A 140658-nucleotide genomic window follows, 5' to 3' on the forward strand; every position below is an offset into this window, starting at 1 on the left:
TTGGTCTTGAGCTTTTCTACGTGATTGTGCTGTCGTTCTGTCTTAGGCTAACGGATCAGCGGACTTGTTTACAATGTGATATTTTCTATTAAATCCAATATTTTCAAATAAAATATGTCTTTGTGGACTTGCACCCCCAGAGGTCAGAGGGTGGTCTGGGTTGATGTTTACATATTTTGGGAAGAGCTGGTGAGCAACGCTTCACACTCACTCCTCACAACGGCTCTAAAGGATGGCACAATCGTGGCAACTGTTGACCTCTTCAGTCATCAGGGGGAAAAGAAAATAGTTCGTAAAAATGAAGCACCTGTGGAAAATGGTGGCAACGAGCAGATGAGCAATAAATTGTGATGTTCCGGCTGTACCTGGGATCCAAACAAGGAGATGGCTTCTACAAAGAATAAGGAGACTTGTGAGCAGGAGGGATATAAAAACTGCAGGGTATGGAAAATAGGTTTAGGTGGGTTTTTTGTTAGAAAAGTAAATATAATGGAACATCTTGGGTCAATATAACCAATTGAGATACAAGTAGAAGTTGGCAGAAGGGTTTAATTTTTTATCAGTTGTATTAAGATATAATTTATGTGCCCATAAAAGTCACCTATTTTAAATATAAACTCAGTGATTTTTATTTAGTCTGTGGAGCTGTGCAATTTCCTACCACATCCATTTCTGTCCTCCCAAGAGCTCCCTATTCCTACCCCAGCCCAGGTGACCACAGATCTGCTTTGTCTCTACAATTTACCTTTTCTGGATATTTCGTATCAGTGGAATCCTACGGCATGGCATCTTGCGGGTTTGGCTTCTTTCACGGAGCATGTTTTTGATGCATAATGCTAATCCATCTAACACGTATCAGTAGTCCCTTTGTATTGCTGAACAGTATTCTGTGGTACAGATATACCACATTTTGTTTATCTGGTAAAGAAGGGATTACATTTTAAGTAGGTATGTTCTAGAAAAAAATTATATTAGAATGAAATGAAAAAGAATTTAGTCAGGATGGCTACTCTGGAGATGCCTGTGCGAACTCAGGACCTTCAAAAAGCTTTCTTTCCCAGGCCTTTGTTTCCCTGGTGGCCCAACAGCAGTGTCATCCTGCCATAACCGGTTCTAATGCCTATCAAGTGGGATGCACACTCCTGCGCCAGACTGGGCCTCTGGTTCGACTCAGGGCTCTGTGGAAAAGGGCTAATTATGTTTTGGGGCGGGGATCACAGCGGGCCTGGAATACCTTGTTGCCAAAAAACAAGGGTGCTTTAAAAGAGGCTTGGGGCAGGGGTGCCTGGGGGGGGCTCAGTCGTTAAGCGTCTGCCTTCGGCTCAGGTCATGATCCCAGGGTCCTGGGGTCGAGCCCCACATCGGGCTCCCTGCTCCTCAGGAGGCCTGCTTCTCCCTCTCCCACTCCCCCTGCTTGTGTTCCCTCTCTCGTTGTGTCTCTTTCTGTCAAATAAATAAAATCTTAAAAAAAAAAAAAGGCTTGAGGCCGTTTGAGAGCACAAAGCAGCCAGTTTAATGGGGCTCCCACTGGCCAGGCTGCGACAACATGATCAGTAAGGAAATATTAAATACAGCTAAGTGGAACAAGTTGAATCTGTAAAACCCCAAACCTGCTACTCAAAGAGGAAAAAGGTATTATTAAGTATAAATGGTATTCTATTTCAGCAAGAGAGGAGTGGATGTGTTTAACGTTTAATTGCATTTCGTAGAAAGCGGCCGCATGTCGACATAAATGGGTGTCACCTCTTCTACTTAATCTGCTTAGAAAGTAGAGATGGATACAAGGGCCTGGCCCACTATTTCCCCCACATATATCAAAGGCTTACTCCCTTCCTTCCTTTAGGTCTCTGCTTCAATGTCATTTATCAGAGATCTTCCCTGACCCTTCAATATCAAGTAGCAATGCAGAGTCCCTACCCCCTCATCCTGCTCTTTTACTACCTGATGTGTATTTTGTTCCCCACAAAATGTAAGCGTCATGAAGGCGGACTTTATTTTTTATTTTTATTATTTATTTTTTATTTTTTTAATATTTTTATTTATTTATTTGACAGAGAGACCACAAGAGAGGAACACAAGCAGGGGGAGTGAGAGGGAGAAGCAGGCTTCCTGCTGAGCAGGGAGCCCGACATGGGGCTCAATCCCAGGACCCTGGGATCATGACCTGAGCCGAAGGCAGACGCTTAACGACTGAGCCACCCAGGCACCCCAAGGCGGACTTTAAATACTGCGCTATCCCATCCCTCTCGGTGCCTTGAGATCTAGAAGGCACCTGTTAAATTTGTTCAACTATATGCCTGATAGCCGCCCCCCCCAAGAGTAATGACCATACACAATAACCAGGGGAAATAATAGCATATTATATGATAACAGAGTAGCCACTTGGCCTACTAAGGAGATCTAACCATGCAATTTTGATGCCTCATTCCTGGGAACCCCAATCCTCACTGTGATGAGATGCTAGTGAAGCAGGGATACGTTTCCAACAAATTATATTGTGACAAAATATTGAGTCATGTAATAATGATAAATAGAACATAGTAATTTGGGCTTTAAGGGAGGTCTTAACACCAGCTGGCAACCACCTTATATTCCTCCAGTTTGTTCAGGCTCTTCTAAGACTAATTCATAAGGCCTCAAGCCTCCACCCGCTTTTCCCCCAGCTTGTCTCTCAGCTATGACCTTGAAAATGGAAGCGATCAGGAAAGAACTTCCACAAGCTTCACCATCGCACACACACCCACCTGCCAGCCCTCCTCTCATACTTTGCTCCCTGTCCAGTCCCTCCACTTGTGGGCTAGATCCCACCTCCTCTTGCATCCTTGAGGGCATTGTTCCAGCAAGACCCCGCCCGCCCGCAGCATCAAAATGTCCTGCTTTCCTGGAACACTCCTATCAGCATACAAAACAAGCCTTAAAAACAAAACTTTTTTTTTTTTTTTTTTTAAAGAGAGAGAGAGAGCATGCGTGAGCCTGCGGGGTGGGGGCAGAGAGGGAGAGAACCTTAAGCAGGCTCCACACCCAGCACAGAGCCCAACACGACTCGATCTCATGATCCTGAGATCATGACCTGAGCCTAAATCGAGTCGGATGCTTAACAGACAGAGCCACCCAGGCGCCCCTAAAAACAAAACTCTACCCCGTTTGCCCCCTCCTATAATAGCCTCATTCTCTGATCCCCTTTATTGCAAAGCCTCTGGAGTTACCTCTACTGGGGCCCTCCTCTCTCTGCCCCCCCTTTCTGGTATTCCCATATGTTATACCTTTGTAACTGTCTCACGGTTCTTGGATATTCCATATGTTTTAAAAAACATTATTCCTTTTTTCTCTTCAAATTTCAGTTTGGAACATTTTTCTTGACATATCTTCAAGCTGAGTCCTTCCTTAGGTGTTCTGAGACTACTGATGAGCCCCTCAAAGGTATTTGATTCTCTTGGTTTTGTTTTTAGCATTTCTTTTTGATTCTTAGGGTTTCCATCTTTTATATATATTACCCATCTGTTCTTATACATTGTCCACTTTTTCCATCAGAGACCTCAGCATACTAATCATTGTTACTTTAAATTCCTAGTCTGATAACTCTAAAATCTCTGCCATATCTGAGTCTGGTTCTGATGCTTGCTTTATCAGACTTTTTTTTTTTTTTTGCTTAGCATCCTTGTATACTTTTTATTGGAGGCTGGACATGATATATACTGGGTAACAGGAACTGAGGTCAATGGGCCTTGAGTGTGAGGTTTTATGTTTACACGACTAGCAGCTAGGCTGTGTTCAATCTGCTGTCAGAAGTTCTGATTTCCTTCGGTGTCCTTGTTTTTGTCTTCCCTTTCTGTGTTTGGGTTTCCCTAGAAACTCCTTCTTGAAATAGAGTGTGTGTCTTGTAGCTTTCTCAAAAGCTATAATCCACTGTTGTAATACTGGAGCCCTACTGATGGTATGGTACTAGGGAGAATTATTCTGTATCTTAGGATTAAATCTGTTTTGTCTTTTTTAGTGAGATGGAGTCCCTGGGCCAAAACCTTCAGAAATGTCTTAGCCTTTTTTTTCTTATGTGAGACAGGAAGGCTAGATAGAGGGGGCTTAAGCCATCTAGCTGCTCTTCTCCAAGGTCAGGGAAGACTCGGGCAAAGCAGTTTTCCCTGAGCACGGCCTTCTGCCATGGAAACAGAAAGTCGGGGTGTATTTTGAAATGGTTACTTTCCCCCTCCACCTTGCAGGAGGGGATTTTTCTGCCATCTTCACATTGAGAACCTAAGGAAACTTCTGGAGGTAAAACCCACCACAGTGTGGGGTCCCCTTAGGGTAACTCCCAGGAGTTTTAAACTCTCAAGCGAGTCCACATTCAGTCCCCAGTAATTTGCTTCAATCCTGATAACTGGCTCCAGCAGCTTCTCCTTTCAGTGAAGTGATCTGTATTTTCTTTTTTCTTTAGTTTTTGTGGTGGTTTCCCTGTGATCTCCATTCTTTGATGGATCAAAGAAAAGTTGATTTTCAGTTTGCTTAGCATTTTTTCTTATTGTGAGGATACCCCATTCTTTCCCAAACACACTCCAGATTTTCACCTCCCTTGTCACTTTGACACTTGTCAAAGTCACCAACGGCCACACCGATCACTAAGTCAATGCACAGAGCTCCTGTTACTTGACCTATTTGCACTGACAGCTGACCACTCCTTCCTTCACACTTGACACGACTTCCAGGACATCACGCTCAGATTTTCTTACCTTACTGGCCGCTCGCTGTCTCCTCTGTTGGGTCCTTCACATCACCCTGAACTCGTGGCATCTGGGGGGGCTCCAAGACTCAGTCTTTGGACCTCTTCTTCCCATACAACTCACTCTCTTGGTAATTTCATCCAGTCTCATGGCTTCACATACCATCTGTTACACTGACTCCCCTATTTCCATCTTCAGGCCGAGACTCCCTTCAGTTCCAGACTACAATACCCAACTGCCTACTCAACATCTCTCTCCATTAAGATCCTTGCCAGGCATCTCAAACTCATCTGTCCACAAATAAATTCCTGATCTTCACCAGCAAATCTCTGCCACCTGTAGCTTTTCCCATCTCAACTGCAGAGACAAAAAGAGCCAGAAATCAACTCTGATGCCTCACTTTCTCGTATTATACATGCAATCTATCGGTGAATCCTTGAAGTTTTACCTTCAAGTTAAGTCCAGAATCTGACCACTTACCAGGATTCCACGTGCTGGCACAGTGCTCCAAGCCACCTGCACCTATCAGCTGAGTTACTGCCGTAGTTTTCTAACTGGTCTGTTTCTACCCTTGCTCACACTCCTAAAACCTAAGACCCTATCACACGTATGGCTCAAAGCCCTCGAAAGGCTCCCATCTCAGATTAGAAGCCCAAGTTCAAGTAGTTTGCCTCCACCATCTCACCTCTCGCTATTCTCTCCTATCCCACCTCTTACTACTCTCTTCCTGAGTCCACTTCAGCTCTTACTGGCCGCCATGCTATGCCCGGAGTCCTCCAACATGCTCTCACTCCAAGGGCCCTTCCCCTTGCTGCTCTCTCTATCCAGACTCTCTTCTCCCAGGTGCCCACATGGTACTGCCAAGCCTGTGTCCAAGGGCTGTCTTGATGAAATCTTCTACACTCTTGAAAATTCCACCATCACTCTGCCTCACCTAACTCCTATTGCCTCTCCCAACTTCTCTCCATAGCACTTTACTTGTGATAATCCATATCATTTCCTTAGTGTCTCTCTCCTTCCATCAGAATTTAAGTTGCATAAGGGGAGAGGTTTATGTTTGTTTTATTCACTGCTACATTCTCAGCACCTAGAAAAACAGTAAGGCCCATCATGAGGTGTGCAATAAATATTTGTTAAGTGAATGAATACTAGGAAACACAACAGGCTGCAAGAAATGGAATGGGAATGAGAGTAAGACACACAATCATCTTTTAAATTCCTACGCAGTGACGTTGCATTATATTAGTTTAGTGTGTTTGTTGATTCAATGAAGGGGGGAAAAAAGAGCCAAGCAAAGAAAAGAAGTAACTGTGCTGACTTTGTATTTACAACTTTGGCATCAGAATCTCACTACGTTTTCAATGTGCCCTGTCCTCTCCAAAGCGCCCTCTGGCTCAGAAAAGTATGCGAATCCTTGGAGTGGTAAACCTTTAGCCGACCTGAGTATTTACCCGAAGGCTAGGTTGTGAATGCTCCAAGTTGATAATTATCACTAACAGTGGTGAGAACATCCTCAAAGCCAGCTCTCTGACCACAAAGCCTCAGCCTGGTTTGCCAGCAAATGTTTTTATTGAGCCAAAGTTCAGGGAGCAGACCATTTGGCTATTCTTACCAGTGTCAGAGGGTTCCACATCCATCATACTTAGGGGCGTCAGACAGAACTTAATTTGTTTCCTTCAGTGGATGGAGACAAGAGCTACTAACAGGACTGACACTTTCTATGTAACAACTGAATGCCAACTACGGTTCAAGTATAGTTTTAAGTGGCCTTACATTTTTGGTTAATACTGCTGTTCCTGCCTTGCTGGTATCACTAGATGCCATTCCAGTTACAAGGGTGTATAGCAGATGATAATGGAACACGAGGAGGAAAATTAAAATCCCCAAAATAAACCTGTTTCTGTAACAAAATACTACTGTCTTATTTACTGCATTTTTATAACATGAGAACGGCTGCCACCTGCAGGTCATGCTTATGACAAAGTTAATACTCGATGGGATCTCCAAAATTTCCTTCCAAATTGTTGGTGAATGAATGGTGTTATGATTATCCCGTCTAATTAACTCTACTTTTTTTCTTAACCTAAACAAATAAATAAAAATTAAGTATATTAAGGGATTTCTAATGTAAACTAGAACCTTCTACTACTAAAAAATGACCTTGCTGGGGTGCCTTGTTGGCTCAATTGGAAGAGCGAGTGGCTCTTGATCTTGGGGTCACGAGTTTGAGCCCCACGTTGGGTGCAGAGATTACTTAAATAAACTAAAAAAAAAAAAAAATGATCTTGCTGAGATTGCTCTATGTCTAGCAAAGGGGCCGCCAAGTGTTTTCTTCATTATCCATCTCCTCTCCTCTCAATAGCAAGAGATGTGTCCACTTGATGCTCACTCACTGGATCCGTATTTAGCTGAGATTGCAAGCTTATCCTCTCACACCAGGGCAGAGACCTGTGGGTCCAGATGATCCACAAGTCTAACCAACTTATCCAGTTTCGGGGCGCCTGGCTGGCTCAGTCAGTAGAGCCTGCCACTCTTGACCTCAAGGTTGGGAATTTGAGCCCCACGCTGGGTGCAGACATTACTTAAAAATACAATCTTTTAAAAAGCAACAACAACAAACTTATCCAGTTTGATGATTTCCTCATGAAGCTGAGTAGGAAAATGACCATAACTGGTACATGGACTAAAACTCCATACAAAGCCAGTGAAGTGTCCTAAGAAATAACGGATTTAAAGCCACAAAGAGACATAAAAAAAAAAAAAAATTCAATGATTTGCTGAGCCTGCTAGGATTAGGTCATCAGTCTCCAAGAAAAGGTTTTCAGGTCCTGACCAATCCAGGTACATCAAAATCCAGTGGATGTTTAAGTCATACTAACAACAAAAGTGGATGGCACAACGGTGCCAGCCAAGAGGAGCCGAAGAAACAAGATGACTAAAGGTAGTATGTGGTATTCTGGATGGAACCCGGGAACAGCTCAAGGTCAACGGGAGAACACTAAGGAAATCTGAATCAAGTACGGACTTTTGTTACTAATAATGTTCATTATTGTGACAAATGTACTATGCTAAGATGCCAGTAACAGAATGGAAACATGGAACATATGGGAACGCTGTACTACCTCTGCAATTTTTCTGTAAATCTGAAACTTCTAAAAATGTTTACTTAAAAAAATGAATGGGACAAGATGCAATTCAAATGACAAAAGCGGGCCCTTAAGTCAGTTCAGTCACAAGCTTAAAAAGTCAAAAACTTCCATTTTGACTTTAAAAGTTATTTAGTAGCTTTATTTTCATCTGTATGTTCTAGACTCAAAACTTTTATTTAAATCAAGAGACGCAGCCTCTTCAAACTATAATTTTGAGCACGATGAACTGGCAGTCTGTACAGGGACGCCTGGCTCTCTCGCTCTCACCAAAAGGACACATGAGGTTCATGTCAATGTAGGACAAATCTTGGCCCACTTGTTAAAAAATAAAATAAAATAAAGGCCTTCATGAAATTAAGCTAAGTATAAAACTCTTTATTCTGGGGCGCCTGGCTGGCTCAGTCGTTAAGCGTCTGCCTTCGGCTCAGGTCATGGTCCCAGGGTCCTGGGATCAAGCCCCACATCGGGCTCCCTGCTCAGCGGGAAGCCAGCTTCTCCCTCTCCCACTCCCCCGGCTTGTGTTCCCTCTCTCGCTGCATCTCTGTCAAGTAAATAAATAAAATCTTTAAAAAACAAAAAAACCCTTTGTTCTATCACATAGTTTCTTGATATGCCAACCTTCCACAAACTCAGGTATTTCATAGGGCATTCAGGGGGTTATCCCAAGTTTTCATTGTACTCAGAGACAAAAATACTCTACCCAAAATTACACCATCTTAAAATTACCTCATAACTCATGCCTCAAAATTAAGACTTTACAAGCCCTATTGTCTTTGTTAAAATTGCAGGGTGAAGATTTTGTACCTAAGGAAAAAAGGATGAAACGTTCAAATGAACAAACAAGTCTGAGACTAACCACTTGCTGTGTTTTTTAAAATCATAAAGAAAGAGAAACCTCCCATTTCTTTCACAAAACTTCATGATGAAGCTTTCTTTCCTACTTCCACTATTATCATCAACATAATGTACAAAAGCCTAAAATAAAATAACCTCTATCAAATAACAACTAGTCCATGAACGGAGGAGCTTCTGAATGGCTACTACTAAAAAAATCTCCACTGAATTCCTATTCAATCACAGAGCCACTCTTCTTAGGTGTATACTGTATAATTATTTTAATTTCCATTTCTTATATTCAACTTATTCTTTAACTTTAGTTCTTCTATAAAATGTGCAAAATGAAAGCTCATGAACCATATGGTTCAAACAAAATATGGGCACTAAAACCTAAGTTCAGTCACGAGTCTGGATAAGAAAGGAGGTGCTATTCTATGACTTCTTTCTGCTCACTTTAAGAATATGTGTTACACGCCATACAGTTTTTTAAAATGTGATCAGTTGCCTTGGAGACAGATAGCAGGAACTCTGCTCTGATTATAAGACAATTTTTAAATTACTTTTATTTTAAGATTAAGCAGCCACATTGACAATCCAGAAACAGTCTTCGCTGACTCTGGATATACACACACACATAAAATGGTTAAAAGTGATTCCCCAATTTTCAATGACAATTTGGGAAAAAAGAACATGTTCACAGCTGAAGCTGTATCCCTCTGTCTTCTTTTTCAAACAATCTTATTTTGCTACCAAGCCATTCACCAAACCATAAGGAAAGACAATTTTTCAAAAAGCCATCAAAACCCAGAAACAGGGATCTAGGAATTAAAATTATCCCCCCAAACAGTGCTGTTACAAAAAAGGGTAGGAAGCCAAATTTCCGTAGCTCATTAGAGAAGACCTTTAAAAAGAATCCAGAAAATGAGGACTGGAACTACTGGAGTTCAAAATGGAGGTAATTCAAGAAAGTACAGCTTGTTCAGCTTGGGAATATACTTGGCTTTTTCTTACTCCAGCAGAAATAAAAATATGAGCTGCTGGAGTTAATATTAAAATTGTCCTTACAGATGGAAGGTGGGGTAAGAGTGAAGGGAGAGAAGGTAGAACAAAAGGTAGCAAAGACAAGTCATTTTGGATCTAGGCTCTACGGCCCAGAAGAGCTGAATGGGACTGACATTCTTCTGGGCCAGTATCATTAAATTCTAGACTTGGCTCAAAACCAGTGGACTGCACACCACTAATAAATACCACGTGACCCACAGTGTTTGTGGCATTAAAAATATTTTTTAAATTATCTATAAATTTCTATTCTGAAAAGCAGTAGATCAAAATGACACTGGGCCATCCAATCAGTTACAGAGTAAAGGGCTTCCTCCAAAGAAAACTAACTTGGCAGAAACGTAGGTTCAAAGGAATGTAACATGGAGTTAATGAGATCAGGCTCTCAGTACAATTTTAATAAGGCTTCTTTCTACCCAGTCCAGTTATAAGGAGTAGTACTGAGGGGACTCCCACACAATGCCTTAGAGGGATGCTTTCAGATAAAAAGGACTGTAATTTTAATGCTTTACTCCTCTCCTCACCTAAAGCTTGGGGAAGAAAATAAATATTTACTTTTTAACTATTCAGAGCTTCGGGCACACTGTAGTATTTAATATTCTCTAGTTTTCATTTTCTGAACCTTTGGCTTACAATGTTCTCTATGTTACACTGAAAAACATAAGAATGTGCCTTAATCAGTAGTACCACACGAAAATATAAACCTCGTTCTTCCACATCTTCTACAAAGGCAGAGTGAATTAACAGTACCCTAAATATCCTGCAAAGTTACTTTGTGTACTCGACAAAAGATTAGGGCAAACCATTCCACTTCCTTATCTTGAGTAGGAGGAGTTAACTAGTCTTCAATCTCATCTTCCCAAATATCTCCATTAACATCCACAGCATGGAACAACCTGGAAGCATAAAATAAGGTACATTTGTAGACACTTGGGAAAAACTTAGTATCATCTCTTTCCTTCTCTCAAAATTACTTTCTGTACTCTTCTGAAAATACCTTTGTGTATCTTTTCCTTTCCTTTAATCACTACACTGGGGAGAGCTGAAATCCGGCTCCCTCTGAACAAGCTGTCTTAAAGTTTACAAGAATAGCCCTTTTCAGATCCAGACAACCTCTCTAGGGCCAAGGATTAACAATAATTGGAAGTGGGTTTCAAAAAACTGATACTCAATATACACAGTAAATGGAATTAAGCCAGGATTGGGGAAGTCAGGCAATCTAGAAGGGGAACTCTTCCAAACCACCGTAACTCCATTACATGTGAATCACTCTACTCTCTGCTTCATTGTCCTTGTACTCTCCTCTGGTATTCCTTCCCTATGTTACCTAAAATTTATGCAATTTTCAACACTAGATTTACAATGATTCACAGACAGAGCTTGTTTCTTCAACTTCTCTTATAATTTAGTAACACCAATGACTGTAGATACTAGACAGATGCCTCTTCACAAAGGTCATCAACTGATGCTGAAATCAGAGCTGTTGAAAAACAGGATATTCACACTGTGCCAAGAAATCACCCCAGAGATTACTTACTAACAACAAAAAAGAAAACTTACATTTACAGTGGAGCAAACAATAGAATTGAGCGGCATACTAACGTGGGGCAGCCTGACATTATGGACCTAATGGGACACAATATGAAGCACACAAGTATGCTTGTCAAAAATGTTACTCGAAATCTATTCAAACTCAGTCTAGATCTAACTTCCAATTTACAGGAAATAGAGAGGACAGAGAAACTAAAAGACAACAGGGAGAAGCAAAACTCTAGAAAGTAAGATGTTCTCTACAGGACAAGTGGCCTGGGCTCTCTCAAATGTCAACGTTCCCCTCAACACATATGAAAAAAGGTGGGCAAAACTCTTCTATATTAAGAGACTGAAGACAGAACCAAATGAAATGTTTGAACTTGACTATATCCTGGTTTAGTAAAACAGCTTTAAAAGATTTTTTAGGGATAACTGGGAAGTTTGAAAACATGTTTATTAGATGATAGTATGCCATCATTGTTCAATTTAAGTATTGTTGTTATGTAGAAGAATTTTCTTATCTTAGGAGACAATGTGGAAGTATTTAGAGATAAAGCATCCTATCTCCAACTTAGGATCAAGTATTAGAAAACAAATATGACAAAATATTATCACTTGTTCATTTTGGTAGACGGTATCCTAGTAATCATACTCTTTCAACTTTTACCTCTTCTGTATGTTTAAAAATTTTCACTATAAAAAGTTGAGGATAAAAAAGAAAATTTCCAGATAGCATATTTCTCATCATAAACTCACTTTCAAGAAAATATAAAAGACCATATGTGTAAGAAAATATGTAAGAGAATTCTCTAAGCAAAGTGGTCTACAAATGAGTACCAAAAACTGCTGCTGAGACCAGAGGATGGCGTATACATACCGGTTAAAACACGGGGAAGCAGGATCAGTGAAATGTTTATAAGGGTTTGCTCTAGAGAGAGAACCCATGCAAATCCAGCAGAAATATTGCATACAGCCGGTACATGTCATCTTGTTACATCCATCTAATTTCTGGTGGAAAAGAAAGAGAATAATATCAAGGCCATAAAAGCAAAAGAGAAAAGCACATGCCAAAAAGACTGAGTACAACCTTCTCCTCGTCATCTCCTTTTTCCCCATGCAGGGCTGAGACATACAGGTAACACGCTGTAACTATGAAATGCTTTCCTCCGTTGCAAGTAAAATACAGCAAATATTTAGCAGGTGTACCCACAACTAGATACTTCCCCAAATCTTTTCTGTTTAACAGTAGACACAAACCAAACATGTACATTATAAACCCAATGTGTAAATTATTATTAAAACGTCTGGATTTAATATGTGTGACTTTAAACTTTTTACACAAATCTAAGTAAACACTTGGTACCAAGTCCTCCACTGTAATATAGGGCTGAAGCATGTCTGACGTGGTTAAACAGAATGCCAGTTTCCTTAATAGAGTAACTGGGGAATCACCACCAGGTACGGTTCAGATATAATGGATTGGAATAGGAGAACCAAATGCAAAGATAAATTCCAACTTTAAAACATACTACGATTTTATCAAGAAGCAATAGATTTAAATGTCTGTTTTGGCTCAGATTAATAGGAAAATGTCTTCATTTCCTAAATTTATACTTCTTAAGCAGGTGTGTTAAGTTCCAGATAAATAGTTCTAAGAAGTCAGGCTTGATTTTTTTTTTTTTTATCATGTAGATGAGTTAAGAGTTAATTGTAGCTCTACTAGGGCTTTCTCATAACCCATTCAATTTTGTTATGGATAAAATGTGTGAACAATTTTCAATCTATGAAAGCATTTTAAAAAGGTAAGTCTACATACATTTAAGATCAATAACAATATTTACTAGTGAATATGCATTTTACAAGAAAGAAGGTTTAATAAATGTGCTTTCTTAGTCATAAAATTAATAGGCTTCTTAAGGCAATCCTAATAAGCCTGTAAGTCTGTCTGCCAAGTCCGGCCCAAACCTTTACCTCTATGGGAGTCCCACAGCACGGGCAGCTCTTTGAGTTCTTTTCTAGCCATTCCTTACTTTCCATCTCTTCCAGTGCCTTCTGAATCACCCTCTTACCATACCTCTGTTCCAAAAATCTTTTATTGGCCTCATCTGCTTGCAGGTACTCATTTCGTAAGTCCATTAATTTCTCTGGAAAGTGAAATGGAAAATTAACTTTTATACAACTTTGCAAAGCTGACCTAAAACCATTAAAAAATGGTCATAACCTTTGATTATTCAATAATGCTATTACTGGAACTTTAATCATGAAGAAATAATCCAAAGTACAGTTATAAGCATTGAGATGCCTATAACAACGGCAAACAAATTAAATGTCCAAGGGAAGAGCCACATGTGAAAGAGCCATTTAATGACATATTTAGTTATTAAAAACTTATGAGATGGCTACAACTCAATTAAAATACTCATTACAGAATCCAGAAAAAGGCAGATTTAGGTTGTAACTAGGTAAAAATGACACACATACAAATGACAAAGAACGTAAAAGAACGCGCTAGCTAGAGAAGGTGGACTCGAGCAAGGTGTTAGAATAAGAGGTCATCTTTTTTGTTGATTCTGACTTATTAATGTTGGCACATTTGGGCAACTAGTAGCATACAGTTAAAGACTGACTTAGCTAAAAGACACAAAGGTTGAAAGAGACACTGATTTTCCACGAAGTCAGCATCATTCATCATCTGACAGTAACAAGGCCTACCAAGTAAACAAAAGCATCTTTGGCTCAAGAGCAAAGACTGTTCAATTCTGTAGATAAAAAAAAGTCAGTGACTAAAATTTACCACCCACAGGTACTGCAAAAGTTCCTCCTGTCAAACTTTCCCCTGATACTCTTCAACCTCACTGCACTGTTCTATCACTTAACTCAGATGGAACAGGCAGCCATTCACAAGGGCTTTACTTGTAGACAAAGGCTTTTGTTCACATTCTATCACCTTAATTTTTCAACACGATTAACTGAAGACCTCTCTCAATAGTGTTGTAGTTGTTTTATTAGTTTACTCTCCTCGTACTATTTAGACGTCTGACTCCCTTTTTATGCCATGGATCTTTTGGGGAAGATTTCTTTCTCTGTACTGTGCACTCCCATGGCTCCATCACCTCTAATTAGATGGAGCACACATGTATCTTTTTATCCTGTCGTTTTTATCCCTCTAAAAATTCAAAGCATTTTTGTGTTCCCAGATTTCTTAAGGACAGAGATTATTGCTCTAACGTTCTCAAAATAATTGTTAGTAGTTCATATATTTTATATAGTAGTATCTAATATGTACAGATATATACAGATACAGATAGATACAGAAAGAGATTCTTAATTTTGCTGAAGGCCCCAAGCTTCTTTGATTTCTTCCACAAAGGCCGTGAAACACCTGAGACATACATACTTCATCCTCTAGATGATAAGGTTACAGAAGTCTAAAGCAATTCTCCATCCCATCTGCCCATACCCACTACAAGACTCAGCTCTAGGCAACTGGAAGAATCAGTCAGGGTTACTCTGTTGGAGGTAGTAACACTCTGCTAATAGGCGCAATTAGTAACTATCGTAATAATGACATTAACAGTTACTATTTTGCATTTTACATAGATTAGCCCATTGTTCTCAAACTATCCATGGTAAAGAACCAGTTCTTCCCCCACCACTCTGCCAAGGACCAAAACTTTTGCAAAATACAATCAAATGAATTATTAGAAAAATTATAAAAGGACAAGAAACATAAGCTTAAATTTTTACGAGATCTGACATAAAATTACTCTGTGAAATCGCTGTAACTTTTTAGCCCTGACTCTCCATTTCTTTATCTTGTCACAGACCAGTGATAAGAACAATTCGAGCTCCAAGTAGCACTATGATAGTTTATTTGATCCTTAAAATAACCCTGTGAAATAGCTATTATCATTACCCCTGTTAGTGTAAGAAAGACTAAGCTATCAAAGTCCAGTTAAACTGAGGTCAGAGGCCTGATTTCTCAACCCCTGTTTAGATCAGAATTACAAATAGGTTTCACCTCCTTAGCCGCTTCAATAAATGCTTCTGAAGCACTAAAGGTTGAGGAAGATTCTGAGGCTTTCCTGGACTCAATGATAAAGAACCTGATGGCTGATCAGACATACGTGCCATGGAAACAAGGGTGGCAGCTAAGATGGTCTTGCATCGGCCAACCAGGAGCTGCATTATCCCATGTTCATAGATAGAAACTACTTTGCCATTCCTTCTCTGTCATGTTCCCCTCCCCCCCACCCCCGCCAGCCAACTCCATGGCTTGTTTCCTTAGCTCTTTCAAGTCTTTATTCAAACCACTTTACCACTGAGGTCTTCCCTTTATTTCCCTAAGTAAAATCCCAAGCCACTTCAGAACATTTCATATCCTGTCCCTGATTTCCTTTTTTTTCCTCCATAGCACTTACGACCATCTAATATTCTTATATTGTTTGCCTATCTCCGCCATTAAAATTTAAGTTCCATGAGGGTATTTGGTCACTACCCTATCTCCAGAGCCTAGGACAGTAACTGAAACAAAAATACCTGTTGAATGAAAAATTCCAAATTGCATGATTTAATTTCTTTAATTTCTTGGGGCGGTGTGTGTGTGTGTGTGTGTGTTGTGTGTGCACAGGACAGGAGAATCGAGTTCACACAGGGACAACTCACCTGCAGTCACCTTACACGGAGAGACCCCGTGGTAAGTCAATCTGCACAAGGTACAGAAGGCAAAATTGCAACTGGAGCAGATGCCCATGGTGCAGCCGGGCTCCTGCATCACAGGCAACTGGCAGCACGGGCGGGGACAGTACACCACATCCGCCATCAGGTCCAAGGTGGACTGGAGGAGAAGGCGGTCATAACGGGCAAATAACTCTGTTTCCACTAGCTCTTTGACCTGGAGGGAAATAGAAAACACATTAATGTGAGGATTTCCCAACCAGTTCTGATTCTGAGGAGATCCTTAAAATGCTGGTGCCAACTAGATGCACATGAACTAAAACTCTCTCTCTTACTTCAAAATCAAACCAAATGTGGCCAAGTCTATACCTTGACTGAGATGGTGGCTACATGGGTCTACACGTGTGTCAAAGCTAAGCAAACTGTACACTTTAAATGGGTACATTTATGGGTTAATAAAGTTGATTTAAAAAAAAAAAAAAGGTCAAACCAAGGATGCTGTCCCTGATTCTGTTCACCATTCCAAGGAATATGTCCTTCGGATCCCAACCTCACACAAAGGCAGGCTAGTGATTCTCCAAGGTTGATGGGATCCCAGCAGATAAAGTAAATCACCAGAACACGTTAGAATTACTTTTCTGACACTCATCCCTGCCAAGAACTGCTCATGCCGAGGCCAGCAGAGGAAGCATTTACATTTGCTTCAACAGTTGAGTAAGACCAAGGCATTCTTTTTTTTACAGATTTTATTTATTTGACAGAGAGAGGGAACACAAGCAGGGGGAGTGGGAGAGGGAGAAGCAGGCTTCCCGTGGAGCAGGGAGCCCAACATGGGGCTCCATCCCAGACCTGAGCCGAAGGCAGACGCTTAACGACTGAGCCACCCGGGCGCCCCTAGACCAAGGCATTCTTGATGGATACATTGAAACTACTTGTGGGCTGGCTCTAAGGCCTCAGCCTGCCCTGAGGAGCCCTATCAAGGAAGTTCCTGAGAAGATGCCTCCCTTTGTGAAAGAGAATCAGGAAGCGGCTACCAGCAGAGTGGAGGATTACCTGACCAGGAGTGGCCACCGAAGGGCACTTGGGTTCTGGGCAGTTGAGGCACTGAACTTGGCCATCTCTGATTTGGATTTCAAAGTAGTCCTTCAGACAGGCTTTGCAGTACACATGCCTGCACTCCAAGAAGTACATGCATTCACTACCCAGCTTCTCACAGAAACAGATACTGCACAGGAACAATTTACTGTTAAAGCATTTTATCTGCTGAGCTTGGTCAAAGTCCAAAATTTCCTGGATCAGACTCGACAACGATTCCACATCCTGTACAGCCCTCTCATCCACAGCCTCCTCTTGATCCGCAGCCGATCCAGCAGCTCCTCCAAAATCTAGCTCTGTGGTGGGAGAGGCCTGAGCCGTCCTTCTCTGCACCTTTTTCTGAGAACCCATCTTGAGCTCAAACGGAGAGACAATATTCAGGTATGCTAGGGTCTCTTCCTTAAGAAACTGCATCCAAGCAAACAGGACCACACTGCCGCGGTGTTCTTCCCACAGGTTGTCTAAGTGCTTGCAGAGAGCAGAGAGCTAGGAGAGAGCACAGGAGGGTGCTGGTGAGTGTGGAAAGGTGAGGATACTGTCAACGCCTCATTTCTCTTGAAATCTTTTTAACTTCTAAGCTAAGCCCTTACAACTCCTAACGTGATCTTAGTGGAGCACTTCTTACACTATTCAACAACGTGAGTCACAGCAGAACGCACAGTCAGAAGCTAAAAGAAGTAACCTGAAAATGAGAGAAAGAGCAAGACTACAGGTTTACATATGAGCCACTGAAATGGAGGATTTTGTCTGTATTTGTTGTTTTAGTATTGCTACCTATCTCATGCAGGAGAAAAAGATGGACCTCTAAAATGAACTACTTCTATTCCTTTGGAGTCCTACTCCTGTAGGTACCCTGCATAATGGTTAGAAGGAGAGCAGTTTAAAAACATCATCCAAGTATTAATTCTTAACTTTTTCAGTCCCATCAAAAAGTCAACTCATGTGAAAGAATCACTAACAGAATCCAACCTCAGAATCCTCGTTAGTCAGATTCACAAGCTGGTTTTAACTAAGCAATCTGGGCTTACATGAGATCCTGGTTAATGGAGGGAGACAGACTGATATGGAACCTGGACATGCTTATAAGCCCTCAATGTGGTTTCTCACTTCCTAAGCTAAGCAACCAAAGTTTAAACTACTTTGACTTTTCCTCTTTAAAGGTGGTTTGTTCAATTTGAAAGGGAAATATAAGAGGATTTTCCATCAGAAATGTAAAATATTGGTAAGTAGAGCTCAGGAATTATAAGCAGCTTTTCTTTTTAGCTAAACATAAAAAATAAGCCTTCCAGATGCAGACAAATTGTATAAATTTAAATAACAAGTGAAAAAGGACTACATTTTCTATTCCTTGCTCTACAGAGTGCCATTCACTAAACCCTACATAGGCACAAACATAAACACTTCCTGAACTTATAACTTATTATGTTAAATACCATGCAAAACGCTTTCTCACATTTACATGAATATGCTTCTAGGATCAATCATACTTCTGAGAAACCTGCTGAAATGTGTAAAATTTATTAAATACTAAATGGGGAGCTCTGAGTGCTATTTGAGCCACCAAGTCCAATGAAGAAGCCGTTCTCCTCCATCCTCTTTTCCAGCCACTCTCAAAAGAGGCAGCTGGGGTGCACATAAATGTGAGGTCGGGGGAATTAAAAGAGGAAAAGAATGAGAGAGAGACTGTGTTTGTATATATAGTGGGAGAAGTATAATGGAAAATACTATGAGGCTAACCTTCCCTTCTCTGTACCAACCCCAATCCAGGGAAAGACAGGACTATGTGTCAACTTCTCTATCAACAGGTGAGATTCACAATGTCAAGGAATCAGGGCCCAGCAAACAACAAGAATTGAACCAAGAAGGAATATGAGGCCAATTAAAACGTCAATCATATGCACAAGAATTTATCTGATAGAGGATCCTATTGTAATTTCAGCTGTAACACTTAGAATAATGAACAACTCTCTTCTCCTCACACTCCCAAGACCCAGCAGTATGTAGATGCTGCTTGGCTGGAATCTGAAACTGCAACCACACTCTCAGTGAATCGGTCCTTGTTTTGCGCCTGTGTGTAGGCATGTGCACACATGCACGGATATAAAGTATCAAGAGCTCTCTGGAGAAATGAGATTATCAATATCTAAATAATTCAGTCAACTCTCTGTGATCTAAATGTCAAACAGCCTTGATATTATTCTTGGGCAAATAATCCACTGTCTTGCATATATTTCCTCTGGCACAGTTATCAGAATGGTAGGTAATACTCCTTTTTTATTCGACATGTATTATCCTTTTTTAAAATTAAATTTTGTTTTTAAACCATAAGCTCAATTTTACAAAAGGACTCTCATCTGAAAGATTAGACTGGCCAGTGGGGTAGAATGAAAACTCCATGGATCAAAAGGGAAAAACTGACAAGCTGTTCCTTGAGGTCAAGTAACTCTGACAGCTTTTGTCTTAATATACATCAGCTTATCAATCTTCATCATGACTTCTAGAAAAGTAGCTGCTATTGATCCATTATCTATCCCAGAGTACTTTATATTAGCTTCAAGTCATATTTACATCTCAATCAAGAGCCGAGGTTGTTACTAAAAAAGGATATGTAAGCTGGAGGAAATGAAGGCTTCATAATACGAGGTTCATGAGAGAGGAGATGTAGGAATCATACACATTTCTATCTGTGTGCATTTACATCCATGGGAGACCAGTCAACAATTATTTGTTATTAATACACAGATCTCTAAAACTAAAAGCACTTACTATGGTTACTTAGGAACTCTGTTTATTCTAACTACATCAGCTCAATTTTAGCCCTCCTAATTACAGTTAAATCTTTCATTTAAGGAATGGATAAGAAACTAAGAAAAAAAAGTAATACCAACATCTAAGGAAAATGAGGAGGACCTTATCGTCTCTATCACAATGCAGATTAAATGGGAAAATAGCAAGATAGGGAAAAACATATATACTTGCTTAAAAATTATTCCTACTGCAATTCATAGTGATTAGTCATCCTAATCATTGCCATTCCTTTCTAAAACACCCAACATTTTCAATTCATTAACATTAGGATTCATGAAGGCAAGGGGAAAAAAATTACAAAATCAAAGCCATTTGTTCTTCATGCACTGAATTCAAGATCATCAAGGTAGTCTTCAATTAAAGATGATTTTTAAAAGTTTCTAAAAATGGATAAGAGAAATTAAGTTTCGGGTCTAACCTGAGTTGGTGACAGCCATTTGCCACTAAGTGTGAATGAAGGTGGGGAGGAGGATGGATAATCTGGTGGCAGTTCAAAGTTCAGCACAAGTGGAGGCAGAAAGCAAATGGTGTATTCAAAGCCACCGTTCTGGAGACACTCATTTGAATTGCCTGAACCAAAAACAAAGATTAGAAAGAATCACTTGGTCAGCACTTGAGTGTCCACTACTGTTGAGCGGTGCTCAAGAAAGACTAATGCTTTAGTTGAGGGGATAAAAACCCTCCCCCAAAGCACTTTCTATTTCCTAATTTTCACTTCGTAGCCACCACCTTAAAAAAAAATCTTGTAAGCCCTTGAGAAATCTCCTAAGCACCATGAAATTTCTAATGAAGACACATAACTTATTCTCGTATACGCTTTTCAGTACAATTCCTAACACTAACTAATAAGCAAGTAATACACCAATGTTTGCTTTTTGTTGTTGTTTTAGATGATTACAGACACAACCTAGAGAAAGGACGTTTATTTCTATTAAAGAGCCATGACCAATTTAGAGCGGCACGTGCCAACTATCCATGAATCATAGCTGGGAGAATCTGTGCCAACACAATGATCTCAGGCTTGAGGGCCAGATACAGCACACAACACTCTCACAATCAAAGTTTCATTTTAAATGATCACACTTACTTTCTTTACTCAATGCCTTTATAGCAGAAACTTTTTGAGAAAGTGTGCACCAAAGTCTTCTGTGAGTTTGTATCAAAAGCAGCAGTTTTGTTTTCTGAAGCAAAAGGTCACAGAGTAACAGCATATGTCACAGGTTTATGGTAGTTGAAATGATTCTGGAAACCAAATAGTATTAACAACCACCATGGTACTTTAAAACCTTCCAAGCGTTTTCACATACATTATGTCATTTTCTCTTTTATTATCCCTATTTAACAGCCAATGATTCATAGCTGATCAACTGCTAGTTAGACGATTAGAATGCATGAAATATGCAGGATAATATCCCAATTCAGTGGTCAAAAGGCGAATCAAATTGAGAACTATTTACCCGCAGTCCAATTTTCAATTAAAATAGAAACATGCATTCAATCTGTAATACTACCATCTACCACTAATGCCTATAAACACAAGATGGCAAATAATTCAGGGAACACTAAGAAACTGAGAATAACATTTAGAAAAATCTGTTTAAGAGAATCTTATTAACTAACCGCTCACAAATATCTTGAAATTTTGTGGCAAGTCCAAATAGATTCTGGTTTCTCCACCTTGCACAGACTCTGCTTTTCTAAATTCATCTCCATCATAAATACTCGCCAGGGCCAGCAATTCATCCTCCTGAGCTTCTCGATCTTCTGACGACATTTAATTTTCTGAGGAGCTGAAGACAATCATTCAAATTAGTTAAGAATAGAAAAGGCACAGAGTTTGGAAAAGTCTAGTGGCACCAAACAAACAAAAAAAAAGGTAAAGTTCTTCACAAACAACTGCAAAGAATCAAATTTCTCACTTTTCTGCTAAACTAGAAATGATAAGACATATCTAACATTCCAGTAGTTTTGCAATAGTAACAGCTTTTTCAAAAATGATGGCTGTGGTGCTTCTAATTGCTGACTTCATCAGTTAAGTATCACTGATTTAGGGGAAAAAAAGCACAATTTAAAAAAAATTTTTAAAAAGGACCAATCATTGGGGCACCTGGGTGGCGTAGTCGGTTAAGCTTCTGACTCTTGGTTTCGGCTCAGGTAGTGATCCCAGGGTCGGGGACTGAGCCCTGCATCAGGCTCCAATGTCAGCTTGGAGTCGGCTTGAGTTTCTCCCTCCCTCACCGCCTGCCCCTCCTGCTCAAGCTCTCTCTCTCTCCCTAAAATAACAAATAAATCTTAAAAAAAAAAAAAAAGGACAAATCACAAATTATTTTGACTTGCCCACCAAACCAGCAAAGTGCCTTGCTCACAGAAAGATTAAAGTATATGTGATATACTTCCTAAAAATCAACAAATTTTTTAAATGCACAGAAATCTCTAGGGCAGGTTTTCTCAACCTCAGTACTATTGACACTTTGGAACAAATAATTCTTTGTGGTGGGAGGCTGTCCTGTGCCCTACAGGATGTGTACCAACATCCCTGGCTTCAACCTACTAGATGTCAACAGCATGCCTCCCCCTCAACATAGCCAAATGTGCTCCCCCCAGGGGTGCAGCGGGGGGACCCAGTTGAGAACACCCTGTTCTAGAGAACGCTACAGAGACAGATACTATAGGAGAGGGTTAGATAATTGAGAGGCTAGCAAAGGAACATTAAATTTGTCAGATACAACACTTTGTCAAAACAATGATAAGATTTACCATTATTTTAGGCAAAACTAAGAATGAAAATATGCTGCAATTACAATGTAAAATCGATGCTTTTTAAGCGCATCAACTAAGAGATGCACCACAATTTCAGATAACGTATATGTAGAAAAATATGTAATGAGAATCTACGAAAATTACTTTATTAAGGCAACAACAAATTACCATTCTGTCAATTAAAATACTGGACTATAACTGGATTTGCAAATATGCCCCCTCTCAACTAAAATTTTTTTTTATTTGAAATGTACACAACTGAAAAGTTAGGACACTATAAAAGGTGACACTACAAAATCTGAACAAGTTCATTTAAAATGACCCCGTTTTCAAAACATATTTTTTTGCCAGATGATCTTGATTCTGCTTAAGCGGCATCCCTATCCCAAACAGAACACAGTGACATGTTCCAGTTGAGGTGAGTTAGTACCTGTTAATAACAACCAGAAGAAAAAGATATTAACAATGCGGCCTGTTTTTTAGTTCAGAATTTGGAATTTATGCAAATCCCATTTATCCTCCAGAAGGTGGAGATGAGACTGTTGAAGTTGGATAAAAGGCCAAGATCTGGAACTCATACTAGATATACTATAGAAATCCTGCCATCTGCAGAAAAAAAATACAAAAGATGGTGTTAGGACACTCTCCCAATTTAAATTCTGAATTTCTGTTATTACCACTTAAGTCAAACACATCCTAACACACAGTCAGTGCCAATCTACAGCTGCATATTACTTTCTCTAGGAGAGCCTAACTGAGCAACGTGGTTAAAGGGGTATTTGCAGGTCCCCAGCAATGAGACAAGCCTTATCTGACTGCCTTCAGCCCTGGGAGGAGCCAAGGTGGAATACCAAGGTCATATGTGATGTGAGCACACCAAGTCCCATAACAAACATCTAAACATCTTCTTGGGTTTGTTTTTGTTTTTGTTTCTTCTTTCCTCTTCAGCTTCTTCTCTTTCTTCATTTCCTATCCCCCTCCAGTTTCTCCTCTCACCTACTAATGAATTAATCCTGCTAGGGACACTCAACATTAGGTCAATTTAACCATGACAGCAAGATATTTAAAACAAAACAACAAAAGGGTGCAAATGCATGCACACATACACACTTTTAAGTTCTATTCTGGAAGTTTTAGAGCCAGACTTCTCAACTGGGAGTTAGGGGGAAGGGGAGGGTGGTCTACAGATGGGTTACGGAGAGCCCTAAGAACACTATGAAGTTATATGCAAAAACATTAAATGAAACGGTAATTTTTAAACCAGATTCTCAGATGTGTGACTCCCAAATAAGCTAAGAATGAAATTCAGAATCATTTACATTTATTGAGCACCTACTCTATATTGTATTAGGTCCTTTCACATTAACTTATTTAATCTTAAACAATTTTACCAGACTTAGTGCGTGATGATAACGTAATTAAGTTTCTGTTTCTTCCTGTTTGAACAGTTATAAATGGGGTGAAAGATGAATTTATGATTCTGGTTTAGGTTAGTGTTCTCCATCTTGTCTGCACATTAGAATCACCTGGAGAACTGCGTTTTAAACTCTCAATAGCCAGGCCATATTCTAGAGCAATTAAATCAAGCATTAATAGTTATCCAAGCTCTCCAGGTGATTCTTAAGTGCAGCTAGGATTGAGAAGCTCTACTCCAAGCAGTGTTTCCCCTAAACAGCTCCTCATAACCTACCCCACCAGACCCCTGCTTCTAAAGCTGTCACCGGGTCCCAGTCCCTTAATTCACATAGCAGACCCACACTTCATTTTCATTTTATCCACTCAGCCTTCAAGGGCCACGTCCAAAGGCCCCATTCTATGTAGAAATTTTCAATTACATGTAATCCTTAAAAATCCAGCCAATTTTTTTTTACTATAACTTTCCTATGACATTATCACATCGCACTTTGCATTATAGCAGTTTCTGAACTTGCACCACCAGACTGCATTTGCTCCTTAAGGGCAAGTATCAAATCTTATGCATCTGTGTGTTGTTCTCACCATCTAGCAGTGCCTTGTGTTTGACACTGGGGGGGAAAAAATGGAACTGAATGGGTGTGAGATGCAGTGTGCTGAAACTGGGGACCAGAATCTTAAGGTTCAGTGACTGCTCTGCCACATCCCACCAGAAGCAGGATTCACAGTAACACCAAGAAAAGTAACACTTACTGGGCTCTTAAGCCTGTGTCAGGCATTGTGCTAAGCCCTTTAAATGCATTAACTCCTGTTAGATTCCCACAACTCCATGAAGCAAGTCCTCTTACTGCTTCCATTACACAGATGAGAAAAACGACAGTTTAAGTCCCTTTCGGGCCCAAGGTCACACCGCTAATAGATAACTAAATCTGGGTTCAGACCACTCTGTTTTTTCATCTGTAACCCAGGAACAAGAATACACCCCGGCGCCATCAGATGAGAGATAGACATCAAGTTTAATATTAGCCTTGGCAAACGGGAGACCGCTACACCAGGGAGGGAAGCCCTCCTCCGCCGGCTTTCCCTCCCGCCTGGGAAAATCCTACTCATTCTCCCAGGCCACACCGTGCAAACTGCAGAGCTGGGGTCAGCCCAGGCTCCGGAATCAGCACGCCGCCATGGGTATCTCCCCCGCTCACCACCAGGCGTGCTGAGTCGTTGTCTGTGCGACTCACCTACAACCAGGGAGCAAGCCCCAGCCTCGCTACCTGCCCCAGCCCTTGGACACAGAGGGCGCTGTACGAACGTGGGAGGTGTGAGCCGGGCCCGGGCGTCCCCAACGAGCAGGGCCTGGACCTTCCCCTTCCTCCTCTGAGCGCCCCAGGTGGGGTGGGATCTCAGCCCGGCCCGGCTGGGGACGCCCCGTCCAGGATTCGGGGGGCTCGGGCCCACTGAGCAGTCTCGGCCCGGCCGCTCTTCTCTGCCTCGCGTGCCCGGAGCGCGGTCCCCACCGTACCTTCCGGCCACCCCGCCGTGCCGGGCCCGAAGGTTCCGCCCTCCGCCCTCGCCCTGGTGCCCTCACCGCCACCGCCGCGCCGGCCTACAGACGCCGGGCTCCAACCTGCGCTCGGCACCGCCTCTTCCGTGTTTGGAGCTGTCAGCTGAGCCGGGCGGATCCGGCTGGGGCGGCCCGGATTGGGGAGGGCTTCGCGCAGCCGCCGTGACCGCCCAGGGCCCTCGGCCGCCCCCTGAAGGCTACAGGCGGCGCTGCCGGCGCGATCACCGTCACCACCCTGCACACCCCGCTCTGGAAATTAAGTTTGCGTCTGCGGAAGTTGATACATACGCAGATTCTGTGCCCGGGGGGCTCCTTTCCGTAGTTCTGGGATGGGCCCGGGAATTAAAATTTTTGCCAATCCCTAGAGGTGAACGGGAGGCAGTGGTCCATCCAAGACAGACACTCCCGTAACAATCCCACACCTGCTCCTCCAGGTAGACTAAGCAAGCCTCCCCCATCCCAGTTTCTTTCTCAGAAATGCTGCCGGTCTTTGTGGTACCTCCTCTATGAAAGCATTTACCCATTGTTCACATTATAACAGTAATAACTACCACGTTTATGGAGCAGTTAGGATGCTTCAAGCACGTTGCTAAGTGCTTTATGTACATTTTCTCTTTATCGTCACCATAACCTTATGATTTTAGATACTATTTGTTATTCCCACTTTATTAATGAGGAAATTGAAACGTAGAGATGTTCAGGAACTTACCAAAGGGTACATGATTATTGAGAGGCTGAGCAGGAATTAAAATTACATGCCCCCTACCTCACATCATACGCATAAATTAACTCAAAATGGATCAAAGACCTAAATGTAAGAGCTAAAACTGTAAAACTCTTAGAAGAAAATGTGGGAGTAAATCTTCATGAATTTGGATTAGGCAACAGTTTCTTAGATATAACCAAAAGCACAAGCAAAAGAAAAAAATAGATAAATTGGACTCAACACAATTCAAAACGTTTGTGCTTCAAATACACTATCAAGAAAGTGAAAAGACAACCTACAGAATAGGAGTACTTGCAAATCATTTATCTAATATTCAGGATATATAAAGAACTCCTGTAACTCAACAATAAAAAAGACCAAAAAAAAAAAAAAACAACAATTTTAAATATTTTTAAGTTTTAGCCATGGTGTAGCATGGGCATAGGATCTGAATAGACATTTCTCCAAAGAAGATATACAAATGGTCCAGAAGCACGTGAAAAGATGCTCAACATCATTAGTCATCAGGGAAATGCAGATCAAAACCACAAGGAGAAACCACAAAAGACAGATAATAACAAGTATTGGTGAGACTGGGGGAAATTGGAACCCTCATACACTTCTGGGAATGTAAAATGGTGTAGCTGCTCTGGAACACAGTTTGACAGTTCCTCAAAAAGTTAAACATAGAGTTACAGTAAGACCCAGGAATTCTACTCCTAGGTGTATACCCAAGAGAGTTGAAAACGTATGTTCACACAAAAACTTGTATACAACTACACAACTACATTTGTACATTTGTAGTATACATAAATATTCACTACAGCGGCAGTATTCACAATAACCAAAATGTAGAAGCAACCCAAATGTCCATCATTGGATAAACGGATAAACAAAATGTGGTACATCCATACAATGAAATATTATTCTGCCATGAAAAAGGAATGAAGTACTGATAAATGCTACAGCATGGATGAACCTTACAAACATTATGCTAAGTGAAAGAAGTCAGACACAAAAAGCCACATATTGTATAATTCCAGTTATATGAAATGTCCAGAACAGGCAAACCCATAGGGACAGAAAGCAGATTTGTGGTCACTGGGGGCTGAGGCAGGAGTGCATGGGAAGTGACTGCTGATGGATATGGGGTGACTTTTGGGGGATGAAAATCCTGTGGAATTAGATAGTGGTGAAGGTTGCACAATTCTGCAACTATACTAAAAACCACTGGGCTGTACACTTTTCAAGGGTGAATTTTATGATATGCTAATTATATCTCAATAAGAAAATTTTAGGTAGTCAGCACTTAAGTGGGATGCTGAAATGTTGGTTCTGGTTCCTGGAAACCGTCAAACTAATGTGCCCCTAATGATCTAATAAGCTCCTGTGTCCTCTTTATCATATACTTCTCCCCCAAGAAAAGCAACTTGCAGAGGTAGGCCTCTAATCCAAGCCTACAGGATTCTAAAGGTCTTTACCACCACTGCCTTCCGGGCAGGATTGGCTTCATGGTCAGCCACCTGTGTAGTCCCACAGGGTCCTGTTCTCAGGAAGGCCTCAGGTTTAGAAGGGCCCTGCTCTTGGTCTAATGCTCTCCTATGGCCATCTTGAAATTCTTAATCTTCCAACAGGAAGCTCTCCATTTTCATTTTGCACTGGGCTCCACAAATTATGTAGCTGGTCCTGCACCCGGGAGAGAAGAAAAACCAAGTGGGTAAATCAGGGCATTGAAGGGGCTTACCTGACTGCCACAGAGGGAAAACTATTGAGATGCAAATAATCACTCCTAATTTTCCATACTGTCACAGGCCATACCCAAACCAGAAACATACTCCTTAAAGACGCAAAGATGGAAGAAGAGTTTCTGAAGCCATTCACTCATATCATTATTCATGTTAGGCAAAGGAAGTAAAACCAAGAGCAAAATGTATGGCAACCCTACCTCTGAGTGTTCACAGGTGAGACCATGTATCCTGCCAGTGACCTCCCAGATGCAAAAAGTGAGGGAGCCTAAGAACCAGCTCGGGAAATTCTCACAAATCGGAGCAGGAGGTGAATTATGACATCATGTCATGACCTCATGTCAGAGGTCACAGGATGGAGGGAATAGAAGAGAGAATTTCAAAGCAGTGTTAATAATTTGGACTAAATATTTAGAGTCCAGTTTTGAGGTCAGGAATGGAGAGGGTTTTCTAATAAATTTTAGTTTTAGACTCCATAAAAATAAGAGCCTTTTGTGTCTTCAGTTTTATGTGCCCGTAGAGTTTTTTAAATTGAGCTTTCTCCATGTGCCCGGCCCTGCACTGTGCTAAGCACTTAATATGCATTATCTCATTTATTTATTTATTTTAAGGTTTTTTTTTTTAAGATTTATTTCTTTATTTGAGAGAGAGAGGGGGAGCCTCTGAGTGGGGGGAGGGGCAGAGGGAGAGAATCTTCAAGCAGACTCCCCACTGAGAGCAGAGCCCGACATGGGGCTCGATCTCACAACCCATGAGATCATGACCTGAGCTGAAACCAAGAGTTGGACGCTCAAATGACCGAGCCACACGCGTCTCCATGCATTATCTCATTTAAATGCCCAGGACCTCATAACTGAGGCAATTTTGTCTCCCCATTTTACAGATGAGGAAACTGGGGCACTAAGGAGTGAGGTGATTTGACTGATGTCATACAGTGGTGACATACAGGATTAGGACCAGCTCCTCATTAGTTTGACACTCTCCCATAGACTCTAAGAGAATTGGGTTTGTTGTAGCAGAAAGACAGAGAGAACAAAATAGTTCTTGCCTTAAGAATTAAAGGGAAGGGGCGCCTGGGTGGCTTAGTTGTTAAGTGTCTGCCTTTGGCTCAGGTCATGATCCCAGGGTCCTGGGATCAAGTCCCACATTGGGCTCCCTGATCAGCGGGGAGCCTGCTTCTCCCTCTCCCACTCCCCCTGTTTGTGTTCCTGCTCTTGCTGTCTCTCTCTCTGTGTCAAATAAATAAACAAGATCTTTAAAAAAAAAAAGAAAGAAAAAGAATTAAAGGGATGGGGCACCTGGGTGGTTCAGTCAGTTAAGCATCTGCCTTCGGCTCAGGTCATGATTCCGGAGTCCCAGGATCAAGCCCTGTGTCGGGCTCCCTGGGGCGAGGAGTTTGCTTCTCCCTCTCCCTCTGCTCCTCCCCCAACTCATGCTCTCTCTCTCTCTCTCTCTCACACTCTCTCTCTCAAATTAAAAAAGAAAAAAAAAAGAAAGGGGAAAACCTTAAGGAAGTTAGGATTAGATTTTATGACATAAGGATAGGTGAGAATGAGAATACAGAGGGAAAGAAAGACACCCCCATCACCTGTCCCCAAGCACAGTAGATGATGGAGGCTCACGCTAGAACAGGATGGAATGTGTGACCTAGAACAGAGGTCAGGACTCATGCATGGCTGGACCACTGAGTAGAGAAGCAGGAGTGAGTCCGAATATGCTGGTGAGTGGAGGGACCAGCAGGCTTTTATCAGTGCCTGTACTTGTCATCCATCACCGGGGCATGCAATGGTTGTTCCAGAGACTTTGCTGAGCTCATCCCACCTGCCCGGTGTTAACAGTCTCCTTTTCAGTGGCTACCATTCCTGAACAGCCCTGAAACTAGCCTTGACAACAGATGGGTACCAGTGTGAAAGGAAAAGCCCTGCCCTAACTCTGGGATAGGTCTGGACAGTGGTGAGCCCCACTCTAAGACAGGAGTATCACTGGATTCCCACTACCATCTTGTCATGTGTGTTCACTCCCCACGTAGATCTTAAAAGGTTTCTAATCATCACATGGGAATTGGAAAAATTGGTTTTTCTTTCCAATGGGGGCTTCAGGGTCAAAAACAAATGAGGAGCTACTACCCTAAAAGCACAATTATAAATAACTAAACCTTAAAGGGCTACCCACATGCCAGGCCTTGCTCTAAATGCTGTGTATTGACTACACTAAACCTTACAGAACCTGAAAAAAATTACCATCATCACTATCATTCCTATTTTAAAACTAAGGAAACTGATAACAGAGAAGTGAAGTGACTTTTCAGTGTCACACAAATGCTTTGGACCCAGGCAACTGCAGCCCTGAGCCCACATCCTTAACCCCAATGCTCTGCTTAGATCAAGTTAACACTTTGCTTAAGGAAAATAGTTAATTGGGTGTGTAAGGAGAAATTGATCACCTGTGTGACCAGCCTCCCTGGTCAGGGCGGCTCAAACAATACCTCCGGTCATCCCAGGGTTATATAAAAACAGACTCCTAAAGAGGTTTGAGGTGGCTGACAGCATAAAATGTTTTCTGTGCTTCTGATGCAAGGTAAAATTTGATTTACAATAATAGGCACAGAATGATCATGTTTATACTTGCAACCTGGCATTTTATTATTATTCCCCTGAATAACAGTGAAAAGAGTTTTGTAACCCCAAGGTAACATGGCTCTGTAAGAAGGAAAGAGGGGTGAGATTTAGCAGCGGCTGCCATCATAAATCAGTGTGTGGCTATTTCTCTCAGAGCTCCAGGCTCAACTCCTGGCTGTCATAAACTTATAAAGGGAAGCCCCATGAGAATTTATGTAACGACGGGAAGACTCATTTTCCTTCCTGCAAAAAGCTTTCTGAAGCAAGGCAAGAATTAGGCTGATTAGATTCTATGTGAAGAAAGAAAACCAAACCAATGGTTTAGAGGAAAGGAAAATGTGGGTCAACTTCAGCTACTTCCCTTGCCAAAAAAATTGACCTTGTAAATAGAGAAGAACATGCTAAATTCCACCAGATAAATGAGTGACTGGATGACCGAATAAGTTAATGAATGAGTGTGATCCAGGCTTCCCCAAGGGTGGTTCTGTCAGTGTGAGAACAGTTTGATCCTGGAGTCACCCAGAAATGCTGAATACATAACAAGGCCAATCAACACAGTCAGCTTCTGAATATTCATGCACAGATGATGCTCCCAGTCAATATGTTTGATTTTTGTGTTCACTGATAGATTTTCAAATTCACTGTGTAAATCAAAATTCTAAAGAAGAAGGAAAAGGAGGAGGAGGAAGAGGGGGAGAAGGAGAAGGAAGAGGAGGAGGAAAGGGAAAGAAGGAGGAAGAGGGAGAGGAGGAAAGAAAACAGGAAAACAGAAGAGAAACTCTTGTTGAGAGTATATATTACTTCTGAGTAGGATTGCCCGGTAAAAATACACTAAAAAAATTGTCATTGTTTACCTAAATTCAAATTTAACTGGCACCTGTATTTTTATTTGCTAAATCTGACACCCAACTTCTGGTCTAATAACCTTATGTAGAAGAGAAGGTTGAGGACAGTATCTGGGGACATGCCCATCCCTAGGAGTCAGAAGGAAGGAAAACCAAAGGAAGAGTCTGCAGAAATATGGGGGGGGAGAACCAGCTATGCACAGAGCTTCTGCTGAGCAGTGACACAGGCATGAGAGAGAGGTGGCGACCAGGAGGATGCTCAGTAAGAAAAGCCAGATGGCTGTAGAGTTTTGGCCCTTACAAAGTTGCTAGCAGTTCTAAGAAGTTCTAAATCAGTGGTTCTCAATGAGATTGGGGTGGAGATGGGGCACATGTCAGAGTGTCTTGTATATCAGAATTAAAATCTATATGCTGGAAGTGGCCCACTTTCCCTCCGAGGTTGGGGAGAGAGACAAGACATATGGGTAACACTTATCAACTCAGAATTTATGTGGTCCAGTTATGGTTACTAAAGCACAAAATAAATTCTGAGTCTCTTCTTGCATTTTTCTTGGAAATCATGAAGGAGATGCATGGTTCGCAATGATTCATTGGCAAGTCCTCATGTTCACGCTACTTCCTTCATAGCCCCCCACCTTGTTCTCTTGTGAACCCCCTCCATGATCTCCTCAGCCTTCATCAATGCCCCTCTCCTACTTTCCTTTTATTGTGTAGATCAATTAAGCCTCTCTTTCCAGAAAAAACTTCCAATTGACTTCCCCAACTCTGTTCCAAATGAAAGGGGAAGCCTTTTCGAAGGGAGGGTCCGGGGAATGGAGCTGGCAGTTTCAAAATTCTCTTAGGCAGGGTGGGAGAGGGAAAAGTATGAATTTTCTCACCAGCCCTGGTATTCGGATAAGTGATTCTGATATCTGGCCCCTTTTGAGAGCTACCACTCTTAAGCAAGACAACCAAGACACAAAGCCTTTTCATTTCTTGAAAGGTTCTATTTTTTGGCCGATTTCCACCTACAAAGTACATTTTTCTTTTTGCACTGGGCCCAGAAAGAGGTGTTATTGTGTGGGAGTGGACAACTGTCATCTGTCCCAACAAAGACCACAGAGTGCCACATCAGGAGCAGGTGACCCATCTACCTGAGTCTCCCAGTCAAGATTCCTGGCCAGACTGGCTCCAATTTCAACAAGGTCTTGCTAAAAGAAAGAGGCTGACCTTGGGTGGTCCTGTCACCCCTCCCAACAGGAATGATCCCGAAGAAGATGAAGCTTCTGAGCTTCACCAAGCAGCCTTAGCGAGGGTGACTGTGGCAGCTGCTGGGCAGATTCCCAAGGAACTCGGAGGGTGGGCAGCCAGCTGAGCAGCATGTTCATAGTGTGGGGCATGATCCTAGCCTTCATCCAGCGGACCTGAGAGTCCCCCAGGGGTCAGAGTCCCACCTTGCTGGTGTGACCCCTCAAGGATCCTCAGGACACCAGGCATTTTGAAAAAATCCTGACCTGACCCTACCCCTCCCACTTCATCCCCCAACACTTCCGCATAGCCAAAGGCCCAAGCGTGAATGACCTCAAGGTTGGTGGTGAGCCAGACTTCCAAACACCAGCCCAGATCCTGCCCTCTTTAAAAAAATATTTCAGACTTGAGGGAGGCATCCTTAGCTTTTTCAAACCTATTTCAGAGTACCTGTACAACTTCAAATCTATTTTCAAAACTCAGAGGGACGAAGTCTCTCCAGACAAACTTCAGCGAAAGTTCCATTCATCCCTCGACATGTGGCTGACCCCTGCAGCTAGAAAGGAGGAGAGAAAGTTACTAAGTGGGGACCTCATTCCCAGAGATTATCGCCTAAAAAATCTGGTACCTTGTTTGCTGGCTTTGGATTCTGTCCCCAGTGTGAGTAAAACAAACAAACCACAACCATAAAAACTGTCTGTGAAATCTAAATTCAAAAACTTTCTTGTGGGGCGCCTGGGTGGCTCAGTCAGTTAAGCGACTGTCTTCAGCTCAGGTCATGATCCCTGGGATGGAGCCATGTATCGGGTTCCACGTTCAGCGGGGAGTCTGCTTCTCCCTCTCCCTCTGCCCCTCCTCATCACTCGTGCGCGCGCGCGTTTCTTGTGACCTGGGAGTCCATTTTTTGCATCCATGGTATAATTAAGGCAATGCATACACACAGAGCATAAATAGAACAATGTCCTTTCAAGAATATAAACGTTAACACTGGTAAAATCGTGAATTCCATAATTCCTTCAGTGGGCAGTAGGTCACATTAGGTTTCTCATGATAAGTGATTGTCATCCTGTGTAAGCTCCTTCCACTGTGTTCTATGCAGCACAGGTCTAGAGCTGTGGATGTGTGTGAGCTCCAGGTACCCACCTCTCTGCTTCTGTGCCTTTTTTCTCTGCCTTTGGCCACCAGATGGCATTCTGGAAACATTCTCAGCACCAGAATTTTCTGCACCAAACTCCCCTGCATTACTCCCAACTGCCCTCCCCCTCTCCTTCCTCTGTTTTCTTCTAATCCATTTTCCAGAGTGCAGCCCAAGGGGCTCTCTGGAGGTCCAATCTGCGTGATCTTGGGCAAGTTAGCTAACCCTCTGTGCTCAGCTTCTTTATCCCGATGGCCCGGGTATGAGGGTGGCACAGGAGGATGTAGGTAAAGCACTCAGGACAAGGCCTGCCATATAGCTACTGTCCTCATCTTCCTTCTCAGGGCCATTCGAAAGCTCCCCCAAGGCCTTCAGGACAAGGTCCGAATCCTTAGCATGGAACTCCAGGCCCTCCAAGGGTCTGGCAGCCCCTTTTGACATCCCCGGCCCTCCTTCTTCCTCCCCACTCTCCACACAGACCCTCTTGAGATACTGTTAAGGAACCAGCTCACTCACCTCTGGCCTTTGTCCACTCTGCTCCCTCTGCCTGTTTTGCTTCTCCCTTGCTCACCCGCCTTCCTCTGGCTAACTCCTCCCTGTCTTCAGGATTTGGCCCAGTGCCCTCCATGAGGAGCCTCCCCTGACCACCAGGCCCAAACACAGAGCCACTGGGCCCCCTTCTTTCCTTTTCCCCGCCCCCTCCTTAGACTGCAAGCCACTTGTGTGGGTCACTTTGTCTTGCTAGCTGCACTGCACATGATAGGACAAGTGACAGCCAGAGAGTGAGGTTGCCATGCAGGCTGTCACCCAAGGGCGGTAAGCACAGGGCACATCTCTGAGCAGCAGGCCCCCGGGGCCTGTGCTGGCTCCCCTTGAAGCACAGGCAGCATCTGGCCCCAGCCTGGGCTGAGGAAGCCCTAGAAAATGAGCTTTCTTGGACACAGAGGCAGAGAAAAGAGTGAAGGGACAGGGAGCGCCTGGGTGGCTCAATGGGTTAAGTGTCTGCCTTCGGCTCAGGTCACGACCCCGGGTTCCTGGGATTGAGCCTCACTACTTGCTCAGCAGGGGGTCTCCTTCTCCCTCTCCCTCTGCCTGCCATTTCCCCTGCTTGTGCTCTCTCTCTCTCTCTCTCTCTCTGTCAAATAAATAAATAAAATTAAAAAAAAAAAACAGTGAAGGGACAAATGCAAGGTCATTACCATTTGCATTGGAGGCATAAAACCTGGAAAATAATACAAGCTACAGTAACATGGAATGGGTGCTTTCTCTGTACCAGGCCCTGTGCTGGGGCCCTTATAGGTAGCATCTCACTGAATTCTTACCACAATCTCATGAGGTGGGGCACAGCCACACTCTATAGAGAAGGAAACCGACGCCCAGAGAGGTTAAGTGACTTGTGCAAGGTCTCCAAGCTTGTGGGTGTTCTCTCTCTAGGGCCACGCTATAGGAGATGGCCCCATGGATTCAGGCCCTTACTGTGGTTCAACAAGTGACAAGGACAGGAAACCTCCAGAGTGGAACATGGAGTGAAGGACAGGGCGCGGGAAAGAAAAGATGGGGGGCAGGGATGGGCACAGATGGCTCTAAGGCCAGGGAGCTCCCTCTGCTGCCCCTGTCCTAATGGCCAGAGGCCAACAGGCCCTGATGGGGGTCCCCTGTGTCCCAATGGGCACCTCCAGCCTCAAGGACTCAGTTGCAAACACCCACCTAAAGGAAGCTGGCCTTAAATTCCCATCACTTCCATTGTTTTACAAACCTCTAGACTCAGCCCGAGGCAGGGTCTAAGACCAGGAGGGTGCTGGGTGCAGCAAGTGAGGAGGGAAATGAGAAGCCACAAGCCCCCTCAAATGCCACCCAGGTGATCCTGGGCCTCACCTCTGTGAGGAGGTGAATGGGGGGGGCACACCTGAAAACATCCACCTCCCTAGGAGTGTTGGGGGTGGGGAGGGAGTACTGTTCATGGGACTCAGTCATAAACAGCAGTGGGGAGAGAAGAATCGGGGGAAGGGAAGGATAAGGCGAGAAAAGCGTGGGAGAGGGACAAGTATAAAAACCTTGGAGGCAGGGAGCCGGAGGCCGGGGATTCCCCCAGATAGGGACTCAGGCTGGACCAGATGCAGAGAACAATGGGCCTCCAGGCTGGCGAGCAGGAAGGGAAGGGGGAGGGAAGGTACATGGTCAGGTCGGAGAGATCCCCAGGCTTCAGGAGCCCAGGCCACGGGCACCCTCATGGGTCCATGTGGGCAGGGACTGCCCCGGGGCCAGTGCAAGAGCCAGAGCTACAAGGTGAGACCAGCTATTCTGTTCTCAACACCCACCGCTCACAAAACATCATTGCCTGTGCCTCTGAGCCAGGACCCAGCCCCTCATACATCATTTCATTTGTCCTCACAATTTCCTGCTGTGCGGGCTACTATTCTTATTCCCATCCACACTCTAACAACGGAGTGGTGGAAGCCCAGAGAGGGTAAGTGACTTGTCCCACATGACCCAGCTGGTAAATTGCAGAGTCAGGATTTGAACCCAGGCAGTTTGGCCCCTGTGGCCGCTCTCTTAATCACAGCTGCTTCCCGAGGACAAAAGTGGGTGATCAGGGCAGAGTCAGGACTTCGAGGTAGATGAGTGTGGGAAAAGACCGGAATGGGAGAGGAATAATGAGGATATGAGGGAAACAAAGAGAGCAGCGGAAAGGAGAGACACAGGGAGCATGACAAGCCCAGGAGGGGTCTCGGGGGGCAGGCAGGGGCTCAGGCTCTCTGCCCACTTGCCTACACAGTGGCTCCCTTTCCCTCAGGGGCCGCCTTGCGTGGATAGCACCTTCCCGTCGGCCTGTCCCTGGAGCCCTGGCCCATCCTCCTCCGCTGCGGGCCCCTCGGGCTTTACGGGAAGCCCTCTTTCTCTAATTGGCATTGAAACTTACAGCCCTCCCTTTTCCTGTAGGTGGGGTTTCCATAGGAAAAAGCTGCTTCTCCATTTCCCCAGCCCAGCAACTGTTTGGAAGTCCGATCCCCACATCCTGCTTTTACTGGGTCAAGTCCCTCTTGGACCGGCTCTTGTCCATCATTTACTGAAGGGGAACCACGGGTGCCCACTTCATCAGTGCTTGGACCTCTGAGATCTCTTCAGATGAAGATGGCCTTGCCTGGGAATCCTGCTACTTCCATCACCATCTAATTATGGGACGAGGCTGTGACAGCTGGTCTGGGGGCAGGAGAACAGGGCTAATCAAGCCCCTCGGGAAACACTGGAGGACTTGCCTAGCCTTTGAAGAACTGTAGTGGTTTCTGAGTCTAGCCCATTCTGGCGGTAAGCATGATGCGACTTCTGCCACTTCTGCTGGGGCTTTTGGGGTCAGGTGGCTACTTGTTCCTTCCAGGGCATGGTCAGGAAGTGGCCACTCTCACTGTGAAATACCAAGTGGCAGAAGAGGTGCCGTCCGGCACAGTGATAGGGAAGCTGTCCCGGGAACTGGGCTGGGAGGAGAGGCGCGGGCAGACGAAGGCGGCCTTCCAGGTCCTGCAGCTGTCTCAGGCACTCCCCATCCAGGTGGATCCTGAGGATGGCCTGCTTAGCACAGGGAGGCGGCTGGACCGAGAGCAGCTTTGCCGGCAACAGGATCCCTGCCTGGTTTCCTTTGACGTGCTTGCCACGGGGGACTTGGCTCTAATCCATGTGGAGATCCAGGTGCTGGACATCAATGACCATGAGCCACAGTTCCCCAAAGGTGAGCAGGGGCTGGAAATCTCTGAGAGTGCCTCTCTGCGCACCCGGATCCCCCTGGACAGAGCCCTGGACCCAGACACGGGCCCCAACACCCTGCACTCGTACACGCTGTCTCCCAGCGAGCACTTCGCCCTGGATGTCATCGTGGGGCCCGATGAGACCAAACATGCAGAACTTGTGGTGGTGAAGGAGCTAGACAGGGAAATCCACTCATTTTTTGATCTGGTGCTAACTGCCTATGACAGTGGGAAACCCCCCAAGTCGGGCACCAGCTTGGTCAAGGTCAATGTCCTGGACTCCAATGACAATAGCCCTGTGTTTGCTGAGAGCTCCCTGGCACTAGAAATCCAAGAAGATGCTGCCCCTGGTACTCTCCTCATAAACTTGACTGCCACGGACCCTGACCAAGGTCCCAATGGGGAGGTGGAATTCTTCCTCAGTAAGCATGTGCCTCCAGAGGTTCTGGACACATTCAGTATCAATGCGAAGACGGGCCAGGTGATTTTGCGTCAACCCCTAGACTACGAAAAGAATCCTGCCTATGAGGTGGACGTCCAGGCAAGGGACCTAGGTCCCAATTCCATTCCAGCCCACTGCAAAGTACTCATCAAGGTTCTGGACGTCAATGACAATGCCCCAAGCATCCACATCACATGGGCCTCCCAGCCATCACTGGTGTCAGAAGCTCTTCCAAAGGACAGTTTCATTGCTCTCATCATGGCAGATGACTTGGACTCAGGAAACAACGGTCTGGTCCACTGCTGGCTGAGCCAAGAACTGGGCCACTTCAGGCTGAAAAGGACCAACGGCAACACATACATGCTGCTAACCAACACCACACTGGACAGAGAACAGTGGCCCAAATATACCCTCACTCTGCTGGCTCAAGACCAAGGACTCCAGCCATTATCGGCCAAGAAACAGCTCAGCATTCAGATCAGTGATGCCAACGACAACGCACCTGTGTTTGAGAGGAGCAGGTATGAGGTCTCTACGCGGGAGAACAACCTACCTTCTCTTCACCTCATTACCATCAAGGCTCAGGATGCAGACTTGGGCATAAATGGAAAAATCTCATACCGTATCCAGGACTCCCCAGTTTCTCACTTGGTAGCTATTGACTCAGACACAGGCGATGTCACTGCTCAGAGGTCACTAGACTATGAACAGATGGCCAGTTTTGAGTTCCGCGTGATCGCAGAGGACAAGGGCCAGCCCCAGCTTGCATCCAGCGTCTCTGTGTGGGTCAGCCTCTTGGATGTCAACGATAATGCCCCAGAGGTGATTCATCCTATACTCAGTGGTGGAAAAGCCAGCCTCTCAGTGCTCGTAAATGCCTCCACCGGCCACCTTCTGGTACCCATCGAAACTCCTAATGGCTTGGTTCCAGCGGGTGCCGACACACCACCACTGACAACCCACAGTTCCCGGCCATTCCTTTTGGCCACCATTGTAGCAAGAGACGCAGACTCCGGGGCCAATGGAGAGCTCCTCTACAGCATTGGGCGCGGGAATGAAGCCCATCTCTTTGTCCTCAGCCCCCACCTGGGGCAGTTGTTCATCAACATCACCAATGCCAGCAGCCTCATTGGGAGTGAGTGGGAGCTGGAGATAGTGGTAGAAGACCGTGGCAGCCCCTCCTTGCAGACCCAAGCCCTGTTGAGGGTCTTGTTTGTCACCAGTGTGGATCACTTGAGGGACTGGGCCCGGGAGCCTGGGACCCTGAGCACATCGGTGCTGACAGTGATTTGCCTGGTCGTACTGCTGGCCATCTTTGGGTTGATCTTGGCTCTGATCATGTCCATCTGCAGGACGGAGAAGAAGGACAACAGGGCCTACAACTGTCGGGAGGCTGAATCTACCTACCGCCACCAGCCCAAAAGGCCCCAGAAACACATTCAGAAGGCAGATATCCACCTTGTGCCTGTGCTCAGGGGCCAGGTGGAGGAGCCTGGCGAAGTCGGGCAGCCCCCCAAGGAAGCAGGCAAGGAAGGGATGATGGAAGCAGGCTGGGACCCGTGCCTGCAGGCCCCCTTTCACCTCACGCCAACGCTGTATAGAACCCTGCGTAACCAAGGCAACCAGGGAGCACAGGCTGAGAGCCGAGAGGTGCTGCAAGACACTGTCAACCTCCTTTTCAACCATCCCAGGCAGAGGAACGCCTCCCGGGAGAACCTGAACCTTCCTGAGTCCCAGCCTGTGATGGGCCAGCCACGCTCAAGGCCCCCGAAGGTTATGGGCGGCACCACAGGGAGGCTGCCAGGAGACTCGGGCAGCGAGGAGGCCCCACCGAGCCCACCGGCCTCCTCTGCAACCCTGAGGCGGCAGCCGAACCTCAACGGCAAAGTGACCCCTGAGAAAGAGTCAGGTCCCCGTCAGATCCTGCGGAGCCTGGTCCGGCTATCTGTGGCTGCTTTTGCGGAGCGGAACCCTGTCGAGGAGCTCACGATGGACTCTCCTCCTGTTCAGGTAACCGGGTGTGGGCAGCTCTCTCTGTGGTCACCCCTGGACCACCACATCAGACACCCCTATTACCCTTACATTCGTCACATTCATTCCTGAGGCTCTCCAGGGACTTTATGGTACATTGGATGCAGTGAGGGAGGGCACAGTTCTGGGGTTAACGAAATCTAGCTGTGTGATCCTGGGCAACTTACTGTCTCTGAGCCTTCATTTCCCTATAAAACAGAGATGAGGGTAAGAGCATCTGTCTTGCAGAGTTGTCCTGAGGATTTGATCAGTTAATTCCTATAAAGCACATACTCAATGTGCCTGGCACAAGTGAAACCCAGAAAAAGTTTAAGAATACAAGCTTTGGGATAAGCCTGCCTGGGTTCAAATCCTGACCCCACCTCTTCCTAGCTGTGAACCACAGGAATGTTACTCAGCTGCTCTGTTGAAGATATCTATGTTAATAGCACCCATCTCCTAAATTTGCTTGAAGATGAAATGAGTGCACTTAAAGCCTAGAATAATGTCCAGCACACGGTCAGCACTCAGCAAATGGTTACAATGACTTCTGCAAAGCTCTTCATCTCCTCCTGCCCTCTTGTCGTCTGGGCAGCCTTCCTGTGAAGCAGGCCAGCATGGGCAGCATTGCCCCTGCGCTCAGGGGCTGCATTTGACTTGCCTGAGACTAGACTTCGTTGGCTAGGCCTGCAGAATGAGGCAGTGGAAACAGTCTCAGAACTTGGGAGTCTGCTCTCGGTTCAAATTTCAGCATAGCCACTCAGGAGCTGGGCAACCTTGGGCAAGTCTGTCCAATATCAGAGCCTCATTTTCCTCAAATGGCAATTATGATTCCAAACTTACCCTGTGCTATCTCCCAGGGGTTGAGGATTAAATGGAATAATGAAGGACAAAGTATCTAGTGACCTAGGATTTATTGGACAGAAATGGGAAATCTTTCTCAGGGACGGTACCTGATCTCACACCCATATCTGTTCCTCTGTACTTCAGATAACTTTCCCTGAGCCAGGCTGCCCACTCAAGGCACACGTCTGTTTGGCCAAGCAATCAACTCAGGTTTCCTGTGGCGCAAGGACACAGCTTCCTTCCCCCACATCCTCCCCAGGAAGCCACCTGGAGAGAGCCCCACTGCTCTCTTAGGAGTCTTGCCCTGAGCCCTATGTAGCTCCAGAGGTTGCCCAGAGCCATTTACTCATTCATTCATTCATTCATTCATTCATTCATTCATTCATTCTTCAAATGCTTACTGAGTGAGCTTTTTGAACCAAACACTGTGCTGGTTGTTGGTGAACAGAGACAGCAGAGAGCAGGCACTGGGGGTGAACCCACTGGGGTGATGGAAAGAAGGGTGTCCAGCTGGGATCAATGTGAGGGTAGGAGGCAATCTGCCTAATGCTCATGTCTTTCCAGCAGCACAGTGCCACAGTGAGTCAGATCTGGGTTCAAATTCTAGCCCTGACGCTAACTGATATGTAGCCTCTCTGAGCCTCACATTCCACATCTGCAAAATGGGTATGATGGTATCTTTTCCCTAGTGTTATTATAAGAATTAAATGGGATTATACACCACCCTACAGTTATGAAGTGCTTGTCAAAAGATCTATTAATAAATGAATCATAGGGGCACCTGGCCTGGCTCAGTCAGTGGAGCATGTGACTCTTGATCTCAGGGTCATGGGTTCAAGTCCCACAGTGAGCACAGAGATTACTTTAAAAAAGTTTAAAAAAATAAATAAATGAATTATATATGTTCACGCATTTGATCCTTACAGCTACAACCACATGGGCCTTGATATTATTCCCTTTTTACTGCTGAGGAAACTGAGGCTCAAAATGCTTAAGTAATTTCTCAAGGCCATGCAGATGGAACTGGGGCAGCAGCAGATTTAGGATTTGAATCCGAGTCTGACTGATTCCAGAGTCTGCACTCTAACTCTGAAGCGACCCTGAACAACAACACTATGCTCAGGCTGTGACACTCAGGGAGTGTCCCTGAACTATCAGCTAACGCTTAGAAGAGTGGCAGGTGCCTTAGGAGGGCTTCTGGGCCTGGGTCAGGAGATGTGATCTGCCCTGAGGCAGGCAACTGGGCCCCAGCCCTCTTCCAACTGTCCCCTGAGGTTGGCACTAGTAGTTGGAGCTGCCCAGAGAGGCTGAGTGGGAAGTCCTGAGCCTTCTCAGGGAAGACTGGGGGTAGGTCCAGGATTTCTAAGAGTAACAACCCATAATCCTTGCATTCTCTGAGCGTTTTAAATTCTCAAACCACTGGGTGAATTAATCCTGACCACCCTGTGAAGAAGGCTGGATGGGTATTTCCAGCTCCAACTTAGAGACGAGGAAACTGAGGTCTGAGAATGTCTAAAAACCTGCCTGACATTACACAAACTAGAAATGACCTTGAACTAGAACTTAGCCTCCCGAGACTTGGTCTGTTGCCTTCGCCTTCACAAGGCCCTGCAGGGTCTGGCCCTGACATCTCGCCCGACCCTGCCCCATTCTGCAGCCTCTCGGAACCTCCGCCCTCGCCTCCAGACTTTCAGCCTGCCGCGCCTTCTGGTTTCATTCACACCCTTGTTGAATGAATGAAAGAATGGATAAATGAATGATTGGATGATACCATTTTGCTTTCTCCAGAGCAGAGTCTTGCATCTGGCCCCACCAAAATTGGCTGAGTGTTTGAGTACTGCTGAAGGTGGGGAAATAACCCCTTAAGATAATCCTTATCAAAGTAATAATGAATTTATGGTCAGGAAATGCATTTTTCAGCCCCATCCTGCAGACTCCAGCGGGAGCAGGTCACTTGGAATGAGAAGGAAGGGTGGGCGCAGGGGGTCCCCCTGCTCTCCCTCAGACTCCCAGGTCCTGTGGTGACATGGCAAAGCAAGGATCCTGCCTGCACAGGTCCCTGCCTCCGTCACTGTTCACCATCCCCCATCTGATCACACAAACATCTGAAGCTGGAGGAAAGACTATAAAAAGAAAGCGCCGGCATTGAGGGAAACATCCGGCAAGGAAGTGTGCTGGGTCGGAATTGTGTGGAGTCAACAGATTTTTCCTGTCTTGCAGCAAATCTCCCAGCTGCTGTCCTTGCTGCATCAGGGCCAATTCCAGCCCAAACCAAACCACCGGGGAAATAAGTACTTGGCCAAGCCCAGCGGCGGCAGGTAAGCAACACATGGACCACAGGCTTCTCAAGCCCCCCACCGGCTTGCCTTCACCCCTGGAGCCTCTGTGATCTGAGGAAGGGTGAGCACATCCCAGACAGCGTCCCCCTGGGAGAGCAGCGGACAGCATCCATCCCCCCATCCCAGGCAGCGTGGTCCTGGAGCAACTGTATTTATAGTATTTACAGGACCCAGAGTCTCTAAGGAAATGACTTCATCCCTGAGGTTCTATCTGTCCCCTGATTGCAGAGGTGCTAGGCTATGGGCTTTAAGTGTGTAACTTTCAGCTTTCTTTGTCTTGACCCTTAAACAATTATGAAGTTTCCCTGGCTGAGGACATGAGTGTGTAGGTGTGTTCTTTTGGGCAGTCCTAGAATTAAAGAGAGCTCAAGAGGACATCTAATCTAACTCCTTTTTGTTACAGATATAGAAACTGGGGCTTTAAATAGTTTGATACAACCCAGCTATGTTCAATTTGAGCAAGCCAGGTAAATCCTTGGGGCCTCAGTTTTTTACCTGTAAAATAGAGGTCACCATACTTCCTTGCAGCGCTGGGGTAAGGATTTAACGATCAAATGTATTTTAAGCTCACAGCCCAGTGACTGGCACGTAGTAGGTGAACAGCTGACGCTAAAAGTCCTTTCCTCCTGAAGTGACTTTGTTCGAGGTCACATGGCCAGTGAGCGGCAAAGCTGGAACCAGCTCGGGGCACCTGACTCCAGGTTTGGTGCTCTTGCCTTGACGACTCATGGCTTCTTTTTTGCAAAGATGGTGGGCGGTAGCATGGAGTAGCAGTGAGTACACGCACTCCATAGTCACATCAGCCTGGATTTGAGTTTTGGCTTTGACACTTAATCCGTGGGGATAAGGTGCATAATTTTCACAAGCCTTGGTTTTCTTATTTGCAAAATGGGAATGATAACAGGAGAACCCCTCACAGATGTGAAAAGTTTGAGGATAAGGTGCATATAACTTGCAGAGCCTAAGGCCTGACTCGGAGTAACTGCTTAATAAACATTAGTTGTTGTCATCATCACTTGCAAAATTGCCACCTCCCTCCTGATCGCTTCATGGCAGCAGAAATGGTCACAGAAAAAAAGCAGAAAGGACCCCAGACCTTAAAGCCCCTCAGGGAGCCTTCCCACCTGCTGGAATGTGGGGCCAGACCTGCCTCCCCATACTGAGGCAGTCCCAGGAACTGGCCTCCCCCAGGTGGCAGGCAGGGTCTGTGGGAGGGAGAGGCCAGGGTGGAGACAGCAGGAGTCAGGGAGAGTCTGAGTGGCTTTCTGATTCTGGGATTTGGCCTCAAATAGGGAGTAGGGATTTGGCCTCAAATAGGGAGTAGGGAATATTCAGTCACTTTGTCCACAAAGTATTTACGAAGCACCTACCATGTGTCAGGCCCTGTTCTGAGCACTGGCTGACCAGGGAATGAGACAGACAAAAATTTCTGCTCTCACTGGAGCTCATACTCAGATGGCTGGAGATGGATGGATAGATGGATGGACAGATGACTGCCTTGTCTCAACCAAAGTTACTACACTGCTACTCTGGGCCAGGCAATGCGAAGGAATGGGAGGGACAATGGGGAATAATAATATCAATGCATTCATTGTTTCTTCTTTTGCTGAGTGCTTACAAGGTGCCAGGTACCAGCTTCTTTACATACACTGTCTCATTTTGCCTGCCCCTGGAGGTGGGTGTTATTTATTACCTCCATTTTACAGATGAGGCAACAGATGGAGAGTAGGCAGGAGGCCTGGGACCAAGTAACCCCGGTTGGTCTGACTCTGAAAGCCGGGCTGTGTATCCACCTCCTTAAGTGGATGGATGAATGCTGGCATGAGTAGAAGAATGTTCATGAGCAGGAATGAATGAATCTGTGTGTAACTTCCTCACTCGTGGGCTTTGCAGGAGTGCAATCCCAGACCCAGATGGCCCAGGTGCCAGGGCTGGTGGCCAGGCAGAACCAGACCAGGAGGAAGGGTGCTTGGATCCTGAAGAGGACCTGTCCGTGAAGCAGCTGCTAGAAGAAGAGCTGTCAAGCCTGTTGGACCCACACACAGGTAAGGACTCCTCAGGATGACCCTGAGCCTGCTTCTACCCCCACAGTCCCCCACATGTCCAGACGTCAGCCTTCTCCACGGGAGAACACAGACATTCTGTTTCTGGGCAGGACTATCAGCAACATTTTACTTTCCCTAACGCTTCAGACAGTCTTCATTTGTTTAAAGACCAGATTCTACTTTGATTATTCATTTTAAAAATCCTAAGAATAGTAAATGAGCTCTTTGTGTGTGCCAGGTACTAGGAAGTGTCTTATACACATTAGCTCAGTTAAGCTTTTAAACAGTCTTTGGAGGTAGATGTTATGAGCTCCAATTTAGAGATAAGCAAACTGAGGCTCAGAGAAGTACCACAGCCTGCCCAGAGTCACTTAGCTCATCAGTGACTGAAGGGGAGCCAACCTGGGCCTGCCTGCCATCGGGAGACCTCCCTTTACTTCCTAAACCACCCATCTGTGTTTCTTTGGTGGGTTTATTTATTTTTTTTTTTTTTAATTTTTTTTTTCTTTTAAAGATTTTGTTTATTTATTTGAGAGAGAGAGCATGAGAAGGGGGAGGGTCAGAGGGAGAAGCAGACTCCCCGCCAAGCAGGGAGCCCGATGCGGGACTCGATCCAGGGACTCCAGGATCATGACCTGAGCCGAAGGCAGTGGCTTAACCAACTGAGCCACCCAGGCGCCCCATCTTTGGTGGGTTTAAATATCCTCCCATCCTGAGAACTGAGTCACTTCTTTAATGTGTTAACATATCTAATCAAAACAAAAATAATATTTTCTAGAGAAATAATTCGTTTTGATAGAAAGTACAAAATCTGGACTTTAATTCAAGAATGTGCTAACTGGGGCACCCGGGTGGCTTAGTCGGTTAAGCATCTGACTTTGGCTCAGGTCATGATCTCAGGATCCTGGGATCAAGCCTCCACCTCCGCCCCTCACCTCTGAATTCAGCGGAGGGTCTGCTTATCCCTCTGCCCTTACCCCTGCTCACGCTCTCTCCGTCTCTCTTTTTCTCTCTCAAATAAATAAAATCTTTTAAAAAAGTAAAATAAAATAAAATAAAATAATTAAATTAAAAAAATTAAAAAAGAATGTGCTAGCTGGACACTGGTCAGCCTCCTTTAGGTAACACACCATACCTCTGTCCATACCTACACTGTGGTTTTCTGTTTCTGTATAATTATCTTTTTCTCAACTGGACATACCCTATGTGCTCCATCTGGCTGCAAACACACTGAAAGCATGGCAGGGACTTCCTTTTCCTTGGTTAAAAAAACATAGCTAACATTTATTGAGAGCTTTTTATGTGCTAGTCCCTGTTCTATGTTCCACGTGAGAAAATCTTACAAGAAGGAATTATTCACTATCACCATTTCATAAAGGAAAAAACTGAGGGACAAGGTTGTTTAGTAATTTTCCCAACATTGACAACGTGGCTCTAAATTAAAAGTAAAATTAAATCTAATTAAAATTAAGTAAAATGAAAAATTCAGTTCCTCAGTTATACCAGCCACATTTCAAGCACTCAATAGCCACACATGGTTAGTGGATATTGCCTTGGATAGCACACATAGAGAAAGTTTTACAGGACAGCATTGTCTACACTCTACAACTGTGAGGTCCAATACAGTAGCCACTAGCCACATATGAAAATGGCTAGTCACAATCAAGATGTGATATATGGCGGCCCCTGCCCAGCTCAGTGGGTAGAGCATGCAACTCCTGATCTCAGGGTCGTGAGTTCAAGCTGCACATTGGGCGTAGAGATTACTTTAAAAAGAAAAAAAAAAATCTAAAAAAAAAAAAATCATCCATCTTCAAGCCCCATGTTGGGCATAGAGCTTACTTAATAAAAATAAAAAGCATGAAAAAGTGTAACTTATTATTTTTTAAAAAGATGTGATAAACATATAAAACACACCAGATTTTGAAGACTTAAGAATGTAAAATATTTCATTAATTTAAAAAATATTCATGACATGATAAAATGGTATTACGTTTAAAATGTTTTACAAATTGATTTCACCTTTTCTTTTTACTTTTTTAACCTGCCTCCTAGAAAATTTAAAATGACCTCTCTGGCTCACATTATGTCTGAACCGGCCAGCTCTGGGCTGGAACCTGTGTGCTCAGCTGCCACATGGTCCTGCTTTTCCACAGCACAGAGGGCATGGAGGATGCTGGGGGATGATGAGGGCACCAGGGATAGAAAAGCCTATGCTGCTCACAGGGCAGAGCTGCCAAAGGGCTTTTGGTGAGCTTGCTGACCCCGGCGGTCATGGCTGCATCCATCTGATGCTGTGATGAGGACAACATTTTAATGGTTGCATGAGCTCAGTGACTGCGCACAGCAACCTGACAAGATGAGTACTACTATTTCAACACTTCATGAGACATGAAGGAGGCTCAGAGAGGTTAAGCAATTTTCCCAAGGTCACACTGCTCATAAATGGCAAAGGTGGGAAATCAAGTTCAAGCCAGCCCGGCATCCACCTGCCTCTGGGTGGACTCCCCGTCACTTTTCAGCCATTCTCATACACTCTAGCAATTTTCTCATTCCAAGCTTCATAAGCTCTCTGACCCTCGTACAAAGGCCTGATTCTGTAACCAAAAGAGTTTCAACCTTATTACCCCTGAGTCTCAGGGAACTAAGGTTTACATTTCCCAAATGCCCAGGGTTAATATTTATGTTCACTGAGTCATTCAAGAAATGCTTACTAAATCCCAGGCATGGGCTGGACCAGGTGGGAAGAGGCCTGCCCTGCCTCACAGCCTTCACAGCTCCTCCCTGACAAGGCAAGACAGAGACTCATTTATCAATATAAACAGCCATTAGCTGTATTTTGGAATAACTTTTCCAAATTACAAAAGTAATATCTGGTTAAGGTAGAAAAATGGAGGTAAACGAAAAGAGAATAAATCACTTCTGTCCAGGAGTAATTCCAGTTAACATTTTGACATACCTCCTTCTAGTCTTTTATTATATGCACAGATTCTAAAGCAGCTCGCCTTAAGCAAACATTAAACACATGATGAAGTGGATGTTGTACTTTTTTTTTTTTTAAGGCACAATTTCTTAACCATAAGACTTACATTTTCTTTCTTTGTCTTGGCCTCTACCATCCGGCCTAGGGTTAGTTTTTTGAGATAGCATTCTTGTTGAAGAGATAGGAAAAGGAAAAGTGTGGTGGTGGCATTAGGGATCTAGGGGACAGTTTTTCACTGCCCCTGTCCCTTTCCTGGGACAGTGCTTAGCCTGCCTCTAGGCCTGAGTTTCCTGCAGTTTAGAAGCAAAGGTTGAGGAGTTTAGGGCATAGTGATGGTCCAGACCTTCCTAGGCCTGGGGAATCCGGAGGTCACAGGTGTGCACCCGGAGTGCCCTGGGGGTAATGGGGGGAAGCTACTCAGAGTGGGTAGGAGGGTACGGGCATATGGGGCTCCGAAGTCATCAGCTATGGGGTCAAATCTGGGTTGGTTGCCTAGTAGACAGGTGATTCAACTTCTTGGAACTTCGTTTCCTCATCCATAAAATGGAATAGGGCTCTTCACTTCTAAGGTTTGTGCGGAGGTTAAATTGCTTGGCGTGGAGGAACTTAATAAATGGTCACTATTACTATGAATACAAACAGATGGCAGCACCAAGCCAGGAACTCCAGCCTGGGCTAAGAAAAGGGATGCCCCCCCCCCCCCCCCCATCCGCAGCTTCTAGTGCCCTGAGGGAGTGAAAATCCTGGCTGCACCGCAGTGGCTGGAAGACACCTAGCCCGAAACACAGCAGGGTCGGGAAATTCTTTAGAAAAGGGCCAATTTCTGGGCGCCTGGGTGGCTCAGTTGGTTAAGCGACTGCCTTCGGCTCAGGTCATGATCCTGGAGTCCCGGGATCGAGTCCCACATCGGGCTCCCTGCTCGGCAGGGGGTCTGCTTCTCCCTCTGCCCTCTTCCCTCTCGTGCCCTCTGTCTCTCATTCTCTCTCTCTCAAATAAATAAATACAATCTTTAAAAAAAAAAAAAAAGAAAAGAAAAGGGCCAATTTCTAATTCCAGGCCTCCTTCCTCCTCCTGCCTCCTCCCCGCTCAGCTCCTGCGGGTCCTTCAGTGGGCAGCCTTCCTGCCCAACGAGCTTCCCCGTCAGGGCCTCTTCCTTCCCGCCCCGTCGGGCCTCCCCCGTCTGTGCCCCGCCATTTCCCTTCCCTCCTCGGTCCGGAGCCCTCGCCCACGGCCCCGCCCTCGGCTGCCCGGCCCGGCCCCGCACCCCGCACCCCCCCGCAGCCCCTCCCCCTCCGGCCCTCACCAGCTCCCCTCCTCCCCGTGCAGGCCTGGCCCTGGACCGGCTGAGCGCCCCCGACCCGGCCTGGATGGCGAGGCTCTCTCTGCCCCTCACCACCAACTACCGCGACAACGTGTTCGCCGCAGACGCTCCGGCCGTAGAGGAGCCCAGGACCTTCCAGACGTTCGGCAAGGCGCCCGGGCCTGAGCTGAGCCTGACGGGCACGCGGCTGGCCAGCACGTTCCTCTCGGAGATGAGCTCGCTGTTGGAAATGCTGCTGGAGCAGCGCTCCGGCGTGCCGGTGGAGGCGGCCTCCGAAGTGCTGCGGCGGCTGTCGGTGTGCGGGAGGACCCTCAGTCTGGACCTGGCCACCAGCGGGGCCTCGGGCACGGAAGGACAGGGGGGCCCGGGGGCAGCGAAGGGGGCCGAGGGCAGGACTGGCGGCGGCGGCAGCAGCAGGGGCCTGTGGATCCAGGGACCAGGGGCCCTGGGAGACGTCAGGGAGCCCAGGCCCTGAGGATCCTGGGACATGAGCTGCTTTCTAAAATATTTGAACTCACGGTCCAGTGGTGGCCCAAGAACTTTAGGGTGACCGATGGTGCCCCACAGAGGAGGCAGGGGCCCCACGACTAATAGCTGGCTGATCAAAGCAGCCCCTTGTTGGGGCTGGCTCTGCCTGTGAGTTTTTTGGAGGACGGAGACGTGTGTGGCTGAAATGAGTGTTTGCTGGCAAAACACGTGTAGAGCACAGGGGGTCAGTCTGCCCCGTGGGACAGATGCCAAGGAGTGTCCTAAGCAAGAAAGGATGGCCTCATCGCATACTTGAGGGTGGGGGCTGGATCCTGGGGTGCCAGGCAAAGCTCTCTGACCTACTAATAAAGGAAAAGCACTGGCTCATTCTCCTGTGTGCACCTGTCAAGGTGGGGGAGGGTAGGGGAGGTTAACAGAGTGAGGGTTCCTTGTCACCCATTCCCTGGCAAGAGGGGATGCTGGACCTGGACCTGAGTAGAGCACAGAGGTACACAGTGATTAACATGTGGACTCTTGACCCCACTTCTCTATTGCTACATTATCAAATAATCTGCTTCTCGGCCGCAAAATTAGGGCTAAGAAAAGCATGACTATTTATAGAATGTTTATGTGAACCAGGCCCCAGGCTTTACACTAGGATTTAATTTAATTTTCCAACAACCCTAGGAGTGAGGTGTTATCCCCATTTCACAGACAAGGACATGAGGCTTAGAGAAGCAGAGGGTCTTGCCCAAGATCAAGGGTAGAGGCAGAGGGGTCCCTGAGTGGCTCAGCTGGTTAAGCGTCTGACTCTCGATTTTGGCTCAGGTCAAGATCTCGGGGTCATGAGATCAAGCCCAGGTGGGGCCACGCATGCTCAGCAGGGCTTCTGCTTCTTTCCCTCTTCTTTTGTCCCTCCCCCTGCACATGCACGCTCTCTCACTCTCTCTCTCTAAAATAAATAGATAAATCTTGGGGCGCCTGGGTGGCTCAGTCGTTAAGCATCTGCCTTCGGCTCAGGTCGTGATCCCAGGGTCCTGGGATCGAGCCCCGCATTGGGCTCCCTGCTCCGCGGGAAGCCTGCTTCTCCCTCTCCCACTCCCCCTGCTGGTGTTCCCTGTCTCGCCATGTCTCTCTCTGTCAAATAAATAAATAAAATCTTAAAAAATAATAATAATAAAATAAATCTTAAAAAAAAAAAAAAAGAGTAGAGGCAGAGCCAAGATTTGGAACCAGGACTGACCAACACCAAAACCTATGCCCTTGACCTTGACACTAGATTGCCAGCCAAGGAAAGGAAAGGAAAAGGCCCCACAGGTGAGCTTTTCTCAGTAGTGGACTTGTCTGAGTTCCCCTCATGAAACACTGTTGGAAAGAACATTTCTAAAGCTGCTCAGGCCTGCACGGCTCTGCATTTCCAAGCACAAAACAAGAGGGACTGGGATCTGATCTGACGCAGGCCTGGGCCTCTGCAGGCTCCTGTCCTTTCCCAGCGATTAGCCCTTCAGGTACAGAAGTCATGTTTGCAGACCCAGCGTTCATGGGTAAATCTTCCTCTGTCGCAGCAGGTTTGGGCCTGTGAATTCAGGCCCTAGAGGACAGTGTATGAACTGGGTCTATGAAATCGATACTGACAACAGCAAAACTTCCAGGGCAGGAAGCAGCAAAGAAATAGCCAATATTTTAGCAAGGCTCAGCCTTATAATTTTCCTGGAAATTTCCAAGCAGTCATTCAGCCAGCCATTCAGCTTCTCAGTAGCATGGGACTCTCCTCGACACTGAAGGCAAAAATTCCTCTCTGTGCTCCTCCTTCCGTCCTCTTTTGGAGGCCAGTATTCATGTTCACTGTCCACAGAAATGGGCCAATCATACTCCTGACCAAGGATAATGAAAGCCATGTAAACTTGGAATCCAATGTGGCACCATTATCCTGTTATTCTATGTTACAGATGACAAAAATAAGGCTCCTGAGAGTTAAGGGCTTAAAGAGCAGAGTCTCTGGGTCTCTGATCACCTCACTTCAGGCCCCAGTGATTTCCTTCCAAGATCTGTGATTTTTACGCTGTTGGGCTCCCCAAGGCAATGAGAGAGGTTGGGGAGACTGAGCAGGCAGGGTCTCCAGCTTGACCAGCCAGGAGACTGACACAAAACAGCACCTGATGTGTACTTACTTGTTGAATGCATGAATGAATGAATAAATGAATAAATCAATACTTCAGAGTTCCCTTTTATCTGTATTGGAGCTCTAGCTAAGACGTCATTATGAAGAAAAAAGTTTCCATTATGTGAAATCAAAGTCTAAAAACCACAGAACTAGAGTAGACAATGTTGACTGCCACCACCCCCTCTTCAATTACGAGTGGATTTTTGATGCAGAGCTGGTGTTGGGAGGGTCGAGAGAAGAAGAGATGGGGGAAGAGGTAACCTAAGAAACCTGGAACCTAATTAATTAATTAATTAATTAAAAAGAAACCTGGAATCATGGCTGTCACCTAGATCATTGGATACCCTGGATCACTGCTTCACTCTGGTTCAGAAGTCCTTAATCTGTAGACCTTGTGATTACTAGGCAAATCCTTGTGTATAGGCATTTTTCTAGGCAGAAGATATGGAGTCCTTATTGGATTCTCCAAGGAACGTGTTGACCTATGAAAGGTTATGCTGCACTGGTCTCAGTCATGGCCTCAACCTCCACAAACACAGGTAATTTTAGTCATAAGGAGCCAGAACATTATATCACCAAGGAAAAGGCAAGACTGAAAAAGCTGCCTTGTGCAAAGCCACATGGTGGGTGTGTGGCAGGGCTAGGATCTGGATCTGGGATTCATATGATTTTTTTTTTTTTAAAGATTGTATGTATTTGAGAGAGAGAAAGAGAGCATGAGCAGAGCGAGCAGGGGCAGAGGGAGAGGGAGAAGCAGACTCCCCACTGAGCAGGGAGCCCAACTTGGGGCTCCATCCCAGAACCCTGGGATCATGACATGAGCCGAAGGCAGACGCTTAACGACTGAGCTGCCCAGGTGCCCTTAATGTTCTTTTTAATATATCAGCAGTTCCTAACCTGGGGTCCACAGTTGGGCTTCAAGATCCATGAATTAGCTGAATTGTATGCAAAATTGGAGGAAGCACACTTTTCTATGGGAAGAGTCAGTGCTTTCAGCACATTTTCAAAGGGCTCTGTGACCTAAATAAGATGAAGGACCCCTGCGATCCTCTCTGCCGGTCCTCGGTTCTGCCTTGCCCACAGACCCTGGACAACTCACGGGTAGAGCTGTTTCTGTTCTGGGGCAACCGAAGTCCGGTCCGCGTGGGGACGTACGTACTTGAGGTCAATGCCCCCTTCTTGCCTAGGGACACTCAGCCCTTTCCCAGGAACAGGCTGAGAGTGACAGGGGGTATGGTGACAGAACGGAGCGTGCTGAACAGGAGGGTTACAGAAACTTCTTCGCATCAGCCAAGATGTCAAAGCTGAGACTTCGGACATGCTCAGAACAGTGTTCACCAAGATGGGCTCTGTCCCCCGGGAGACTGAGGGGGCAGGCAAGCCAGCCAGCACTCAGTTAAATGTCGTCTTAATTTGGAAAGCGCAGAGGGACATTTTTTATCAATAGTCAGCCGTTCTCCAGCACAAGGAGTGCGGTGCGGTGCTCACTTGGAGCCTGGGGGCAGCTCAGCGATTGATAGGCAGCCTCCTTGTCTGTCACCCAACTTCAGCTTGGCAGCTCACTGACTCTACCTCTCCTCTGGCTGAAACAAGCTTGAGATGGCAACCACAACCCAGGGGACTCTGAAGAGAACCCAATCCCCACAGGAAGACAGGAGAGGGAGGGAGGTGTCTTAGCACAGGCTCAGCCTGGCACGTAGTATGCACCTAGAAAATAGGTCAGCCTTTTCCAGCTCCTACTAAGGATGGAGTACAATGTAATGGGTAAGGGGAGGAAGGAGCCATGATCAGAAACATTCATTCAGCAAACACTTTGTATTTATTGATTACTATGTGTCAGAAGTAGCACTGGAAATAGCAGTAGGGGGTATACAGAATCGTTCATGCAACAAATATTTAAAGCGCCTACTACGTGCTGGCTAGGCTTGGTGCTGTTGGGTGGAGAGGGGGCAATGCAGCAATGCATAAAACCACGCATTCTTTGAGTAAATATTTACCAAACATTTACTAAGTACCCTGCACTGTATTAGCACTGAAGATAGAATGAATCAAACAGCTTTGTTCTGACTACAGCATCAGGACTCCCTGAAAACAGCATCTCTGGACAAGGAAACTGAGACAGCAGAGAATCACACAAAAGTCTCCTTGCTGAGGGCACTAGGTCCCCAGACTTGGGTCTCCCAGTATTCTAACCCAGGCTGGCCGTCCTGGCAGGGGCCACTTCCCTGCCCTCCCCCTCGTATTTCCTTTCAGGGCATGGACAATGAGTCATTAATAATGGAATTTTTTTTTTAAAGATTTTATTTATTTATTTGACAGAGAGAGACACAGCAAGAGAGGGAACACAAGCAGGGGGAGTGGGAGAGGGAGAAGCAGGCTTCCCGCGGAGCAGGGAGCCTGATGCGGGGCTCGATCCCAGGACCCTGGGATCATGACCCGAGCCGAAGGCAGACGCTTAACGACTGAGCCACCCAGGCGCCCCTTAATAATGGAATTTTAATGGCAAAAGCACAGCAGTGCCTGGGTCTGTGGATGAAGCCCATCCCCTGGGGCCATGTGGAGACCGCAGTGACTGAACAGCCAAGGATTTTTGGTCCCTTGACCACACCTCCCTCACGACTCTTCCATCCTTCCTCTCCACAAGGAGAGCTTGAAAATATCCCCCCTCCACAGCTGACACCCCGAATTGAATCAGTACTTACCTTGTAATGACTGAGGGGGAGGGAGGGCTGCATCTGGTCATCAACACAGGACACCCACTGTCCTGGGGCTGTGTGAACTGCCCCTCCTTCCCCCGGAAGGAATCAGGAACCCCAAATGACAACAGGAAGGGAAGAGGCTGAAGAGCTGGGCTCCACAGGAGGGCAGGAAATGACCTTTTACAGACGGTGCCTCGGGAAGGGTGACTGGCGGTCTGCATGGAGCCGGGCGCTGTGCTCAGCTCAGGCTGGGAAACATTGGGTTAACCAAGTTCTTCACTGCAGGACTTCTTGGAACCTTAAAGATGCTGATGTGCATTGTGAATCTATAAAAAAGGGATGTCTGGTACAGCATTTCCCAAACTTACTCGACCACAGAAACCTTTCTTTTTTTTTTTTTTTTTTTTGCAGAGAGATTAGTGCACTGTACAACTTAAAAACCTGAGCTTTAACCAATGTGTGTATGGAGCCCCCACCGGCATGGGGCCTTGTGCTAAGTGCTGAGGATACCAGAATACCAAGACAACGAGGTCCCAGATCCCAAGGAGCTATCGTGGGAGGCCAGCTGCACGAGGGGACCAGCATGGGGGTGGGGGGGCCAAGTGTGTAAGGCAACCCTGGAAAGGGAACTGCAGTCAGGGGGAGGCGCTGGAGCTGGAGGAAGCCAGTGGTGAGAGGAAGTGCTAGAAAAGTATGGTAGGACCCACTAGAGGTCGGGGAGGGAGAGAGAGGTAGGGAGCAGAGAGGGAAACATGGACAACCCTCTCCCGCCCAATTCCTCCCACCTTTCAACTAGCGGAGCTGGGTAGTCTTTCCCATTTGAGCAGTTACTAGAGGGTTTGGTCCTCAGTCCTTCCCCACCCCCACCCCCACCGCATCTATGCTATTGAACTTGGGCTAACATCCAGAAGCCAGGGAACAGCTATGCACAAATTCAGTAATTGGAGTCATTAGCGTTGACTCAGAAATCATTTTTCCTAAGTCTCTCTCTTGGAGAAGCTTTTAAGACCCTTCAAATTGGTTAATGGAGAGTTTAGAAATGAGGTTGGAGCCTCAGCTTTCAGCTCCCCCTGCCCAACCCCCAGCTCTCCCCAACATACTCAAGGGCAAGAGTGATGAGATAATCCAATATCTATTTTATTAAACTCTCATCCATTTCTGGCATACCCTTCACAAACAAGGATCTTGAAATCTACCCTTCCCTGCTGCAAGTCTCCAGGTGCTCAGTCTCCACTTCCTCCCTCACACTGGCTGGATGACAAGAACACTTTCGCGTGAAGCTACAGTGTGAACTGGCACAAAGGAGCCCCAGGCCAGGAGTCAGGGGGCCTGGGTCTTCTCCTGGCCTGCTGACTCATAAAGCCGGTAACCACGGGCACCACTCCGCCTCCTTGGGCTTCAGTGGGGACCAAGGTCCTTTCTGCAGCAAAATGGCACACACGGGCTGGGCAGGGTAGAAGGCAGACACCAATGGCTTTGGTTTACCACTGAGAAAACAATGTAGCGGGTCAGGTCACTGCTTCAAGCTGACATGGCCAGCACCTGGGTCTTCACACACTTTCTTCTTCTTTACTGTGCTGGGGCAGGTGCTTCAGGTTCTTTGGGAAGTTGAGTAGATAACTGGCCTCTGCCCTGGGACTCAAGTTGCGGTAGCTCTCTGAGAACCCATAGGCTTCCTTCTTTAGGGCTGAAGTGAGGTGGTCTGAAAAAGTCAAGCAGATACGTCAGGCATGTAGGCAAGAAACTCGTTCCTTCCAAATCAAAGGTGAAATGGGAGATGATCATGAATCCGTAGGAGATGACCAAAAGTGAATGTTGGGTCTCATCTTGAGAACGGCCTGATTCCGTGTTCTCTGAGTGTTAGCCATTCATGCAACCACCCTCATGGTTTTTGCCACCTCTCTGGACCTGTGCTCCTCTTTATCCAATTTCACAATGTTTTTCTTTAAATGGATTATTTATAGTATCTGTGAAACCACGATGTGCTAGTCACATTTTTACATTATATATTAAATATCCAACTACTAAGATGGAAAATATTGAGTACCTAAAATCCTCTTGTGAACCACCAGAGACACATATATCAGATGCTGGCAAAAACTGATGTAGTCTGAGCCTGAGGAAACTGAGGCATGGGAGGAAATAGGTAAGGGGTTTACTCAAGGTCATAAGCTAAGATGAGGACCAGGGTCTCTGGACCCTTCAGGAGAGTTTTTCACAGGTCACTGAATGAATCCCTTTTGTGCACAGAACCAGAAATCACTGTGAATGTTTCCACTTCTCATCTGGGAGGCTACCAACTGGGGGAAAGGTCAAAGTCATTTATGAGCCATGCACTTGAAATTGCTTGAGAACCTCAGCTCCCACTGGCATGACCACCTTGGAAAGGGACACTGACACCTGTTTTTGTTACCATCCAACCTCTCCGCCCAACACCAGTGAGAGGCACCAGTGACTAGGTCTTATCTTACCTTAGCCAAAACCCAGTCTGACGAGACTCCTTTCCAAGGGGTAGTTGTGCGGGGGGAGAGCCCTGCTGGGGGTTCCCGGGCTGGCTCTGAGATGCCCACTTCTATAGAGGAGGCCAAGGTTCCCTGTGCTCGAGGCGTGTGGGAGGTGGGAGGCTCCTGCCAGCAAAGTGTTGAGGCTGTGGAGGGAGGGACTGGAGAAGGACTTCAATCCTCTAACTGCCAGGTCGCTGGGGCCCAGGGCTGTGAGGAGAGGTGAGAGCAGCTCTTACTCACCCTGTGGGTTCCTACTTTGGAGCAAGGACTTCTTAAAGGACTTAGTTGCCTCCGGCGTTGTTAACCCAGGCCAGCCCGAGTGACTCATGAGCGAGCAGGACTCTCAGAGCCCTCGAAGGGTAATTCAGGGCAATGAAGCAGTATCTCGGGCTACCGTCTCCCCTGACAAATCATCAGAGCAGCTACCGCTTCTCCAAGCCCCGCCATGTGTCGGGTTGTGCTAAGCCCTCCGGAGTCATCTCATTTTATGCTTACAACCCAACGAGTGAGGTACCAGTAGAACCCTCACTTTCAGAAGTGAAGAACCTGAGGCTCAATGACACTGAGCCCAGGGTCAGTGACAGAGCAGGGGTCAAAACTCAGCTGTGTCTGACTCAAGAAGCTGTGCTCTTACCCATCATTGGGGCAGGAAATGGCAAGTGGTCCAGGGGCTACCGCCTCCCCCTTCTCTGTCACAGGGTAATCAGCTCACGGGAGGGAACCTGTCGGCTTCGGTACACACCTTTCCCTGCCGCCTCCACAGAAAAGAGGTTCCGCAACCTCTCCTGGGCAGGTTCATTGCCCAGAGCCGCTGACTGCTGGTAACATCGCACAGCCTCTCCCAGGTTCCTCTGCACACCAAGGCCCTTCTCATAGCAAATTCCCAAGTGGTACCTGCTCTGGGAGTCCTAAAGGGGAAAACGGACAGACACACAGATAGGCACACATGCGGGAGGAAAGAACTGAACCGCGAAGGCAGGAGGAAGGTGGAGGAGTCAGGTACGACAAGCCAGAGGCCCGGAGTTTGCCCGACACGGAGCAGTCGGGGATCCTTCTGCCCAGGGAGATTCGAGCCGTGGCAGCTTCTTTCGCCGAGGCTGGTGCCACAGGCAGGGACAGAAGTGAGGGCCCCAGGCAGCCCAGCCCAACTATGGGGACCCCGGGACTCTGGCTCCTACTTCAGCTGAAAGAGCCAGGAGCAAGAGTGGAGGCTAGGCTTCCCGAAGGCCCTGCATGCCTCTCTGAACCTCTCCCGAGGTTCTGCAAAACATACGTTACAAAGAATGTTCCTCCTTTGAAAGGTTAGAAAGCTCTGGGATCCTGTCTCCTCTGAGAACTACGAGGCAGTAGCAGGTAGGGCTTCCGAGCACTGCCTGGGTCCCAGTCACGGCTCCACCACCTACCGGGGAGGAACCTCAGGCATATTATTCTATGCCTCTGTGCCTCGGTTTCCTCATCTATAAATGGGAAATAATAACAGTACCCACCTTACTGCATCGTTATGAGGATTACATGCGTTAATACGTGGAAAGTGCTTAGATTACTGTTATTATTACTTTTATACCTTTAGTTGCCCACATCATTAATCTCTCCCTCTCTGGTGGAATATTATCGTTATATTCAAGCCCCCAACTTTAAAAAACAAAATACTCTGTTGATTCCCAACCACAGTCCCATTTCTCTTCTACCTTCCAGCATTAAATTTCTGGACAGGGTTTCTGTTCCATGCATGCCAAAGTCTATGTAATAAATATGGTGGACTCATGGCCATCGACCAGCTTAGAAACTACCAGACACTCATAAGGCCAAAACACCCACCCTGCCACACTGCTCAGTACAAACCTACAGAGACACAATTCCTCCTGGAGTAGGTGAGTGTGAGCACTGTGCCCAACACCGCGTGACCAAGCAATCCTCTGCGCACTTCTCCTTCCAGCGTGCTGGGTGACTAAAGCAGGCCAAGGGGCCCCCGGGCTTGTCCAGCACATGAAGAACACGAGGAAGGCTCTGGGGATCTAACAAGGCAGGCAGGCATAGGGGCAGTACCGGCTGGTGACACTGGTCCCCTTTTGACAGCAACGACAGATAACAACGAGTAAAATAAAGCATTCTGATGCCCAAGAGTTCGATGAAGCTATCATTGTGTTGGCCCGAAAACACAGACGAGCAGGAGCCCCTACGCAGGGCATTCTAGTCCATGCACACGGCTTGCTTTAATCCAGTACCCCTGGTCCTCCAAGAGGCCACCCCCCAAAAAATCCTGGTCAAGTACACTTGAGGAATACAGCAAACCAGAGATGCCCTTTTGGTGATTCGCACGGAGGGAAAGCGCTGAGATCTCCTGCATTGAAGACACCCAGTTGGCTCCATATTTCCAAACCCCGCGGACCATGTTTTCCCCGGAATTACTTACGAACACCCCCTGGAACTAATACTCGGGAGAACACACTCTGGGTCCAATGGATTGGCTGGATGCCAATGCCCCCGACATCTGCCACTCCCCAAACTGCTCTGTGTCTTCTGACTTCCCTGAACTGCACCGCTCACGAGGACGCACCCTCCCTGTGCGCCGCTTACCAAGTGCTCGCACACCTGTTACCTCAGATAGATTGTGATCCTCACAACAACCACCACCCTGCGAAGCAGCAGACAGGCGAGGCAGTCAGTATTATCCCCGTTTTTGAGACAAGGAAAACAGGAAAACAAGAAGCAACCGGCCCAGCAGTGTGCTGGTAAATGTAACAACCGGCTGGCCAGTGCAAGAAGCCCCGCTTAGTAGCGCTGAGTCGTTTCTGTGCGGCAAATCCCTCCCATAGCTGATTTTAAGGCAGCAGCACCTCTTGCAGACTGGTGTGAGCCAGCTCCTGAGCACCACTAGACCCGCCCAGGGGTCGCACAGGAAGCCAGTGACGGTTAAGACTTGAAGCTGGCCCAGTGTGTTCCTGTCGACCGTCTCCCGTGCACCCTGGAGCTGGGTACCAGTTCCCAAGTCCCCTCCTTCCTCAGACTCGATCCCCCAACATGCCAGCACGCTGGAGATGTCCTACCCCATTGTTGGCTGCAAGCCAAAAGTATTTCACAGCTCTCTGCTCATCCAAGTGTGGCTCCTTGGTGAAAAGCACCCCAAGGAAAGCTTGAGCCTGTGGTCAGGGAGGAAGGAAAAAGGTTATCTCGGTCACTTCCAGGCCCCACGTGCTCCAAATGCCCAGGAGAGACCCCACCCGGGCACTCACCTCTCTCAAGCCTGAGTCTGCAGCTTGCTTCAGCATGGACACTGCCCTCTGCTGCTTAGGGCCCCCCGCGGAGGCCGGGTCCTGCAGCAGACACCTGGCATAGCGGTACTGAGCCAGGCTGTGGCCCTGGCTGGCAGCCAGCTGGTAGAAAAGGGCTGCCTGGAACAAAGGGAGAGACCCCTAGTCAATGGGCACCCCGGCGAGCCAGCTTTCCCTTCGAGTGAAATTTGTAAAAATTATTTTAATTAAATAGGACATAATCGATACAGATTAGTCAGAAAATACAGATAGGCCAAAACTTCAAAATACAGATAAAGTGAAAACAGAAACATGAAATCCCAAGAAATTCTGCCTCCTAAAGATCATTCTCTGCTCACCTTTTAGTTTACAGCTCTGTAAGTTTCTTCCCACAAACCCATGTATTTATACATACATGCACATACATTCACACACACAGACGTATATAAATGTATGTGTGTATAACAGGGAGAAAGAAACAGAATGAGAGAGAGAACAACATTTACAATTTTGTAACCTATTTTTTTACTTAACAATACACCAAGAATGTCTTTCCCCGCCAGTAAATATAGATCCGGTGCATCATTTTTAAGACCCACATAGATATTATTAACCAATTCACTACTGAAGGAACTTCAAATTGCTTCCTTCTTTTTTTTGCCATCATATACAATTCTAAGAAATCCACTCTTGTATATAACATCTCTGTGTACTTATCCTACTTGTTTAGAATGAATTAATCCATTCATCAAGGTAAGGTTGTAGGTCCCGAGGATACAGCTGCAAAGAAGAAAGACAAGGTCCCTGACTCCTTTTAAATCTAAATTCCTAGAAGTTAGGAGTCTCTTCTTTTTCTCTTGTGGCTGAGAGAGAGAAGCTGTCTCCCCAAGCCCTGTCCACTGCTCATTTCTGGAGGTCAGCTCTGGACAGTGCAGCATGGGGGACAGGCCTAGGGACAGGGAGAAGGTGCAGTACCTTGCCAAGGTCCCTGGGGGTGCCTCTGCCATGCTCATGACACAAGCCCACGTTGTACTGTGCTTTGCTGTAGCCATGGTCTGCTGCTTTCTGGAAGTAAGAAAAGGCTGCTGCGTAGTTCCCATTCCTCATGTTCTCTGTTCCTGTAAGAAAGCACGGGGTGGAAACACAGCTTCCTCTGTGAACGTCCCCATATCCTTGGCCAGATACTCAGAGGCTGCTTCCTTTCTTTTTGGTGCTAGACACTTTGCATGTTTCTATCCTCCAAATGTTTCACTGGTTTGCCAGAGACATCAGTGGGTTCTGTCCTCCTATACAATATCCTCCTCTTGGTGACAGCATCCCGATCTGCCTTTGGGAGCAGCCCCCCATCCCCCCCTCCCCCGACCCGTGCTATCAATCAATGTGCCGTGCTCTTCCCAACCCATAAGTCCCTCACTCAGGAGTCGGAATCTTAATCTGGGTGAGGCATCAGAGAAAAGAGCTTTTGTAGGATTATCCTGACAGCAGCACTCTGAAGACACTGTCCCTAAGTTACTGCCCCCTGGACGCCAGGAGCTACCCTGATTCCTGTTCTTTCTGCCACGTGGCAAAGTCGATAGATCCCAATGGATTCCTTCTGTGCTTAAGTTAGCCAGAGTGGGTTTAGGCTGCTTGTAACCAACAAAACATAACTAAACAAGCAAGCAAACAAACGAAAAACAGAGACAGGGCTGGGCACAGCCGAGCCCCCATTCAAACCTTTGCTCAAGCTGTCTCTCCTGCCTGGGGTATCTCTCTGCCTCCACCATCAGGCCTTCCCATCCTGTTTCTCTGGAACCTTCAGACCACACTCCGGCTTTAACACTGTTTTGGCATTTACTTAATATACAAGCCTTTTTCTATGAACTAAACTGTTTCCAGAGTACAAGCCCTGTCTCCTCAATTAGACTGCAAAATCCTGGAAGCAGAAGCGGAAAAAGAATGTAGAAGAAATAGCTTTGCATAGGGTGAAAGCTCTATACAAATGCAAAATATGATTATGGTTTATGCTCCCTTTGTGTTCTGCCACACTGCTTAGCACTGCTGAATAAATGAATATGTGAATGAAGGAATGGGCAAGAAAATTCTCAGAAGAGACTGCCTGCCCATCAAAATCACAAAAAGCTAATGAGGCAGAAGCCAGGTTCCATTCAGCCTGGAGTGAATTAAAGTCACCTCCCTGCTGCCTGAAAATTTGCTGTCCAGGATTCACAGAGCCCTCTGTCCTTGAGAAGACTCAAGAGGGCGAAGGATTCCACCCTGTGCCTGCCCATTCCCCATACTGGCTCCCTGATCATCTCTCTTCTTTGTCTCTGCCTCTAACCTAAACCAAGCCACCAAGAGGCTTTGCTATGCCATCAGTAACAGCTCCAACCCGGTCTCCTGTTTTCTCTGGCATCTCTGCACTCCACGTCTGTCCATACAACAGCCAAAGAAATCTGAAAAGGTAAATCAGATCATGTGATGGCACCTCCTCCTATTCCAGTGTAAAACCCTCCATTGGCTTATCTCACTTCGAAAAGCCACACTCCTCTGTGGCTCAGAAGGCCTTGCCTGATCTGGCCCCTCCCTGCTTTTTCTACTCTCCTGGTGATCTCTAAGTTCCAGCCACACTCACCTTTCTTTTGTTCCTTTAACAAGCAAAACTCAATCCTGCCTCAGGACCTTTGTACTTGCTGTTCCCTCTGTTTGGAAAGCTCTTTCTCTGGATGGAAACAAGACTGGCTTGTTTTTGTCAGGTCTTAATGCAAAGTTCCTCCCATTGGTGAGGACTTCCCCAAGTCACTGACACATTCCCTTATTTACTTTTCTCTATAACATTTACCACCATTGGAAATTCTCTTGTTTGACAATGTATTGTTTTTCTCTCCCCCCCCACCCCAATTCACATGTCAGCTCCATGAAAGTAAGGACTCTGTCTTATGAATCACTGTATCCCTGAAACCTAAAATAGGGCCTAGCAAAAGGTGAAACTTGTACTAAATGAATCCCTGCTTCTCACGCATCTGCCCATTAGCTGAGTCGCCACATTAAAAGGCCTGAAACTTAAGCCAAGTCACCATGGAGAACAGGACAGATGGTGGGGGAGCACCTGGAGTCTCTGGATGTGGGTAAGAAGGTCCTGTTTGTGCACTTGAGGGCCTGCTCCAAACCTAAGGAGCCTGTTCCTGCCTAAATGTGTCAGAAAATGCAAGGTAACCTCCAAGATTTCTCTTCTCCTTCTTACACAGTAACAGAATTTTCAGGTAAGCACGCGGTCATTCAGCTAAAGACTACATTTCCCGGGCCCCTCTGCAAGTAGGTGTGGCCACAAGCCTACATTCTGGTCAATGATTTGTACAACTTGTAGGTTGGAAAGGAGTGATGCTTTAGCTTTCCCACCTTTCCCTTTCCTGAAAAAAGCCAGAATAGCCAAACTGGACCTTGAGATGGAAGCCAGTTCTAAGAATGGCAGAATCATGAGGATGGGTCCCTGACACCACTGGGCCACCATGCCAGATTTGGTCTACCTACCCGGGCGAAAATAAACTCTTCTCTTGTTTAAATTGCTCCCTACCCTAACTCGGTTTGACCAACCCCATACCCTTGCCATTTTCCCATCCGCCTGCCTTGACGCAAGGTCCACCCAGTTACCCAGGAAGTTGAAAGCAATGGAAACGGTGAGCTGGAAGAGCTGCTGAATGGAAGTCACGGCCTCCTCGAGGGAAAGCGTTTTTGATTTATCTTGTTCCTGAGGAAGAAATATAAAGACTCATCATGGGACAGTTCTTCGGAACTGCCACCTGCCCAGGGGATAGTTCATTGGAACTGCCACCTGCCCAGGGGAATGTTATGAGGATCCAGAGGCCAAATCTGAACAATACCTGCTTTTCTCCAGCGGGCTGAGGCTGGGCTGGCTTTGCCCTGGATTGGAAGCTACCACTGGTGGGCAGGAAGCCCAGATCACTGGGATCTACAAGGAAAATGGGTGACACCCAGTTAGGGCAAAGGAGAAAGTGTGGTTTCTCCTTTTCTCCCACTGTCCCAGTCTCCCCAGCCCCTCCAGCCAGCGCCACTACCAGGAAACAGAATCATTCTGAAGTGCCCCAGAAAGCAGGGGACCGACAGGAACGACAATTCCCTTATCGGGCATATGCAGCAACGAATGTCCATCTGCCCAATTCCCCACCCCCTCTACCTTTGGCTGATTCTAGGAGGTGGAAACATACCTTCCTCAGAGGGACCCTGAAGACCGGATGCCCTCAAAGAGCTGTGTGAAGAGAGATTCTTGGGCTGAGTGGAGGCTTCTTTCTGGCCCAGCCCAGGTTCCCTGGGACCAGTATGCCTGGGAGCTGGGCCATCAGGGCTGGGGAGGATGTGTCTCCGAAGTGCTGGAAAGACCCAGTAAGAGCAGTCACATCAGAAGGGGATCAGCTCGGTTTGCTTGGGCTTGACTGAGGGTCCCCTGAGGTTTGGGGGAAGAATGTGGGATCCCTTCTGACACCTCCTTCACACACCTCAACCTCCCTCCTCCATTTCCTTTGCTGGCTTCCATCTGAGGGGTCCAGAGGGGCCCCCATTTATGCCGATCTCCTGCCCTGGGTATAAATCATTCCTCTGCCTGAATTCTCCCAGTAGCAGGGAGATATCTACCTTATTCACTGTTGTAGCCCCAGCACCTAGCACTTTGTTTGATAATAATATTGATCACGATTATAATTATAAGAAGAAGAACTTAAACTAATACTTTCTGGGTACTTACTATGTGCCAGGCACTATTCTAACTCTTTGACGTGTATTAACTCATTTACTCCTCCCAAGACACCTATGAGGTAGGTTTTATTATTACCCCATTTTATAGACGACAAAACTGAGGCACAGGGAAGTTAAAAGTGACTTGTTCAGGGACACAAGACCAGTATGCGACAGCTCTGGGGCTTGAACCCTGACACTAACTCCAGGGTCTTAACCACTAGGCTGTACTGCCGGGTACCATGGTACATGACAGCTATCCAGTGAAGATGCACTTATTCATGAATGACTAACCAGAGAATGATCCAACTGGCTGAGAGGTAAGCAGGAAGCCACACCCAGGATCTAAAGTAGCCTGTGGGGTTCCCTGTGGGGCTCCCTCCACGGAAGGTGAGGGGAGGACATGGGAGGACACTGAAGGGCAGGTGTGGCCCACACCCTGAGTGGACAGAACTTCCTCACATTCCCCTTCCTCTGACTTCAGATAGGAAAGGCAAGGAGCTGCTGATGGCTCTTTTCCTGAGGTGTGTCCAGAGATGCTTCCTGGCCCAGAGAAACTCCCAGCCTAGCCCTCCTGTCCCTGGGACTGAGAACTCACAGGACTGTTGCGGATGCCACAAGGGAGATGAGAGGAAACGATCCAGGGGACAGCGCCAAGAACAGTGGCCCGCTTGCCGAGGTCCTGCTGGCAGGGACGACTGGAAATGGACCTGCCTTGCCAGCTGCACGGCCAACACGGCCAGAGTGCCCTGGGAAAGACAGCACAGCAGGGACCCCGCTTTGCACCAGTCACCTCCTCCAGTCTCCCCCTTCAGCTCAGACATCACTGCCTCGAGAGGCCTTTCCTGACTCCTGGCTATGGCCAACTAATCCTCTAAGGGGTCCCTGGGTGGCTCAGTCGTTAAGCATCCGCCTTCGGCTCAGGTCATGATCCCAGGTCCTGGGATCGAGCCCCGCATCGGGCTCCCTGCTCCGCGGGAAGCCTGCTTCTCCCTCTCCCACTCCCCCTGCTTGTGTTCCTGCTCTCGCTGCGTCTCTCTCTGTCAAATACATAAATAAAATCTTGAAAAAAAAAATCCTCTCCCAATGCCCAAATGTCTCTGTAGAGCCCTGGTCACAGTGGTACTTAAATAATCACCTCGACAATTACTGAGCTAAGCTCTGTGTCTCCAGTTAGTCTTAAGCGCCATGAGGGCAGGAATTGTGTGTGTTTTGCTCACCACTGTATCCCTGGAGCCTAGGAGAGTACTAAGATATAGCACGAATAAATACATGCATGTATTTATTAAATGCATAATAAGTTAATGAATAAGTAAAGTCTAAGCAGGCAAAAAGATAATGTGGTAAGCTGGGGCTTGGCCACAGATGCAGTGACAGGTGAGAGTTCCCCATCACGTTCACTGTCCTTCTCTGGCCTGGGGCACCAAGTGTTCCCTTCCCTCTGCCCAAGCCACCCCGCCAGCGACACATTCACAGGTACAGGCTCGCTGAAGGTGTCCCGGTGTCTCTTCCCCAACAGGTCTGTGGAAGACCTAAGCTAGCTCCTAGCCCAGTGACTGCTTGGTTTTCCCTGTCCCTTCCTGTGCACACCCAAATACTTATTTATGACAACAGGCATTGGGTACACTGGCAAAGACAAGTTACAGTCTCTCTCCCCATGGAGTTTACATCTTCACTGAGGGAGAAAGACAAAATTTGAGTATACAGAGAAATAAACAATAAGCTGTAGAGCATGGTGGCTAAGAGCATGAGCTCCAGAATAAATATGGTTTCTCTACTTCATAGCTGTATGACCTTAATTAAGCATGTTACCTAAAGTTTCAGAGCCTGAGTTCCCTTATCTATAAAATGGAGATTATATTTCCCTTGCAAGATTTTTGTAAGGATTAAAGACGATAATGCATATATAATATTTACATTAATACATAAAATGTCAGCTATTTAGTATTATTCATTGTAAGCTTCACCAAGGCAAGAATCACATCTACCTTGTTCTCTACTGTGTCACTAGTCCCTAACAGAGAATGTGTTAAACAAATGTTTACTGAATAAAAGGAGGAAGAGGGCGGGGGAAGGAGAGCAGCAATATCTCACCAAACAGGATCCAATGCCATGGGTTACTCAAATTTGAAGTGTGGGAACAATGATGCCCTCGCTCTTGTTTCTAGGCTATATTTCCGTGCAGGATCATTCTCATCCACACAGAAGGGCAGGGACAGGACTGGGGAAGCCTTACCCATGATATGGCATCCCAAAAGGTGTTTGGGGAAACACGGGTAGACATCCACTGGAAGGCATCCTTCCATCCATGAGACCTTGGGCCCCTGTTTGTGCCTGGGCCTGGGCCATGGGGGCCCGACCTAGATGAGGCAAGAAAGGCTATCAAGTTCTATCCCAAGTGGGAGGAGAAGGAGGCCAGAGGAAGAGATGGGTGACAGAATGGAAGTATCTCACCTGTCAAAGCTGGGGACAGGGACCAGCAGGTTGGAGGAGGCAGCCTGCAGCCCATCTGGGTTGGGGGACTTGGGGGTCACCCCCCGGAGGCCAGGTCCCAGCAGACGGGGAAGAGCTGTGTAGAACAACAAAGATCAGTCACCTCGACATAAACAGAACTGAGGCAGTGGCGGCCCCACCGATCTTCCCTCCGCTGCTTGACAAAGCCCCACTCCAGGCACGTGACTCCGAAGTCCTCCCGGGGCTGACAGTCACTGTTACAATAAAATTACCGGACATTCACACACAAACTCGCTCAATGTTTGAAGCGCCCCTCTCTAAATCCCGCCTCTTTTCATTGGCTCCGCCTACTCCACCAGCCCCTACTCATCTTTCCCAGACTCCGAGCCCTGGCTATTTGACTCCTCCCCTTCCAATAGCCCCACCCATCTCCGTGGCTCTACGCTCCACCCTCTTCCCCATGAGCCCCACCCACACCTCGAATTCCCGCGGCCCCTGACAGGAGGCTGTAGCCACGGCTATTTAGACTCCGCCTTCCCTCAACTTTAGCCCCGCCCGCTGAAGCTTCGGCTCCGTCCCCTTGGCCCGTCCTCTTCCTTCAGTTCGAGGTCCCAGGTGCCTTACGACCCGCGGCTCCAACGCCCCTTACCCCGGCCCAGGAGTCCCGGGAGGCGCCACATGTCGTCGCCAACAGCATACAGAACTCGCAGTCCCAACACAGAGGGCCGACCGCTGTGGCGCCCTCCGAATGGCCGAGTCCTGAGGAAGCGCTCAGTCAGCCAATTAGAAAGGGGCGCAGCCGGAAGGCCGGGGCTACGCGAAAGGAAGTGGGGGTGTAGGCGTCTTTGGGGCTGACGAGGAGGTGAACTGCGGCAAGGGCACGGATATGGCCCCGACCTCCCCCTGGAAGAGGTGTCGCTAGCTGCCCGCCCGACAGTGCGGAGAGCGCGCAGCGGCGGGGGGTCGCAGGTGGCCGAGCTGAGTCGCGTCCGCAACGGGACTGCGGAGAGGCGGGCCTGGGGGCCTCGCTAGCGCGGGACGGCTTTGCAGACACAGTGGAGAAGCGAAAGGGGAACCCTGTTTCCCAGCCCCGCCACTGGACGAGTAACCAGGGCCGGTGGCTGGAGGAGAGGAGCGCTAGGGTCCGACGAGAGAAGCCCGTAGTCCGAGCTTTCCCGTCCGAGGCCCGCGACTAGGAGATGCGGGCCCGGACCGACGGGGTCGGCGATGAAAAAAGGCAGCGCTCTGATTCCGGGGTTCCAGCTCTGGCTCAGCTTTGTGTCACCGAGTAGCCTCCGCACGACCCCTTCCCGTGTCTGGGCCTCAGCCTGCGCAGTGATAGGGTCTGATGGAGTGATCTCGACCAGTCCTTGCTGGCTCGACAGCAACTACCTGAGTTGCTTCGAAATACCTAAGAGGAGACTCCCCCCACCCTTTGTTAATCAAAGCCCTCCCCAGACCCACCCAATGTTATCTATGCATTATTTTGTGTGGAAGAGAATGGTTCTGCTTCCACTACACTTGAATCTATAAAATAAAGGAACTCAAATGTAAGATGCTTAGACTTCCACCCTCCTCCTTTCCCCCAGGTACATGACTTTTGGTTGGGGGGAAGTCTACACCTGAGGTAACAGTTCACAGGGATCACCTACTTTTAGACCTTGGCATGATAGGACAGTTGTATTTGTTCAACAATATTTAAGCCATCTGGCAACCACCATCCTAGAATCTGAGAAGACAGATGAGGAAAGAGTATTTGTGGCCTCCACAAATAAACCGTCCAGTGTTTTAAGAATGGTCTCTGGAGTTCCACAAATGGTTTGAATCATAGCTTTTTTACTTCCTAGCTATGTGTTCTTGGGCAGTTTAATTAAGCACTTTAAGCCTCAGGTTCTTCATCTATAAAATGGTAGAAAAAATACCTCGAAATTGCTGAGGATTAAATAGTACATTTAAAATGTTTAGCATAGCCCCTAGCACATAGTAAGAGCCTAATAAATGGAAGTTGATGTTAATTGCAGTGGTGGAGGAGGTGAGTAGGCAAAAATAATAGATATGTTCCAAAAGAAGCATGATGCTGGGTTATGGGATACTGAGGAAGGATACAGAGAACTAGATGCATTCGAGCAGGACCTTTACATATGAGTAAAGAGTTTGCTAGGTGGAGAAGGCAGAAAGCCATTGCAAGCAGAAGAAACAAAAAATAAAGGCCCAGGAGTGCAAGTATTGGGAAACTTCAGAGATATCCTTGTTTTGGGATTTGGGGCAGCCACCTTTCACATTCCTTGTGTTGCTGCCTCAAAATAACCAGCGTGCTGGTTTGGCTCTGTTCTTCCTCCTGGGACTTCTGCACCTTTCTTCCTGTCAGCCTGTCTGCAGTTCTTTTCATGCCCCCAGGCTCGGCCACATCCAGCTCTTCAGTGACGACTCCCCAACTGTTTGAGCCCTCACTGCTCTCCGCTTTTCCCAATTCCTGTAGCACTTAATTTCTTACCACACAATTTAGCAGTAATTATATGTTGCCCTGTTATTTAATTATCTCATTTGTGTAAGTCTACTCTCCCCAGTTCTTTCCCTCAGGGGAGGGATGGCATTTTCCCATTTTGTGTCCACATAGAACTTGACAAAAATTGTCAGACAATGTCTCTTGACTGAACACCTTGTGCTGATGATGATTACAGAGAAGAGCACCAGACCCCAATCGGGGATTTATTGATTTGGTTAGGAACATATTCATTCCACATACAAACACTGAGGGCCCTTCATGTTTGAAGCTAGTTGAAAAATTGTGAAGATAAGATGTCTTGTTTCCATGTGTAAAATGACATGATGTCTCTTGTCTCTAGAAATCTAAACACCACTTGTGTGAGGGGTCGATGGCAAGGGCAGCTGGAGTCCTCATTGGCACACCAGATCACCTGTTCAGTGTTGCCCTGAGGAGCACCATCAGAATGACAACTTTGTTCCCTTGCCTTTACCTTTGCTAAAGCCATTGGCCATTCTCCTCTTCAGCTACGAAGGTTGCTCTCTGTTGTTGGCTTTGACTCAATCCTTCTACAGAGATAAGCTGTCTAACTTAACATTAGGAACCTACTGCCCAGGGATGCCTGGGTGGCTCAGTCGGTTAAGTGTCTGCCTTCAACTCAGGTCATGATCCCAAGAGTCCTGGGATCAGCATCGGGCTCCTTGCTCAATGGGGAGCCTGCTTTTCCCTCTGCCTGATGCTCCCCTTGCTTGTGCTCTCTCTCTCTCTCTCTCTGACAAATAAATAAATAAAATCTTTAAAAAGGAAAAAAAAGGAAGCTACTGCCCAGATATCCAGTTCTTCACCTTTTGTTGACGACACTGTATACTCCTCGCAGTGAGTGTTCTAGACATTTTTTATTGTCTTTGTTTTTGTAGAGACTCTTAATTTACATTAATCAAATATATTAGTGCTTATTCTGTGGAGAATGTCCTGAGTATATTACAATTTTTTAAAAAATGGATGTGTTCAGGGCACCTGGGGGGCTCAGTTGGTTAAGCGTCTGCCTTCTGCTCAGGTCATGATCCCAGGATTTTGGGATCGAGCCCCCCGTCGGGCTCCCTGCTCACTGGGGAGTCTGCTTATCTCTCTCTCTCTCTCCCTCTGCCTCTCCCCCTGCTCATGCTCTCTCTCTCAAATGAATAAATAAAATCTTAAAAAAAAAAAAAAGAAAAAGGATGTGGTCCCTGTCCTCACCGAGAAAATAATCTAGCAGGGCAGACACACTTAGTAGACAAATAAAATACAGCATGGTGTTTTAGTTAGTGCAGCATAACAAACGCTCTGAAATTTAGTGGCTTAAAACAATTATTTTATTATCTCTCAGAGTTCTGTGAATTGACTGGCCTCAGCTGGGTAATTCTCCTGGTCTCACTTCAGGTCTCATGAGGTGGCAGTCAGAAGGCTCAACTAGGATACTGGAATGGCTGAGCCTCTTTCCTTCTCCATGTGGTCTCAGGGCCTCTCTAGCTGAGCAGCTGAACTTAAATGGTGGCTCAGAGCCTCTCAGTGTACAAAAGTGCAAGCTGCCAGGCTTCTTAAGCCTTAGGCCTGGAACTTGCACCTATACTCTGTTGGCTAAGGCAGTTCATACAGTCAGCCCACAATCAGTGTAAGGTTTGCACAAATACTAGAAAGTGTGGCTTAGTGGGGAAAGTACAGGGTGCTATGAGAACATCTAGGTTTGGAAGTCAGGAAGACTCCCTGGAGACAGCAACAGCTTAACTGATGAACCTGAATGATGAGGTTTGGGAACTAGCCAGATGAAGAAGGGAAGGGGAAGCCAGTTCAGGCAGGGAAAACAGCTGGTGCAAAGTCCCAGAGAGGCAAAGAGAGCACAACTTAAGATCAGTGTGGCTGGGACGCCTGGGTGGCTTAGTCGGTTGGGCGGCTGCCTTTGGCTCCGGTCATGATCCCAGGGTCCTGGGATCGAGTCCCACATCGGGCTCCCTGCTGGGCGGGGAGACTGCTTCTCCTTCTGCCTACCACTCCCCCTGTTTGTGCTCTCTCTCTCTCTCTCTCTCTCTCTGTTAAATAAATAAATAAATAATCTTAAAAAAAAGATCAGTGTGGCTCTAGCTGGATGGGGAGTAGGGTGGGGGGTTGGGGGGGGAGTAGTAGAGGGGATGGTATGGGATAGTGATAGTCCTTTAGACTGGAGAGAAAAACAGGGCCAGATCATAAAGTCTTGTAAGTCCCCCAAGATGTCTGGACTCTGTCCTGAGGGCATGTGACACCAAAGAAGGAAGCAGGGGCATGATCAGGCTAGAGGGATATTGGCTGCTGTGTGGGGGACAGATTGCAGGGGGTCAAATCTTCATTTTCACCTAGACCCTTCTATCCAGTGACCAACCTCACTTCTGTCACATAGAAGACCAAGTCATCACCTTAGCACTGATACGAGTTCTTTTTGCTTTTTATTAATGGGAATTTTTTTTTTTTAAGATTTTATTTTTAAGTATTCTCTACACTCAACATGGGGCTTGAACTCACAACCCTGAGATCAAGAGTCGCATGCTCAGGACACCTGGGTGGTTCAGTCGGTTAAGTGTCTGCCTTCGGCTCAGGTCATGATCCCAGGCTCCTGGGATCGAACCCCCCACATCGCCCCCCACATCGGGTTTCTTGCTCAGCGGGGAGCCTGTTTCTCCCTCTGCCTGCCACTCCCCTGGCTTGTTCTCTCTCTCTCCCAAATAAATAAATAAAAGCTTAAAAAAAAAAAAAAAGAGTGGCATTCTCTACTGACTGAGCCACCCAGCACCTCTATTAGTGGAAATTTTCATTATAAAAAAATGCAAGCTCCTTTGTACAAGTTTTGTTTTTGTTTTTGTTTTTGTTTTAAAAAGAACACATTAGGAGCACCTGGGTGGCTCAGTCAGTTGGGTGTCTGACTCTTGATTTTGGCTCAGGTCATGACCTCAGGGTTGTGGGATGGAGTCCTGAGTCGGGCTCCACACTCAGCAGGGACTCTGCTGGAGATTCTCTCCCTCTGCCCCCCCCGCCCTTCCCCCCCAAAATAATAAATAAATAAATCTTAAAAAAAAAAAAAGAACGTGTCATAGGAAGCCTGCTACCTGGTAGGATGTGGACATGACGTTGGCTAGGTGGTCAAACAATTTGTACCTAAGGAAGAGCCTGCCTGCCAAGAACAAGGAGCAGACCAGGCTCAGTGGATTTTACCCCTCATTTAAGTAATGATTGGTTAAAAGAGTCCCTATTCTAGGAAAAAGTCAAACAGTACTAAAAGGCTTAGAACAAATTATAAAATCTTTTCCCTCACTTTCCTCATCTAGAAGATGGGAATGACAATTGTAGCCTCCTTGTGAGATAACAGTATACACATTGCCTGGCACATACATGGTCAGTAAGTGGTGACAATGAAGAAGGTTCTAACCTGAGAGCTGCTGTGAGTATTGCTGTGGATGTTTAGTTGCACACTATACAAATAAATGTAAGGCATGAATATGAGTTAGAGGAAATGACAACCTCAATGGAGAGGTCTGTCTCTTCCCTTTGTTCTAAGGCCAAACTGTGTTTGCTCTTAGTCCCATTCTCTTCCTGTCTCTTCTAGAACCTTGTCTCTATAATTATCCTGACCCTCATGCCAAAGCACATGTCTCTCTACCAGTTATTTTCTTTCCGCCTATGAAATATACAAGAGCCTTTCTTATCTTAGGGGGAAAATCCTTTATTTGATCCTCCTGCGCTTTTCAGCTACCATTCTGTTTCATTCTCTCTACTGCCAGATTTCTTAATTAAGTAGCGCACGTACTGTCCCATGACTTCAAGACTCCTTTGCTCTTCAGCTTTGTCTCCCAGCTTCCATCACTGTTCTTCTGACACAGCTGCCAGTGTGGTCATCAAAGACCACCTCGTTAACCACCAGTGGGCCTTTGCTCAATCAATCTCCTTGGCCCAGAGCACTTGACTCAGTTGACTGTCCACTCCTTGATTCCACATACAAAACCACCCCATCATCCCACTTCCTTATTTCTGTCAACTGTATCATTTCCCCAAGCCATTCAGGAAAGAAACCTTGAACTCAGGGTTGGCTCAACTCCCTTCTCTGCCCTCCCCCACATTAGTTTTGACTTTTATTGCAAATATTAGAAATTCACGGAAGCTGCCTTTTTGGAAAAGTTTTATCAGGATATGGTGGAGTGGGGGGACAGTTGTTTGGCTGCAGCCAGAACCCAGGAAAGACCGGGACTGTGGACTTAGGACTCAATCAAGTGAGTCTCCTCTCTCTAGCTTTTTTTCTGGTTTTCTCATGATCTGCACAGATACCCCAAAGGTGCTAAATACTCCCACACCTACCTAGTCCCCAGGACCCATAAAAAGTCACCATCTTTTGCATCAGGCCTTTGAATCTGTCTCCTCTCCAGCTTCCCTTGTACTTCATCTCCCGTGTTTGTTTACCTCCTGATCATTCTGTGTCTGCCATTGCCTCTTCCTCCTCCTGACCCGGAGTCTAAGCATTGCCCATGTTTCAGTTCTCTATCCATTGACCTCTTCTTGAACTCTCTTCTGTTGTTGACTCCTAAAGGAGAGTGGAGTGGTTAAGAGTTTGAATTCCAGAGTCCTAACGGCCTGGATTCAAATCCCCCACCACTTTCTAGCTGTGTGAACTTGGGAAAGTGACTTGAATTTTTTGAGCCTAAATTCCTCATCTGTGAAATGGGGATAGTACTGGTACCTTCCTGACAGGGTTGATGCGAGGATTCACTGAGCAATCACATGTAAAGTGCTTAGTTAGCACAGCGCCTGGCACACAGAAAGAACTCAATAAATTGCAACAATTATTAGCCTTACCCTTGTTCTTTTTCCTGAGTTCCAACCTGACATCATCTGCTAGACTTTTCCATTAGATGTCCTGCTGTGACCTCAGATCCACCTGTCAGAATTCACCAGATACTGCTGGAAGATGCAGACTTCTGAGAGCTGGAGGGTGGAGGGGACCAGAACAAAGAAGGGTGGTCTCATTGAATCTTTGAAGGAACCCCCACATCACTTCAGCCAGGCCTCGGCCGAGAAAACCCTGAAGAACAGTTCCCCTGTGAGCCTCCAAACCCTTGGCTGGCTGACTCTTGGAATCCAGGAGAGCAGGCAGGGCTGCCATTAAGAGAGCAAATGAAGGGTGAGAATCCAACCTTTAAAAAAAAAAAAGCCCCAGGGGTAGTGAGAGGAGATGTAGCAGGATCAGTGGAGCTTTGAGGTGGGTGTGAAAGGTGAGAACAGCACCCTCAGGGCGCTGAGGCCGGCTTAGGCAGGGGCCTCCCTCCAGTGCTGGGGATTTGGCAGGGCAGAAGCCCGAGGAACTCCTGTTTTTAGCTGAGCTGTTGCAGGTCTCCTTTGCCGCCCTTGTGAACATTCCTCATTAAGCTCAACACGTGGAGCAGAGTGTACAGCTTTCACCTGCCCCTCAGCCCCTTGCTCCCCCCTGCCTCTCTCCTTCTGGGTGGCAGGATTCCTACGGACAGCAATGTGGCCAGTTGCTCTTGCCCACTGCAGCAGGGGGGCGTGGGCAGGGAGGGTAACTTCAGAGCTGTTTGCTCTGAGCCAGGGTGGCCAAAGAGGTAAGAGCTTTGACTCTAAAGCAGAATGTGCCCCTGTTTGAATGCCACTGTTGGAAGGAGCTGGTGAAACAGTATAGAAGACTCAAGATTCCCTCTGGCCTCAGGGTCTCACCATGTGGGTCGTTCACAACAAATAGAGGACCCAGGCCAGTCACTGTTCTGGGGCTGGGGGATGCCAGATGAATGCAATAGATGGACTTCTGGCCTCATGGAGCAAGCTCTTCAGAGGGTGGTAGACATTAAACATAACAAAACTGATGATACATTTCAACTAGGAGCGCTGCTAGCAAGGAGAAGCCCAGGCTGCTATGAGAACATAAAACAGAGGCTACATCTAGGGGGAGGGGAAAATCAGGGAAAGTGTCCTGGATGATGTGACAAGTAAATTCAGGCTCAAAGAAAGGTTAGGCTGGTTTGGAGTGGAGGGTGGGAAAGAGCCTTCCAAACAGCTGAAACAGTAGGTGCAAAGGTCCTGAGGCTGAAGGGAACTAGGCTGTTGGGTGGTTAAATGCAGCCAGACAAGGTGAATGCAGCCAGAGCTCAGTGATGAAGGCAGGCCACAGAGCTAGCAGCACGGGTTATGCAGAGCCTTGCAGACTATGATGAGAATGTGAGCCTTTATCCTAATGATAATAGTGAACATTCAATGTTATGTATAGAAGGGCTATGCTAAGTACTTTACATGTGTTTTCTCATTTACTTTTCACAAGTCCCCTAGGAAGCTGGTGCTATCATTCCCATTTTACAGATAATGAAACCCTGACCCAGAGAAGTTAAATTGCTCACGGTCAAACAGTTGGCTTGGCAGAGCTGGGATCTGAACCCAAACCTCAGGATCTAGGGCTTGCCCTCATATTGCCCGCCTGGCCCCGTCTAAGAGCTGCGTGCGGCCTTTGATCTGAGCCGCAAGTTCCTCAGGCCTAGGTTCTTCTTTCACCAGATGCATGTGCGCGATCCTTCTCCCCGGAAACCCACGCAGACTGCCTGTGGCCACAGGAGCATCGGGCCGCGCGGCTGGTGGTGGCAGCCTCTGAGTCGCCTCCCCCGCCCGGCGCCGGGCCGGGCCCCCATCTACGCAGTGGGCGCGGAGAAGCCGAGCGCGGCCGCAGTGCGGAGGGCCGCGGCGTGTGCGCGCTCGCGCTGCCTGCGGCGGTGAAATCCGGAGGTGATGGACTCGGCAGAGGCGCGGGGCGCCCCTCCGCGTCCGGCAGGGGGCTCAGTGTGCCCGCGATTCCGGGGACCGAGCGCCGCAGCCCCGCCGCCCGGATCACGTTCCCTCCAGCCTTGGGGGGGGGGGGGGAGCGCGCGACAACGTTCATTCCTGATTAAAAAATGACTATTTCTTAAATGGGCTTCATTCTTTATTTCTTTCTGTCCTCTCCCAGGGCCAGAAAGAGGCGGAAAGCGACACTGAGAATCCATTCCGAGCGAGCAGCCAAGAGGAGACTCGGCAGCTCCCAGATGTTGATGTTTTGTTTTTGACATAAATCTTTGCACTCATATGGGAGTTTTCATTGATTCATGTTCCCATCAGCTGAATTTCCTTTTCGTTATTTAATATAGGTTTTTGGGGAAATCTTGCTCCGAAGCTCTGGACGAGCATAAACTGTGGCAGCCGCTGCACCCCATCCTCCCTCCTCCAAACCTTGGCTTGCGGGGGGGGGGGGGGGGGAGAGTCAGTGGCACCCTGCAGAAAAGGCCTGCTGCCTTGGGGGACAGGCGCCCTAGGCACGTGCTAACGTGACTGTTCCCCTGCTTGGGGCCTGCCCGAGGCTGTAAACCCCTTAAAGAAACAGCATGAGACAGTCAAATCACATTGAGTCTCCATCCCTTCTCCTTCCTGCCCACCCACAATACCGCGTTCCCTTCAAGCTAAAACACTTATTCTCGGTTTAACAATTTGGAAACCAGGAAACATTTAACAGTGGAGGTCCGCATGAAATACCTTACAGTTTCTCCTCCTTCCACGACTCATCCTGCACACCCCCACCCCAGTAGTAATTCTTAGTTAGGAAGAGCTTCAACTTCAGAGTCAGACTACCTGAGTTTGAATCCTGAGTCTATGAATTCTTGAGCAAGTTAGCATCTCTGAGCCTCAGATCCCTCGTCGATAAAATGGGGATGACTTCTTTTTTGGAGACATTTTGCAAATGAGGAAACTGAGGCCAAGAGTAGTTAAGAGGTTTGCTCAAGTAGATCAGAACCAGAACACACTTCTAGGCCTTTTTCATCCTCATCCTATCTCACCCCCACCCCTTGTCCAGCTGCTCCTTCAAGCTTCCCAGGATAGGAAGCTTGGCAGAAAGGGGGTACCCTCTTTTCCATGAGGCAGAAGAAAAGACTAGAAATGAGTGGTTCAGAATGTCTGACACCTTGGAACAGTATCCATTTAAACTTAGAACATAGGTCCAGATATGGAAAGGATCTTGAGGTCCTCTCATCCTGTCTCCTATCCTAATCCCTGCAGACTTCCCTGACAGGTGCAGAGAATTCACCCCCTTACAGGGCTATCTGTTCTATTTGAGGATGTCTCTAGGTATTAGGAGACCCACAGACCACTGAATGGGACCATCTGAATGTAAGAAACCATGATTACCACAGACCAAGCCCCATAAGACCTATTGTTGCTAAGGCCCAAGGCTTTATCTCCAGTCCAGAGTGGAATGGAGGGATTGCTCCAAGTATGAGATTTATCACAAGGCACCATCCCTTTGTGAAGCACATACTGAATACACATTCCTTCCTGATGTATATCCCATCCAGTCCAAGCTTCTCTGCACATGCTACCTGGGACTCTCCTCATGGCTGCATATCTAGGACTCCATGGTTTGTCTCTAAGCTCACCCTGGGAAATGCATATTCTCTTAACCCTTCATCCATACATGCTGTTTGCTGGAACTCCCACCTGTGGTAAGAAGATACGATGATATGATTGACAGTCATAAACTTAGTGCAGAGTCAGAAAACTTGACTGTCCTGCTCAAAGACACAAAGGGGAGGAGGACTCTGGGGACGCGGATGAAAGGGGTAAGAGCGGGGAGGAGACAATTGCATCTGTCCAGGCCCCATGTGGGAGGCCTAGGCATCAGGCTCCAGCCAGTCCCTGAGACATCTCACCTACACCCTCATGGCTACATCATGCTTCCTGCAGTGTGGATGTGGCCTCAGAAGTCAGCATAGGACACAGCAGGATGGCCCAGGCCCAGCTCAGTGACGGTGAGGGAAACCATTCTGCTGACTGTGCGCTCTAAGGAACCGTGGAAGCAGCCAAGAATAAGAGCTGTCACCCAGCCAAAAGGCACTGGGATTAACCAGGAAGCCAAGAAAACCTGGCCACGGTCTTCCAGCCAGAAGATGCTAACTGGGGTGTGCACCTCTGAATGCTATGTCCATAGGTCTCAGAACAGGGATTTGGTCCCAAGCTTGGCCAGGAGCTCCCTTCATGTACCCCCTATGAAGAGCCCAGTATGCGGTCCTGGGGAAGGCCTTTCCAAACCAGAGTGTGCTGATACACTTTGTCATGTGGTAGATGTCCCGGAGAGAAGGGAGTTCAAACATTGGACTCACCACACAGACTCTGGGTTCCTGGGCTAGAGACACCTTAGGATTTTCCCCCTTTACCCTCACCCCTTCCAGCTAATCCAATTGAGTAATTCAATTCACCCTCTATCTGCTGAGGACATTCAATGTCCAGGTGCTTTTCAAATGCTGGGGATCTTGTGGTAAATGAGGGAAACATGGGGAAAGAGGTACAAAATAATTACAATTATGAGGTGTGTTACAAAAGGAGAGACTCAGGGATCTATGGGAGAGGATCAAAGAAGTTTAGCATAATTTAGTAAAGTTTCTCAAAATATGATAGCTGGGCCCACTTGCATCAGAGGCACCTGAGGTACTTGTACAAAATTCAGATTCCTAGGCCTCATGCCAGATGTACTGAGTCAAAAGTTCTGAAGGTGGGGCCAGGAATATGCTTTTTTAAAAAATTGAAGCAAAATGCAATTAGCCATCTAAAAGTATATGCTTCATTGACATTTAGTACATTCCCAATGTTGTGCTGTCATTACCTCTATCTAATTCCAAAACATTTTCATAATCCCCCAAAGAAACCCTATGCCCATCAAGCAGTCACACCCCATTCCCCTCCCAACTTCTCCCAGTAACCACTAATCTGCTTTCTGTCTCTATGGATTTACCTATCTTGGACATTTCATACAAATGAAATCATATTGCATGACCTTTTGTGTCTTCCTTCTTTCACTTAGCATAATGTTTTTGAGGTTCATTCATGTTGTAGCATATATCAGTACTTCATTTCTTCTTATTGATGAATAATATTCCATTATATGGATATACCACATTTTGTTTATCCATTTATCCATCAGTAGAGATTTGTGTTGTTTCTATCTTTTGGCTAATGTGAGTATTGTTACTGTGAGCATTCTTGTACAAGCATTTGTTTGAGTACTAGTTCTCAATTATCTTGGATATATACCTAAGAGTGGAATTGCTGGGTCATATGGTAATTCCATGTTTAACTTTTTAAGAAACCACCAAACTGTTTTCCACAGCAGCTACACCATTTTACATGCTGACTAAGATTGTATGAGGACTCCAATGTTGCTACATCCTTGCCAACACTTGTTATTTTCCTATTATTATTATTATTTAAAGATTTTATTTTTACATAATCTCTACACCCATCATGGGGCTCAAACTTACAACCCTAAGATCACAAGTCGCATGCTTTATCATCTGAGCCAGCCAGCCAATATTATTTTTTATTATGGACATTCTAGTGGGTGTGAAGTGGTATCTCAATGTAGTTCTGATTTGCATTTCCCTAATGACTAATAATGCTTAGCATCTTTTCATGTACTTATTGGCCATTTATATATGTTCTTTGGAGAAATGTCTATGCAAGTTCTTGGCCCATTTTTAGGTTGGGTTGTCTTTTTGTCATTGAGTTGTAACAGTTCTTCATATATTCTGTATATGAGAACTTTATTGAATATATGATTTGGGAGGAAAGAAAGAAGGAAAGAAAGAGAAAAATGTCTTCTTTTTTTTTGATGGTGTCCTTTGATGCACAAAAGTTTTAAATTTTGGTAAGTCCAATTTATCCATTTTTTCTTTTGTTTCTTGTGCTTTTGATGTTATACTCAGGAAGCCATTGCCAAACCCAAGGTCATAAAGACTTGCCCTTAAGTTTTCTCCTAAGAGTTTTACAGTTTTAGCTCTGATATTCAGGCCTTCTGTTCAAATGGAGTTAATTTTTGTATATAATGTGAGGTAGGGATCCAACTTCATTTTTTTGCTTTTTGTTTTTCTGTTTTGTTTTGTTTGTTCATTTTGTTGTGTGGATTTCCAGTTGTTCTGGTATTATTTGTTGAAGAGACTATTCTTTTCCCATTGGGTGGTCGTGTCAGTCTTGTTGAAATCAGTTGACCATTGATGTATGAGTTTATTTCTGGATTCCTAATTCCATTTCATTGATCTATATGTCTATCTTTATGCCAGTGTCACACTATTTTGATTACTATAGCTTTGTAGTAAGTTTTGAAATCAGGAAATGTGAGTGGTCCAACTTTGTTCTTTTTTGAGATTGTTTTGCTATTCAGGGTCTCTTGTGATTCCATATGCATTTTAGGATCAGCTTTTCCATTTTTTCACTGAGACAAAAGCTCTGAAGTTGAAGCCCAGAAATCTGCTGTTTAAATTTTTTTTAAGATTTTATATTTTTAAGTAATCTCTATATCCACTGTGGGGCTTGAACTTACAACCATGAGGTCAAGAGTCAGATGCTCCACTGACTGTGCCAGCCAGGCACCCCTTTAAATTTCTTTTCATTACGGTAAACACATATAAAATTTATTATCTTAATCATTTTTAGGTTTGCAGTTCCATAGTGTTAAGTAAATTCACACTGTTGTGCAACTAATCTTTAGAATTTTTTCATCTTGCAAAACTAAGCAAAATCTCCCTATTTTCCCCTCCCCACGACCCCTGGCATCCATCCTTCTATTTTCAGTCTGTATAAATTCGACTACTCTAGGTACCTTATATATATAATAGCATACAGTATTCTTTGTTCTGTGACTGGCTTATTTTACTTAGGTTCATCCATGTTGTAGCATGCATCAGAATTTCCTTCCTTTTTAAGGTTGAATAATATTCCATCATATGTATAGACCATGTTTTGTTTAGTCATTCATCCATCAATGAACATTTGCTTCTACTTTTTTGGCTGTTGTGAATAGTGCTGCTATGAACATGGGTGTACAATGATCTCTGAGACCCTGTTTTCAATTCTTCTGGGTATATACCCAGAAGTGGAATTGCTGGATCACATGGTAATTCTATTTTTAATTTTTGGAGAAACCACCATACTATTTACCAAAGTGGCCATTTTACATTCCCACCAACAGTACACAAGGGTTCCAATTTCTCCTTATACTTGTCAGCGCTTGTTATTTTCTGTTTGTTGGTTGGTTTTAGAGTGTGAGGTGATATCTCATTGTTATTTTGATTTGCATAGGAATCTGCTTTTTTAAAATAAACTTTTTACTTCGGAGTAATCTTAGATTGGCAGAAAAGTTGCAAAGATAGTAGAGAGAGTTCCTGTATATCTTTCATTCAGTTTTGGTTTCTCCTGATGTTATCATCTTATATTACCATGGTAGTTTGTCAAAACTAGGAATCTTCTTTGTAATAAGCATGCACGTGCACACACACACACACACACACACACACAGAGTGATTCTTATATGCACTAAAGTTTGAGAGCCAGTGCTATAGGGGTCAGGAAAGTCCTTCCAGGAATACATTTCAGCTATTATTTGAGAGATGCGTATAAGTGAGTAAAGGGAATGGGGTGTGATCCAGGCAGAGGGAACAAATTTGTGCCAGAGCCTGGGGGTAATAATGAACTTGGAGCATCTGAGGATTATCAAAATAGCAATAATAGTAATTTATTGACACCATATGCCAAGCACTGATAAGCACTTTCGAACATTATTTAACTTAATTTTTCACAATAGTTCTATAAAGTGGGGGACATTATCATCTCCATTTTATAGATGAGATAACTGAGACTTGAAGGAGAGAAGTAACTTGCCCAAGGCAACCCAACTATAAAGTGGCAAAGGCAGAATCTGAATTCAGATCTTTCTTTTCCAATTTCTTTTCTCCCACCAGCCCCAGTAAAGTTTAATCATGTGCTTGCAGCAAGAAGCAAAACATCAAACCCATGTCTTTTCCTCCCCCTGATCTAGTCTTTCCACATTCTTCCCCAGGTGATTCATTCTTTAGGGCCCAGAGAAGTCTTCCCATTCCAAAACTGTTCCTTATAGTTATTCTCGCTCATCGACTTGATGGTTGAATTAATGCATTAATAAAAATAAGTAGCAATAGGAACAATTTGCAATTACATACTTATTTGTGTATTTGTTTAATGCCTCTCTCTGCCACTAAACTGTCAACCCACGAAGGCAAGATTCCAGACTGTTTGGTTCACCTAGTGCTAGTAGGTGCTTACTAAGCATTTATTGAATAAAGGAAGAAAGATAGGAACTCAAATGTTTTGGGGCCATAAAATGAGTGAGTTTTACTTTTTTTTTTTTTTTCAAAGATTTTATTTATTTATTTGACAGAGACATAGCGAGAGAGGGAACACAAGCAGGGGGAGTAGGAGAGGGAGAAGCAGGCTTCCCGCGGTGCAGGGAGCCTGATGTGGGGCTCGATCCCAGGACCCTGGGATCACGACCTGAGCCGAAGGCAGACGCCCAACGACTGAGCCACCCAGGCGCCCCGAGTGAGTTTTACTTTTGAGAAAGAAAATCAAGTGGGTTGTAAGATATCATTTAAGATATTAACCATACTTGATTTCAGGGTAGTGAGTTGAAGTCCCGTGTTGGCCTCCACACTGGGCACGGAGCCTACTTAAAAAAAAAGAGAGAGAGAGATATTAACCATAGATTCCCTCTCTCTCTGGCAAAAACCTCAATCTCACTTTTCTGTTATACCCCATTGAAAGTGCCAGTGGTTTTGGTTCCTTGGAAGGAGATATAGAAGAGACATTGGTCTCTAAGAAACACCTCCTTCCCTGTTGGCAGGTTTGAATCCTGAGATGGAGATGAGAAAGTCTCTATTCAAGAATATCAGGGGCGGGGCGCCTGGGTGGCTCAGTTGGTTAAGCGCCTGCCTTCGGCTCAGGTCATAATCCCAGGGTCCTGGGATCGAGCCCCCCACATTGGGTTCCTTGCTCAGCTGGGAACCTGGTTCTTCCTCTGCCTGCCACTCCCCCTGCTTGTGCGCTCTCTCTCTCTGACAAATAAACCTTTAAAAAAAATATCATCGAGAAGAAAATAGAACACCATCCTAACAGCTTCAGATAGTCAACTGTCTGAAAAGAGAGAAGGGGGCAAGTGACCTCTCCGACCCTTTTCCCACTCTGGGATTCTGCTCTCCACCGTGGCACCAGAGAGCTAGCAGAGGGTGCTGCAGGTGAAGGCATAATTGCTCCTTACCTCCCCTGGTTCTCCCAGTGTTAAATTAGCTTTATATCAATATCACATTGGCAGCTGGGATGAATTATTGAAGCTCATTCACTGCAATGGGCCCAGGTTCCACTTGCTTTATGGAATGGAGGTGAATGCGAGCATATTGTTTCTGTCTGCCTTGTTGCAGTCAGTACATTTTCAGACTGTTGTTAATACGAAGGTGCTCAGCCCTGACCAGCAGATAATCCCAGCCTCTCTTCCTCATGAGATCAGTGGAGACAGGCATAGTGGGAGAGAAGGAGTGCAGGAACATGTCTGCTGGCCCCAAACACACAGGGACTCCTAATTATCACAATTTACCTTGCAGTCCCCAAACACCTATTTGTAAACACACACCTGGGGGCGCCTGGGTGGCTCAGTCGGTTGGGCCTCTGCCTTCAGCTCAGGTCATGATCCCAGGGTCGTGGGATAGAGCCCCACGTCAGGCTCCCTTGCTCAGCGGGAGGCCCACTTCTCCCTCTCCCTCTGCCTGCTGCTCCCCCTGCTTGTGCTCTCTCCCTCTCTTTCAAATAAAAAAAAAAACTTAAAAAAAAACACACACCTAATATACATATACACACATAAACACATACAATCAACATTCACACACATATATATGCATATGTACATTCAAAGTCTCAATAAAGGTAAGCTCACCAGGAGCCCAGGAACAAAAATATAGAGGGTGCCAACATTTTTTTTTTTTTAAAGTTTCCTTTTCTTTTTTTTTTTTTAAAGATTTTATTTTTATTTATTGGACAGAGAGAGACATAGTGAGAGCAGGAACACAAGCGGGGGGAGTGGTAGAGGGAGAAGCAGGCTTCCCGCGGAGCAGGGAGCCCGATGTGGGACTCGATTCCAGGACCCTGGGACCATGACCTGAGCCGAAGGCAGATGCTTAACAACTGAGCCACCCAGGTGCCCCGAGGGTGCCAACATTTTAAATACTGACTTTCTAACAGCCTGTGGAAATTTAAAGCCTCTCCTCCTTCCCCACCTTTAACACCAATGTTTTCCTAGCAGGGCTGTCTATTTTGCCCTTGACACTTGGCAGAGATGGATGATCTGGGATGTCCAAAGTCATGGGCAGGGAACCCAACTGCTGGGGCTCCTGTGTGCACGTGGGGAAACAGTCTTCCTTCACTGCTCTCCCCCAATTCCACTATGAGCTGGAGCATACCTGGATTTAAAGATATATTTCTGCTGCTTGGCCCAGATCTCAAAATTATTAGTTACAGCTCTGCATTTATCCACAGACACCTGCACTGACATTTACAATCACAAACATGCATTTACACTCCTACACACACACACACACTCACACACACTTATTACCCAGAGATAGGCCTCCTGGCCACATGGTTTGGTTTGAATGCTGTTGAGAATGCCTCCTGACCCTATCAGCTGGTCACATGCTTCTCAAAAATCCCACCGTTAATTATTTATCCCTTTGGGAGTCCCCAGTTAAGAATCAAATGCCTCTGGTCAAGACAACACACCATAAGGTTATCATCTAACATTTTGGCAGGAAGTCACTTTGCCCAGGGCACTTCCCCATCCCTGACTGGCAGACTCTTAATCCTCAGGTCTGATCTGGCCTTCTTTTCTTGCTCCCTCTTCCCCCAGACTAACAAGGGCGGTTAATTTCCCCCATTATCCACTCTCATTACTCTCTGACATTTTCCTTGGATGTACCTATTACAACTATAATTAAGTGATTATTTGTGTAATTACATTTGTATAGTTTGTGACCCCACTCAACTGAGAGTTCCAGTTGGTTAAGGATTGCCTTTCTCTCTGTTCTTTACTGTACCAGCAGTACCTAGCATAGTGCCTGGTACACAGTAGATGCTCAATAAAACTGAAACGAAGCTGGAGGGTTTGGAGAAAGGAGAGCAGAGTAGGGAAAGGGGCACAAAAGTTCGGAGCAGATGTTCCAAACTGCTTTGATCTTGGGCCTCTGAATATCACCAGTCTCTCCCTTCCTCACCTGTCCAAGTGACACCATATTCCCCTCCTCCTGGGCTGTGTTAAGATGCTCAATGGAACCACACAGGGACACCACTAGGATTGAAGGTGACAGACTGCTCAGCTGGAGGGAACAGGCTTGTGGGGCATCCTGGCCTATCTGATTCCCCACTTTTCCAGAATGTGACTAAGAGCTCATATTTCTGGAGCAAGCTTTACATAAGGAACCTCTTCTTCTTCTTTTCTTTTCTTCTTTTTTTTTTTTTTTTAAAGATTTTACTTATTTATTCAAGTAATCTCTACACCGAGCATGGGGCTCGAAATCATGACCCTGAGACCAAGAGTCACATCCTCCGCTGACTAAGCCAGCCAGGCACACCAAGAACTTCCTCTTCTATATGTTTCCTGGTAATTAAGATGGAAGATGTTTGTTGCTGAGAACATATGAGATTGACAGTAATAACAAAAATACTACCAGCTACCATTTATTTGAAACTTACTATATGCCAGGCACTGGGCTAAGCACTTTACACATATTTATGTATTATTATTTCAATTAATTATCCAACCATCTTGTGAGATAAGTACATATTATTCCTATTTTACAGAAGGGGAACAATCTCAGAGAGATGAGATCATTGGCCTAAGGTCATACAACTAGGAAATGGCTAATCCAGGACAGGACTCCTGAGGCCACACTTTTACCACCAGCATGTGCTACCTTCCACTTTAAGCCCATAAGGAGATGCCAGTCTAGTCCTTATCCCTAGACCTTCATACTCACTCAGTAGATATAAACTAAAGGCATTATGGACTTGAGATTGATTGGGGATCTTGGAAGCTGCCATTATTTCCTTGTCCCAGAACCTGGACCCGATTCTTGATTCCTGGAGTCATAGAAGAGGAGAGATGCCCAAACATCTGGAATTGCAGTAAGAAGCAGATAGAGTTAGCTGGAAGGTGCCAGTTCCGCAGAGTTGCCCAGCAAAACCCTCCTGGGCCAGGCACACCTGCTCAACAGATGAGCCCACTTTAGTCTTTTTCCTCCGTGCTTTTCTTCGTCCAGCAGTGATCCTGGGGGCTCATTTTAGAATGATGGTCTTGAATCAGGTGACAGGTGAGCCCAGTAAGGCCCCATAAACCAATCAGTGTGTGGGGGGGAGCTGCCACTGAATGTAGGCCCTCCTTTCTTGGGACTGCACTCAGGGCCCTAGATTACCATGTACAGCTCCTTGCTGGCAGTGAGAACTGTCTTGGACAATGGATCATGGTCTCTTCTTTTCCCCTCTCCTTAGTACACTGTCTTCAGCTTTGTTCCTCCAGTGATTAGCAGAGCCTGAGCTAAATTAGACCTGGAATCAGTTTAAGACTACTAAGGTCCCAGAGCTCATGTGGCTGAAGTTTGGTCTGTCACAGACACTTTCTGGCTCATCCTTTCAATTTGCATTGATCCCCGTGTTATCTCCTCTAGTTTGTGAACGCCTAAAGGGCAGAGTCCAGTTTAGTTGGAATATGGTCAACTGGCATGCATCCTGTGTTCCTACTTTCTTCTACTGTGTTACAGAGACTAGAAAGCTAGAATACATTTCCCTGACTCTCTTACAGTCACTTGTGTAACTGGAAGACAAAAAGGAGGAAGAGGCCTCCTTTCTGCTATTTTGGGCTTTCTGCTGGCAAGCAGGATCCTGTAGACATGGGGTTCTCCTGTAACAGCCATTCCAACTCCCTGTCTCTTCTAATTCCTAGATGGCAAATCTCTGGCAATGTGTTCTTTAGTTGTTTCAGTGGTGACATGTTGAGCACCATCTTCCTGATCATGGTACATACATAGCTCTCCTTGGTACAGTTACTAGGAGTCTATTCCACAACTGTTTACATTGTTTTTGTAAGCACTGAATTTTCTATATTAACTTCCTTTCAGTTTAAAATACATAGAGTAGGGGCACCTGGGTGGCTCAGTCAGTGAAGTGTCTGCCTTTGGCTCAGGTCGTGATCTCAGGGTCCTGGGATCAAGCCCTGCATCGGGCTCTCTGCTCAACTGGTAGTCTGCTTCTCCCTCTCACTCTCTCTCTGTGCTTTCCCTCTCTCTCTCTCTCAAATAAATAGATAATCTTTAAAAAAAAAATACATACAGTAGTTTCTGTTTTTGCACTGAACCAAGCCCTCAAAGAACTGGGAAATGACATCTTGGAAACCCTGGGCAAAAAAGCCAGTATGGTGAAAGGGAGGAAGCCAGGTGAGCAGAGACAAAAATTCATTATCATAAATCAGCTTCTCTTACTGACAAACAGCAGGCTTTCCCATTCAGAGCAGAAAGATAGGTAGGCAAAGAAATAGACTTCTATTGTAAGCGTCGTATAGCTTACACACAGGGGATAGACAAGCAAATAAGCACACAGTTCAAATATGACAGTTCAGGGATGCCTGGGTGGCTCAGTAGGTTAAGTGCTTGCCTTAGGCTCAGGTCATGAGCCCGGGGTCCTGGGATCGAGTCCTGCATCGGGCTTCTTGCTCAGCGAGAAACCTGCTTCTCCCTCTGCCTGCCACTCCCCCTGCTTGTTCTCTCTCTCTCTCTCTGACAAATAAATAAATAAAATCTTCAAATATGACAGTTCAGAAATCTGCTATAGACCAACTGCTGAATGTGAACTCGTATGTGATGTGTGACCCTTAGACACATACACACAAACACACACACATGAGTATAACTCAGGATTCTCTCTCCTCATTTGAAAATTCAACCCCTTTATTCCCTATGATGGCCCCAAATGGGGTTAAGAATCATGTAGAAGGTGAAAGATGCATATGTGTTAGGAGGATAAGAATCAAGATGAGGTGATAGGACTGCAGTGAAAGAAGGAAGAATGGAGTGGGAATAATGAAGGAAGAGCTAGAAGTAGGTGGGAGGGTATAATGAGAGTGAACTTAAATTGAAAGGAGGGATGGAGGTGAATGAAGGGGTGTTTTAGGGAAGATAAGCAAGCAAACCAACCTCCTCACTCCTGGATAACTTCATCTCTATTGCACAGTGGCCTGGAAAATACTAGGCATTAGATATACATTTACTGAACTGGAGAACAAAATTAGGGAAGATGGAGGAGGCAGGATCACACAGGATGGGTTATGTGTATATTAATAACCACTAACATTTACTAAGTTTTACCATGAGCCAGGCACTCTGCAAAGCACTTACATGCATCATCTTAAATCCACACAAGCACTCTATGAATCAATTATTAAATTATCCCCCATTAGTAGATGAAGAAACTGAGGCTCAGATTGTTGAAGTAACTCATCCAAGGTCACACAGGTAGTAAACAACAGAGTTAGGATTTGAATTCTAACTTGTCTGACCTCAAAACCAGTGTTTCTCACCACTACATCATATGTATTCCCCTTTAAGTCAGGGGTAGGTCCATGCCCCCCAGCCCGGCCAAAAGTTTAGTGGGGACCCCAAAGGACATGGTCCCAGACCTGGCCTATAAGAGAGAAGAGGGCTAGCAAAGGAGGGATGGGGGCAGGTGGCTGGGGCAGGGCCAGGCCCCCTGTCTGGGGAGGGGCCATATTAAAGCCTCATCTACACAACACAAAGAAAAACAATTTGAAATTTAATCATCTCCCAGAATTATGATCCCTCCCCGCAGCAGGGAGCACATTAGCAGAGCTGAGAAATGATAATTCAGCAGCCCCCAACCCAGCAGGGAGGGAAAGAGAGGAGGGGGGAGAGAGCGGGAGGAAAACTGAAACAGAGGCATGGGGAGAGACTGGGGGCAGGGAGAGGCAGGGCCTGACCTCTCATGGTTGTTTCTTCTGCCAGGGTTGGAGACAGAAATTCCAGGGGAGTCGCCTGGTGGCACTTAACCCTTCAATTCTGCTAAGATAGGGCAGGGGTCAAGCTGCTCCTCAGGTCAGTTCTCAGCACTGATGGATCCCCATGTCCAGAGCTTCACCCAAGCCCACCCAGGCCAGGTGTGGTTTGTGGTCTTGGCCTGGGTGGAGGAGAGCTCCCAAGCCCCCAGAGTCCTGAGCACCCTCCTGTCCCATCAAGGCGAGTCTGCAGTCTGTCAGGACCCGAGGTGCTGGACAGCTCCCAGCCCCAGAAAAGGTTCTCTGGAAGAGAGCAGGAGGGGTGGGGCAGTTCCCACTCTGAGGAAAAGCGTGAAGGCTGCTGGGAGCTAATGGGGGAAAGGGCTCGGGGTCGTGAAGGGGTCCCGGTGGAGATCTGGTGGCGATCTGGAGACTGGAGCCCTGGGGGCAACTTCTCCAGACACATTCCTTCCTTCTGAGTCGAGACCCCCCACTGCCCCCCCCCCCCCAGCCCCAGACAATGGCGCCTTCAGCCCCCAGAGATGAATGGGGCCTTTGAGAGCTGCACGCCATGGGGTCAGCAGCGGCCACTGGTCCCGGGGCTGCCCAGCCTCCAGAGCTTGGAGCCACTAGGCTTGAGCTAGTGTGGAGCTCTTAAAGGAAGGAAGGTATCCTATGATCCCTGTCTTACAGAGTGGTGGCTCTGGGAAAGAGTTGCATCCTGGATCAGGCAGTTCCCATTAAAGAAGGATTTTAGGGGATTGGGGAGAGAGGAATCTCCTTTCCCTTGCCAGGGGAGAACACAGTTGGATGTCCCCTCTTCAGGAGGCAGCAGAGCAAGCTGTGTTGGGGACAGAACCTACCAAGCTTTTGCTACCTCCTTTCTCTTTTTCCCAAATCAGGGTCCCACCCTCCCTTTGGACAGGGCTGGCCCTGGGTCTGGTCCCTCCTCCCTGCTCCTGTCTCCCCTCCCCTTCCCACACTGCACAGACTACCCAGTTTCTATGGAGACAGGCCCAGGATGGCTCTGCTGGGAGGGCAAGGCCAGTACTGCTGGGAGTGGAGGAGGAGGGGGTGGAAGGGAATAGGAATTGAAAGTAAGGAGCAAGAGGTGAGTTCTAGCTATTCCCAGGTGGGGACACAGACCTGTTGAAAAACCAAACTTTCACTGTTGGGGGAGAGGACATCAAGAAGAGCAGCCAGAGATATAACTGCACGATGTGATTGAGGCAGAGTCGAGGAGCTCCTTGTTCCTCCGGTTCTCAGTGCTGCAGACATCTAGAAGGCCCCCTCAGAGAGGAAATGAGTGGGTGAAGGAAGGGAGACGGGTAATACCAAGACCTCTGCCCCTTCCTATTTCACATGAGGCCCTATCATTTTACCTCTCTCTGGGGACATGTTCACTTGAGAGAAGGCCCCCAGGAAACCAGAAGGCAGGAAAGAGGAGTAGAAATGGAACTGGTGTGGGTGTTCAGGGCTGCTCAGGAATCACCTTTAGGCAGCTGGACCTAGAGGTGGCCAGAGGCCTAGGAGTGTCAGATACTTTTGTGGGATCCCTCCCTAGCACCTCCACTGAGGTGTTGGGCAGCAGGCCTGAAAGCTGCAGCTCCCTCCCTCCATCCATCCAGTCAGGATGCTGGGGTATGAAGAGAAGAAAGTAGAGGTGGCCAAGTAGGGGTTGGGTGCAGAGACGTGGATGAAGCCTAAGGCAGGAGGGGCCAGGAGAAGGGTGGGTCAGTGGGTGTACATGTGTGTGGCCAGGGCAAGCAAGGAACTTCTTAGGGGCTTGACTGTCAGCTCCTGGGAAGAGAGCCCCAGCCCTCACCCCCTCCCCATGCTCCTACCTCAGGCAAAGCTGCCTACTGGGGAGAGACCACTGGAAGTCTCAGAGTCCTGGGAGAACGTGTTGTTGGGGGTCTCTTGGGAAGGGGCCTCCCAGGTTATCAGGAGTTTCAGCAAAGCTTCCCTGGAGAAGAGGGGGGAGTAAAAGGGGTCCCTTGGGAGCCTCGGGTTTCCTGGACCTGCGCCATGGGCTCTCTCTTGGCCATAGCCCCTAGCACAGCCGGTTTGGTGTTTGCTTATTTTGGTTATTTTTTGATCAGATATTTTGGCGCTGTGCACACTGCCTCCTGTTGCCATGGCAGCCGTGACAGGGGCTGAGGCACCGTGAGAAAAATACCAAAATTAATGAGTGAGCGAAAGTGCAGCCGAGAGAAAAACAAGGTTAAAAAAAGAGTTAAAACGGTAATGAAAACAGGCTTCCCAGCTCCACAGCAGAGCAGCTGCTGAAGCCTCCCCAGAGCGGCAGCCCCCGCCCAGCCTCAGGCTCCTGGCATCTCCCAGACCTCAAGGCAGAACTCGCTTGCCTTCCCCTACCCAGCCATCCACCAGTGCAGCAACAGACACTCAGAACCATCCCAAGCACAACAGTAGATCAGCTCCAACAGCAGATCAGTCCCATCTCAGGTTGCATGCTGCCTCCCAGAACAGCATCCCAGGGAACAGCTTCTCATCTCCTAGGCAACAGAGTCTGGGCTACAGCCCCCACACAACAGTGGTCCAGCTATATTACTAGGAAATGGCCTCCCGGCTACACGTGAGCTTCAGAGCTATGGCTGCGGGCATAACAGCCTCCCAGCTAGACTCCTGCACACAGTAACAGCACAGCCACCCTTCTGGGCAACAGCATCTTAGTATAGCCAATCCCTGGTACGCTGTCATCACAGCTATAGCTTCGGGACCAATAGCGTCCCAGCTACAGTCGTATACACAACAGTGGCTTTGCTCTGATCCCAGGTAACAGACTTCCTCCCAGGTACAGGCTCCTAGCAACAGCCTCTCATCTCCTAGCACCCAGGCAATGGCTCCAGCTACAGCTCTACCTACGTCATATTTTCAGAGAACTGCTTCTTTGCTGTGGCCATTCTCAGGGGTGCCAGCCTTACACCTAGAGCTCCAGACCCAGTGGCATTCCAGTTACAGCCCTCCCCTCAAAATGCACACGTGAACACACACATGTACACACACACATGGCTTGGCGACAGACTCTTCAGTAATCTGGTTGTTGTTCTGACTATAGCCTATGCACACCAGGTGAGTAGCATTGCCACAGTATGTGAGCTGCCATCAGAAACAACCCCCTTTCTGTTACAGCGCCCGGCCCTACAGCACCCTAGTCCTCTTAGCCATAGCCCATCCCAGGTACACATATATCACAGCAAGAACCTAAAGCCACAAGAATATCAACCACTTCCACACGTAGCATCCCCCAGGCTCCAATCCCTGGCAAGAGTCTCAGCTGGAATCTCAGGCACCATCAGTTTCGGGAGCCCCCCAGTGCTCAGTGCTCTACTTGCCAACCAGGTCCCAGTTTGGTATGAGGCCAGGAGCCTGGCTTCTCTCCTCTTCAGATGCCTCCTCTTAGTCCCTGCCCTTTGCCTGCCCTCCTTTCTGGGGGAGATGGTACCATTCCCATATCTTCATTGCCCCAGGCTCAGGCCCACTCCCCACCCAGAGCCCAGCCTGGCAGCTGGGGTAGGAGGAGATGGGGAGCAGGGAGAAGAGTAGACACACCCTGTGTTGCTCTGGCCCAGTTCTGCTCCTACCACTTGGTGCAGGATTTGGGTTTGATGGTGGTGGAGCAGGGAGGATGGAGGAGAACATCTGGGAAATTAGCATTTCCTGCCCAGCTCTGCGGCTGCCTATCTTGTTCAGCCCTGAGCAAGGAATGAGAACAGAGGAGCCTTTGAATGGCTCCAAGCAAGCCGACTGGGGAGGGTTTGCTGCAGTGGGCAGTGGGCACATGCTGGGGGCAGGGAGGATGGGGCCGCTCCTCTGTGGAAGATTTCTTCTCCCTGGGCCACTGATTTCTTCCTTGGAGCTGTGCTCAATGATGAGGAGAGTGTGAGTTTTGCAGGGGACAGAGATCCAGAAGCCACTTACAAGACGGATCCTCCTTTCACTAGCGCACCCCATCTCCCATCCAGAGCCTCCCACCTGGGCTCCTGGGGTTGAGGGCTGGGAGTAGGGACTAGAACAAGGCCCAGGTCAGAAAGGGAGGCTGGCTGAGGGGGGCTGCTCTGTAAGAGATCTTGGGCAGTCCTTGCTTGCCCCCTTAGCTGGCCAGAGATCCCACCTTACCCTGAAGAGTGTTCCACAGAGAGGTGGGGGGTAGGGGAGAAAAAGGAAAGAGGGAATGAAAGAGTGGTAGGGATGGGAAAATGGGGGAGGACAGGAAAGAGACAGAGGCTATGACAAATAGAGGCCCAGCAACCAGTCATCCCGTAATAGGCCTTTCCAAACCCAGTGCCAGGCCTTGCCAGGGATAGCCTTCCTCATTCTTCCGTCCTAGAACACCCTGGCTAGGCCTATATGTGGTAAAAGGCAGGGGGTCATATGGAAGTGGGGCACTTTGGAGCCTGGGGTACCAAACCCTGAGCGCAGGAAAGGGAGTTCCCAAGCTGCTCAGAGGCCTCTAGATGGCGCCAGAGAGCCAGAGCTGAGCTGGAGAAACTGAGAATCGGAGTGTGTAAGACACTGCGTGTGACACCGTGTGTGACTCGGTGAGTGTGAGTGTGACAGGGAGCGTGTGGCACTGTGAGGGCGTGTGACACAGGCCGTGACACTGCGCGGCCTCGTGGGGCAGGGACCCGTATGAGTCTGTGAATGTGTGTATGTCACTGGTAAATGTGGGGGGGCCACAGCTCCATCCCGCCCTGAGGGCAGGTGACAGGGGGACCCTCGAAAAGCCCGAGCTCTGGCGTGTCACCTCATTCTCACTCTTGTATATTTCCCCCATCCTCATTCTAGAGGAGCCCCCGAGTCCCATTACCCTCCTCCTCCCAAGGTCCCCTCCACAGCCCCACCCCCACGGCTTGCTGCGGCCACCGAGGCTGACCGCTCTGCGGCTTCGGCCAGAGGGGGAGGGGTGGACTTCCCCGGAGCGCAGTGGGGAGGGAGGGCCACACGGGGTGATCTGGGGGTCTGCGCGGGAAGAAGGTGGATGTGGAGAAGCAGATGCCCTCCAGGGAAGAAGGCACAGGGGAAGACATTTCCCCTGCCCGACTTCCCAAGAGGCAGGGTAGGGGACAGGTGTTTGAGTGAGGTTAGGAACGGAATTCAGGAGGGTTCCAGATGGAGGCTCGGGTGGGATAAGTGCAAGGTGAAGACCCAGGGAGGGGGACGGCCCGTGTATCCGGGTCCCGGGGAGTGAGGGGATAGCGAAGGGGGGTCGTGGCTTTGGGGAGCGGTGCTCGGGGTCCCCTCCCAGAGGGACCAGAGCGGTCCCGAGCTCCACCTCCCGGCCGGGAGGGTGGGGGGAGGGCGGGGAGGCGGGAGGGAGGAGGGCAGGCGGGCCAGGAGGGAGGGGGGAGGGAGGGGGCGGGCCGGGCTGTGCGCTCCGCTCGCTGCTGGCTCCGCCGCCGCCGCCGCCGCCGCTGCCGCCGCCGCCGCCTCACACACTCGGGGAGCGGGAGCGCGGCGCGGACGCGAAGCCGCCGGGGCTGCTGTGCCCAGAGCCAGCCGGAGCCGGAGCCTGAACCGCAGCGCCAGCCCGAGCCGTGCCGAGCCGCAGCCCGGGCCGGGGCCGGTGGCGGCTCATGGACAGCAGGGCCGGCGGCCGGCGCTGCCCCGAGGCGGGTAAGGATCCGGTGGCGGTGGAGGCAGCGGCGGCGGCTCCCGGTCGGGAGCGGCCATAGCCGGCGGGAGCTGAGGGAGGGGCGCTCAGTCGAGCGAGGCCACGGGGGCCCAGGCGGTGCTCCGCGCGCCGGGGCTGAGGTGGGGGTGGCTGGGAGCTCGGACCGGGGGTTGAGGTCGGGTCATCCCGGCCTCCAAAGTCCGCGGCGAGAAGCGGAGCGAGGAGAGGGGCTGCTGACCCGGACCTCTGCCTCGGCGTCCCGCACCCCTGCGCGTTTGGAGCCGCGGGGAATAAGGGGACTCTAGGAGCGCGCCGAATGGAGGTGGTTGGGGGAAGCGCGCAGCCCCCAGTTTGAGGTGGAGGGGGCTCCCCGAGGACGAAGCAGGCAAGGACCCTCATACACAGCGTACACACACACTTGTTGGGCGACCAGCTCGGATCACTCGGGCGCTTCCAGCTCCCCGCGGGCACCCGGAGGGCCAGACCACGGACATATGTACACGCATACATACAGCCGTACATACGTGCGCACACACATACCTCCCGCACACCAGCGCCCACTGGGGTACCGTCACTAGCTCACCATCCGCTTCAGCGTCTGCACGCTCGGCAGCACCGACACACAGCCCGTGGCCATAACAGCAACAGAACACAACCGGGTGTGACATTCGGCGACATGAGCACACAAACACAATCCCGTGCCCTCATGGACGAGTGTCGCGGCCACAGTTCGCAAATGAACACTCAAAACCTAACCTCGCACGTACATATTCCTTTAAGGAACACACCCTAACGTAAATTATGTTACCCACTCCTTGGCCAGAGCACAGATGCACAGCACAGGTCTCGCTTGCCCCCCTCGACTGCACCCACAGAAACACAACCCCAGTGTCTCAGCACACGCCTTGACGGCACACACCCTAACACAGAAAGTAGAACCTACAGCGGCGCCTCACGGGCGCCAACACAGAATCCACTGCTTCACACAGCTTAACACGGGGTGTCACACACACCTTGCACCAACAGTGTCACGTTACACCTGCAGCCTATACACACAAACACACACACTCAGTCTCTCTCTGCCTCGGAGGCCAGATTCCGTCCGGGGAAGCCGAGGGGCGGTCCGGCGAGCCCCTAGCGTCCCTTCATCTTAATCACGACATTGTTATTGTGACTATCAGCACCGCGGGAACCCTAGGGGCTGGCCGGACCGGCTTCCCCGCCTGCGTCTCCCCCACCCCCACTCCGGGGCCGGGCCGGCCGGGTATTCCCGGAACAGGCTGGACTGGCAGGCCGCGCCATCCCGGCTCCCCTGGGCTTCAAGGCCCTAGGTCCCTTTGCAGAGGGTGCAAGCCTGGGGCGGTGTTTGTGACCCCCTTCGGGCCGTTTAGCTGCGTTCTGCGAGCCACCTGGGTCCCCAGCACACCTGGGTCCCGCACACCTGTGTCCCTCTCACACCTGGACGCCCTTTCTGCCGGGTGCCGGCTGCAGGCCAGAGTCGGGTGCGCGGGCAAGGCCCTGGGGCCCGAGGGGAGATCGCGGCACGCGCAGGAGCAGAACTGGTAGGCGAGATGGACTCAGCTACCCTCGGGAGCCCAGACTTCTGGCCTCAGTTTCCCCAGCAGTGATTGGCGACTGTTTTTTCTAGCTGGAAATATTCGGTGTAGCGTTGAGGTCTTTGAGGATTGAGCGCGGGGCAAAGACCCCTTTCTGCCAGCCGTGAGAGGGTCCGTTTCAGGAGAATGTCCCCACCCGGCCTGGCTCGCCACGCTTTGTGATTCCGGCTCCGGCTCCCTCCCCGCCCCCTCCTGGCGCCCGCTGCTCGGCTCCCGCCGACGCCCGCTTGCTGGGGACCCTAGGCAGAGGGCCGAGATGCGGAGGAGGAGGGATTCCCCGTGGCGGCCCTTGGGGCAGGGGGCGGAAGGGGCCCACTGGCCGAGGCACGTTCTCACCGCGCCCCCGCCTCGCCTTGAGCTCCCGGAGGCCCTGTGTCGCTGGGGTGGGGGTGGGGCCGCCCGAGTCCGAGGAGGGTGGAGGAACAGCCGTCCCCCCCGCCACACACACACTGCTGCGTCCTCTGGGAGGAGACGCCCGCGCTCTGGGTGTGTGCGGGGAGCACCCGCTGACCACAGCGGTGCAGACAGGGGACCGCCGGGGCGGCGACGGAGTCCAGGACATCGTGCCGGAAGACGGAGGGAGCCTTCCATTACCCGCTCTGAGCCAACCTTCGGTAGCTGCCAGGAAAGAGGGCGCTCAGAAGGTGTTTGTGACAGCCTAGAGGTGGGGGCTACTTGCTTGATGGGGAGGTCTAGGAGGATTGAAATCTGTAATTACAATTAGACCAGGGCGTGGAACGGAATCAGGGAAGAGGAGTGAGAGGGGCCTCCAGAGACAGGCAGGGGTAATGTAGTAGGGGAGCAGATCTGGTTTCAGTTCTGGCAGCTTTTAGTTTCCCCTCTCTGCCCCAAGCCAGTTCCCAGAAGGACTTCAGCTGGAAGAGGGTGTCTTGCTGGTCTGGCATCTTCCTGGCGGAGGGGCTGCTGCTGTGGCTACTTGGTCAGGGGATCTGGGCTAGAGAGAGATGGGAGGAGAGGGGTGGAAGCATGGGAGAGGGCCTGGGGGTGGGGGTAGGAGATGGAGGAGGCCCTTCTGATATGGTAGCCCCCCCCCCCCCGCCGACCATGAGCAAGGATAGCTGGTGCTGCAGAGTGAGATTCTTTCCACAATGTATTGAGCACCTGCTAGCTGTATCTGCCAGGGCCCGTAGTGGGTGGTGAGGATGCAGTATAGTGGTGAGATCTACGCCAACCTTGTCTTCCTAGGTCTTCCCAACGAGCAGGGGATGGGTTCGTTTGTTTACTGAACAGAGGAGCACCTACTGTGTGCCTGGTGCTGGAAATAAAATGCTCTGTTCAGTTATTTTATACGTATACTGGTCCTTCACAATATAATAGACCTGAATGCCACAGATCTCATCTCCCAAATAACTTCCAAGAGCCAGAATTGGTTATTTCCATTTCACGATATGGAAATAGGTTCAGAGAGGTGAAGTCACCCGGCCAAGGCCACATGGCTAGGAAGTGGTGGAGCAAGGGTTTGAACCCCAACATTCTGACTCCAGAATGCAGGTGCCTGGAAGCCCTGCAGAGGCTAATACAGGGTTGTGAGAGAGAGGGGAGAGGAGCCAAGGGCTGGGCACTTGCTCACTGTGGGAAGCCTCTGAACAGCCCCGCCCCACACAGCCCTGCTAAGGCCTACCCTACTCTCCCAGAGGTTGGCTTTGTCCTTTGGTTTTTGTGCCCACAGTGGCAGTGGCTGCCGCGTAAGAGTGCAGGGGTAAGGCTGGGGGGTCAGAGCTGACTTGGTCAATGGGACACAGATGGCTGCCTCCGGGTGTTTTAGCATTCAGCAGAAAGTGGACCCTGGTCCCTGAGGTGGGCTGGAAATGAAGGCTCCAGGTGAACCCTCACTGCTATCCTCCCCCCCCCCCCAACGTGTGGACACAGATGGCGGTTTCCTTGGGCTTCCCTGGACTCTGCCCCCTCATACCTCACTGCTCTCCTCAGGCCTGAGAAGAATGAGTCACGGTTCGCCCTGCAGCTCTGCTTCTCAGGGTCCTGGGTGCCTATGTCACTGGGCAGAGGTGGGGACACCCTTGCCAGGAAGGCAGCAAGGGCAGATAAGGAGCTAATGGCTTCAGAAGCTGCCACCTGGGACTAATGACTCTCCATAACCAACCATACCTGGGCAAAGTTCAGGGATGGTGGGGGCAGGGGTGAGGAAGGGCTGCCTCACTGCTGCTCCTGGCCCCTCTGACTCTGTCCCTGCATCCCCAGGGCCTCTGGGTGAGGGGAGGGGACAGCTTCAGGCTGGGAGGCTTGGGGTTGTTCAGGCCTTGAACCCTAAGCCCTCTCTCTTTCTTTCCTTGCCAGGCAAGTTTGGCAGCCCAGGGATGGGGTGGGGTTGGGGGGGGCTACTCAGCCAACATATTCTAGCCTCTGAGACTTCTGTGGATTTTCCTTCCCCCCCCACCCCCCATCCAGCCTTTTCCCCAGACTGGGATGTGAAGAGGCATTCTTATTTCTCAAATCTTGACTCTGCTTACTACTTCTGTGACCTGAGACAGTTCGTGGTTCTTTCTTAGCCTCAGTTTGATCATCTGTACGATGGGAGGCAGTGTGATAATAAACTACCTGTCTGGGAGGGTGGGGAGGATTAGATGGGATAATGTATGTAAACGCAGTAAGACCTCAGGGAGTGTTAGCTGGGATGATGACGACAACCGCAGTGATGATGATGGCAAAGATGACAGAATTTGCACTTCTTTCTCAACTCCAAGGACCTAGTACGTTTCCGAGGTAGTCTTTCCCTCATAGTGCATCCTGTTTCCTCCACCCTACTGCCTGGGGGTTTCTCCAGGTCCCTCCCCCAGAATCAGAATTCCGGGTGGGGGGGGCAGATGATACTCATTTTAAAGGAATGTTCCAGGTGCTTCATGGGCCTTAAACCATCTTCAACTCTTGCCTTCACTCTGGGTAGCCACCCCTCCAAACCCATGTTCCCCTAAATTCCTACCTCCCAGAAACACCCTTTTCCCCATACCTTCCTGGCCTTGGATATTTCTCTGTGGTTCCCTTTCCAACTCTGAGGTTGTATACCATAATACCTTTCCTGATTTCTCTGCTGGCTGGAGGTCAGGGATCTTCTAAGGGTGACAGGGTGAATGAGTGAGACAGAAAAAGAATATGTATGGGGGGGGGGGGGCTTCCAGTGTCTATGCTGCCTGTGAGGCCTGAGGGATCAGAGCCCTGGGTTTTGACCCTGAGAGGGGGAAGGACGGGCTTAATCTGTAGCTCTTCGAGCTGCTACAAATCAAAGTCACCCTGACTCTGTCAGACCACAGACCTCTGAATTTATAGCCAAAATTTGTGAGCATTCATTTTTCTTGGAAAAATCTGCCCCATAGTTTCATAAAATTCATGAAGGGGGCTGTGATCTAAAAAGGTTAGGAATCCCTGTTCTGAAGAGTGAGTGAGGCAAGCAGTCACTGCCTTATTTCTCCTCTGTGTCAGGTTTAGGGTAATTCCCATACAACCCCCACCCTGCCAAGACTTATGCGTGGAATTGGTGTGCAGAATGATCCACTGTGTGTGTGCCATGGGGGGAAAGCAGGCTAAGGTACCTAGAAGGGAATGAGGTTCTCTGGAGACAGTCCTCTGGGGGTGTTTGGGTTGGAGCTTGAAAGTAAGATGAGCCTTGTGCCAGGTCCATGCAGGTAGATGGGAAGTGGCTAGAGGGAAGGATCCTCCTTCCTTTAAAGAGTTAAGATTGCAACTAGGAACAAGCACACACACTAATCTGATAATAGCCTCATATACGTTGAGCACTTTACTGCCAAGGAGTGACCAGGGAGGAGGTGCGGTTTGGGAGTGCTACGTGAAGGAAGTGAAGTGTTTGACTTCTGTAAGGAATCTGCATTCACTGAGCATTTGCCGAGAGTCTACTATGGACCTAAACAGAGAAGGATTAAATTTGACACCAATAGGTTCTTGATGGAGTAAGGGAATTAGGCAAGGAAATAAGCAGTGACCACCCAGAAAGTGCCAGGATAGGCTAAACCTGGGAGCTAAAGTAGTCCTTCAGGAGCTCTTACTGAGTGCCTACTGTATGCCAAATCCAGGGCAGGGTCCTGAGGATGTAGGAGCAAACAAAGCAGAGGCTCTCTTCTCTGCTCAGTCTTGTAGGAAAGACAATTGACAAATGATTTCTCATATAACAGCTACATAACTACAATTGTAAGTGCTGTAAGGGAGCATTTGTTGAGTACTTCATGTGTGTGCTAGGCATTTAGCCCACATGATCTCAAACTCCCTAGGAAATAGGTGGTGTTATTCCCATTTTACAGATAAGGAAACTGAGGCCCTAAACCATTTTTCTCCTGCTCAGCACCCAGGAAATGGATAGTTGGGGTTCTCCTCAGACTGTCTGATGTCTCCTCCACCCTGATTCCGTACATGTGCCAAATGATTACAACCAAACAAAAATGACAAACGGTCATTGAGTTTGAGCTGTTGTGAGCTCCACGATAGCAGATTGAGTCTATCTTGTATGCTGCTGTGTCCCAGTGCCCAGGACAGAGCCTCGCACATTGTAAGTGCACAGTAAACAGTTGTTGAATGCGTGGTGCCCAGCTCTGTGAACATGCGTGGGTCGGGGCAGGGGAACGAGTGTAGGGAGTCTGGCCCTACCTTCAGGAAGTCTGGCATTTGGCTGGGGAGCCAGAGAACACAGGAATAGGTGCACAGTACTGGGGCTGAACGACACAGGCAGGTGGGCGGGGTCCGGGCAGCTCAGTGATTCATTGCCTTGGGATTGGGGCAGACAATAGTGGCTGTGAGTTGGAGAAAGGAGAGGTCACCGTGGGCTGGAGAGGCCTGGGAAGCCTTCCTGGGGGACCAGAGCCTGCCTTCAGTGGGGTAGGTGTGGTCTATGACAAGGATGGGTAGGATTTCCAGGTGGGGGGGGGGGCAGGTATTTCAGATGCAAGTGGGGAGATGGGGAAAGGAGAGTGAGCCTGAGCCCTCTGCTGAAAATGCAGGGCCTGACTTTGGATTTGAATAGAGGGGCTGGCCATGGTTTTGTTGGAGAGAAGGAAGGGGTCAAGACTGGGACAGTAGCAGGTCTGGCTGGGGTCTGCAAATGCATAGCCTCAAAGCTGGTAAGGGGGGAGATGGGTGGAAGTGGGTTATTGGGGTGATGAGTGTGCAGCTCGTAGTTGCCTATGGCATACAGCACTCCAGTTGGAAGGATTTGGGGGTGGGGACGGAGAAGCAGGTCAGAGATGGGACTGGACCCGTCAAAGGGGGAGGGGCCAGGTATGAAATAGGGGCCAGATGTTTGTGGGGAGAGGGGTCAAATAGGAGCCAGATGTTTACTGAGAGACTGGGAGCCGAGCCTGGAGGGGAGTGGTCAGGAACAGGCTGGTGGTGGCATTGGCAGCTCTGTCCCAGTTAGACCTGCTGGGCTCGCAGTTGCTAAGGACAGGCCAGGGCAGCTCCCAATGCCAATTCCAGGGCTAGTCAGCCCTGACCACAGTCCTGATCCCAATCTTGACCTCTACACTCTTCTGCCACACACCTGTCAGTGTCTCCCCTCCTCCCAGTGGAAACATCGGGAGGAAGGGAGGAGGAGGCCTGGGAACCGAGCCGGGGGCAGTATGTGTTTGGGGGGAGGTGGGTGGCTAGCTCCTACTCTTCAGCTCTAGCTGTTTCCAAGCCTTGATGGGTGCCTAGTTTAAGCTGGCCCTTCATGGGGATGGGGGCATTGGGCACTCTGGGTGATTACTGTCAGGAAAGAGGGACTTGACGTGTCGTATCTCATACGCATATACTGACTGGCATCTCAGAAGGAAGAGAAACGAGACATCTTCCCGCTCCCTCCAGCCATCCTGAGTGGCCCTCAGTGTGGGGTCCAGGGAACATAAGGGGTGCCTGTGTCTCCTTCCTACCATGTATATGGGGGGTGCTTCAGGGCTTACCCTTCCACTTGCTGTCTCTCCGTATCTCAGTATCAGGGTAATTACCATGGGTGACTAAGGCAGGGTGCTGGTGAGAAGGAGGTGTTGGGCAAAGCACAGAAGAGAGAGCAGGGAGGAGGGACTGTTAGGAGGGTTAGGGCATTCCGTGGGCGGGAGCTGCTCTAGACCTGTTCCAGGCCCTTACCGGCTCCTCCAGCTGGGGCAGACGGCAGACGCTGCTGCTACACCCAGCTGTGGGGGTGAAACTCAGGGTTCTGGGTTCTGGCATCAGGGTTCTGGGCTGGGGCTGAGCTGTCTTCATGGGATAGCGTATAGATGGCAGGGGGAGAGTCAGGGCCTGGCTTGGGCAACCCTCAGGGCCAGGTCCCTTTTCCCAGCTGACCTCCTGTTTTGCCTCTTCTCCTTGCAGCCCTCCTGATTCTAGAGCCTGCCAGGATGGGGCCGCTGAGGCCCAGCCCAGGTCCCGGGGGACAACGGGTGCTGCTGCCCCCCTTGCTGCTGGTGCTGCTGCTTCTGCTGGCGGCATCCCCAGGCCAGGCCACTCGGGTGGTGTACAAGGTGCTGGAGGAGCAGCCCCCCAACACCCTCATCGGGAGCCTCGCAGCTGACTACGGTTTTCCAGATGTGGGCCACCTGTACAAACTAGAGGTGGGCGCCCCATACCTGCGGGTGGACGGCAAGACGGGAGACATCTTCACCACTGAGACGTCTATCGACCGCGAGGGGCTCCGGGAATGCCAGAACCAGCTCCCTGGTGAGCCTTGCATCCTGGAGTTTGAGGTGTCTATTACAGACCTGGTGCAGAACGGCAGTCCCCGGCTGTTAGAGGGCCAGATAGAGGTACAGGACATCAATGACAACACGCCCAACTTCGCCTCGCCCGTCATCACGCTACCCATCCCTGAGAACACCAACATCGGCTCCCTCTTCCCCATCCCGGTGGCTTCTGACCGCGATGCTGGCCCCAACGGTGTGGCATCCTATGAGCTGCAGGCCGGGCCCGAGGCCCAGGAGCTATTTGGGCTTCAGGTGGCAGAGGACCAGGAGGGGAAGCAGCCACAGCTCATCGTGATGGGCAACCTGGACCGGGAGCGCTGGGATTCCTATGACCTCACCATCAAGGTGCAGGACGGTGGCAGCCCCCCACGTGCCAGCAGTGCCCTGCTGCGAGTCACTGTGCTTGACACCAATGACAACGCCCCCAAGTTCGAGCGGCCCTCCTACGAGGCTGAACTGTCCGAGAATAGCCCCATCGGCCACTCGGTCATCCAGGTGAGAGGTCCCTCCATCTAACTGTCAGGGTTCCCACCTTTAGAAACGGGAGCTCAGCCCCACCTGGTGAGAGTGCCCTTCACTTAGGGGTAAACTGCCAGGATACTGTGGCAAGAGCTCTTCTCCCCAGCCCCCAACCGGCGAGACCTTCCTATCCCAGCAGGTGATATTACTTTCCTCTATCAAGCTACTTAGTACAGGGGCGCCCGCGTGGCTCAGTGGGTTAAGCGTCTGCCTTCAGCTCGGGTCATGATCCCAGGGTCCTGGGACTGAGCCCCGTGTTGGGCTCCCTGCTCGGCAGGGAGCCTGCTTCTCCCTCTCCCTCTGCCCACCCTCCCCACCCATGTTCATACGCTCTCTCTCGCTCACTTTCAAATAAATAAATAAAATCTTAAAAAAAAAAAAAAAAGGCTACTTCGTAAGAGTGACATAGCACAGGAACAGCAGTCCCCCCCTCCCCGAAGCAGACTCAAGTTGGAGAAACTTCGGAGAAGTGAAACCCCCTCCCAAGTCAAGTGATACCCTCCTCCCTAGCCAGGCGAGCCAAGTTGGAGCAAGAACAGTCTCTCCAGAGATGAGAATATCTTCCCAACCAGCGCCCTTTAGCCAGATGAGATTTTCCCGAAGCTAGAGGACAGAGCCTTTCTTTGCCTCTCCCTGACAGTCAGATGAGATTATTTTCACCAAGTGAGTCCGCAGAGTTCTAGAAAACTGCATTCAGATGTCTGTCTGCACACCAGCTTCCTTCCCTAGGCACAGGGTGCTCATGAGTATGGGGTGCTTGGCACAGTGCGGGGTCGGTTGCCTCTGCTGAAGTTCTCAGCACCCCTCTCCATGGGAACTGCCCCAGGGGCTGGGCAGCTTGGTGGGGCCAGGGCCAGGGAGGGAGCAAAGAAAGCGTCCCCGCAGACAGGTGGGCGTATCTCCCGCTGTCATCTCAGCCCTGGCCTCCTGCCAGCCCCAGCTCCTTTCTCCTTCCCCCTGGGCTGGAGCTGTCTGTCTTTGAAGTGAGGGAGCTGAGGAGGGCTCGGCCTGCCCTGCACACCGTTATGGTCCTGGGAAGCCCTTCCTTCTGTGTCCTTAAACTGAAGCGGGGCATGGGGAGGAGTGTTAGCCTTTTTTTTAGAGGCTGGTGGACTTGAACATGTAGAAGAGAGTCTGAGGAAGAAAAGGGAGACAGACAGTCGGAGATGGTGAATAATAACAGCCTGGGTGCCAGGCACTGTTCTGAACACATTATGTATATTATGTCATGGAGTCCTCACAGTACAAGGTAAGCATTATCCCCATTTCACCGATGGGAAACTGAGCCCACAGAGATTTGGAAACCTGCCTGATCTCACGCAGCTGATGTGTTCACATCCCACTCTGGCTATGTCCAACAGTCTGGCTTCAAAGCCTGTGCGTGTAATAGCTGTACCCCTTCCAGTGGGCCGAAGCAGGAGAGTGGGGCAGAGACGGGGCTCGAGAAGGGGCAGAAAAGAGAGGATGGGAAAGGGGCAGAAATTGCTGAGCAAGGCTGGGAGGGCAACGGGGACAGAAGTGAAGAGTCACAGAGACAAGGGGAGGTAAGATGGCAGGAGAGGTAGATAAGAAGCCGGGTGACCAGTCTAGAGACAGGGAGAAGTGGGAATCCTAACAAAAAGGTAGGTGACAGAGAGATAGACTGGGGGCAGGGCGAGTGATGAGAAGAAACAGAGTTTGGCTCTCACAGGGGTAAACAGGGCCGGGGATAGCTGGGATGCCCTGCCCAGGTGTCTCCACCGTCGAAAAGGTCCTGGTGCCCGACAGGAAGGAGAGAAGACTAGCAGTGGTTTGAGACCCCACTAGATGCAGTGCCCAGCACTGTGTTAGCACTGATTTAGCACTGAGATGGACAGGTGGATGGGCAGATGAAAAGAGGTATAAATGCTATTTAGGGAGCACTTGCCACGTACCAGGCAGTGTTAGGCATTTTTACAAGTATTATTTAATTCTCACCACAGCCCTGTGAAATAGGTTCTATTATTATCCCATTTTATACATTTGTAGACTGAGGCTTGGGGTGATTGAGTAATTGGCCTAAGGTCACATAGTTGGGAAGTGGTAGAGCTGGGATTTAAACCCAGGACTCTTCTGCAGTGCTCCTCAGAGATTCTGCCAAGTTATAGCTGTCCTGTCCTCCCCGTTTCCCCCCATACACCCACCCCTACTGCCAGCACATTCTGCCTGACTGTGACATAATTCCAACCCTCTGTTTCTCCCTGACCAGCGGTACCTCGTGGCCATTCCCACCAGGTTCCTGCTGCCCCATCACCACCCGTGTTTGTATAGACTTGGGCTGAGTGTGCGTCGGCGTTGGCGTGGGAGGGCGTGCCCACTGCAAAGGGACAGACAGTTCATTGTTTGATGCTGGGATCCCAGCCCGCTGCGAGCACGCTCTGGGGCCTGCACCAGCCCCTCCCTCTCGGCCGCAGGCTCAGCCGCCCAGATTCCTCAAGTTGGTGCCTAGCCAGCGCCAGCCAGGAGAGAAGAAGCTGCTGAAACAGGTTTCCCCGGTTTGAGAGAAGCAGTGGCCCGGGAGGCTCCTGCTGACCCCTATCCCTACCTGGCTGCTTTCAAAAGAAATCCCCTCACCTGTGGCCTCCAGGTGGGCCTGTGGGTCTCCACCCATGCACAAACACACACGTGCACAAACACCTACCTTCTCACGCATTAACATATACTCCCAGTCTCAGAACACATGTATATGCACGCATGCATATTATAACGCACACATGTCATGCAGACATGCCACTTCTACTCCTCACACCTTTGCAGCCCTTCGGAAGGGTTGAAGGCCAGTTTAATTGGGTGGAAAGGCTGCCTCAGTTGCTAGTTGGATCCTCATCCCCATGTTTGGGCACACTAGTACAGGAATGGTAAGCAGAGTCGAACTGTGCCCCGTCCCGTCTCTACTAGTTGCTTGTAACACAGGGGAGGATCCGCAGGCTGCGTCTGTGCTCCTCAGGGAGAGATCAGTACTATCTGCCGCTTGTCGGGGTTGGGAAAAGGGCAGTCTATGTGCTGCTTTTGGGAAGGGTGCCGCATGAGATGAGTTCTGTCTGCCGTGCTCATGCAGAGGCAGCTCACGTGTCCCCTGATGTGCTATCCCGGGACTAACCCATCCCTGTTTTCCTTGTTTTCCTCCCCTGCCCTGTAGGTGAAGGCCAATGACTCGGACCAAGGTGCCAACGCGGAGATCGACTACACATTCCACCAGGCGCCCGAGGTGGTGAGGCGTCTTCTGCGACTGGACAAGAACACTGGACTTATCACTGTGCAGGGCCCTGTGGATCGTGAGGACCTAAGTACCCTGCGCTTCTCGGTGCTCGCCAAGGACCGAGGCACCAACGCCAAGAGTGCCCGTGCCCAAGTGGTGGTGACCGTGAAGGACATGAACGACAATGCCCCCACCATTGAGATCCGGGGCATAGGGTTGGTGACCCATCAAGACGGGATGGCTAATATCTCGGAGGACGTGGCAGAGGAGACAGCCGTGGCCCTGGTGCAGGTATCTGACCGAGATGAGGGAGAGAATGCAGCTGTCACCTGCGTGGTGGCAAATGACGTGCCCTTCCAGCTACGCCAGGCCAGTGAGACGGGAAGTGACAGCAAAAAGAAGTACTTCCTGCAGACCACCACTCCACTTGACTACGAGAAGGTCAAAGACTACACCATAGAGATTGTGGCTGTGGACTCTGGCAACCCCCCGCTCTCCAGCACCAACTCGCTCAAGGTTCAGGTGGTGGACGTCAATGACAACGCCCCTGTCTTCACCCAGAGCATCACTGAGGTCGCCTTCCCAGAGAACAACAAGCCGGGTGAAGTGGTCGCCGAAGTCACCGCCAGCGATGCCGACTCGGGCTCTAATGCGGAGCTGGTTTACTCTCTGGATCCTGAGCCAGCCGCCAAGGGCCTCTTCAGCATCTCGCCTGACACTGGAGAGATCCGGGTGAAGACATCCCTTGATCGGGAACAACGGGACAGCTATGAGTTAAAGGTGGTGGCAGCTGACCGGGGCAGCCCCAGCCTGCAGGGCACAGCCACCGTCCTTGTCAATGTGCTGGACTGCAATGACAATGACCCCAAGTTTATGCTGAGTGGCTACAACTTCTCCGTGATGGAGAACATGCCGGCGCTGAGTCCAGTGGGCATGGTGACTGTCATTGATGGGGACAAAGGGGACAATGCCCGGGTACAGCTCACAGTGGAGCAGGACAATGGTGACTTTGTTATCCAAAATGGTACGGGCACCATCCTCTCCAGCCTGAGCTTTGATCGGGAGCATCAAAGCACCTATACCTTCCAGCTAAAGGCGGTGGACGGTGGCGTCCCGCCTCGCTCAGCTTACGTCGGCGTCACCATCAATGTGCTGGATGAGAATGACAACGCGCCCTTTATCACCGCCCCTTCCAACACCTCCCACCAGCTGTTGACCCCCCAGACGCGTCTTGGTGAGACGGTCAGCCAGGTGACAGCTGAGGACATCGACTCCGGTGTCAATGCTGAGTTGACCTACAGCATCGCTGGCGGCAACCCTTACGGACTCTTCCAGATCGGGTCACACTCAGGAGCCATCACGCTTGAGAAGGAGATTGAGCGGCGCCACCACGGGCTGCACCGCCTGGTGGTGAAAGTCAGTGACCGTGGCAAGCCCCCGCGCTATGGCACGGCCTTGGTCCACCTGTATGTCAACGAGACCCTGGCCAACCGCACGCTTCTGGAGACCCTGCTGGGCCACAGCCTGGACACGCCACTGGACATCGACATCGCTGGGGATCCAGAATACGAGCGCTCCAAGCAACGTGGCAACATCCTCTTCGGTGTGGTGGCCGGTGTTGTGGCCGTGGCCTTGCTCATTGCCCTGGCAGTGCTTGTGCGCTACTGCCGGCAGCGGGAGGCCAAGAGCGGCTACCAGGCCGGTAAGAAGGAGACCAAGGACCTGTACGCCCCCAAGCCCAGCAGCAAAGCCTCCAAGGGAAACAAAAGCAAGGGCAAGAAGAGCAAGTCCCCGAAGCCTGTGAAGCCAGTAGAAGATGAGGACGAGGCCGGGCTGCAGAAATCCCTCAAGTTCAACCTGATGAGCGATGCCCCCGGAGACAGCCCCCGCATCCACCTGCCCCTCAACTACCCACCGGGCAGCCCTGACCTGGGCCGCCACTACCGCTCTAACTCCCCACTGCCTTCCATCCAGCTGCAGCCCCAGTCACCCTCGGCCTCCAAGAAGCACCAGGTGGTGCAGGACCTGCCACCCGCAAACACATTTGTGGGCACTGGTGACACCACGTCCACGGGCTCTGAGCAGTACTCCGACTACAGCTACCGCACCAACCCCCCCAAATACCCCAGCAAGCAGGTAGGCCAGCCCTTGCGGCTCAGCACACCCCGGCCCCTACCCCACCCCTACCATGGGGCCATCTGGACCGAGGTATGGGAGTGACAGAGCAGTTGCATCAGACCCGTGGGCTCACCAGCCCATAGGGGCCAACCCAAGCCAGTGGTGGGAGGTGGGACCAAAGATCTGGGGAGGCCGGGGCCTTGGTAATGACCCTTCTGCCTTGCCCAGGCACAGAGGGTTAGGGTGAGTGAAAATTGAGGGAGGGTGTGCTCTGTGGCATCCTCCTCCTTGCCCCCTCCCCACTGGGAGAGGCCTGTGACTGTCAGTTCCCGAGACACTAGACCAGCTGCTGGGTCTTGCCAGTGGGGGCTGATGGGCAGGTGAGCAGAAGGGGTGGAGGCAGAAAGGGGGAAGGGAAGTGAAGAAGAAGTATACTCCAAACCTGGGTCTCTAGCTGAGACCACCCATTGGTGCTTCTCTAGAAGGGAAACAGGGAGACCTAGGGTCCTATTGGGTAACCGGGTAGGAACTCTGTCAGGGAGGGGGGCCTCCCTATGCGTGCCTTCTGTGTGTGCTATGTTAGCCTCTTCCCCACCCCGGGCTCCTGGGGCTGGGCTCTGGTTCCCCTTCCCCAGTCCCAAACACTTACCCTGACAATAAAGTTCTCTATTTTTGGAGTTTTGGTTTCTTATTTTCCCGGAACTGAGAGAAGGAGTGAGAGAGACTGGAAACGGCCCTTTGTCCTTCGGTCCCTACCCAATTTCCCCATCCCTTCTCTTTGCCCCTTCCTACTTCCTAGACCTGCCCTGTACCCCAACCCTATCTTCATTTACCATCATCCCATCTACCCCCACATCTGGCAACACGTCCTCTCACTCTGTGTTTGTGAGGCCTTCTCCCTAGGAATGACATCCTTCACCAAGAAAGGGCAGGTGCACTCAAGTGAGAGGCACCCAGGTCCTGCCCTTTGTCCACTGGCTGGGACTTGACCCTTCCAATCTATTCACACTGAGCAGCCCCTGACAGAGCTTGGGCCAGAGCACCTGGTGAGGGTGAAATGCAGCCCGCCCACCTCAGGTGAAGGCAGAGAAGCCCTTGATTATACCAGCCACCTTCCCTTGGGGCAAAAGATCTTCCCAAGTCCCTTTCCCAGCTCCTTCATCCCAACATCACTCAATGCCCAGCAATTACTGGGCCCTGCCCTGCGTGTCCCCGCCATGATCACCAGCCTGGGCTACCGGGAGGGAGGGCCCAGGGAGGGGGAGGGAATCCTCAAGTTCTTTGGATTGGCCTGCTCTGGATCCCTACACTTAGGGTGCTCCCTTCTGACTGAGGCTGAGGGACCCTAGTCCTGCCCCTCCTCCCTTCCCTCCTTCAGCTCCTTGCACTGGCCGTCCTGGGCTGCTGGCTCTCATTCACTCTCTCTCTCTCCGTCTCTCACTTCTTGCTCTCCTGGGTCTGCCCTGTCTCTGGCTGTGCCTGAGGGGCACTGGGGCTAAAGCCTGGGTGAGGGGCCTCAGGTCATAGGGGAGTCTCTGAGGCCAGAGGCAGCGTGTCTCCATGGCGACAGAAGAGGCTTGAGACACTCCCAGGAGGTCCAAGGCGCCAGCTCTCTACTCTGATTCCATCCACAAACTCCCCAGTGCCCTGGGGGTACCCCCAAAGTAAACACTCCTGGGGGCTTTGGAGGGGTGGGGCGTGGGCAAGTGAAATCTAGTTGCTTCTCATTTCTCCTGGACAAATAAGCATCTCTAGGGGGACCGCCAGCAACTCCTGACCAACCATTCTTTCTCTTTTGTTCCCACCCTTGCTGCCGCCAAGTTGCTCTTCTATCCCTTTAGCCTCTTCATCTCTTTTTCTTTCCCAGGGTCTGAGGGATTATCCCTTACTCAGCTGCAACCCAACACATCCATGGAGCCACATTGAACACCTCCTCCCAACATTCAGACACAACCAAACCACAACACCATTGTCATCATCAAAACACATAGGCCAAGTTCCTACTGTGTGATCAGCATGGTACTAGACCCTGAGGGGAAATGGTCATATTCCTACGAGGTACACGGGTGAAAAGATGAGGCAATTGAGCATCTTAAACGTGGCGCGGGAAGTGCCATAGTGAAGCTTTTCCCAGCTGGTTCCACTATTCCTTCTGCTACTAGGTGCTTCTTTTTTTTTTTTTTTACTCCTTACACAAGGTGCAATGGACCATACTCAGCACTTTATGTGAATTAGCTCATTCGATGCTCATAACTCTTTGTGACATAAGTCATTATAATGCTCATTTTCCAGAGGTGAAAACTGGTTAGTGGTGGAGTCAGAATTCAAACACAAAGCATCAGGAAATGTGATTTCCAGAGTCTGCTGTTATCTATAATGCTTTGTAAGAGGGGTCGCCTGATTAAGTCAGTTTGGGGAGTAAGAGATGCACCATCACATTAGTCTATTAAAGGCTCTGCGAAGCCTGCAAGAAAGGGGGGAGACCTGTTAAACTTTGTATAACTCTGGGTTTTCCAAATTTATTTGACCATAGTGCCCCCTCCCTTTCTTTGAGGAACACAGTGTGGGGAAAACATGCATAGGACATGGGAGTGGGCTCCTGGAAGGAAAATGTCAAACTTGAGCCAGCTCTTCGTGATGAGCAGGAGTTGGGCAGGAGGATTCCCAGGTAGACATCCTTCTGTGTCTGGGTGATGGCATAGTGACGATATCATTGCCCATGCAGAAGCTGATTGAAGAAAAAGAAGAATTTGGTTTCAGACTTGTTGAATCTGAAGGGCCAGTAGGGACAGCCAATAGGAAATACCCAGCAAATGTGTAGAACTTCAGGAAAAGTTCAGAAGTCAGAGAAGGAGAAGGAGACATCAGAGAGATTTTGGATCTAGGCTTTTTAAGATCTGATAGTGATAGAATTATAGGGAATGTTTAGGGTTGAGAATGCCCCAACCCTCCATTTTACAGGAAAAAAAAAAAAAAAAAAAACACACAGGAAAAAGGGCCCAAGTGACATGCTTAGTAGGCAGGACTGAAGCTTTAGATGACCAGGTGTAGGTTTTTGGGGGAGGGAGGGCTGCTGGCTACCATCTTGGAGAAAACTGGCAAGAGAAGCAACAGACTGCCCGGTGCCTCACAAACCCTTACTGGAGACTGTTCACTTCGACCAGGGGGACGATGCTCCTTTACCACATCCCAGCCCCAGGTCAGTTTTAGGGACCTCGTCTGTCATCACCCAGACCCTTTGGTGTTTTGGATCACAACATGGATCCCAAGAAGGGTTGCCTGTTCGTGAAGATGAGGTGGGAGCCAAGATGGGAAGGCACTTCTGAGCCACCTTCCCAACAGCTTAAGAGCTCCTCGTCCTGACAACCTCCCCCACCCCAGCTGCCTTGAATGGAATGAAGATTGTAATGGATCGGAAGGTATCAGGAGGATGGGTCTGCAAACCCAGGATCCCCTCTTCTGGCCTTCTTGATAACGTCCTATTGAGGGTTTTAGAGTAAAGACAAAGCACCCGCGAAGTCTTAGAGGATTGGAGGGAGCCTGGAGACTCAGCAGCAATAGGGCCTGGGCCTGAGCTGCTCCCACCCCAGGCTTCCAGGGGCCCTGGGTCTACACCTTCCACAACTCCTAATTTGTGGATGGCAGGAAAATCAGTGGCAGTCCCAGGTGGGTGTTTGGGTGACTGTTGGTTGTGCCAAGTGCAAGCTGAGGCTGCCAGGTTTCTGGGAGGATCGTTAACCCGTGGCAGGCACACAGGGCTGCTGGCTGGGAGCAGCTTGTCCCAGTTCTACTGCCCCTACCCCAACCCCCAGTCCAAGTTCTAAGTCCTGGCTCCACCAAGCTGCAGCGCCTCCCAGAAACTCCTTCCTATTTCCTAGAAGGAGTCTCCCTTTGAGGCCAGCCTTCCCAATTGCTGATGGATGCCAGGCCCCTCCCCCTATGCCCAGGTCCTCCTGGGCCCTGCCCTCTACAGTTAATACTCTGTTTCCTGATCTGGAGGATGGGGGACTTTCCATTGTTCTGCTTCCCCACCCCCAAGGGGCCCCGGTTTGTTATCTTGTTATCCTTGTTATCCTTGTTATCGGTTTGCTATCGGGCTCCCTTTCCTCCTTCCCTCCCACCTTTTTCCACTCCCAGGCCTCTCCGGAGGGGGATGAAGTGGGGACAAAGGGGCTCGAGTGGGAGGGGACGCAGCAGGGAGTCCTGAGGCTGCCTACAGCATCACGCAGCAGGGGTAGGAACAGAGGATCAGAAAGACATGGGGATCTCATTTGGATGGAGGCAATGGGAAGTTAAAGAGCAATGAGACAGGTGAGCAGCTGAAGTTCAGGGGTGCTATTTGGCAATTAGGGAACTGTACTGGTATTGGTGAGCTGTTTTGGAATGAGGAGTTCATACTGCTTTAAGGAAGCTGTTCTAGAAATCAGACGCCTGCTCGTGATTGAGGCTATGCTGGAATTAGGGGAGTTGGCTGGTATTGTGCTATTCTGGTGTGGGCTGTTCTGGAATTAAAGGCTGTGCCAATACTGGGAAGCTGTGCTATGACGAGTGGTTGTACCGGATTAGGCTTATTGTGGTGGCCTGGGGGCTATAATAAACCTGGGGCCTGTGCTGCGGTGGGACTTGCAGTGTGTGGCCTTGGCTCTCCGGGGAGCTGTCCCAGAATTAAGGGGCAGTCCTCCACTGGGGTCTGCGCTTTCTTGCGGGCTCTGCTGTGCTACGGGGCTGGGCCTCTTCTCCGTTGCTGCTGAGGCCTGGGGGCCCGGGAGCTCTGGGGCGGGCCTGGCTGGGGCTGGGGGTGGCTCTGGTGGTGGGCCCCCCCCCCCCGAACCCGGGGCAGGCTGGCCTTCCAGCGATGACACTCCTTCTCCCTGCAGTTACCTCACCGCCGCGTCACCTTCTCCGCCACCAGTCAGGCCCAAGAGCTGCAGGACCCGTCCCAGCACAGTTACTATGACAGTGGCCTGGAGGAGTCTGAGACGCCATCCAGCAAGTCATCCTCGGGACCCCGACTCGGTCCCCTGGCTCTGCCTGAGGATCACTATGAGCGCACCACCCCCGATGGCAGCATAGGAGAGATGGAGCACCCCGAGAACGGTGAGGAGCTGCAGCATGGTCAGGGCACCCCGGGCACAGGTAGAAGCTGAGAATGGTGATGTGACTTTAACAATATCCTCCATTTATTGCGCTCTTGTGTGTTCAGCGGCGGTCACTGTGCTGAGTGCTTTCAGCTATGTATTCATTTAATCCTCACAACTACTCTCTGATCTGAGAACTTGACTGTTCTCTTTACAGTGCAGGAATGTGAGGCTCGGAGGTTGAGTCACTTACCCCAGGTAATACGCAGGAAGTGACAGAGCTGGGAGGGGTTCAAACCCAGGCTTCTCTGACTCCAAAGACCTTGCATTCAGCACCACATTATACCACCTTCCTGGGAACAGGGACGGGGAGAACCGTGGCCAGAGGCCTCAGGCAGTGGTGAGGGAAACTTGAGGGACCTTTGAGGTCATGAGGGTCCCTTAATGGGGTCAGAGGGCCTTGAGAAAAGGGAGGGGACCCTGGAAGCTATGAGGAGCTCAGAAAAGGGTCTGATGATCCCCTGAGGGGAGGAGCCAGAGAGGGTCTGGCTGAGGAAAGGGAGTGGGGCGGTCTGGGGAGGGGAAAGGCTTGTCTGGGCGCTGTGAAGGGTGCTGGCAGAAGGAAGGTCTGGGCCAGAGCAGAGGTCAGTGTGGGATGGATAGTGGGTGTGCTTTCAAAATGTTTGTGTGGTGTAGTGCGTGTGTGTGTGTGTGTGTGTGTGTGTGAAGGCATCCATGGCAGCCTCTGGAGGGGGAGAGTGAATAAGCTTCCCCTGGGGACTGAAAGACTCCTGCTTGGAGCTGTCCTCGGGTCTTGCCCCCTCCCTCAGTCCAAACTGCCCCCCGCCCCCCGCAAAGCAGATGGAAAGTTCCACTCCCCACCCCTCAGGCACAGGGCCCTTGTGTAACATCCCAGGCCCTAGGTCTCAGAGTGCCTGCCACCCCACCCTGCCCCTCCATGCTCTATCTCATGCCCGTCTCGTCCTTTTTGTGCCCGCGCAGAGCCGGCTGGCCGGAGCAGGCCCTGAGGCGGAGTGCCAGGTATGTGGGAGCTGCTCTGGGGTCTGGGGTCTGTGGGACTTGGCCCAGCACCCAGCCCCGCCCACCCGGTGCCCCTGCTCTGCTCTATGCCACCTTGGGTCCCCCAACCCTGAGCTGAAGAGCCTTGGTGCTTTGAGGGTTAACGACAGAGCTGTCCCCTCCTCACCTTGCACTGGCAGGAGGCCAGGCCAGGGTGGGTGGTATCAGGGGAGCCCCTGCCCCAGGCAGTGCTGCTCAGTCATGTCCCTGAGGGAGGGTCACCGCCTGGTACTGTCCCTGAGCAAGGGCGGGACAGGGGCAACTATGACAGGAAATGCTCATGGCCCAGCCGTTCCCATGGAGACCCCCGCTGCCCAGCAACCACACCGGCTACTGATGTCAAGCGGCCAACTCCTATTCCCATGGGGGTTCTGGGCAGGGAGCCGGGGCTAGGCCAGGGGTGGTGGTTGGCATAGGGGGCTGGAGTGAGGTGGGGAGGGGTTGCATGAGTGTGCTTGTGACTGTGTGGGTGTGTGCTTCTATGTGAACTCCCCACGCAGAAGCTCATCCCCTCTCCCTGGCTTTAAAAGCAGGGGGTCACTGTGCTGGGGTAGGGTGGGGTTCCAAGATAGCTGCGAGCATGGTGAGGCTTGAGGGGGTTCAGAAGGAAGGTATTGGCCCACCTTCATCTGAGGATGGAGAAGCCCAGTGTAGATTTGTGTGTCCATGCCTATCTGAGGATAGGCGTGTGTGTGTGTGTGTTTGTGTATGTGTGTGTGTGTGCGCACGCGCGCGCGTGGCTGACAGAGATATTGTGCCCTTAAGTGAGGATGGGGGTTTCCTCACCCCCTAAGGATAGGTTTGCTTCTTTAAGGCTGTCTGGAGATAGATGAGGGAGTGCGTGGATGGATTGTGTGTTTGTGCACCTGTCTGAGGGTAGATTTGGTGGGTGTGTTGATAGGAGAGCTGGAGGGTGGCTGAGGATGGAGGAACGCATCTATTTAAGGATAGACTGTCTGAGAGAGAAGAGCCTGTGGTGGATGGCAGGAGGCTGAGTGTCTATTTGCAGGTGTGTATGCCCGCGAAGTCAGTGGGCAAAAGGGGCGTGCACCCCTGTTCTGAGGCAGGGCGTAGGTGCCTGTGGGAAGCCCTGGGGTGGAGCTGAAGACCGTCCTCCCCCTTGTCTCGTGCAGACCTGCGCCCTTTGCCTGATGTGGCCATGACGGGCACATGTACCCAGGAGTGCAGCGAGTTTGGCCACTCCGACACGTGCTGGATGCCTGGCCAGTCGTCTCCCAGCCGCCGGACCAAGAGCAGCGCCCTCAAACTCTCCACCTTCGTGCCTTACCAGGACCGAGGAGGGCAGGAGCCTGTGGGCGCCGGCAGCCCCAGCCCCCCGGAAGACCGGAACACCAAAACGGCCCCCGTGCGCCTCCTGCCCTCCTACAGTGCCTTCTCCCACAGTAGCCATGATTCCTGCAAGGACTCGGCCACCTTGGAGGAAATCCCCCTGACCCAGACCTCGGACTTCCCACCTGCAGCCACACCGGCATCTGCCCAGACAGCCAAGCGCGAGATCTACCTGTGAGCCCCCTTCTGGCCGGTGGCCATGCCCCTTCCCCAGCCACCGGCCGGGTCCCAGTTGGGCCCATTCCAGGGTCCTGCTCCTGACCCCTTCAGCGTGGACTTCCCGGCCAGGGCCCCAAGTGGGGGTGAGTACTGGCCTCATGACCACGCAGGCCATTCCCCCAAGCGGGGTCCAGGTCCTCTTTCCTCACTTCATCCCCCAGCCCCTGGGAGACTTTCTTCCCCTTTATGGGGCTCCCCCCAGCTGGTGCCCAAGAGGGCTCCTCTACAATGACTAGGCTCCCTTCCCTCGACTTCCAGGGAGAACCCCCCTCACTTGGGGCAGATGGTGGAGTCAAGGGTGGGCAACACACTTTTAACTCATTGTTTCCCACATGGCCGACCAGGGCGGAGACAGGATGTCCCCATTCCAGCCCTGCTTCAGGGCTGAACTGGGGAGCCCCTCTCCCTGGGAACTCCCAGAGGAAACTCTTGACCACCAGGGGCTCCCTGAAGGGCTTTTGTTACCAAAGGTGGGGTGGGGATGGGGGTGGGAGTGGGGCGGAGGCCTTGTCTTCCTATACTGCTCCTGGGCTGGCCCACCTGCCTGCCACATGCCCATGCCTGATCCCATCTGGGCAGCCCCCTTCCCTGCTGGTCATGCAGTGTCTGTATATAAGGACCTTGGAATGATGTCCCCATTTCTGCCTGATTTGCAACTTTTCTTGTTGATGTTGTGTTGTCTTGGGGGACCCCTCTGGGGGGGGAGGCTGCCCTGTGCCCCCTCCTCCCTGCCGCAGTGCCCCCCACCCCAGGCCTCTACTGTTCCATGTTGTAAATACCCCTGGGGCCGTAGTGGGATGGGGGTGCAGGCCAGGGAAACGATGGGTGGGTGGGGGTGGGGGTGGGGGTAACATTCGCCTATCAGCAGAGCTGGGCTTTTATTTAATTTTTTTTAAAAATACAAATCTCTATTTTTTTGGAACTGTTGCGCTGTGCCCTGGGGGGGGGAAATCCCTGCTCAGGCTGGCCCCCCCACATCCAGATGAGCATCACAGAGGGGCCCTGAGGCTGTGGGGGGCAGCTGGACAGGGGTGGGATGACTGTGCCTCTGGCCTGGTTGGGTGAGTTGGGAGCAGGAAGGTTTGCTCAAGGGGTGGCTGGCTGCTGCCTCTAATAGGGGGAACCTGCACCCTGCCCCCTCCCTGCCCCCCACCCCCCAGCCCCTGCCATGACTGACCCGTCAGCCTGTAAAACCACCATTGCCTTGATCTCAGGGGGTGGGAAGGGCTGCCTCAGGGCACCCTGGGCTCCAGGCCCCCTTCTTCCAGTTGGGCTTCCCTTTGCCAGGGTCAGGGGTCCCCTGGGGGAGGGGGTGGGCAGATTGGGGGGCAGAGAAGCCCAGTCAGCCATGATGAGGTGGGATTCCTTTCTGCACCTCAGGGGGCCAGGGTGTGAGGGGCATCCTGTGGAGCCCTCCTCTCCCACTGTGGCCATCTCAAAGCCTCAGTCCCTCTTCCTTCCAGAAACCCCCACTGCCTTGGCCCATACCTCTCCAGCTCCCCAAGGGGCCCAGGCTGGGAGGCTGGAGACTCAGGGTATGGCCTTGCTTGACTTAGTCTAAGCTTGGGGGGCGGCCCAAGGGTGGGAGGGGTGAGTACAGGCTGCTGGGTCGTCGGGTGCCTTTGGGAGCTGTGCTGCTGGGCTCTTGGACTCCTGTAACCCCGGAGACCCCACTCCACCTCGGGAAAGCCAGGGGCCTGAAGAATCACCCTATTCTCTGCTCCTTGCCCCTAACTTGGCTTGGGGTAACAGTGCTGGGAAGGAGAGCATTGTTAGGCTGGTAGCCTCAGCATACACGGCCCTTCTATTGAGGGCAGAGGGTAGAGTGGGCTGGGGTGGCAGCAACCAGGTCTGGGGCTTGGCCAAAGGCTCCTTTCCCTGGGGGAGGCCCACAAGTGGGCTGGGGGCTTGATAAAGAGACAGCCCCCTTCCCCCCGCACAAACAGGGCAGGTGCAATAGTGGTAGAGTTGGTAACATGATGTGCCCAGCTGGTGGGGCAGTGGCCTCAAGGGCTGTCCTGGGTCCTGGAGGTCAGGGTTCTGGCAAGAAGATTGTATGAGGCCCATTTGCTTGGTGGAGAGGGTGGTCCAGAAAGGAGGCATTCCTGGAGTCAATGGACTCCCCTGGAAGCCCCTGGTGGCCTGGGCACCCTGCCCTGGTCTTGGAGACCCCCGAGCACTGAGTGGAAGGGCAGAGGAGCATTTTGCACAATGGAGAAGCCAGAAGGAAGGGGGTAGCCCAGATGGCTGGGAGGGCTGAGAAGCACAGAGGAGGAGCCCTTCCTACAGGCGAAGGCAGAGTCCCAGCCCCCTGGTTGGGGTCAGGGCGCTGAGTCTGTCACCAACTGGGCACTCGAGAGGTGAAACCAAAGGTGGGCAGGGGACGGGTGACAGCACTGGGGACCACCCCTATTGGTCCTAGGTCTGTGAAGCCCTTCCCCAATGCCTTGTGTCGCGTACAGTTTTATGTACAAATAGGCGACATTTGGCCAGAGGAGACCCCCCCTCAAACCCAGCCTGACCCAGTCAGTGTCTTCCTAGAGGGGACCTAGTTGGTCCCCAACTCCCTACTTCAGAGCATGTCTCTTGGTAGGGGGAGGGTACATGGGGACATTTCTCTCCTGGGGTCCCTGAAGCGTGTCTCACATCCCTGGGGGAGGGTCTCTGGGGCATCTCTCACCTCCGGGGGCTCCCTAGGCCCTTTCTCTCCCTTTGGGAGTCTCTGGAGGGACATGTATTCCCTCTGGGGACCATGGGAGCATGTCTCCCCCCTATCCAGGCTCTCTGGGGAGCCTGTTTTCCTCCCAGGGTTCCTGGGAGTACTTAAGGCATGTCAGTCTTGGGCCATCTCTCTTCCCAGGGAAGGGGGCTATCTCTGAAGCATGTCTGGGAAGGGATGTTTCTGGCCCTCCCTGCATCTCTCCTCTGGGGGTGTCTCTGACCTGCAGCACTTTGGGATGAGACTGGGCAGCTCTGAGTTGTCTTTTCTCCTGGAGGCTCTGGGAAACCTCTCTCCTGGGGATCCGGCCCCTGGAGCCATTTCCTCCCTGGGTGTGGGCTATCTCCTGGTGTTGGGAAGGCTTATGTTGGCCATGAGAAAGTCTCTTAGGGGGCGTCTCCACGCGGGACTTCTCTGGGAGGGGGGGACTGTGTCTCGCCCATGGGGTTCCCGGGCGGGTGTGTCTGCCCGTGGGGAGAGGGAGACTGTGTCTCCTCGGGTTATCTGAGTGGGGAGGGGGGCCGTGTCTCTCTCGTGTGTTGGGGGGTGGGGTTCGGGGAGGGGGGTTTTGGGCTCGTCGGGTGCCCACACTGGGGTCGTGTTTCTCTTGGTTCGTGCCACTTCCCACCGCCTCGCTCCTCCCGGGAAGGGCCCCCGCCCCGCCGCCACTCTCCCCCACCCCGCCCCATCCCTGGCGCTGCGAGCACAATCCCGTTGATTTGTAATGATTTCTGTCTCTTTCTGTCTTTCTCTTTCTCTGACCTCCCCCTCCCCCGCCGCGAGCATGCGCAGGCACCGCCCCTACCCCCTCCGGTTCGGTTCGTTTCCGGTTTGTTTGCTGAGCTGTCAATGGAAGACCCGTGTAATTATTCCCGAGCTTTACAATAAAAGTGTGAAAACCGGACCCCACCTCACTTCTTCCGGGCCCTCAGGCCTGCGTCCCGGGGAGATGGGGGGGCTAAGTCTGGGGTAGAGGCCTTGGAGGGGGCCAGGGGACGCGGCCGAGAGAAGAGGGACCGAGACCCATTGGGATTAATCGGTGCCACTCCGGAATGGGGGGGCAAAAGGACGCAGAGCGAGGACAGACACCTACTCCGTGCATGTCAAAGTGCCTCCCTCCCCCAGCCGCTGCGCTGTGCCCGCCCTGCAGGGCCCCACGCGGAGCGGAGGTGCGGGCTAGGGATGGGGAGGGGGGGGCGATGAGGAGCGCTGGGGAAGGGTACGCTGTGCGGCTGCCTTCTTCCAGGGGGCTTGGTATCCTTCCCCGTTCCCCTTTCATTTGGCAACAAGTATGAACTGCGGACTGAAAGGAGAAGGGGCGGGAGACATCTGTCGGTCGCTCTCTCCCACGCTCAGGAACCAGGGTTGGAGGTCGATTTAGGGGACCTGAAAAGGTCTCACCCTCGTCTCCGACTGCGCTCCCCTCCCCCTGCTTCCGGGCCCGAGCGGCCCCGGCCACCTCCGTCCGGCTCCCGGGTAAACACCGGCTGGGGAGAGGTCGAAGGACAGAGTCCGGATCAGCCGGTTTCCCGGCCCCGCCTCCCGGGGCGCCCCTCCCCCCTCCTCCCTCCGCGTGCTTCCGCTCCGCCCGCGTTCCCCCTACCCCCGCCAGCACCGAGTAGGCCCGGCTCCTCGACCCCGGGGTCGGTTCAGCGGCTGGGATTAGCCGAGCGCAGGGACTAATCCTGGATGAGCCTCCGTGTAAACCCGGATCGACCGCGGGTACAGCGGAGGCCGCAGACGCCCCTGCATCCATTCATATACGCGGGGCTTCGCAGGGCCTGACGCCCCTTCTCCCCCCCACCCCGCGCAGGTCCCCTTACTACATTCAGAGACATGTGGTTGGATCTGCTGTGAGGGACGGCTGGGGGTGGGGTGGGGGGCGGTGTAAGAAGAAGACGCCACCAAGATCAGTCTTGAATCTGGTGTTCCAGAGCCTGGGGTCCCGGGGAGGCGAGGAAGGGCTGAGGCCCCTTTGGCAGCCTCTGAATCAGGTCAGCTCTCCAGTTCAGTGAGCAACCCACGGGCCCCCCACCAATCCTCCAGTTAAAGAATCACAAACCCTCCCACCTGACAGGGGTGACCAGCCCCTGACCTTGAGGCCTCACTTGATAGGACCTCGCCTCATCCCCACCCCTGACTTGGCCAGACAGCTGGGGGTAAGGAGCTCCTGTTAAGGCCTAGCCCTGAAAAAGATGTCAGGGGTCAAGAGACGTGGGTATCCTGCCCCTGGTTGGTTCACTCCTTCTGTAAACAATTCCTGAGCCTCTCCCTTGTGCATGCCCAGCACAGGGTACTGGGACACCCCAAGAATGACACACTGTCTGAGAAAGGCAGACAGGTAAATAATAACCAGATCAGGTGTTCAGCCCGGCCCTGAGCTGTAAATTCAGGCTGGAGAGCTAAAGGAGGTGCCTCCTCCAGTAGAGTCCGGAAGGCTTCCTGGAAGGGGTGGTGCCAGAGCTGAGTTACCAAGGACAGATCTGGCCCGAGGCAGTTGTGTGTGCAAGGGCCTGGGGTAGGAGGAGGAGAAAGTGATGTCGCTCAGGAGGGCAGGTAAAATTGGAGGGGGGGTGCAGAACTAGAAGGGCCTGCTAGGCAACCTACGGAGCGAAAGAAAGCGGAGCCATTGAATCCAAGCGGAAAGATTCTAAGCCTCTGAAAGAAGAGGTCACATTCACATTCTTCTCAGGTTTTAACTGTCCTCCCCGCTTCTCCGCACAGGTTTCTCTGGGGATGCCTAGGTTGGGAGTGGAGACACACCCACAGACAAACAGGAAGGGGAGCCCGTGCTTGCAGGTTAGGAAAGATGGTCCCCACCTCCTTCCCTCACACCTGGCATCAGAGACCTACTTTAGAAGTCTGGCTCGACTGCTTCCTAGTGGTCGTACCTTGGGCAGGTGACTGCCCCTTTGTTTCTCCATCTATAAAATGGGGATAATAATGCTGACCGTCACGGAAGATCCTTGTGGGGCTTCAGCGAAACAGCGTGTCCATTCTTTGATTGAACACATACCTAACAGCTACGATGTGGTAGGCCCCGTGCCAGGTGCCGGCCTTGCGGCTCTGAATCAGACAGGCATGATCCCTACTGTCTCTTGGAACTTCCATTCCAGTAGAGAAGACAGACAATAAACAAACAAACAAATGAGATAATTACAGATTATGTTAAAGTGCTGTGAAGGAAACAAACAGTGGGACATGAAGGAAGATGACTGGAGGTGGGGGAAAGGAAGGGGCTGCCTTACTCAGTGAGGCCTGGGAAGCTTCTCTGACGACACCTGAAGATGTAGAGCTCAGAACAGAGCATTCCAGGTTCAGGAAAGTGGGGCTGCCAAAGCCCTGGGATAGGAGACATGAAAGGAGTTAGCCTGATTCCTCTAAGATGTTAAGCTTCCTGAGGGCAGGAACCTAGGTCTCTTACTTCTCCCACTCTTCTGGACAAATACAGGGTAAGGTAAATAGAAATGGAGGGGATTATTCAGCTTGATGGGCCAACCTTCCCCCGCTCCGAGGCCCTGGAGTGGTGTTGGGGGCTTGCTGGCCTCATCAGTAGGTTCATCTGCATAGCTTAATCTGCCCTCCAGCTGTTCTGTATGGGGGGGGGAGGGGGGCGGAGGGGAAGGCCTCTCTGCCCACCCTGATCCTTTCCTTGGACAGGAGGGGCAGGTTGGGGCCTCTCCAGAATCTGCCAATCCAGAGCCTGGACTGAACAGAGTTTAGTATCTGCCCCTGCAGGGGCTGAGGGAGAGGATGTGTCCCTGATGAATATGGCCCAGTGTTTTAGGATCATTGGGGCCTTTTGGGGTCTCCCCCTTGGCCTGGGTCTCCCTTCAGGGAGACCTGGAAGAAAGATTTCTTGCACATGGATACGTTTCACGCACAGCCCCCCCCCCCCCGTGCTGCAGAGCACACACAGCTCCTCTCACACACTCACCACCCAGCTGCACACTGCGTCTCCATGGCAACCAGTAGGCCTGGTCCATGGATGTTAGAAATAAGTGCCAGAGGAAGAGAAGAGAGAGAGGCAGAGACAGAGGAGAAACATCAGAAATAAAGAGACTCAGAAAGACAGCCTCCCAAGGAGGACCCCACGCTTTCCTTGCAACCCCTGCCAGGGAGGCTTGAACGGACTCAGGGCCTGAGGATGGAGGGGCTCAAGGTAGGAACTAGAGAGTGGGCCGGGGGCTGTCTGGCCACAGGTAATGGGGACACAAGTGGGCAATGGGGGGAGGAGCAGAATCAGGGAAACTTGAGTGACAGTCCGGAGTCTTGGGCGCAGAATACTGGGTCTGGGTAAAAGACAGATGAGGGGGGTGGATGGAGGTGGGAGACTTCGGGGGAGCTCCTTTCCCTTCCTCCCGGCCTAATTGGCTGTTCAGGCTGAAACCGCCTCTTAGTCACTTAGTCTAATTAGAATTGTTCTCGAGAAGACAGTGGGGGAGGGGAAGGAGAAGCTGGGGTGTGAAGGGGGAAGGGTGGGTGGAGACAGAGCTGGGGGTGGGGGGAGGGGAGTAGGAGTTCCTTCTGTGACCTTCCATCCATTCCCTCACCATCCAGTGGATGGGCTGTGCTCTGACTGTCCAGGTTGTGGGTCAGTGTCCATCCGGGCCCTCTGTCCCCAGTACTCTCTCAAATGCCCCTGCTTTCTGCTCCGCCCCTGTGTCTCTGGCTGTCTCTTGCTCTACCTCTCACTCTCTCTCTCTGGCTCTCCCTCTATCTCCTCACCTTCCTTTTCCCATTTCCTCAGGGTCTCCCAATCTCTGGCCAACAATATTTGCCTAATAAACAGGTAAAGTATTTAGGAATTCTGGCTGGGGCTGAATCAGGGGGAGGGGGGAGCAGGGGGAGGGAATTATATTGAGAGCAGTTTCATCTTCTGGGAGTAAGAGGGAATGGGGCACACACTGCCTGACGTGCCTCTCCTGTCTCTCTCTCTCTCTCTCTGTCTCTCTCTCACACACACACACACACACACAACACACACCCTGTCTTCCCACCCCTAACTAAGGTGAGACGTTTTTGGAGTATGTAGGAGCTTGGCTTCTGGAGCTGGACTGTCTGGGCTGCCTTAGACAAGTTACTTAACCTCTCTGAGCATCAGCTTCTCTAGCCTATGAAATGGGGATAAGAAATCCTAAATTTTAGTGTGGATTTAAGGCGATGGTGCATGTAACCGGCTTAGCACAATAAATTATAAGTGCTCAATAAATGCAGCTTTTCTCATCGCTCCCAGACTCCTTTCCTCTCCCTTCTGGAGCCAGGACGTCTGCATCTTCTACACTCCCTCCTTATTCCGCTTCCCCAGTCTTCCAGGCTGAAAATGACCTCTCAGTTCCTAGATTCACCCTCCTGGCCTGCTCCCAGGGCTACACAGGGCGGGGGGGTGGGGTGTGAGAAGGTAGGCTTAGATCCTGACTCCTGGCCACAGGGTTAGGACAGACCCTCCTCCAGTCTGGGGTCCAGCCTTCCCTTCTCTGCAGTACTCCAAGAGGAGGAAAGGGGACAGCCATAAATGATGTAGGGGAAGTGTACTTGCTGAGGGGGACAATAAGGGATGAGCCATGTCCAGAAACCTAAATATTTCATGGGGCTGCAGCACTGGGAAGGGCAAAGTCCCCGAGCTGTGTTTGTGAATGTGCTCTGCTCGCAGCTCCACGTGGCTTGGAGCTCTTCCACATGCCCAGCGCCCTCTGCACGTGCTCCAACCCTCAAAGTGCTGCACCCACAGAAAATTGCCCCCGATGAACCCTTTCCTGGCCATGACCTCTCCAAACCCCCCTCAGCACATGCACATTTTATTTCTTACAGCTCTAACAGTTTGTGCAAGTTTGAGGCCGTATTGTGACATGGTCATGCTTTTCTCACCCATTCAATTTCCCCTTTAGATCCCCCAAGGATGGGTGCCCTTGCCCCTCATCTCCTCAGCATGATCAGGAAGACCCAGTAGTTGGAAAAAGCTGGTGGGGTGGGAGCAGGGGCAGAGGGGGCTGGGAGTGGCCGGGAGGAGGTCTGAGGAGGTTGACGGAGGAAGAAGGTATCTATTAGAGCAGGTGGGAATGGGTGGATAGCAGCAGGGTCTCCTGGCTTCAGTGTTCACTGCTTACGGATGAGCTAGGAGACTCTCCCTCTGCCAAATCTCTGCCTCCAGGTGGCCCCTGTTCGCCACTCTCTCTGACCCTTCTCCTGACTCCATATCTAAGTCGGGGATTAGAAGGTGCCCTTGGAGTCTCTGTCACAGCTCCCCCTTTGTTCCTTTCCTTGACCTTATCCCAGTCTATCATCATTTCATTTATTTGTTTACGTGTTCAATTTCTGTCTCTTCGACTAGAATAAAAGCTTGCAGGGGCAAGCATCTTGTTTAACTTATTTATCACCACTCAAAATGTTTGCTGAATAAATGAATGAATGAATGAGAGGAAATCTTCTTGGGGATCCTGTAGCAACAGCATGGAAAGGGAGCCAGAGGGTGGGAGGGTGGGCCACAGGTGAGTAGGGATATGGGCCACAAGGACTGAGCAGCAGAGGGGGGAAGGAGGTGTGGAAGGTGGAAGGGGTAGGGGGGATGGGGGATGAGAGGGAGGTGGGGGCGGGGCCGAGGGAAAGAGGTGGGTGTGAGGAGGGAGCTTGGGGTGGAGGGAGATGGAACTACAGCCAAGGTGCATGGGATTTGGGGGAAGGCATCCAGACTCCCAGAGGGGCTAGAGGCAGGGGCTTTGGGGCAGGAGAAGGTCAAGCTTGGAATAGGGAGCCAAGGACAGGGGGTGCTCTCAGCAAGGCTGTGCTTGGAATTTGGGTCTGGGGCTTGATTGGGTGGAGTGCAGAAACTCACCAGGAACAGCTGAGCCTGGCAGTTTCCCAGGGCCTGCTGGTGCCATCGCTGTCCCTCTGACCCACCCTCACTCCCAAATCTGGCCCGGATGCCCAGCCTCACTTCCCCTCCCCATACTCTTCTAGGCCCATAAACAGGAAATGCCCCAGGGTGGGCTGGCCAGTGCTTCCCTCCGAGACCAGCCTGGGATACTCCTGAGTGGGGGCGGGGTGCACAGAGCCAGCAGAGAAGTCTTAACCCTTTGATTACCCACGTTATACCCAGGGAGGCCCCTTCAGAAGCCTCCATCCTCCCAAACCAAAGGTGACAGCAAAATTCACTCATGAGCTTTAAGCCCCCACAGGAAGCTGGGGATGCACGGCTCTGCCTGGTCCCTTGGCCCTCCCCCCAGCTCAGGGGCTTCGTGAGAATGCCGGCTGGGGACAGTGGTCATAGCCGGGGTGAGGATGGGGAGACTCCCATCAGAATGATAGCGTCTCCCCCAGAATTGCCAGAGTGGCTGTGTGTTGGGGGGGCAGTGGAGGAGATCGGAGGTGCACACCTGCAGTGGTTGTCATGGCAACCTGTCTTGGATCCCAAGAGGGTGGCCTCTCCCCCAAAGCCCTGTGCAGCCTGGAACTCAAGAATGGAGACACACATACACACACACACACACACACACACACACACACACTCTGGGCTTTGCAGAACTCTATTTCTGAGAGGCCTATCAGCCTCCTCTCTCTTCTCTCTGCTTCCCTGGGTGAGGCTGAGACCAGGGATGGAGCCAAGAGAAGGGGATGTGTAGGGGCCTGGCAGGGGGAGGCCCCCCGCTACGGCTGTGTGCGCTCCGAGTGCGGTACTGTAGGGTTGTGTGTGCAGTGTCCCTGGGCTGCTGTCCCAGCGTGTGCAGAGGACATGCGTCTACTCAACTGACCCACGCCCAGTCCCGAAGCCAGACCACACAGAAGAGGGATTTGGGAGGGAGATGATTATTAACAAAGACAACAATAAGCACAGTTGGGGCGCCTGGGTGGCTCAGTCGTTAAGCGTCTGCCTTCGGCTCAGGTCGTGGTCCCGGGACCCTGGGATCGAGCCCCACATCGGGCTCCCTGCTCCGCAGGGAGGTCTGCTTCTCCCTCTCCTACTCTCCCTGCTTGTGTTCCCTCTCACTGTGTCTCTCTCTGTCAAATAAATAAATAAAATCTTTAAAAAAAAAAACAAAACAAAACAATAAGCACAGTTAACCTTAACTGAGAGCTTATTAAATCCCAGCCATGTGACCGTGGTGAGCATTTTTCGAGGCAGTGTCTCATGTGATCCTCACAGCTACTCTACAAGGTAGGAATTATCAGCCCCCATTTACAGATAAGGAAACTGAGATTCTAAGAGGTTAAGTAAATTGCTCCGGGTCCAGGAGCCGGAAAGACGGCAAGATTCTGCAGGAGGGGAGGAGCAGAAGCGAGGGCTCCAGCCACGGAGGCCATTAGTCCTGTCCCTGGGCTCCACGGGACACTCCTGCTCACGTGCCCCCGTGCTCCTCGGCAGGGCTGCTCTGGTGCCACACCAAGAAGCAGGACCTGGGGACCCCAGACCGTGGTGCCTGCCTGGCCTGGGCTGGGGCAGCTGAGGGCACCTGCGAGGGCGTGGGGACACCGAGCAGGGGGCGTAGTGATCGGCACGAGCCAGGGGTGCGGCTGGCAGCCTTGCTCCTGGTAAACACGAGGAGAGGTTACTTCACAAGGAAACAGTAATTAACTTTAATTAGCACCTTGCATCTCGGAATATTATTAACATCTCAATTTTTCTAATCAAGGCAGCAGGAGAGGGGCGGCATCTGCCTTGCGGACTCCTTCCTGGCCGTGCTCCCTGCCTTGGCATGTTTCCTGCCAGGCCCCCACCCGCTGGGTGGCACCCCGGAGCACCTCCTCAGAGGCAGGTTGCCAAGGGGAGCTGGGTAGTGAGGGGACCTGGACTGAGAGGGCAGAGAGAGCAGATCCAGGCCAGGTGGGAGCTGGTGCTGGCAGCAACAGGGCAGGAGGACGGGGGGAGGGCAGGGCTCTTTTATTTTTTTCTTTTAAAGATTTTATTTATTTGACAGAGAGACACAGCGAGAGAGGGAACACAAGCAGGGGGAGTGGGAGAGGGAGAAGCAGGCTTCCCGAGGAGCAGGGAGCCCGATGTGGGGCTCGATCCCAGGACCCTGGGACCATGACCTGAGCCGAAGGTACAGGCTTAACTGACTGAGCCACCCGGGCGCCCCAGGGGCGGGGCTCTTTGTCTGGCCTCCTTATCTTTCCAAGAAGACCATCCGCACCAAACCCAGGCTAGGCTGGTGTCCCCTGATCCAGAGAGCAGACATGGCCGCCTTGTCCATGCTTCTCTTTCCCTCCCCCTTTGAGCTAGCCTGTCCTCCCTGTCCCTCAGTGTCTTTCTCTCCCTTCTCTCTAATTCCCTTTCTCCTTCTCCTTGTTACAAGAGGGGTGGGAGGGTGCTGACTTCCACCACTGGGGGCACAGCAATGGGGACAGGATAAATCCTGTCCCCAGGGAGTTTAGAATCCCGAAGAGGAGATAAGTCTTGGGTATAAAAAACTCTAATTGGCCTCCATACAGATAGGCATCATAATGGAGCTAGAGATAAGGGGCTGTGGGGGTTCCAGAAAGGAGGCAGGAATGGGAATGGCAGGGGCCCCCAGTGGGGGGCACCAAGACAGAGACCATCTCCAGCACCATGAAAGCAGGAGATCCTGAGGCAGCGAGGGCGCTTGGTGCTGATGGCCCTTGTCAGCCCTCTTCAGGAGGCCATCATGGAGGGAAGGCCCTGAGGGCACAGGAGGTGACTCTCTCTTCATTATAGCCACCCTCGGTGGCTGTTAACCCTGCCGCGTGTCTGATATTAATAACCAACTATCCTCCTTGGGCTAATTACAGTGGCCTGCTGCTTGCACAATTTGGTATTTATTTGGCAGCGTTCTCGTGGCTGTCACCCCATCCATCTAATTTGTATTTATTGAGCACCTATTATGTCTTGAGGACAGGGCCTGCCCTTGAGTGGACTCCAAGTGCCGGAGTTCCTCTCTACAGGGACTGGAGGGTCATGGTGGAACTGCCTCCAGGCTTGGACATCTCAGCAAAACGAGGGCAGCGTTCGCAGGCGTTCCCCATCCGGAAGAGGCTGGTTCCACATTGCCTTGTCAGCACCCCTCGCCTGCTGCCGTAGCTGGGCGTACAGCTTCATCTTCGCACAAGGCCTCGCATCTCTATTTTTATACCATCCAGAGGACAGCATCAGAAGACTAGGGTTCAACTGTAAGTCTTGTCCAACACTAACTCCGAGGGCAGGTTAAATGTTCAGTGGCGACTGCGATCTCAAACCCACCTAGGTGGGGAGGGCACACATCATTTGATGTTATTATTTACCTTGGTTCAGAAAACTGATCACACATCCCGTTGCCAGGTGGAAGGTGGGACCAGTTTCGTTTGACCACCCAAATGTGGGCCACGGAGCAGGGATGGGCACTGGCTTGTCCTTGGCTATGACTCTGTTTGCTAGTTAGGATCATCTATCACTGAGGCCTATGGGATCTCATTTAGTTCTTGCAAGAACCTGGAGAAACAGGATGGCCATCTTAGAGCTGGGGAAATCGGACAAAGAGGTGAAGCCACACAGCTGGTAAGAAAGTGAAAGCGGAACAAGACCAGAACCACCGGTGGGGGCAGACTCAGGATCACTTTCTTTCTTTTTTTTTTTTTTTAAAGATTTTATTTATTTATTTGAGAGAGAGAATGAGATAGAGAGAGCATGAGAGTGGGGAGGGTCAGAGGGAGAAGCAGACTCCCCGCTGAGCAGGGAGCCCGAGATGCGAGATGCGGGACTTGATCCCTCCCGGGACTCCAGGATCATGACCTGAGCCGGAGGCAGTCGCTTAATCAACTGAGCCACCCAGGCGCCCCTCAGGATCACTTTCTTACTTACGGTCTCCCTGTCAGAAGCTGGGGCACTGGGGGAGGCCCGAGGGAGGCCCCTGCCCTCAAGGACAATAAGAGAATGGCCACTTGTCTCTTAGCAGACCCTAGCTCTCCCCTCCCTCCTCTAACTCCCCCTCGCCACCCCACCCCCCACCCCAGCTCCCCAGGGCCCGAAGCTGGGCCTCAGTAATTGTAGAGTAGTCCGCACAAGGCGGGGAAGAATCTGACGTTTCCAAAGGCCTTTTTGATGTTGATGATTATGGCGATGATGAGGCTGTCCGTCTCCTACCAAGACTGGGGCCTTTCTTTGTTTCTCTTACCATCAGGGTCTTTCTGTCTGCCTCTCCCCCTCTCTTTGCCCTGAGGACTGGTGTTGTCAGGGCCCCAGCATTTGCCCCTCTTTGGGGGAGGAAGAGGACAGACTGGGCCAAAGTGAAACCTGGGGAATCAACCCACCCTTCACCTTCCCCAGGCTGGGCCCAGGGGTGCGCTGACGTGTCATTAGCATAACATTTGCATAAGGAACAATTGAGGAGATTGGAGTCTCGACTCAGAGGAAACACCTGCAAGCAACTGTGAATGAAAGCTTCTCCCGCCCCCACTCTGAGATCCCGCGCACCCCCCCCCCCACCTCCCACCAGTAGGGGGGAAGTGGCTGGAGCCCGCTCCATCCGATGAGGATGACTGTGCTCACGGTCATCATTCATCATTCACACGGTGCCTGCTCAGTACCAGGCACCGAAGTGCATGTTCTGTTTCTCTTCAGCTTCACAACCCCCCTCGGTGGTACGTTTTATTATTTTCTAATACAATTTACGGAGGAGGAAGCTGAGGCATATCAGCCGCCTCAAAGCCACACAGATTATGTGAGTGGCAGAGCTGGGCTTTGGAATAGGGTGGTGCACTCAGTGCCCGCGCCCTCGGCCTCTCAACCACTCGCAGCAGGTGGGGGTACCCTGGGCTTACCTCAGGCACCCAAACCCAGCCTCCCGGGACCCAGGGGATCCCGGGAGGCTTAGAACAAAGGCTCCAGGACAGGCTCCTACCCACAGGCCCACAGGCTTACACACACATGCACACAAGCACAGCCGCTCTGCCCTGCCCCCACTGGTGCTTCTGGAGGCAGAGGAGCTGGGCTGACTTGGCCCATAACCAGGTTAGCCAAGATCCAATTAACTAGTTAGTGCAGGCAGAGCTGGGGGCAGGCGGGCGCGCAGGAGAGCGGGACGGATGGGTTGGGTAATGTGCAGAGACAGCCAGAGACAGCGGCTCCGCTCTAACCTGAGAAGCAGCTCCCAACATCACTGCCGCCCAGTCTGGCAGGCGGAGTGGCCTCAATCCTGGGGTGCTGGGGGGGGGATGCTGGGCCAGTCTCCCCCCCCCCCCCCCCCCCGTTCCTCCCCTCCACGCACACACCGCCCTCATCCCCTGGCCTCTCCTCAGCAACGCTCTCTCCTGCCCTGCCTCCTCTAAGGACTATGAGGAAGGCAGCTTCTGCCAGATATTTCCATCCACTCTCCGTAGTCATGCACGGAAGGTAAGGGTGAAACGACCACTTCCTCCAGGCCAGAGGCTGGGGGCGAGGCAGCTGGGAGAATTCATGGGGAAGGGAGGTGAAAATAATAGTAGCCACTAGTTTTGTTTTAAAGATTTTATTTTTAAGTAATCTCTAAACCCAATGCGGGGCTCGAACTCACGACCCCGAGATCAAGAGTCGCACACTCTACTGAGCCAGCCAGGTGCCCCAATGGTGGCTGCTATTTATGGAGTTTTCCATGTGCCGGAGACTGCAAACCATTTATGTGTACTCTCTCAGGGACACGCACAACCCGTTGCTGTAGGTGCTATTATAATCCCCATTTTGCAGATGGGAAAATTGAGGCTTAGAGAGGTTAAGAAACCTACCTGACTATCAAGATAGCTCAGGCTTAAAACCACCATCCCTTATAGTACCTCTGAACCAGGTCTAGGGTTAACAACAATCTGACTGATAACAATATTTCTTGCTTTCATGTATCACTTTAGAATTTACAAAGGCTCTTTGGATTTACGCTGACAAGTCCATAAGGTAAATGTTTTACTTCTGGCCCCTACTTTACAGATCAATGAACTTGAGGCTTGGAGGGCTTGTACCCCCAAGCCTCATAGCTGGTGAGTAAGAGTCAGAATTAGAAGCCAGGCCAGGTCTTTCTGACTCCTAGTCTAATGCTGTAGAAGAGACAGTGGAAAAAAGTCCCTAAGTCAAGGGTGGGTCATTTCTCTATTTACTTGTTTGTCATGGCTAGTTGGAAGAGTCTGTGCAGGGCACCATGCTGGGCAGGCTTATTCAGGGCTGGAGAAAGCAAAGGGCTTCCTGGCTTCAAGGAGCAGGTGGAGAGGGAGGCCCCCGAAGTTTCCGGTGTCTGGGGACTTGGGGCTGCCTCGGTCAGGGGACTCAGACCATTCTGGTCTGATTTCCTCATGTTTTTCAGAGGCCACATCTGAAGCCCAAGGGAGTTAAGTGACTACCCAAGGTCACGCAGAAACAGGCGGACACAGCAGATCTGACTTGAAGCTTCCTCTCAGCCCTGGGGCCTCCCATTCATTGCAGGATGGGGACTTACTAACCCTGTAAGCTCTGAGTTCTGTCTGGCATCCACCCACTACCCACTAGTGAGGGAGAAGATGCTGTGCCAACCATCCCTAGGGGAGGCGCCCCCTTTTCCCTCTGTCGGTGCTCTCGGGGAGAAGAGAATCAGCTGGATTCTGGCCGTGGTCAGGCAGTTTGGAGCTTTGGGGTCAGGACTCAGGGATGAGCTGAGCGTATTGAGCAGGACAGCGCGGACACAGCATTTGGGCCATGTGTGTAAGAAGACGTATGTGCCTTCCTGAATAGCAGCACCAGAAGGGTTAAGCTGTCCGCAGCCAGTCCCCAGCCCCCGGGCCTGAGGAGTCAGTGCAGGAAGCTGCTCTCCCAGTCCCAAAGGCCTGGGAGGGAGGGGAGGACTTTCTCAGTCTCTTTCCCAGGCTCCTCAGCCTCCCTGGGGATCCAGCTACATGCCGTAGAGGTGACCCTTGACCCATCCCCCTCCACACGATGGCCCTCCCTAGCCCAGCCAGTTAAGCCTCTGCTCCTTGCTCGGGGGCGTTGGGACAGTGGAATCCCCCTACTGCCTCACCTCATTTCCCCCACCATCTCACCCATTCCCCTTAGTGCCTGACTCCGCTTTGGTCCCACAGTCACTATATTCAGACCCCTGAACTTCTTCCCCCACCCTGGCTCTGGGCCCCCAGGCCTCTCCTCCCAGCCCCCGCATGTGTAATCAAAATCTTCTAAAAATAAAAGCTTGGGATTCAAGTAGGCAACTCCGGAAATATACAGTCCAGCCCCGGCCTCCACCCCTGTGGGATAAGGAAGGACCTGTGTACAGAGAAATACAGACACGGCCACCCCCTACCCCCTCAGGTAAACACAGGAACCCAGTCTGTTCCTGAAGAGAAGGATGACAGAGGAGGAGGATGGGCCCTAACAGACAGGGTTTGGGGGCTCCTCTTGGCCTCCCCTGTCTGAAATCATAAGCGAGTGCTCCCCTCCTACTTTCTCAGCCATTGCTTGGAGAAGTGGTGGGCTGTCTCCCACCATGGCCAGCCCTGATGTCCTGTCAGGACTGAAATCCAGGGAAATTCCAGCAGGTTTGGGGCCCTCTTTCCTGCTCTGCTTCCCAGGAGCAGGCAGACAGCCACTCTGGACAGCACCGTTCAGAGACATCTGTTCTTCAGCCCTCTGCCTCCTCCTGGACCCTGGCCAGGACAGAAGCCAAAGGGATCAGGAGTGGCATCACTGAGATCCCTTTCTCTTTCCCAGCTGTGTGATAAGGTGGCCAGAGGAAAAGCGTTTTCACAGGGTCCTGCAGGGATATTCCAGCCCCTCTGTGGCTGGCCCCAGCCACTTCCTCAGGGTGGCAGAAGGACCAGAACCAGATCACACTGGATTTGATAAGATCCATCCCCACACTGGGCCTTATGAACTGCCCAGCTGGAATTTGTGTAACTGCTCAACAACAGCACACCTTGGGACCTCATGAACAATGGTAGCAATTAGAATAATAGCTAACGTTTTTCAAGCCCTTGCTATGTGCCAGACCTGGGCCAATTACCACACATGCATCATTCTCACTTAATCCTGTCAGGAGCCCATCTTTATCATCCATAACTTGTAGGTGAGGAAACTGAGGCACAGGTTGCTCACAGAGATGGCCCTAGCCCTAGGTCACACTAGTTAATGGCAAAGCTGGGACGTGAACTCATGGCTGTGTGACTTCCCGGCTTTTCCTCTTTGCCTCTGTGTCTTGGCCTGAGGGTATGGTGCCTGCTGAAGGGGCATCTTCAAGGTAACTGTGGTCTCAGGGCTCAGGTGGGCACCACTCACATCCTGCGGGTAGAGGCCTGCTGGGAGGCCGGGCTTTCTTCCCATCTAGCCTGGGTATCCTTTCTGCACGGGGCAGAGACATGGGCCAAACACAGGGGGTTAGATGATCCCTGGCTCATTCCATTCCTGCCACCTTCCGGTCAAGCCTCAGCAAAGTGGCAGAGACCAGCTTCGGGGATCTGGGGAGTTCTGGCCCCATCAGCTTCATCCTGGGGTCTCGGTGCCCAGCATTCCCATTGCTGGCCTGCAGCCTGGCAGGCCCTTGCTCACCCCAGCCAGGCTGACTCCTGAGGCAGCCTCTCGCCTGCTTGCCTTCCCATTTCCTTTAGTGAGGGATGGGGTCCTGAGCAGCCTGGCAGCCTGGACCGGGACGCCCACAGCACGACTGTGAAGGAGACATCCTTTGTCAGCATCTTGGGGCCTCTTCCCTGCCTGCCACCCAGGCCATTGTAATTCCCCACACCAGGCTTTCCCATGTTGGGAAGAATCAGCCCTTCCTCTTGGGCCGAGGGGAGCTGTCCAGCTCTCCCGACACCATTTGTGATCCCCACCCAAAAGCAGGCATTTTGAATTGCAGGCTTTTTGGTTCAGACAAGATTTATCTGTCATAGGGGAATTAGATGGTGTGCCTGGGAGAATCACACCAGTAAAGTGGGTAACACAGGTCAACAGGCCAGCACCCGTCATATACAGAATGAGTGAATTGGGGGGGTCACTCATGGGACCCCTTAGATGTGTCATCACCCAAGATAATAAGGATGCTATAGCATCACCAACTTACCAGCTACTGTTTTTTTGTTTTTTTTTTTTTTTAAAGATTTTACTTATTTGACAGAGAGAGAGATAGCCAGAGCAGGAACACAAGCAGGGGAAGTGGGAGAGGGAGAAGCAGGCTTCCCGCCGAGCAGGGAGCCCGATGTGGGACTCGATCCTGGGACCCCGGGATCATGACCTGAGCCGAAGGCAGACGCTTAACGACTGAGCCACCCAGGCACCCTCCAGCTACTGTTTATTATCAGTCACAAGCCTGACGCTGTGCTGGGCACTTCACACACATTCTTTTTTTTTTAAAGTTTATTTATTTATGTAATATCTGCACCCAACATGGGGCTCGAACTCACGACCCTGAGATCAAGACTGCTCGCTCCTCTAACTGAGCCCAGCCAGGCATCCCGACACACATTCTTATTTAACATTCACAATGACCCTGTGACTTAGATGCTTGCTACTTGGGATTCAAGTAGGCAACTCCGGAAATATACAGTCCAGCCATATCATTTTATAGATGAGAAGACTGAGGCCAAAGTCTCACAGTTACTGAGTAAACGAGTTGAGCCCAGGCCTGCAGATACGTGGTTTTCTTGTGGTCACTCTGCTCCTGGCTGATTGGCCTTGTGCATGTTCATATGCTCTTCGGATAAAGATGGCAGTACTTCCTGAAATTCTAAAACTGCTCTAAGCAGTTCTGATGGAACAGACATGTCCTGCCACTTAGGTGAGGCTTTGCTTTAAGCCGCTGATTGGCTGCTGGCCAGCACTCACCGCCTGGTACCAAACTCTTCTGATCAACACCTAGTGGATGCTTTTATGTGCAGGAAGCCCCCACCAAAAATCCATGTCATTATCACAGTTCTTGATAGCTTCTCCCCAGCAGAGAATCCCTTGGCCCAACTTAATGTTTGTCAGCTGAGCTACTAATTTCTATGCTCCCTTTGACCTTCTCTTTTAGATGCTACCTGATCCTCCCTCCCACTGTGACCTTAGGGGTCCAGGATAAATTCCATTCAAACTGCCCCTCCCCATTCCTACCAGTGTGGTCTTGATACATAACTTTAACTCCAGCCCCTCTGTCTGCCCACCCTTTATCTCTTTCTTAATATTTCTCTGGTCACGTCACTCCCGCTCCTCCTCTGACTGTCTTTGGTGTCTCTATCACTACCTCCCTCCCCGCAGCCAATGCCACGGAGCCGCCCAACATGTGTAAGTGTGACTCCTTGGAAAATGTAACTTTCAAGGCGCCTGAAATTGAGTGACAGTAAACAGAACCTTGGAGACCCAGACATCATCTTGGGTTTACATGGACTCAGCAGCAGGAACTTAGAAATAAAGCAAGAAGGGAGAGAGGGGGGGGGATGGGGATGATCAAAAGAACGAGCTGGAGGGAGAAATGGGAAATGAGGAGTGATATTGATTCAACCAGGCCAACAGCATCCTTGACTGTCAGTGTTGGAAGGGCCCTTAGAGATCAGCCAGGCCGGAATGGCAAAGAAGTTTCAAGTCAGGAGTTAATGCTGAATGATGAGCAGCAGCTGCCTATAGTGTGTCCTGAGAAGAGAGTGCTACTATCGATTAGCAATGTCTGCCATGGGCGCTGGATTGGAAATGGTGGTATGTGTGCCAGAATTTACAATCTCTTCACTGTGGAGCAGCCAAGGAGCCCAGAAGGCAAGAGAATTGTCCAAGGTTTCCGCAGTGAATTGGAGGCAGATCTCACTCAGGGCCCTCGCTGTCTCCTAAACCACAGGCAAAAGTTGTACAATTAGATGAAGACAAGGGACCCAGGGAAAGTGGGTCCTCCGTAGCAGATAACCAGTAAGGGAGCAGCTAATCTGAAGCTGCGGGGAAGACCGCGGATATCATGGTCTAGACGCTGGGTGAATGCTCACTTCTCACTGGGTGACCAGTTGACTGGATGTGCCCAGAAGCCTGGTTGTGCCTCGTCTGACCTCTGGCTTCCCCACCATTGCCTCCCAGGGGACAAGGAGGCTCCGTGGAGCAGGGGTCTTGGCTCTCTCTCTCTCTCTCTAGTCAAAGAATAGCCAGTCAGAAAGAGACAAGAAGACGGAAAGTGGGCTTGGAGCAGGGGTGGCACCCATCGGGGCAAAAGCACCGACTGTGCAGCAGTGGAGAGGGCTCCAAAGTGGCAATTCGGAAGAGCCAGGCAGGAGGCAAACACAGAGGCACCAGTGTGCAGGTTTGGTGTGTGGGCCACAGGAGAAGAAAGAACCTCCTGGTGACAAGGGCTGCAGAATGGGGGTAATGATACCCTGGCAAAGCAGTGGGGGCTTGGGGCCCAGCCTGGCCAGGGTGCTGGCACAGCTAAGCCATGACACACCACTCACAGGCTGGGGGATGTGGGCAGGGAGGAGGACGGGGGCTGAGGTGCCCAGCCCCAGCACAGCTTTGGCAGTTTGCTCTTGAGCTCCTGTCTCTCTCTCTTCCTCTGTCTCTGTTGCTCTTCCTTTCTCTTCCCCCTGTCCCCGCCTTGTCTGCACCACAGAGTCTCCACTGGCAGCAGAAATGGGGAAGGGAGTGGTGAGAATGGTGATGACATAGAAAGATCTGGGGGCTGCTTTAACCCAGATCACCTGTCCAAGGCCACGAAAAGAAACCAGGCTGCGAGATGTCCAAGAGCAGAGAATCCATCTGGACACCACACCCAGTTTTTCAAGAGAGACAACTAAGCACGAGAGAAGTGAAGCCTTCCTCTAAGTCAGTGTCATGTTGATTGGCCATCCCACTCTCCCATCTTCCTTCTGCTGCTAAGCTCGCCCACGTTTTCCCTAGGGAACCACCCCTTTCCTATCTCTGTCCATGTGGTTTAAGAAGGGCTGACTTTACCTGACTAGCCACAATCTCAGGGTGGGCTACAGGATGGGAGCTGGCCCATCTGTGCCTTTAATCCCTGGGCCACATGATTCGATAAAAGTTGATCCAGGATGGATCAACACTAAACTACTAGAAAAGGTGTGCTTTCTATGGGGTTTGCCACATTGGTAGGTTTAAGCCTGGAGCTGCTTAAAACACTTTGGAAATAGATGGAGCACCTGGGTGGCTCAGTCGGTTCAGCGTCTGAGTCTTCGTTTTGGCTCAGGTCATGATCTTTGGGTGGTGAGATCGAGCCCCACCTTGGACTCCTTGCTCAGTGGGGAGTCTGCTTGAGATTCTCTCCCTCTCCCTCTCCCTCTGCCCCTATCTTTGTTCATGCATGTGCTCTCTCTCTCTCTCTCTCAAAATAAATAAATAAATCTTAAAACAAAAACAAAAACACTTGGAGAAAAGCTGCCAGAGTGTAAATCTAACACAAAGGAGAACAGACCTGAGAGTTGGAGAGAGACGATTGCCAAATGACCAAGTGCCTGGATCCAACTATGCCTGAAGTCTACCTCTGGGCTTTTCAGTTATGTGTGCAAAAAAGCTCAAGCCATTTTGAGTTGGATTTTTATCCAAGAGACTCTAAGTCAGCTTAGAGAAACAAAGAGAGGCAGAGAGACAACCGCAGGAATGAGGACCACATCTGATGGGAAAGCAAGGGTATAGTGTCGGGGGTGGGGACTGGTGCATTAGGATCACTGAACCTACATGCAACAGTGAAGCAGGATACAGAATTTACTGGAGAGAACACACAGCCAAAGTTGATTCTCCATGTGGGCCAATCTGAGGTGGGCTGAAAACTTTTGTACCACTATATATGTTATCTATCTGTGTCATGACGGAAGTCCATCTGACCCCCAGTCTGCATGGGTTCACATGGCGTGGGGAGGAAGGCATGGTCAGGTGGAGTTTATCTTGACAGTCAGCATGCAGTTGCCACGGATGTCCCTCCTAACAGCTCTTATGATGTAAACCTCATTCCAAGACAGATATTTAAAGACAAATGAAAACATTCAACCAATCCCTGCTTATCACATGCACTCAGCACCTTCCCAACCTCTTCCTTATCAGATGTCCCCAGATTTCATCTAATTTACAGAATACTAAACTTTGTGATAAACAAGAGAGACAAGAGGAACAAAGTCACAAGCTTGACCCGTACACGGTCCAGATTGCACAACTCCGGCACATCCCCGGATGACGCCGGCCTTCCTCCTCAGCCTGGAGTGGCAAGATACGTGGAAACCCTACTGGTTATAACCTCAGGGATGATCTC

The 140658-nt window shown here is 49.8% G+C and overlaps 4 protein-coding genes across 15 annotated transcripts; 2 read left to right on the top strand and 2 right to left on the bottom strand.

Annotated features, from left to right (window-relative positions):
• Positions 1–8542: 8542 nt before the first annotated feature.
• Positions 8543–25725, bottom strand: RNF14 (ring finger protein 14). Of its 8 annotated transcripts, XM_032404484.1 has the most exons (10): positions 25629–25725; positions 23064–23239; positions 21981–22146; positions 21494–21663; positions 20292–20443; positions 17024–17551; positions 15959–16187; positions 13265–13437; positions 12171–12301; positions 8543–10656 (listed from the first exon to the last, which is right to left on the bottom strand). In XM_032404484.1, exons 4-10 carry the CDS (start codon positions 21645–21647, stop codon positions 10599–10601), a joined length of 1425 nt encoding a protein of 474 aa, XP_032260375.1. In that variant the 5' UTR covers positions 21648–21663; positions 21981–22146; positions 23064–23239; positions 25629–25725; the 3' UTR covers positions 8543–10598. The 8 variants fall into 8 exon arrangements, with proteins under 8 accessions (XP_032260375.1, XP_032260371.1, XP_032260373.1 ...); XM_032404480.1 differs by lacking the exon at positions 21981–22146; XM_032404482.1 differs by lacking the exons at positions 21981–22146; positions 25629–25725 and adding an exon at positions 25282–25550.
• An 11161-nt stretch (positions 25726–36886) lies between these two features.
• PCDH12 (protocadherin 12) lies at positions 36887–50451 on the top strand. Its single transcript, XM_032403524.1, has 4 exons — positions 36887–40072; positions 43139–43236; positions 45151–45302; positions 49612–50451. Exons 1-4 carry the CDS (start codon positions 37193–37195, stop codon positions 50079–50081), a joined length of 3600 nt encoding a protein of 1199 aa, XP_032259415.1. The 5' UTR covers positions 36887–37192; the 3' UTR covers positions 50082–50451.
• A 5441-nt stretch (positions 50452–55892) lies between these two features.
• On the bottom strand, positions 55893–68632 carry DELE1 (DAP3 binding cell death enhancer 1). Of its 2 annotated transcripts, XM_032404489.1 has the most exons (13): positions 68524–68632; positions 67875–67989; positions 67657–67780; positions 66019–66169; positions 64898–65059; positions 64553–64641; positions 64323–64419; positions 61668–61810; positions 60675–60833; positions 60489–60581; positions 58184–58349; positions 57409–57648; positions 55893–56639 (listed from the first exon to the last, which is right to left on the bottom strand). In XM_032404489.1, the coding sequence occupies exons 1-12, from the start codon at positions 68552–68554 to the stop codon at positions 57410–57412; spliced, it is 1569 nt and encodes a 522-aa protein (XP_032260380.1). In that variant the 5' UTR covers positions 68555–68632; the 3' UTR covers positions 55893–56639; position 57409. The 2 variants fall into 2 exon arrangements, with proteins under 2 accessions (XP_032260380.1, XP_032260381.1); XM_032404490.1 differs by lacking the exon at positions 57409–57648 and having other exon boundaries at positions 55894–56639.
• Positions 68633–95710: 27078 nt separating this feature from the next.
• On the top strand, positions 95711–121499 carry PCDH1 (protocadherin 1). 4 transcript variants are annotated; one of them, XM_032404495.1, is made up of 6 exons: positions 95712–95926; positions 103871–104733; positions 107915–110110; positions 114970–115189; positions 116173–116211; positions 117384–117454. In XM_032404495.1, the coding sequence occupies exons 1-5, from the start codon at positions 95887–95889 to the stop codon at positions 116196–116198; spliced, it is 3345 nt and encodes a 1114-aa protein (XP_032260386.1). In that variant the 5' UTR covers positions 95712–95886; the 3' UTR covers positions 116199–116211; positions 117384–117454. The 4 variants fall into 4 exon arrangements, with proteins under 4 accessions (XP_032260382.1, XP_032260386.1, XP_032260385.1 ...); XM_032404491.1 differs by lacking the exon at positions 116173–116211 and having other exon boundaries at positions 95711–95926; positions 117384–121492; XM_032404494.1 differs by lacking the exons at positions 95712–95926; positions 116173–116211 and adding an exon at positions 96131–97486 and having other exon boundaries at positions 117384–121499.
• Positions 121500–140658: the final 19159 nt, after the last annotated feature.

The sequence above is a fragment of the Phoca vitulina genome, unplaced genomic scaffold (genome assembly GCF_004348235.1).
Source record: "Phoca vitulina isolate PV1807 unplaced genomic scaffold, GSC_HSeal_1.0 scaffold6, whole genome shotgun sequence".
NCBI classification, from domain to species: Eukaryota; Metazoa; Chordata; class Mammalia; order Carnivora; family Phocidae; genus Phoca; species Phoca vitulina.

What these genes read in the sequence shown, in the direction of transcription:
- RNF14 (XM_032404480.1), bottom strand. Translation starts at nt 21,647, where the DNA reads ATGTCGTCAGAAGATCGAGAAGCTCAGGAGGATGAATTGCTGGCCCTG. An exon ending in CGGTGGCCACTCCTGGTCAG is followed by an intron (nt 16,188 to 17,023) that starts GTAATCCTCCAC and finishes ATTTCCCTCCAG; the next exon opens with GTCAAAGAGCTAGTGGAAAC. An exon ending in GCTGTGGGACTCCCATAGAG is followed by an intron (nt 12,302 to 13,264) that starts GTAAAGGTTTGG and finishes CTTTTCCACCAG; the next exon opens with AAATTAGATGGATGTAACAA.
- PCDH12 (XM_032403524.1), top strand. Translation starts at nt 37,193, where the DNA reads ATGATGCGACTTCTGCCACTTCTGCTGGGGCTTTTGGGGTCAGGTGGC. An exon ending in TGGACTCTCCTCCTGTTCAG is followed by an intron (nt 40,073 to 43,138) that starts GTAACCGGGTGT and finishes CCTGTCTTGCAG; the next exon opens with CAAATCTCCCAGCTGCTGTC. An exon ending in GCCAAGCCCAGCGGCGGCAG is followed by an intron (nt 43,237 to 45,150) that starts GTAAGCAACACA and finishes TGGGCTTTGCAG; the next exon opens with GAGTGCAATCCCAGACCCAG.
- DELE1 (XM_032404489.1), bottom strand. Translation starts at nt 68,554, where the DNA reads ATGTGGCGCCTCCCGGGACTCCTGGGCCGGG. An exon ending in TCAGGGTCCCTCTGAGGAAG is followed by an intron (nt 64,642 to 64,897) that starts GTATGTTTCCAC and finishes TTTTCCTTGTAG; the next exon opens with ATCCCAGTGATCTGGGCTTC. An exon ending in CCCCCAGGGACCTTGGCAAG is followed by an intron (nt 60,834 to 61,667) that starts GTACTGCACCTT and finishes CCTTTGTTCCAG; the next exon opens with GCAGCCCTTTTCTACCAGCT.
- PCDH1 (XM_032404491.1), top strand. Translation starts at nt 95,887, where the DNA reads ATGGACAGCAGGGCCGGCGGCCGGCGCTGCCCCGAGGCGG. An exon ending in CCGGCGCTGCCCCGAGGCGG is followed by an intron (nt 95,927 to 103,870) that starts GTAAGGATCCGG and finishes TTCTCCTTGCAG; the next exon opens with CCCTCCTGATTCTAGAGCCT. An exon ending in CCAAATACCCCAGCAAGCAG is followed by an intron (nt 110,111 to 114,969) that starts GTAGGCCAGCCC and finishes TTCTCCCTGCAG; the next exon opens with TTACCTCACCGCCGCGTCAC.